General features: G+C 46.2%; 5 protein-coding genes and 1 long non-coding RNA gene across 25 annotated transcripts in view; 3 read left to right on the top strand and 3 right to left on the bottom strand.

The window, feature by feature from the left end:
- The window catches only part of ANKRD17 (ankyrin repeat domain 17), a 68,307-nt gene extending 40,906 nt beyond the window's left edge, over positions 1-27,401 (bottom strand). For 6 of the 8 annotated variants that reach the window (XM_015623874.3, XM_015623876.3, XM_015623875.3 and 3 more), the window contains exon 1: positions 26,853-27,401. In XM_015623874.3, coding sequence (XP_015479360.1) covers positions 26,853-27,221 — 369 coding nt within the window. In that variant the 5' untranslated portion in view covers positions 27,222-27,401. Of the gene's footprint in view, positions 1-11,732; positions 11,774-26,852 lie in introns of those variants that run through there. The other 2 variants (XM_015623881.3, XM_015623878.2) reach the window with 2 other exon arrangements.
- A 3,700-nt stretch (positions 27,402-31,101) lies between these two features.
- On the bottom strand, positions 31,102-56,307 carry LOC109022604. Of its 4 annotated transcripts, XR_004497191.1 has the most exons (3): positions 40,412-42,714; positions 40,227-40,306; positions 31,102-31,847 (listed from the first exon to the last, which is right to left on the bottom strand). XR_004497191.1 is itself a non-coding variant. In XM_019006242.2 (2 exons), exons 1-2 carry the CDS (start codon positions 53,870-53,872, stop codon positions 31,748-31,750), a joined length of 711 nt encoding a protein of 236 aa, XP_018861787.1. In that variant the 5' UTR covers positions 53,873-56,307; the 3' UTR covers positions 31,102-31,747. The 4 variants fall into 4 exon arrangements, 1 of the variants encoding a protein (XP_018861787.1); XR_004497192.1 differs by lacking the exon at positions 40,227-40,306; XR_004497193.1 differs by lacking the exons at positions 40,227-40,306; positions 40,412-42,714 and adding an exon at positions 36,164-40,167.
- On the top strand, positions 42,932-52,592 carry ALB (albumin). The gene is made up of 15 exons (XM_015623889.2): positions 42,932-43,066; positions 43,427-43,487; positions 44,283-44,415; positions 45,226-45,440; positions 46,027-46,159; positions 46,331-46,428; positions 47,183-47,312; positions 48,168-48,382; positions 48,502-48,634; positions 49,416-49,513; positions 49,678-49,816; positions 50,460-50,683; positions 51,174-51,306; positions 52,250-52,306; positions 52,412-52,592. Exons 1-14 carry the CDS (start codon positions 42,982-42,984, stop codon positions 52,298-52,300), a joined length of 1,848 nt encoding a protein of 615 aa, XP_015479375.1. The 5' UTR covers positions 42,932-42,981; the 3' UTR covers positions 52,301-52,306; positions 52,412-52,592.
- A 95-nt stretch (positions 56,308-56,402) lies between the features above and the next one.
- G3BP2 (G3BP stress granule assembly factor 2) lies at positions 56,403-79,696 on the bottom strand. 2 transcript variants are annotated; one of them, XM_015623890.3, is made up of 12 exons: positions 79,539-79,696; positions 72,776-72,894; positions 70,612-70,693; positions 69,405-69,578; positions 68,411-68,501; positions 67,392-67,494; positions 65,707-65,887; positions 64,647-64,745; positions 60,740-60,842; positions 60,356-60,484; positions 60,051-60,169; positions 56,403-59,289 (listed from the first exon to the last, which is right to left on the bottom strand). In XM_015623890.3, the coding sequence occupies exons 2-12, from the start codon at positions 72,868-72,870 to the stop codon at positions 59,020-59,022; spliced, it is 1,446 nt and encodes a 481-aa protein (XP_015479376.1). In that variant the 5' UTR covers positions 72,871-72,894; positions 79,539-79,696; the 3' UTR covers positions 56,403-59,019. The 2 variants fall into 2 exon arrangements, with proteins under 2 accessions (XP_015479376.1, XP_015479377.1); XM_015623891.3 differs by lacking the exon at positions 64,647-64,745.
- Positions 79,697-81,689: 1,993 nt separating this feature from the next.
- Positions 81,690-104,878, top strand: USO1 (USO1 vesicle transport factor). 9 transcript variants are annotated; one of them, XM_015624750.3, is made up of 26 exons: positions 81,690-81,797; positions 82,022-82,108; positions 82,229-82,293; positions 85,335-85,414; positions 86,361-86,372; positions 88,545-88,645; positions 89,541-89,643; positions 89,793-89,848; positions 90,052-90,172; positions 91,448-91,626; positions 92,019-92,159; positions 92,935-93,023; positions 93,539-93,693; positions 93,905-94,110; positions 94,874-94,894; positions 96,515-96,625; positions 97,251-97,369; positions 97,578-97,759; positions 98,556-98,677; positions 99,609-99,747; positions 100,493-100,656; positions 101,168-101,257; positions 101,945-102,031; positions 103,283-103,381; positions 103,842-104,057; positions 104,430-104,878. In XM_015624750.3, exons 1-26 carry the CDS (start codon positions 81,732-81,734, stop codon positions 104,505-104,507), a joined length of 2,889 nt encoding a protein of 962 aa, XP_015480236.1. In that variant the 5' UTR covers positions 81,690-81,731; the 3' UTR covers positions 104,508-104,878. The 9 variants fall into 9 exon arrangements, with proteins under 9 accessions (XP_015480236.1, XP_015480235.1, XP_015480237.1 ...); XM_015624749.3 differs by having other exon boundaries at positions 93,899-94,110; XM_015624751.3 differs by lacking the exon at positions 86,361-86,372 and having other exon boundaries at positions 93,899-94,110.
- A 13,049-nt stretch (positions 104,879-117,927) lies between these two features.
- On the top strand, positions 117,928-120,128 carry LOC107203164. The gene is made up of 2 exons (XR_001521031.2): positions 117,928-118,758; positions 119,454-120,128. It is a non-coding gene; the product is annotated as an uncharacterized LOC107203164 (long non-coding RNA).
- The last annotated feature ends 21,589 nt before the right edge of the window (positions 120,129-141,717 follow it).

Here is a 141,717-nt window from a genome sequence, read left to right as displayed (position 1 = left end):
CTCATTTCAAGCACTTGGCATACTTCCACATGAAGCAAATTAATGCATTAACTGGTATTCAGCTGCGACCATTCAGGCGAGAAATATCTCATGCCAGTGTAAAAATAGCAACACCTTGTCTCACTATCATTTTAACTTCCCTGCCCAAATTGCACATTTATGTGTGGGGGAAAAACACACATTTTACTTTCTGACATGAATAACAAGATACAAACATCAGAATAAAAAAACACACTAGAACACATGCCTATGAAAGCTGGGCTTCAGACAACACTGCTACATCAACAATATGAAGCTGTCACATTTTCAATCCAAGCCCTTCATACAAGTTGGCACCTTCAGTCTCCTCCCAACCCTCCCTCAACCTGAATTTGTGATCGAAGCCCCTTCTTTGGGAGAAGCTTTGACTGAAGTGACCGCAGAAGCAAAGCTTGGACAGCACATGAATAACTCGTATGTATCACCGGAGATGTGGTGGTCTACATCAGAGCCACAGGGAAACAGCAGCACCTGTAATAAAGGCTCTTCCCAGGCCATTGCACAACTGAAACACAAACCAACCCCTGCAAAATACCCAGCAACTGAGGGGTACTAAAGGGACAGCTTGAGCCTATGCAGGCAGTTTTTGCCACCCTTATCAAGTCACCTGTCACGTCTTGCTCACTTTTCTATCTATTTAGCAGAGATAAAGTATAATCATGAAGAAGGAGACGGTGCCACTGGGCTTACCAGAATCACCCTCTTCCCTTATTACCGAAATCTCCAAATGTCACACCTGAACAACTGCAGCCTGCTAAGATTCTCCCTCAAGTACCTGAGGTAAGCATCACCTAAGCCACTTAAAAAATTACTTATAGGGCCACTCAAACCAGAGCTACCTCACCACAGCCCTGAAAAGCTTAGAGGGGTTATGTTCCCTCTGACCCCCAGGCTGTGCCACAGGCTCGGTAACAAGAGCTATAGAAATAGCATTTTGGAGTTTTCCTGAAGCCTAACTTCAGCTTGAGGTAGCTCAAGGACTCTAAATTTCCTTAGATAAGCACATCCCGAGGACCATCACCACAGGCTCAGATCCTGAAAGATGCCATGGCCAGCTCTGATGGATTCGGTAGTGAGAACTAAGGAGTGCAAAGGACACAAGTAGTACAGAACAATGTAGCTCTGCAGTAGTTGCTATATTTATGAATAATTATGCTGTATTTATGACTTGGTCAGCTCAGTAATTAAAAACTGGGCAGTACATGAAGCATGACTCTGCTCTGAACAGAAGATTTTAGCCATCTACCTGAAACACAGCTCACTCGCAGCAACACCAGCATCTCTAGGCCATGTGTGCACTGCTGAGAAATGACTGAGGAGTCCTGCTGAGCACTGTTACATCCTATTCCTCACTGCCCTACTTTCAAGGGACTAATTATTCTCTTAAGCCTTGTTTAAGGAAGGTGAGCTCCCAAGAAAGAGAAAATCCCTCTCTAACAGTTAATCACGCTCCTTTTCCACCGGACTCACCTTTTGCCTTGAACGTGCCAGGACAGATCTGAATTCTCAGTACAAGACACTTGCAAGCACGCAGTGAAGCACTTCGCTACACTGACAGATCCATGGCAGCTAACCTGGACCCTTGAAGCATCTTCCTTTAAAATGACAACTAAGCAAAAGGTGAAGACCTAAAAGAAACCCCAAAGCTGTTAAAAACACAAATTCATTGTTTCAGCGCTGTCTCTGCAAGAGTTAAGGCTGCAATCTCAGTGGTATTTTATTATCTTTATCACTGATTAACTTGAGGGGCTTTTCTACACGTTTGTTGCCTGCAGAGTATTCAAGGTGCAGTACTTTGAGCTTTCTGCTCACAGCCCAGTGTGCAGTAATTTCTATGTCACACACAGACTTTGCTTCAACAGACCACGACCCTTCACTAATCCACAACAAATTCTCACCAACACTTTCCCTGGAATATTTTCCCCCTATTCCATTTGCCCGGCCTCACGCACTGTGTCCAAGTTTCAGCTCAGAACTGTGCACACCCATCCATTTCCAGCTGAAACAAGTTGTTTTTCTAAGGATTGTAGCTCAGCACAGCTGAACAATGGAAGCACGACATCTGAACTTGTAAGTGGACAAAGCCAGCAGCAATAAAGCTCTGGGCAGACTGGGCCTTGCCTTCACCCAGATTTTCTAACAGCAGAGCTGAACTGTGTCCGTGCAGGAGCAGCCCTCTCCCATCTGAGCACATGATCATTTCTTGCAGTGCAGCCAGCCCTCAGATCAAAGAAGCTCCTCTAGAGCCCATGCCAAGCAAGCTGCTGAACTTAGCAACCATGCAGATCCAGAGGAAAAAGAGGACAGGCATTTATAGCTCATCATGTCAGTCACAGGCAAGACCACCCTCCCAGCCCTCAATCAAAATCATCTATACCCAAGCAAAATACATTTCCCAAAAGGAAGCCTCTGCACGGTGTGTTTTCCCTGACAGAGCATGTTCCATTTTTAAGGTTAAGAAGAGACAAACCACGGACTTTTCCAGTCTTCAACAATAAATGCTCTCAATTTTTACACTGAATGTGCCAGAAAGCATTTCTCAGCCAGCACAGACTTTCAGCAACCAGCCTAGTCAGCTTGGCTGCATTCCTCCTGCATCCGCAAGCGACTACAGCAGTAGTACAGCAGCTACAATTCCCAGAAGGAGCTTACTCCTGGTTCCTAACTGTTGTCAGATGACTTATTTCTGTCTGTTTCCCAATTCTGATCCTACAGTCAAACTCATCATCAACACAGAGGATGGATCACATGCTCATTTCCACCGCAAAGCTTCCAAACAGAAGACAGACCTACATTCCATGGAAATCTGACATGCAGACAAAGCTATCAACAGTATTTCGCTTCAATAGTATCAGAAGGCAAGTAAGTAATCCATGTCCATGTATTTCCATCCCCACACACAGATATTGAGATAAACAGATGGGTCAGATCACAGGACAAGAGAAACAACGGGAGCAGAAATAAAGGATTCGGCATCTTGAATGTATGATGAAATTATTCTGATTCCAAATGCTCTCTCTTATGGACTCCAACACTGCATCCTCCCACCTCTCAGAAACTCCTTGCCCTCCCCAAACCTTCCATGGTAATAGCTCTGTCTTCTCCTGGGATGAGGCCCTCCCAACAAACAGCATGTGTAGAAACCCAGCAGCAGCACCCACTAGCACCCGCCATGCAGGGCTACCTGTCCTCAGCTCTGCAGCCATGACAAACCCCAAGCATTCCTGCTGTGGAAAAAAGAGCCCATAATGCCATGGTTCCATGAAAGCATGATCAACCTTTGTGAACACAACACACACTTAAAAGACGCTGCATCGCACCCATTTACAACCCAAACTGGATCTGGGGTGTACACACACCTGATGCGTCAGAGAATTCCCCCTCCCAGCCACAAAGTCATTCGGTTACCAGCAAAATTAAGAAAAAACAACTTCCCTGCTTCACAGACAAGTAAACTTTACTTCTGTAGTAGCACTTGGAACATTTTCTCATGCCCAAAAGCCACCTGGAGAGCTTTCTTTACACTATCTGGGGCTGTCACCCAACACCGTGGTGTCTCAAAGCTTTAACAACCCCTGTACGACATCAGGTTAACATCAAGCAAGAAGCAAAGACACCCACTTTTTTTTAGCCATTGAAAGGATGATATACCAAATCCAGGGCAACAGAATGTTTCATCAGGAAGAATTTGAATTGTATTTTGTAGTAGGAGCACAGTGGGTTGATGAAGCGTGGGAAATGAACTGTGGCAAAAAATACTGTCACACAACACACTCCCAAGCCCTGTCTGTCCCCTCCATGGCAGCAGACTGTCTCCCTGCCTGTGCTCAGGAAAACAAAGATCTACTTGGGAGGAGAAGACATGTCAGTGGCAGACATCCATCTCTCCCAGCACTGCAAGGAAGAAGAGCTGTTCTCCTCCCACTGCAGTCTGCCTGCTTTGCCCACTATGTATAACCCACACTCCCCCTAGAACTGTGTTTCTCTCCCACAAGACAACACTGGGGATTAAAAGCCTTCAAAAAAACACACTGAGAGCACACCTAAGCACTGTTTCTTCCTCCTTGGCTCCTGCACAAAGGAAAGCCTCTCAGATCTCAGTTCTGATCACTCTTGCACACACTCTGCCATGTGCCTTTCAGGCAGCAGGTCCACAGCCACCCGTAGAACACACAAATTTACTCAATCATTCACTGTGGCCACTGAGCATAAAACACAGCGAGCAAGTGGCCTGAATTGCACAGCACCAGTTGGGTTTCAAACAGAAATAGTTTTAAGCTGCCCACATGCTTTCTTACACAAATTTGGCAGGCAATCTTTCCCTTCTCTAAGTGGTTTTGGTCGGCTGCTCTTCACAAAAGCAGGCAAGTGCTCTGCTCTGAAGGATGAGGCAGCAGAAGGGAAGGAGGACATGTGGAGGAGGGACAGGATGAACACACAAACAGCTACTCTGTTCCAGTCCAGCTCAGAATTCCCTTTGGCATGAATGAAACGCTGACGTGTGCATGGGCTTCTTCACAGCAATACAGCATCTACTGATGAGCAGATAAGGAAAAAAAAGAAAAAAAAAAAAAAAGCAGGAATGCGAGAACAAATTTTTTCATCAAGCAATGCCACGTGTAGCTTGGCTTAGTCAGAGCTTTCCCATCCCATCATCAGAGCAATTAAGAGCAGCAGTTCACTGAAAGGACACCCTATGAGAGGACTGTATCCCTGTCTTAACACAGAACACAATTCCAAGGCCTGAAAAAGCCAAAGAAATGTAGTTTTTTTGCCCCACAACTCATCTTTGTTGACACCAGGCAGTGGCTCCCTGTCTCAAGCCGTGCTGCTCTAAGTGATGCTAACACACATTAGAACTGTCACTGGAAGGACAGAGTTTTCAAGTATTTGTCTAATAATAAAAGGAGACGTTGCAGACATGCAGTTTGATTCCAGCCTCCACAAAGTTTAAGTGAAACTGTGAAACCTTTCAGTATATGAAGGTTTAGCTACCATTTCCCTCACCTTTACTTCCCAAGGCAGGAAACAGCAAAGACACCAGCAAAGCTGTTACTGCCTGAAATTCACCATCACAGCAGAACCTGGAGACTCAAGAATGGCTCCTTAAGGAATGTGTTTCAAGTGAGTATCAGGGAAATGGGTTCACCCCAAGAAATCATGTAAGATTCACCTATGTAAGATTCAGCTTACAGCCAACTATAAAAATCCCTTTTTTCTTCCTGTGCAGACGACTTTTATCACAACTTGCTTTTATCCTACCTCCACAAGTTCTGCAGCCCACATCCAATTTAATACATCACGACTGGGGAGGGGATAGTAGAAACCAGAGGTCCTTAGAGGATGTCTACATTTCTTCATGTAATTATCTTGCTGAAATAATTATTAATATTAAAAACTGCTGATATCTTTCACCATGCAGCATAACCAAGTCCACGTATTAAGTAGAGACATTAATAATGTTAACCAAAAATAGTTTGGGAAGATATGACTAGTTAGGTCAAGAGCTTTGAAATTACTCTGAGTTCTTCCAGTTTAATCTGTTTGTATTTATTCCTGTCCTCCAAAGTTAAATGAAGCTGTGCCACTGTCCCAAACCAGCAACCATGCTTACACACACAAAAACCAAGCCCAACAAAGGAGTGAAATGAACCAGCTGAATCGTAATGCAGATTTCCTTTCCTTTTTTGGCATTTACAACCCAAGTATTTTTTTCAATGAAGGAACCAGTATGGCCTAGTTCACCAATCTTCCCTCACGATGAGAAGTGAAAGGATAAAGTTACAGCAGGAGACAGTTGGATTCAGTATCTGATTAGAATTCCTATTGTTACTGCCTGGGGAACTGAGCACAGAAGGAATTATTTCTAATAATTTCAACTCATTTGGTTAAAATTCTGACAAGCTTGACAGATCCTGAATTCTTCCTTCAATACAAACTACTGTTAGGCATATCTAATAAATGAGCTGCAAATTTTTTTGCTCTATTTGGCACACCAACTGAAAGCTGCAGCATATTGAAAGGATTTGAACAGTTTTTAACATATGGTAAATGAGCAGACTTGTGAAGGTAGTTAAAGCAAGACACGAGTATGACTAAATCCAAATATATCTATTTTTTCCATCTTATCAAAAAGAGGTTCTATTTAAAAGAAAAAGTAAATCACTGTTTAAAGGCCAAGACAGCAAGTTTAAGTGGAGTCCTGGCTTTTCAGTGTTTGCTTCCCATGTTAGATAAAAACATCATGTGCCAATTTCCTTCCAGTCACCACCACACTTTTCATTTCTACTCTCTCCTTAATGCTTCCAATCACATCTGTTCCATGAAGATATTTCATCTTATTTATTCCATATTTACATGGCCATTAAGAGACAGAGAACCAATATTTATAGCAGCCAGTTCCCTGGATTTCCTTCTTGCAGGATTCTGATGCCAAGGCAGTGCAACAGGTTGTTTGGAGTGTGAGTTTCAGCTTTAGAACATGTGACTTCCTATCAGTCAACACAGCCAGCAAATTCCAGCAAGGAAAAGACCTGAAGAGATTTCAAGCACATGCAGAAAAAAGTAACAAGTACCTTGGTGGTGGAAACAACCTCTTTACACATTTCTATGAACATTTAAGGGCAGAATATATGAAGGGGTGGGGGAAAAAAAAAAAGAACAAATCTAAATAAATCCACTCATCCAAAAGATCCCTCTCAATTCTCTCACTGTTTTTTGTTTAAGGACTCCATTTGAATCAAGAGCTTTAAAAGATGAAGAGCCTGAGTCCAAAGAGACCTTTGCTGATCAACAGATCCCACCTGTCAGTCAAGCCCTTGGCTAAGACCTCCCAGTTAGTAAGACCCTCAGAGGCAGACACAACCACTGAATGATACTGACCTTTTAAACACAGTTACCCAGTATGAAGGTAGTTACTTAGAGGTTTCTCACACAGTAGGTGCATTTTCATACTACTGTTACCAAAAAAGATAAAGCCATAAAGCATAAATAACAGCAATGGTTTCAAATTGTACCGTCAAGTCTGTAACCTCTTCCTACAAGTGAAGGAGAAACAGCTTAAGACACAGAGGAATTCTGTCTACGAGATTTTCTGTCCCATTTGTCACACAAAGGGGCCCAGAACCAGCTCACTGCTCTGCACAATGGTTGGACAAGTAACAGAAATCCAAGGTAGTATTTGCTTTTCTAGGAAGATTCAAAACATCTTTGCTGAATCTTTGTTGTTCCGAGTCCTTTGCCTCCTGTCACAAGACAAACAGGCAGAGGAGGCAGTAGGAAGCAGAGAGCAGTTCCAAGGGAACCACCATCCCAAGGTTTGTTTGAAAGCACCAGACAATGGAGGAGCCCTTGGGAATCACCCAAACTTTACTGCCAGGACGTTTTGTCTCGGTCCCGTGTGGTGTCTCGGTGCTGTTTGTGGGAGAATTCCTGCTTCTCCTCCTCCTGCTACAACCCTGGACACAGGAACATCAGCTTCCAATACTCATCTCCTGGGGCTGGGGCCAGATGTGGCCCAGACTTAGCAATGGTGCCTCAACCAAAGGGATACTACGGCAGGGCTCCAGCTCATCTGAAAATAAAGCGTAGAGAGGCTGTCCCAACAATCTATGAACAACTGCAACAACTCAGCTGGATTTTGAGCTGCACTTCAGTGGGGAGTGAGACTTGCATGGAACCTTGTGAGTCCCTTCCAACTCAGGGTATTCTATGACTGAAATCACTAGGAAACAGTGGAGCATGTAGTAGCCAACAGCAACAGGAAAACAGGTAAAAAGTAAACCAGACAAAATTACTAAGAGAAACTGTGAGAAAGAAAACAGGGAAAGGATTAGCCTGTTTAAGCACTGGGAGGTGGGAAAGCTACTAATGCCTGAACACTGCAATATAATGCTGATTTTAATCTTCAGACCAAGAGACTACGATGTTTATAAATATTAAAAGATCTGGCCTGTTAGAGAAAAGAAAAATTGCACTGCAGAGGCCTCCCTGATCTCTGAACGTGCACTGTAGACACGACTGCGCTACTCAGTGTTTGCTCTCCCTACCCCCAGTGTTTCTTGGAGCACCTGTGTGCTCACACAGGGCAGTGTCTCTGTGTAAATCTTGTGGTCACCACCTAAACTGGGCTCTGCTGTCCTCACTGCGGCTCAGCTAGACAATCCAAGGTGTAACACACGATCCTTTCACACCACCTCTTACCTACACCATTGGCAGCTACACACAAAGCAGGATCCTGGGCATGATTAAATTATCTCCATGACTCCAGTACAAAATCAAATTAAAAAAAAACCCTTCTGCAGTCAGGAAATACTCTCAATATCACAGTAACAGACCAAGTTTTTCTCACAGTGACTTTGAGTTTCAGTTCCACGTAGGTGGAAGATATCTACCTTAGAAAGCTGAAGGACACAAAAGCACTTGGTAAGGACATAAAGCAAGCACCACGTGTGGGCCTGCACTAGACCCCAGTCTGTCTCCCTAAAGCCAAGCACAAATGAGCTCCCAAAGAGCCTTAAGGTCAGAGCACATGCCTGCTGCTCTTGAAAAGTCTCATACCAACACAGGGAACATAAATTTACCCCTCCAATGTCATAAGCTTCCTAAGTGGATTTCTGAGCTGTGAGCCTGAGTTCAGCACACAACACAGACCACATCCTCATCTGTCAGGACTGAACTTACCTCCTATGCCCCCACCCAACAGAGTAATTACCTTGCCTAATTCAAGCATCAAAAACACAACTACAGGTTTACACCATGCTAGGGTCTCCTGTAACGTAATTCCTCCTTCACTGGCACATATAAACCAAAACCTGAAAGCTTACACCAACAAAAAAAGAGCCTTGTGTCAGTAAAGTCACACATGAATGAAAATATATAGTCAAGATACAGGAAAAAAGAGCCTAACTGCAGGTTAACCCCACAGTGCTGAAATTTCATTCACCTGTATTCCCACACGAAGCCTTCAATGCCACATTCAAGTGGCAGAGCCAAGGCAATGTTCAGCTGAAAGCAGCAAAGCCAGCTCCACTCCTGCACCAAGTGCACCTTCTCTGAAGGTGGCCTAAGCACAGGGCAGCCAGGATGCTGTGTGAAATCCTCTGGGCTGACAGCCATGTCTGCCTCCAGCTGCAGTACATTTGCTCAAGACTTCTTTTTGTTTTATCATCCAGAAGTGATTTTGGCCCCAGAAGCAGCCTTTGCAGTAAGGACCTCTAACACCATCTGAACCTCAGTCTCTTTGGTATCTGAACCTAACTAGCACACTACAGAAAACACCTTTTCTTCTGGCTTTAAATTATAACCAGCTTAGAGGGAAAACCTTCTTGAAGATTTTATAAAGAGGCACAGTCTGATGATCACTCCAAATTTAACTCAACACTAAGCAGTACCAACTATTTGCAAAACAGCAGAGATGACAGACCCTGCTGCCCAAGCAAGAGCAGCTCTCTCCATCTCTGCACTGCTGTCTTTGAATGAGCACCAGAAACTGCTCCATGGGAGAAAAAAAATGCCTCGAAATGGGAAAATAAGACACTCACTGCTCCAAGTTACAACAGAAACAAGTTTGGAGAGAACTGTAAATTGTACTTCTGGACACATCCTGGAACGCAAGACAATTACATGGCTTCTAGTGATGTGCTAACAACTCATGAATAGATGGCACTGCTACCAGAGTACCTGAGAGATTCATGGCCTGACTCATACTTACACACATCTAAAGCCAGACAAGCCATGCTTGATTCCTGAGGATGTTTTTTACCTGGATTCAGTTGGTGTTGAGAACAGGAAGTGAATGTGTGACAAAATAACGCAAAGAAAATCCACCACATCCCACTGAGAAGCAAGCTGTAATTGCTCAGTTTACACAAGTCCAAATTCTGTAACTCTGACAAAACTGACTTCCCAACTTCCCTTCCAAACTGGACTATTGATAAGTACCATGTACTTATTAATTTGACATACTATGAAGCTGCATATGGCAACTGTGGTTAAAATAAAGAACAAAAAAAAGGAAAAAGCTTTCAGTATGCAATGAGGCAAGTGAAGTACTGAAATATTTATTTGATGGCACAAAGCCCAGCTCACTAGTGCTCTTCCTACTTCCCCACACAAACCCAAGCCACACACTCAAGATATTGGTGAAAATGTCTTGCTCATACGCCTGTGCCAGTTTGTTCAGCACAAAGTGAACAGCTGAGTTAATATTCTGGATGTAATTATGTTAAACAGTTCCAAAGTCCACAGAGAAGTTAAGACCAAGTATTCCTATTGATCAAAAATTTAGGGCAACCTAAGTATGGCTACTATGGGAAAAAACCTACAGGACAGGTAGCACTCCTTTGTCAGAATTCTGACAGCAGCTAATAAGGTTGCAGGTTCTTGTTACAATAAAGAATGCATGCAAATATTTTGACAAGTCATCTGACAATGAAAACATGTTTTTGCTTGCAAAACCACAAGAACAAGAAAAAGGTATTTCATAAAATAGTTTGGAAGCTCATCTTGTTCCACCCCTCTGCCACAGGCAGGGACACCTTCCACTACCCCAGGTTGCTCCAGGCCCTGTCCAACCTGGCCTTGGACACTTCCAGTGATGGGCAGCCACAGCTTCTCTGGGCAACCTGTGCCAGGGAACATTTCCTTCAACTATTATGGTGAATGTAACCTGTAATAGAGACCTGTTTCACTCTATGATTTCTTGGCTGGCCTCTCCATTTGGCGGAAAGGTTACTTCCAGCTTACCCTCACAGGAAGGGATAATGTCATTTATTTCATAATAAATTACTGCTGCAGAGAGAGATCTACTTCTGTAGAGGAAGCAAGAACAAGCCACATTTAGACAACTGGAAATGCAATAAGAGAAATGGCATAGTGCAACAAACATGCCTCTCTGCTCTGCTGAGACCTCCACCTTAAGTCCTGCCTCCAATTTTGGGGTCCCCAGCACAGGAAGGACACGGAGCTACTGGAGAGAGTCCAGAGGAGGCCACCAAGGGCATCAGAAGGATGGAGTTCCTTCACTATGAATAAAGGCTGAGAGAATTGGCATTGTTCAGCTTGGAAGAAAAAAAGGCTTCACGGTGACCCAAGCACAGCCTTCCAGCACCTGAAGGGAACTTGCAGGAAAAAGGCGGAGATGCTATTTAGGAGAGCGTGTAGTGAAAGAACAAGGGGGGATGAGTTCAAATGGACTGAGAGTAGATTTAGATTTAGAAATGCCTCCCTGTGAGGGTGTGAGGCCCTGGCACAGATTGCCCAGAGAAGCTGAGGCTGCCCCTGGATCCCTGCAAAGGTCCAAGGCCAGGCTGGACAGGGCAAGGAGCAACTTGGGCTAGTGGAAGGTGTCCCTGTCCATAGGACAGGGCTGGAATAAGATGATCTTCAGGGTCCCTTGCAAGACAAGCCATTCTGCGACTCCACGATTCTACCAAACGGAAACACTGGCAACAAAGATTTAAAGAGAGAGAGTTATGGCAGGCAGTGGCTGAAATCCCCGCTAATGTGACCGCAATGTCACCCGCAGGGTGCGTGTCCCGCACCCTTCCCGGCGGGGGGGGGAAAGAGCCGGCGCCCGGCCCCCGCTCGCCCGGGCCCCACCGAGCGCCGCAGCCTCAACGGCCGGGGTCGGGGGCCGGCCCCGAGGCCCCCCCGCCATCCCCCGGCCCCCTTTGTTCGTGCCCCGGCCGTACCTCCAGGATGTCCTCCAGCACGTACGCCTCCATCGCGGCCGCCCGCGCCCCGCCTCACCGCGCCGCCGCCATGCCCCGCCGCCCCCTCCCTCACGGCCGGGCCCCCCCCGCCGCCGGCACGGGAACAGGAAATGGACCGTTCCACCCCGTGCGCGCCCGGCGCCTACCACCGCGTGCCGGGGGGGGCCGCGCGCCGCTCCCCAACGCCCGGCGGGCGCCCCTCCGCCGCCCCCTCAGCGCTGGGGAAACGCAGGAACTCAAGGAGAAGGGCCCGAGAGGAACCAGCTCCTTCTGGCGTGCCCCCAGGATCATTTCACCTCCTTCCCCGCCGTGAACTCGCAGAAACCCCGGCCCTTAGATCAGGCCACATTTGTTTCTGTGCCGTGACCTGTCTTCCCATTACAGCAAAAGCTCCCGAAGCTCTTTCTAGTGCTGCTCCATCAGGTGCCCTCAGCCCTTCCTCCTCCACACAGCTCCCCGGTGGCTTTCCAGAAACAGCAATGGGAATTAATTGTGTGGGAATTCCAGAAACAGCAATGGGAATTGTGTGGGAATTCCAGAAACAGCAATGACACCGAGAGGGAAAGGCACTGACCGCATGGAGCAAGGTCTCCACAATGCAGCTGTGACAAACATCATCATGGACCAAAAGCCTCTTACCCCAAACATGCAATGGACCAAAACCCGCTACCTTACATATTCCATAACCCCAGGTGTCAGTGATACCAATTCTCTACGCAGCAGGTCAAAAATCACTGAGCAGTCACATCTGCAGCTCTCAAAATAACTCATTTTCCAGTTCAAAACATGCAGCATAATAAATCTCGTCAAGCCAACAAAAATCTCCTCTCTCACGATGTCATTTTAGCAGAGCACAAAGGAGTCTAATGGCCAAAGGAATTAAATTCATGTTTTTACTTGAAGAAACACTAGTAGTAATCACTTATTTTAATCAATGCTATCTTTTCCCTTAAAGATACTAACTGTTAAAAACACTCAACAGCAAGAATATTCTGACATGGATTTAAAAAGCTGGTTAGATTGGTTAGTAAGACAACAGAGAGAAATTCTAGTTGATCATGATAAATTTTAGGCATAGCTACGTTCTTCCATTTAAAAATGTTATTTAACCACCAAAAATGGGAATTACATCCTACTCACCTATTACAAAGCCCCTCATTTTACACAAACTCAACAGCTGCCCAGGCTACCCATACTATTTTTCCACTTTAGGGAACACCCCAGATTTTCCACTGATTTACAAGAATTAATTCAAGAAAGAGCCACAGAACAATATTCCACAGTTCCTCTGGAACCATGCTTTTAGGGTGGCATTTCTAACATCCCCAGCAGCCCATGTACATGAAATCCAGCAGTAAAGCACAAACATTAGCCCAAGTACAAAGCTGTCCCTGACAGCTCCAAGGATTTCTTTGTCTGTGTGTATATAGATATGTATATAAAAGGAAAAATCCAGCCATCACCTCCCACATAACACTCACATCTCAAAAGTTATTCAGTCTTCTGATCCTCAGAAAGAATTAACAGATACTTGATACCACAACAAAATAAAATTTAAAAAAAAAAAAAAAAAAAAAAAAAACCCAACAAACCAAAACAAAGCAGCTTAAAATAATTTAGCACTGAGCCAGGGATACTTCACACATGACACCACTGAAAACATTTTCAAATGCAAAGACAGCATTACACAGGAACAAAAGTGGCACAGGGCAAACTGAACAGCTCTGTCTCCTCCATCTCCACAAAACAAGCACCAGGTTTTCAGGAGAAGAAGGAACACAAATTATTTACAGTGTGGAATACCAAATTCTAAAAAGCCCATCCCCAACTCTCTATGTTTTACTGATGATCTCACAGTGATGTAAAGTAACACACGCTTCCATTCTGTTCCTGGAGAAATCCAGAGATTAAAAAAAAGAACTAACAGAAAAAACCAAAAAAATAGTACTCTTGAGATTAATTTCTTTTGTATTTCTACTGTGTCATTTCAGGTTTTACACACAGGTCAGGAAATGCATCTTCAGTTCTGCACAGGTGAACACAAACCTGTTTGTTCCTCACTTTCACGTCCAGCTCTAGGAATTACTCAGACCGGTTGATTAGAAAAGATAAAACACGTTATCTCTTCAAAACATCTCAGCTCCTACCTGAAACCCAACAATCTTTATTTAGAGTTATGCTGAAGGGCATGATCCACTCCATGCCCTCATTTATTACCACCCACTAGTAAACATCAGCCTCGAGGTACCCTAAAACCACGCAGCTGTCTGAGCTGCGTCCACCCTGCACATCCCTTACACTCTGTCAGCCTAAACCACACAAAACCCTCCTGCTCCCCACACAGAAGGTGGCAGAGAGAACATCTGAAGCACATCTTGAGGAGACAGTCTTAAAAACGGGGAAAAAAGTCCTGTTTCAAGGCACATGAAGCGTGTTAAGCCAAGGGGAATCCTGCGAGCGTTCTGAGAAAAGCAGAGCTAGGGATGGGTACAGATCAAGGCTGGTTTACTGTGATCCCCACACAGCCCTGCTGGAAACGACCAAGGGGAGAACAAAAACCTCCACAAGAGCCTGGTTGTTCATGCAGAGTAGAGCTGTGCACGCTCAGGAGCTCGCAGACAGTTTTTGGGAAGATCTTCCAACCTTCCAGGCAAAGCCAAAAAAGGGATTTTGAACTGGCATCACGTCACCCTGAAGCACAAGCATTTCAACCATTGATCCGAGACAGATTCTGGCACCCAGGAATGTGAGCACTGAACAATTGATCAGACAATTCCCACTCTTATATCACAAAAGCACATTGTTATCTATTTACAGCTGATCGAGCAGTACTGGTCACCAACTGTCCCAAAGCATATAAACACACTTTTTTGTGTGTTTTCAGAGCCACAGAGCACAGTGTCAAGGTTGGGCTGTTTAAACCCTATCCCATGCAGCTACTCTACCACCTTATTCAGCAAAGTCATGAGGTGCATTAATTAATAAAAAAACCAAATCATTCTGAGAAGAAAAAAAGGAGAGTTGAAGACAGGCCCTCAATACAGAACCGGTTACATCCTTTAGCAGGCATTCCCAAGTATTTCCCTTTCCAGAAGTAGGTACACAGTCAGACAGATTCCACAAGTTCCTGAGACAGTTAAGACCAAAAACCAGAGTGGTTTTCCAGCCCAAATTCTGATTATCTGCTAGAGTGCCAAGAGGCAAAACCCCCACCCACTGTCACACAAATACCTTGAAAACTGAGGTACCTATCACAGTGAAAAACCCAAAAAAGATATACAAAATGAGCATTTCACGTTGATTAGAAACACCCTTGAAATCAGAAAACCCAGTTAATTCACCAAGGGGAAAAATTCCATCATTAAAACCTTCAAATGACCAAGTTTGCTCTTCTGACATGAAACAAAAAACAATGACAAGATACTGGAGCAGGTGTTGATATACAAGAAAAATATTCAGTGCAATGAATATCCACATAGATTTTTCAAAGGCTGCTTCAAACTTGTGTTGGGACCAATTCTCCCATTTTTAGAGTGATGATACTCCCACCTACGTTCATTTTGCTGGACTGAACCCAGCTCTTCATATCTGCTCTCAGAAAAAAAGAGCAATTTTTAAACCCCCTTTACAGCTAAGCCAGAACTGAATGTTTCCCCAAACAGATACCCCCAAGGGTATTCACTGTTCCAGATAAATGCACCAGGATTTACCAACCTTCATTAGGAGCTACAGCCTACAACTTGGAGCTCTCTATCATAGCACTATAACCTCTGAGACACTAAAAACATCCTTCTCTGCTACTTCTTGTATCCTCTTTTCTTTTCTAAATACAAAATCTTGTTATACACCAAAAGCATCATCTCTGCTTTGTGGCAGTTTGCATCAGTCACCACTTGGTGCAGTTTTTAGTTCTTAGTTCTATGTCAATACAAAACAAAATGAGTTTTACACTTACTGTTTCAGCTTCTCCCTCCAGTTTCATCCAACTGCTACTTCTTCCAGATCCTTGGTGGTTACATAAAAACAAGTCAGTCCAAACCCAAACCTCAGGCACTGCCTGAACTCATGACCCCCATCTGTTTTTTCTATTTTCACACTGTATATTGGTTTCTTTTACTTCTTGCAGCAATTGCAGCTCTGCACTTGTCGGCCTAAATTTCCAACATTCTTCAGGCAGGTGCTTCAGTGAATTTCAAATAAAAGAAACCTACTTTCTTCCTTTCATTTTCAATACTGGGGTGGGGATGTGCAGGGATGATGGGCTTGAACCTGATAAATACTGAAAACATACTTTTATTCTGAATTTTTTCTTCCCTTAGCCTTATAATTCCATGTCTCTCTCTGAGTATTTTTCAGACTTGCCTGCCAAAAGCTGCAGGGGAGCTTTCACATGAGTTTTACAGTCACAAGATGATCCTTGCTGCCCATTCTCATTATCACTCCCCCCTCCATTCAGCTCCGTTATCTTCCACAGACAAGGAAACTTTGATAACAAAGACACATATTTTTCTTCTCTAACAACCATGTAACAACTTTTTTTGACCATCCAAGATGATTTCCCACTCAAAAAAACTTTTTCTGCCAAGACAGATCTTTCATTTCTCTCCAGCCTATTCTTCCCCTGGCCTAGGGCAGCAGCAAGGCATTCCAGACCCTTCTGACCCATTCAGTGCTTTCTGTTCAGTTAGTGTTACTCATTTGGGGAAAGAGACAAAGCTGGAAAGGATGGAATTCTATTCCTTATGGTATCCTTGAGATCTAGGTTTTCCACAGCACTGAGTAAACTAGAATCTGGAAAAGTGTCTGACTTCACTGCCTTTGAAAGCACCACAGTTAACATATCCCAAGGTTTGTAATGCTCATTTAAAAACATTACATAACACTAAAAGAGTTTCAAGACTGAGTGCTGGGAGACTAGGGTACTTAGGACCTGTCTGATGGAGGAGCTTCCCCAGTTCCCTTGACAAAACCCTCCTCTGATCTATTCTCCCTGAACAGAAGCACTACCCTTGCATGAACTGTCAGGATGTGCTGGGACCTGGGAACAGAAGGACTCCAGGCCAAGAGAAGCCTTCTCCAAGAGATGGAGACCTCCTCCCAGTAATAGCTGGGAAATTAGGAAATCATTTCACAGATGATTTCTCATTCAAGGTCAATTAAAAAAGGTGATTAATTCCACATCTGAATTAAGAGTTAGCACCATCACGCCAGGAAGTTAAGAGAAATAGAAAGATCCAGCAACAGATCACACAAGCTCAGCCAAAAAGCACTGAGCTTATAGCACCTTTCCCAGGAACCTGAAGACAGGCAATGTCACTGCAACACTCTGGTCAAGAGTGGTGAGCTCATCATCTTCATCAGCAGCCTCTTACTGTTACACCATCCATCTTGAGACAGAAGTGAGAGGCACGACATAAAACTACCTCTGAATTAAGTCTTTATTTATCTCTGCCTAAATGCATCTGACACCTGAGCAGAGTTTATAACCCAGCAAGCAAGCAGCATCCTGACACAGAGAGAAACAAACCCTGCTCATCAGCCAGGAGCCTTCTGCCCTGGTCACTGCTTATATCAGCCCTATTATTTTGGATTTCAACTCCAGAAAGCCAGCCTAAGCATGGAAAAAGGAGGAAAGAAATTATCTTTACTCATCCACAGCACCGCTCTGAGGAGGAATTGAACTACCCCACCACTAAAAAACAGCCCTGTGAAGAAGCTCCTATGATTTTGCTATGGAGGAAGGGCCCAAAGCAAGTCCAAATGTACCTGACCAAAGGTGAAAAAGGGAGACAAAATCACACGAGCGTTTTGAAAGGGTTCTTTGGCACAAGTGTAAGATCACTGGTGGACATTTTTGTCTAAAGAGATCTTGCTTTAAGTTATCCACAGAGTAAAGTTTTCACTGGGTAATACAATGCTACAAGCACTTTAAACACACTAAAGAACCCTGGTTTTGGGAAAAACCACAAGTGAAATGAGGGATATGTTCAGAAAACACAGCTTGGGACACACAAGATCCTTCTGCAAACAAATGAATTTCTATTCCTTTCTCATTCCACATATGAAATTACAGAAAAGCAGCATGTACAGTCCAACAAGGTTCACACTAACACCCCTGAAACCCTAAGGCAGCTACTAATTCAAGGTATCTCTGCATTAGCACGTGAAAAATTGAGTGCAAGTTCTTAGGATGTTTCCAAGCTTAGACACATTCCCTGCCAAGAATTAAAAAACCTTAAACCAAGAAAAGGCACTTTTTAGGACAAAGTGTCCTACTCCTTTCTCAGTGGCCTCATCCAGCACTTACTTCTATACATAAATTCTAATTGAGTGCATATTATATTGAGTATTTTCACATCAAATTCTAATCCAGGACCTGCTGGATCAGGATGTCCCTGCCTTTCTTTCCCTGGCTGTGAACCAGATGGCTGTTTCAACAGCTCTTCATAATGAATTTGGACTTTGTTAATAGCAGTTTTGAAACCTATTCCTAAAAGCAGGAACCATAACAATGTATTTGATGTTTGTTTCTTTTACAGAACTCTCAATAATCAGTTGGCATCTTCAAATTCACAGACCAAGATGGCTGGAAAACCTACTCCGTTCACTGACAGCAATATCAAGCCTGGAATTTCACAGAACAAGCTGTTGGATAAGGCTGAAGAAGGAATAACACATGAACTGACTAAAAAATGAGACACTAACTGGTACCACACAGCACAACTCCCAGCACTTACTACCAGTGTAGCTGGACCAGCTGCCAGACAGAAACACTCAGAGCTGAACACAGGAGCTCAATACTGATCCCCATCTCTTCCTTGCTGGGCTTTCACAAACATAACCACAGGTTTGGTTTATCTCAGATTACCAGAAGATACAACATTTAGCTCTCAAACACTTGCCCTCGATTCAAGATGTGCTTTATGTGAACTATGACCAAGTTCAATAAATGCTGAGGAAGTTGACAAAAGGTTTTTTAAAAAATTAAATACCTTGTGGACTGGGTAGACAATACTTCTGTTATGAAATCAATTGCTTGAGTTATTTCCATTAATAAGTACCCCAATGGTTTTTGGAAAGGCTGTGCACTCTGTAACAGCCAATTCTGGATTACAATGAAAGCCACCATCAAAGACATCTGCCTTGCTTGGAACCTTTTTTGCAATTCTTTTTAATGTAATTTTTTTTTTTTCCCCAGATAAAGTTCATTAAGAGTTCTACTGGTTACCTTACTTCAAGTCTAACTGGCTCAAGGAAGTGCTCACTGGGTGTCACTACTCACACACTTCTGCCAGACCAATAAATTATTATTATTGAAAGATTTTTCTAGGTTTTGGCCACACTGTGATGTAAGTAAACAGTGCTGGGACACAACTGCTCCGAAGCACAGGAGGAATTAACATCCACACCAGCTCTGATAAGGAGCAGTGCCCTTGGCTCTGCTGTTCCCCCAGAGATTCCCCACCCTGGCAGAGGTAAGATGCTCAGGTAAGCCAGCACCCTGGGCCATTCTCTGGCCTGAGCCTTGCTGCAGAACCCAGCTGTGCCAGCACCCACCTCAACCTAAAGACACTAGTAAACTTCCTCAAGCTAAAGACACACATTTAGAGTGATTTTCCACACAGCTGCAGACATTTCCCCCCTCCTGCCAGCTCCAGAAAAGCCCTTTTCCAAAGTTTAGCACAGAAAGTTGGCCACTGTATTTATCCCGGAGGAGTTATTTGATGGAGCTGATTCTCCACAAAAATACCAGCATGCTGTTATGGCAGCTCTCTCTTCTGTTAGTGATGGAGATGGACAGAAGGCATATGTTCATCCAGGGAGCAGACTGCAACATTCCAAGTGCTTTTTTTCCTTTAAGCCAGCTTGGGTTTTTTTGTGTTATGATTACAATCATAATTGGCACTTTTTTAGTCAGTCTCCAAAGTGACTCCTTTGCTGCACTGCACTAAATGACACAAAAGTGATGGTGATAAACCAAAAGGCTGCAGCACTTGAATAAAATCCTGCTTAATTCCTCTCTTGCTCCCTATCCTTAATATGCTGCTTTCAAGAACTTGAACAAATACCAGAGACAAAAGTCAGTGCTGATTTTATCTGAAGAAGCTCTAAGTTTTTAAGCTACATAAATAAAAATAAATAAAATTAAAAATAAGAATTCTGTATGATTTATCTGTTCCAGTCACTTCCAAACAGAAAATCCAGAGGAAGTGTCAAGGGGACTAGTTTGCCCTTGGAGACAAAAATTCTCACCCATCTGTACCATCCTTACCAACTGGAGTCCCCAGAAACAATGCAAATGTTTTCTGTGGCAGGGATTTATACGAATTATCCCACCCAAAGAGGCAGTGCTCATCCTCCTCCCTGCCCTTCGCTGTGTCAGCACAAGCTCTTGTGCCTGACAAACTGGATCCAGGAACCCATCAACTGGAAATGTGTTTTTTCTCTTACTGAGGTTTTTTTTCTCTCAACGACATCATTTCCCAAGTGGCTGGGAGGAGCACCAAATGCCCTTTTTTTTTTTTCCCTCCAAGCCCAACTCCCCCAGCTTCAGTGGGATTAGTACCCACGCTGATGCAGGGGCTGAACAGCACTGAGCACTGGAGGGAAAAAAAAAACACAAGTCACATCATGACTTGAAAATTTCAACTTCATTAAAGCATTGTTCCCCATTCTGTGGAGGAGAACAATTCTCACCTGCAGAACAGTATCAAGAGGAAAATTCCACTGGCAAAGCATTTCAGGACAAGAATACCTGAGGTTTGGAAATGGGAAAGCTCCAGGACAGGAGAACACGTGAGTCACCTGCCAGACAGATGCACAAGGGAGCTCCAGCTTCTCCTTCAAGGGTTTGGCTTTTTTCTTGTGTGTGGGAAGAACTGGGAGGTACAGCTGAGAGGGTAAGAGCAATCTTCCTCCTCTTATCTCTGAATCATTCCCTGCCCAAGAGGGTTTTTTTTTCCCCCCTTCTGATGGGATTGTAGTCCCCAAAACTGCTCCTGCACAGCTGGACAGATGTATGGACTCAGAACCATTCCTTATATAGCAGTGCAAGGGCAAGCACTTTTTGAGCCCAAATATGAGGCAGCCCCTTAGCAGAAGCTTGAACTTGTACTACTGTGTGCAAGATGTCTTCAGTTTAAACCTAAAAAATAAAAAAATCATGACGCTTTTTGATTGTTTCAAGTTGAACTTGAGGAGAAAGGAGGCTGAAACTCCAAACTGATATTATAAATAGCAATATTTCATCCTGTTTCTTAATGTTCCAACATCTGTCTTGCTCTGTTTTCTAGCTCTGAGCAGCTGCTTATTTGGACACATGATCCACTCCTGATGATTAATACCACATAAGATATTGGGGTGGGGCAGGGAAAAACATAAAATCAAGGTTTACTTCAGCTCATTTCCTAGAATATACCATTATGCTCCAGGAATTTGAGGATGCAGGTAAAATACAGAGGAGGAATGACTCCTGTACATCAAACACCAGTAATTTGAATTGGTCAAAAACTGCTCTGGGTAATGCCAACAAAATCATCCTAATGACAACATCCAGCCTTAAAGAAAACACTGCATGCACAAACAAAGATGTATTAAAGACATGCTTGGCTTTGTGGCTGACTTTTAGCCTGGTGTAGGACTATTGCCTCATGTGAACACGAGGTGACACAACAGGTAAGTAATATTTCCATGTGGCTTTAGCTCTTTGCACAGTCACGAGCTGAGGACGGTGTATGGGGGATAACCTGGCTGAGAAACATCTGGAATGCTGAGATAACCTCTCCCAGCACCGCCTAACACAAAGCACTGCTCACTGGGAACAGAGAGGAAATGCTGCCCTTCATTGGCCAACAATGGATTATTTTTCTCCAGAATTCCTGTGGACACTGCACAATGGATGGATGGAGGTCACCAGAATTCCCACACTAACACCAAGACATACTGGCATTCCCTGGAATGAATTAACTTCTTCCCCAAGTACACATGTTAGCTAAATGACCTTACCCAAACCACTTGGAAGCATTTTTCTCCTTCCTCACCGACAGTTCTTTTACTCTACAGCTTCTGAAGTCATGGACACAACAGAAGAAGCCCCATACAGCTGCAGAAGCTCTACACACAGCTGAGTCACCTACAGGGCCACTCCAAGCCACCAGAAGCACAGCATTGCAGAAAAAAACCACACAATGCCTGCCCAGGCAGCCATGGATTCTGCTCAGATGGCCTGAAGACGCTAATAACAAATTTAGGCAATTTTTATTTAACACCGAGTTAAAAGGGCTTGTTCCCTTAACCTCCAAAACAAAGGCTTCTTACTTAGCTTGGATCTGCAGCATTGATTTTTTAATTCCTAAATCAAATTTCAAGCCAGCTCTATCCTAAATAAGCACCAACAGTTTTGGTTTTAAAACACAGATAGAGGGAAAAAAAACCAACCACACATAATCCCATTTGCCTTCAACCTTGACAGATGAGGAAATTCTCTCAGCTAAATCTCTTCCAGAGAAACCATTCTCTTTACAGAACTGAATTACTAGCTTAAAATGTGAGGTGTTTGGCTCCAGCCTGCACATGGGAATTATGTTTATAAGAACATTTCCTGAAGAAATATCTAAGGAAGTAAACAAATTCACGTGGTGCCGCCAATACTGAACTCCACCTTCTGCAGTGGTCACTTTCTGCTGGGGGCTTTCTTTTCCAACCCAGATATTCAATGATTACTTCAATTAAATAAAGCACACAAAAATATAGCAATATTTAAGAAAATAAAAGTATTAGGTCTATCCAAACTGATTTTGGAGGAACCTGATCCAGGAGCAATAAGGAAGGGATGTTAAACAGTTTTGGCTAATGCTTCCTGAGGTTTCCTACTGGTGAAACCTGGTTGTGGGATTCCCTTACCAACAGCCCTGGGATCAGCCCTGACATTCCAGGGATTTTTGAGAACCATCCTACAATATTTCTCTCCAATTTCCTCTTATGAAAGGAAGAAACCAAGTGGTACAGGCAAAATACAGCTGAAGCAATCAGAAAAAAAAAATCAAAAATAAAAAATTAGAAGATAAACAATGCAGCAGAATCTGAGACTGAACTGCACTTCAGGATGTCACACACCCACAAGGACAGGGCCCCGTCAGTTGCATGTTCAGTCACATCTCTGGGGACCCAAGGACATGAAAATAATGGCAGTGAAGTGGTCAAGCCAGACATGGTGGCCCTGCAGATTCCAAAGGCCTTATTCCAGGATTCTGATGAAGACTGTTAGGGTTAAAAAAAAGGAAACAGATTTCTAAAATAATAATAATTTCTGTGCTTCCAATCAGCTCATTTGAACACTTAGGCTCTACAAGTGTTTTCCAATTTAAATATTACAAGCACATGCCTGTGATGCTCTTGAAACCACACCAGGACACCCAAGTTTTCAGATTAACTTTGCCTTAAATCTGAATCCAAGGAATTCAGAGCAGCTTCTTCTGCATGGAGAAATTTCAGAGCACTGGTGGTGTTTTGTTGTTCTACTTACTTCATCTTACTAGCTCAGTTCTATTACTATTTCAATTGCAGCTGAAAAAACAAAAAATGAACTTTTACTTACAGGAGGCCCAAGTGAACCAAGAATGCTTAAAAAACAGCCAAAACACCTCAAAAAGCACCCTTTGCACAGGGGCAGCTCTTTCAGGTACAGTTAACTGAGGATTATATTCTGGAAGGATAATTTGCAGTGCATAAGAATCCAGTAAAAGGCAATAAATCCACAGAAATCCAAGATGGATCTACACCTTGGATCATGGCAAGGTTCATGGACAGAACCTAACTTACAAACTCTTAAGATGGATATAAAGGGCAATTATAAATTTCACTGCCAGCAGCAAATATCCTCCAAATCCAAAGATTTGAAATAAGCTTGTAAACAATTTTCATTACACAACTAAACCTTTCAGTGTCAAATAAGAGAAGTCTCTAATGCACTCTGGACATCAGGTTTCTAAACAGCAACTGGCTACGAGGACCTGCTCATTTTTTTACACTATTTCACTATGAATTTAAGTGTTGAACAAAATTTGTAGGCACAAGAAAGTTTGGAAGGAACCTGCAAGCTGACCTCCCCTGCTGTGTAACCCCTACTGCCATTCTTCTCATCCCTTAAGATTCCTCTTCCTCTACACTGAGAAAAGTCACCATTTTTTAACAGCTGCTCTTTAGGGAAAAGGCAGTTCACCTCTTACAGACAACACTGGACCCCACACTAGCTAAAGTCTTGGGGTTTTGTAGTAATCTGCTGCAATTTAAAAAAATCAACCTTGGAGGTTGATGTGAACAGCGTGGCAGGAACTCTTTAGGTTCTTGGTACACAATTTCCACTGACCTTCTCCCAAAGCTCTCCACAGTGCCTGTGTTTCCACACTGAGCTCTGATGGAGTTAAGACACAGAGATGAAAACAGCTGATTGTAACTCTTCATTCCCTTCCATCAGCTCAGCAACAACCAAGCCCAACAATGTCTTTCTACTCCTGGGGTTTCTGTGACTCAGGATGTGCCAGGTTTCCCTTTAGAACTCCTTGGACTTGTTGCTACTGTACTCCTGATTTTTAGAAGCAGTCTCATTAGCAGTCAAATCTAGAAGCACTTTGCTTCAGAGATTAGAGAAGTCTTAATGTATTAAGCATAGGAAGGGCAAAAAATAGCCTAAGACAAACTATCTTAAGTTTACAGAGATAATGAAGGGAATGGTTGGGAGGGAACACCAGCTTCTGCAGCTTTCCCACAGTAATTTCCATTTACAGCAAAACCAGCAACTTACACTTCTTTGTATTTTTCACTTGATGCGCCTTCCAGACTGCCCGTGGTCAGAAGACCACAATCCAACTGCAGAGCTGGGCACAACGCAAGAACATGTGAAATACAAAAAAAATTAACCCCCAAACAACTAAAAAGGCCTTTGTTTCTACAGTGGGTTTATTTCATTAAAGCTTTTAAAAGCCAAAACTAACCATCATGTTCCTTTCAGACAAGGAAACCCTCTTTCACTGAGAACACCCCAAACACGTTTTCTCCCCAGGAGCTGGTGAGAACAACGTTCAAGTTGGATGTTCTGCTCCATTAATCAGGCCATCCTCATGTTCACATTCCTAAAAACTGTGACTTCAGTGGAAGTATTCCACAAGCTGCATCTTTTTATCCTCAAGTCACTAGGAGAAAGACTAGAACAGATTTCTGCAAGCAACCTGCATGACCAAGAACAATTATAAATGAAGCATGTGGCATATACTCTGTTGTGAATCCTGAATTTCATCATCTCAGGATTATTCACTTGCTTACTTAGCCCTGCTTAATATTTAATCCCAGACCACCCAGCCTGGGAAAGCCTTCACTTAGCAGAAGATGAAACCATCAGGGAAGCTTCCAGATGCCCACACTGCCTGTATCAGTATCTAACAGCACATGTCACTCTGTCAAAAAAAAACACAAAAAAAAAAAGTGAAGTATTCTGCTGCCTCATGATATTTAATGATCACTGGCATTTTTTCCTCTCTGCAGCTCCCTAAGAGTGTGAAATAGGTGCTTATGGCTCTGAAGGCAGAGCATGCAGACAAAGGCTCACCTCATCCACCACCTGAACTCCTCAGCTGTCTCTGCCCTTCTCATCCTGCCACACACACAATTGGTTCCACCTGAAAGCTCCCAGTAGAAGGAGCCTTTGGGAAGGATGGTCATGGACCACTGAAAGAAACCTGCCCCTGCTCTCAGCAGCAGGTCTCAGTTGACACAAATTCTGTGGAATGTTTCCATCACAGGCAACTGATCTCAGGGCTTGGCAGCCCACAGATACATTGAAGTCACTCCAGGGCCTCCAGCCCCTCACCACAGCAAATCCCAAAGGCCTTTGCTCAGCAGAGCTCTCCAAGCACCTGTAGGACTGCTGGGAAACACAGCTCAGCAGCAAACCAGTTATCCTACAAAGTCTTACACCATAAAAACCTTCTACCTACACAACAATGCTGACTTTCCCAAAAATCAACACCAGAGAAACAAGCGACTTGTTTGAGACACGCTCACTGTGTGCAATTTATCTCAAACAGCTGGATAAAAATGCTTCTAGCATCGACTTCAACAGGAATAAAATGCAGAGTTGCTGCTTAACCGTGGAAAAACCTATCACCATCCCAGCCCAGCCCTTCCTTGAACCTATCAGACCCTTCCTTCCTGCCCGATTTCTAACAGAACTGTAGATACACCACTCGAAAGCCGAACCTCTTGGAAACCAAGTTCAAAGAAAAGCTAAAAAACTCAGAGTGGACTTTTTGCGGACACTACTCAAAAAAAAACCCCCAAAAACCAAAGCGGAAGTGAACGTTCAGCTGGGGAGGTTACAGAATTAAAACCATTCAACAAAGCAACCCTGTGTGACTACACATGCAAATAAGGGGCTCCCAGCCTTACCGGCCTTTTCCAACGATACCTACCTGAAAACCCTAACACCAGACAAAATCGAGTTACTAATGCTTCCCTGGGCTTGCTTCTGCATTGCACGGAAACAGGGCGGCTTTCAGGTTGGGAGAGAAGCGGCAGTCCAACGCCCCGGCCTCTCTGGCAGCCTTCGGCTGGCTGCACCTTCACCTGCTTTACCTGCACGCTCTCTCCAGGACGACCTATTCCCACCGCTGGGCGCGCCAGCACCTCCCCAGCCACGCAGCCGGCCCTCCGGCCTATCTCCGGAGCTTTCCCCCGCTCGGCTCTCCCTCTCCCGGCTCCCTTATCCATCGCCACACAGCACATGGCACACAGCACCGTGCCAGACAGCACCTGCAGCGGCTCCTGGGCCTTTCCCTTCGGGATAAAGCCGCACCGGGGATGAAGGCGGCCGCTGGCTGCGGCTTCCCCGGGAGCCTCCGATCCCTGGGGAAAACCGGGGGTAGCCGGCCCCGCATCCCGGCGAGCGGTGGGGGGACCGGAGGCCGGGATCGGCCGTGCCCCACCACGAGGTGCTGCCCCTTCCCGGCTCTGCCGCAGGGCCGAGGGCGGGGGGAGCCGGGAGCGAGCTGGAATTATGAAACAGGATCAGCAGGGGAAACCCCCGGGGCCTCCCCCGCGCCGTACCTCGGAGACCTCCTCTTCTTCCTCCTCCTCCTCCTCCTCGTCTTCCTCCTCCTCCTCCTCTTCCTCGTCGTCGCTGCCGTTGTTGCTGCTCTCGCTGCCGCCGCCGCCGCTCTCGCTGCTGCTGGCCGGCCGGGCCGCCCGCCCGCCGCGCTTCGCCTTGCCCGGCACCGCCTTCTTCTTCAGCAGGAGGTCGCACACCCGCACCAGCCCGGCCGCCCCGGGCCCGCACGGCGACGGGGGCGCGGCGGGGCCGCTCGGCCCCTCCGGGGGACCGGGCCCTGCTGTGGCGCTGCCGGCCTCGCCGCCGCCGCCCTCACCGCCTCCCTCCTCCGCCGTCACCGCTACCGCCGCGCCGACCGCCTTCTCCATGGCCGGAGAGGAAGGAAAAGGAGGAGAAGGAGGAGGAGGAGGAGGAGGAAAAAGAGGAGGAGGCGCCCGCGGCCGCCGCTGCCTCGGTCACCTCTAGCGCCGGCGCCGCCGCCGCGCCAACTCTCGCGATACTTCCCGTGGGCGCCGCTCGCGCTGCCTCGCGCTGCCCTCGCGCGGCGCGCGCTCTCGCTCTCCCCTCACGCCGCCCGCTCCCGCTCCCCTCGATTCCCGTCCCCGTTCCCGGCAATGGGACCGCGGCGGCGGCGGCGGCGAGACACCCCTTTCCCCCCCGCCTCCCTTCCTTCCCTTCCTTCCGCCCGCGCCGCCGCCTCGGTCACCGCCCCGGCGCCGGAACCGCCTCTTGCGTCATCACCTTCAGCCCGTTCCGCCTCGGTAAGGGCAACGGGTACCGCGGCCTAGCCGCCGTCGGGAACCTTCCCCCGGAGCCGCCCGGGGCTACCAGAGGTGCCGAATTACCCCAGGAGGGCCCGGCGGGCTCCCGCCGTCTGTGGGGACGGCGCTGCCCCCACAGCGTGAGGGAGCGCGGCCGGGGCGGGAAACCCCCGTGAGGGAAGGCCCGTGTTGAAACCCCGCAACTCTCAGAATTCCACTTAAAAAGGGTGTTCTCTCATACAGCGCGGACAATATGCATTAAAAAGCAATCTACAAACGCCTCTTATAACAGAAATTCGTGGGGCGTTGCCGAAAGGGTCAGAAAATAAACTGGTAGAGTGTCAGTAAAAGTGGTGGTCAGTGAAACTGCACAGCACAGAATTGCAGCTAAAAGTGATGTCCCAGGAACGACTGGACATGGCAGTCAGTGCTCTGGTCAAGCTGACAAGGTGGTGATCCATCAAAGGTTGAAGTCGGTGGTCCTGGAGGTCTTTTCCAACCTAAGTGATTCTGGAATTCTGTGTTCTTTCACACAGTTCGTTCCCACCAGGCGCTCCGCATTCAAGAGTAACTTCCAAATCCCTGTTCTACAACCATTTTCTTTCCATTCCACTCAAAATGACAAACATTAAGATGCCCACATCAATTTGACCGTATTTCTTTAATGAAACCCTTTGACTATGTCATCATGCCAGTTCAGCCCTCAGGCCCCCTACCCCAGATTTTCATCCCCAAAATGTATTTGGGATATTAATACTGCTGCCTCCATTAGGGCAAACTGAGTCCTGCAGTAACCAAAGTTACATCTTAAATCTAAGTTAAATACAAATATAAGTATGTTAAATATTTAAATTGTGGGTTCCTCGTTGGAGAAATGGGCTTTTTCCATTTTACTTTTTGGACCTGTTGAAAATAAAAATTATTTTGACCACAGAAACATATGACTGTAAAGATCAGCAATGTCTCTTTGCAGTGGCACACTATGGATGTTTTAGAATTGCTATTTGAAACCAGCACTGCCTGTTCTGGTTAAATTTTACAGAAATGAAAAGAGATGGTTGCTGTTTCACGATTTAGGTGTTGTTTCCCTAATTTGGCTGATTGGAAAGCACCGATCAGGTCTGCAGCTCCTCTGAAATCAAACATTAAGTTTTAAATAAATCCCCAACTGGTGCTCATCATGGAGTCTGCACAGTTCCCCCCCAAATCTTTGTGTAGCTGAAATCCCCCCAAAACATCCTGATACTTGCCTGTGTATGTTCCTAATTAAAGGACTGCCTTGGTGGTAAGAGCCCCACTGTTAAATTACATTATTTCCAAGTCACCTGGAAATAACTGGCACAGACTCCTAACCTGCTAATTCAGGAGATTAACCTCTCATCTTCAGGTACAAGGTTTAAACTGAACAACACCTTTATAAATATCTCTGCAGATGATAGTTCGATGCGATCCAGGAGGAATAAACCGAATATTCTAGCCACCTACCTCCTACTTCCTGCTGTGATGCACAGAAATCTCAAACCAGCACCAGATGTGTGACGGCAGATCAGTGCTGATAATGCTTTTGTCCTCCTTTAATTTTTGGTTTTGCATTATAATTAATGCAAATGCGTTGGTTTTTACTGGTTTCCGTCGGGGTGCAGGCACAGATTAAACATTTGTTATTTGTTACAATTATATATAACATATCTGTTACTTAGCATTTACGTTATGTATTATGTGTTGTCATCACAAGAGGCAGATGGGTCACCTCAGCCCTACAGCCTGAGATTTGTGGTGTGATGTCACTTTTCCAATGGATAAGCCTGGAAAAGTCACCTGATCTCCATCATTTGATCCGAAACTGTCTTTAAACAAAATACCTCTGAGGTTGCTGTGGCTGTACTAGCAGCCAGACAGGTGATCCAAATGCACCACATTCACCCAGCTGGCTCTGGGAAGGGTGGGTGCAGAGCTGGATTTCACCCTTGGAGCTGCTCTCTCCGTCTCTTCCCGGGACGGTGTGAGGTGGGGAATGGCCTCCAAAGGTTCTGCGGCAGGGCTTGGGCTGCGGTTACTCTCAGCTACATCGTATCACAAACCTGCCTTTGATACCGGCTGCTTTCGCACCTCATTCCGACTATCCGTCGGGTTGTTAGACTTGGAACGGGTCCCGTTCCTTGCCAATGAAAGCAGCCTTAGCATTTTATCTCAGCGCGTCACACTCCCAAGCCCAGGATCAGATGGAGCAGTTACCAGCAGCACTCGGCACAGGCAGAGCTGCCTGTCGGAGACTGTTTGTTCCGTTCCTTTTATGGCGGCGACCTCTGATCTGATCAAAGAGTGGCGCCTCCGCCTTTTGCACGGCAGAGCAAGTCCTTTTCCTCCATTTCCTAGAACCCAGTTTATCCCTGCTCTCCCTGCCACCCTAGCTCGAGCCTTTTGTGCGGGAGCCATTCCAAAGATGGGCAGTGGAGCTGGGGAAGGGTCTAGAGAGTAAATCATGAGGAGCAGCTGAGGGAGCTGGGGGGTCAGCCTGGAGAAAAAGAGGCTCAGGGAACGTTCTCTCTCCCTAGAACTCCCTCTAAACAGGAGGGTGCAGCCAGGTAGAGGTCGGGCTTTGCTCCCAGCTAACAAGCATTAGAACAAGAAGAAACAAGCCTCAAGTTTTGACAGGGGAGGTACAGGTTGGAAATGATGAAGACTTTCTTTGCAGAAAGGGCTGTCAAGCGTAGGGACTGCTCGGGGAAGGGGTGGAGTTGCCATCCCTGGAGGTGTTCAGGAGAGAGCTGGACTCTCAGTGCTCTGCTCTGTTTGACAAGCTGGAGATTGGCCACAGGCTGGACTCGATAGTCTTGGAGATCTTTTCCAGCTTAAATGACTCTGAGATTCTGTGAGTGCAACAGCAATCAAAACACTTGAGTTCTTTTAGAGAAACTCGTTTTTACACCATGGGGCTTGTAAGATTTGATTCTGTCATGGGCAAAAGCTGCTAACACAAGTCTGCTCCTAATCTTGGCATGGTTTGAATGCCTTGCAGAGGTGTGACACTCTCCTGCACTTGATATTTTAAAAACACAAACTAAAGTATTCTTGTAAATACTCTGATCATCATCAACACATAATGAAGGAGGCAATAATCAAGATTTTATTTTTAATTAGGTTTTATTTTTTTTTGTCTATGTCCCAGTTTCCACAAGGGTGTATGACCCACAGCTGTGTTTCCTGTTGAAAGGGCTCGTAGGGAATGGACTGCGTATCACTGAAAAGTCAGTGTAGGCTCTAATTAGGGAAGTAATACCTAAAAAACCCATTTCCTTCCTTTGGTGAGTCTAGGAAGTTGGTTAACTTTGGACACTTGGGTTTATTGGTAGCAAAAAGCTGCAGGAAATCGTGGAATGATAGAATCACAGAATGGTTTTGGTTGGAAGGGATGTTAAGGATGACCCAGTTCCAGCCCCCTGCCATGGGCAAGGACACTTGTCACTAGCCCAGGTTGCTCCAAGCTCCTCTCCAACCTGGCCTTGGACACTTCCAGGCATGGGGCAGCCACAGCTTCTCTGGACAACCTGTGCCAGGACCTCATCAACCTCCTAAATCTTGAGAAAAATTATAATCCTTGGTTTTTTCTTTCCTCTGTGACTTCTGCTTCTGTATTTACTCAATTTCCTCCAGTTAAGTGATCATCCCACTGAGCACTCCACAGGAGTAGTGGGAAAGCTTGAGGTTTCAGGGAATACTTTCAGGAACTGTCTCCTGTTTGCCAGATTCCTTAAAAAGTTCCACAGGACAAACAATGTGTTGAAACCTCAGCTGTGGTATAATTATCCTCATGGATCTGCTTTCAGTTTCATTTACAGCTGCTGGAAGCAGTGTCTTGTCAAGGTCAGGAAGCAGGGAGCAAGGGAGCATGAGTTTCCTTTGCAATTAATACAGGGACTGGAAAAAGTTGATAACTGAGTGAATTTTAAACCCAAACTCAGGACTGCTGCAGCTTCCACGAGGCTCCCAAGCTGATCATCCAAGTAAACTTTAAAATTAATCCAAACCTCAAATCCTGCCATTGTCACTGGTGAATGCCTTAGTTGTCTTGGATATGCACAGTTTTGCTATTGTTGCAGCTTCTTGTATGTGCTGGAATGTTTTTATTCGTATCATTCAGGGAACTGAGAACCCCAGACTGTATTGCTCCAACACACAGAGCACAGGGACTGGCTCACTGGACCTCCTTGGTGCATAGCGTGGAAGATCCATCTGAAATGGGAGGCAAGAGAAACTAAAATTAGAGCACCATGACTTATATCAAACACAAGTAATAGCATTTAAGTTGTTCAGCAAGATACAGTGGCTGCAGTCCAAGGCAGAGGGAGAAAGGAGGTAAAAACCACAAAGGTTTGTACATTCAGAGAAGAGCAGTTTTCAGTGATACACATTTTTAGCCTCATCTAAACCACTCAGTTTCAATCCCAGTAAACTGCACGTGGAAAGGAAAAATTATTTTATCTAGCCATAGCATTTGCTTCAAATTACATTTTTTAATTATCTCTATTTCTTCATAACAGCAAGTTTCCTGTGAGCATTGTGAGTAAAGAAAATAAAGACAATCCAGAGAGATGGAGAATTTAAAAGGAGCAGCGCTAGCCCCAGAGAAGTGCATAGATTTACAGCATAAGGTAAATTCACAACACTGTAAAACTTAAAACTCATTTGCATTACTGTTAACACTCAAACTCTTCCAGTCTGAAAGTCCCTTTGGGATCAACCTCTGCCTGTTTGGTGCACTAAGTCAAGTGATTTTGCCCTTGGCTGTCCTTATCTGTGATCAGTGTCATTGGAAATACATATCTATATCCCACTCAAGTGTCTTGCAAATAGTTTATGTTCCATCTCAGAGACTGATGTTGCATGTTCTATTAGTTGCTCGTAAAACATCATGCCAGCTCTGACCACTTCCTCACAGAGAGAACTATGAAAGGAGAAACAAGTCCAGAAAGCAAAACCTTTTAACAGTTGATTCAGTGAAGAAATCTTCAAGTGCTCTGTTAAAAAAATAAAACTTGTTCTGTAAATATATTGAGTACTTTGGGAGTCTTCATTAAGAAATGGCTTAGGCACATGAAATCCTAAAATGCATTAGTGCTCTCTGAGCCTTACATTTTAACCTGCATAAGTGATTCCCAAGGTGTGTTGCAGGCTCCTAATTTGCCTTGTAAGCTTTCAAAATTATTATCCTTTGTGTGTATAAAACTGAAAAACACCATGGCAAACAGAGGGCCAAGGGCAGCATGCTGGATTACTTCTCATTCTCTTCAAGTGTGGTCAAAGGCAAAATAAAACAAAGAACATAAATAAAATAAATAGAAATAAATAAAAATAAAATAAAACAAATAGAACAAAATAAAACAGACAAATCATAAGATGAAGTGAATTCTTTTTGTGTATTTCACGTATAACCAATCTGTAATCCAAAACTGTCAATGAAACCTCTCAAGCCAAAGCTTGATATATTATTATATTTATTATATATTATAATAATATTTGATTATTATATTTGAATATTAAAGTTTATACGTCAAATTAATGTTTTGCTGGTGGGGTTTTTTTTTTGTTCTTTTGGGGTTTTGTGGGTTTTTGTTTTGTTTTTTAAGTGATGACATTTAAGGCAGCATCAGCTGTGGGCTGCACAGGAGTCAGCCAGAAGGTTAAACATTTCTTACACCTCATGTTATGCCCGGGTTCAGCCAATCCATAATGATAATTTCTATAGTAACCACTTTTTAAGTAAACAATTGATTAGTTCTGAAATTAGTCCTTCACACAGCGTCTCCTGGAGCAGCTTGGAAGAGCTCAATGCAAGCAGCCTTCTGCTGGCATGCAGAACATTTTCTATCTTCATATAAAGTGTGCCTTGAAAATATTTGTCCTCCCAGGGTACTTTTATCTCTGGATAAGGAAGGGAGTGGGAATCTCCATGTAAAACTTGGTAAGACCTTGAATTCAGGGAAGGCAGTGTAAGAAATGCCTTTGATATCTCAGAAAGGCACTTAAAGTGGAAGCAGAATATTTTTACAGAGTTCAAATTAGAACTAGAAAATCGTCTACTAGTTTTTGATGGTCTAAAATCCCCTAACCTCCAGGGTCCTGTGGAGCTTCTGTTTTCAAACAGGACTTGCCCTCCTCACTCGTTCACTGTGTGCTATTTCACTTATTGGCTACATATTGTGGGTTCCCGCTGTGTTTTAGGGACAGAGTTTTTTAAAAACAGAGGAGAGCTCAACGTTCCTGTTATTTCCGTTGGACTCGGTAGGTGGAGCTAAAAGCCGGCAACACACCTCTGCAGCTAAAACTAGTCTGATTTTAATTCTTCCCAATGCTTTGGAAATCAATTTTTCAATAAAGCTTTTGATTCTCCAATATGTATATCCTGAATTATTTTTTTTATTCTACAGTAAAATGATGAGATTTTTGAAGAGATTTTTTTGTGTAATTTTTTTGTGTGTAATTTATTTCCAGCATTTGATCATTGAAATTTGATCATTGATTAATGATCAGCAGGAAATAAATTCAAGCATTTCTGTCTGTGTGTGGCATTTGACTTTATTGCTAGCTAATTACAAAGTTAGGAACTGCCTTGAATAGCTTTGTGTTCCTGAATTAGTGACCTTTTCAATAAGGAGAAAAAGTGCTGGTGGGGTGAATTTTCTTACTGTCACTTGTCATTCTCTTATTTCCTTCATTATGACTGAGCTCATTGGTATTGTTTAAATGAGAAAATATCTCAAATGTCAAACTTAAAACTGTCTGGTGAGTGAGCCTATGAGAGTCTTTAAAGGTAAATCTGGAACTTTTATTCTCATTCATGAATTTTGATGCACAGCCTCAGCTCAGTTTTCTCAAGTGTGTAATTTTCAATTACAGAGAATATATTAATTACCAATTGTAATACTTAACATTGTAATCCAGAACTGAGTTTGAGTACAAATTCCCAAGCTCACCTTCAGACATCACTACGGTCTCTCCACATTCACCAAAGCTCTTAAATGCCACTGAATTGAGTTTTAAACTTGGATTCAGCAAAGCACTTTACCTGTAACATTTATGTACCCTAATTCCAAATCCTGCACATCTCTTTTGTTAGACAGCGACTGTCACAAGCCAGAAAAGCTGTCCAGACTTTTTGGACTGCTTTATCTTAAGCAACTTCTCACATTCTATATTTCTGATGTGTTTCTTTAATTTAAAAGACTCAGGTAAGGACAACGCAAACATTCTTCATGACAAGTGCCTCCATAAGCTTTACACAAATAATTTCCAATAGGAGCACCAAATAAATCAGGCATTGTCACTAATCAACAAGCCGAGATTTCTCTCCATTATTAATCCAGCCCCAGTGAGGGCAGATGTCTGTTTCAGACACACCATTGTGGAAATTCTCCACAACTGTCTATTTCTTTGCCCACAGGAACATCCATTTTTTCTGTTTTGAGGTCCATGGCCTCCTTGTGCAAATAGTTTTGTCAACAGTAGGTGGCAGATTTCTCCTACCTGAGCACTTAGAAAATGCCTCATCGGGCAGTTCTTACGGAATGCTGACAACTGTTTTATTCAGAACACACTGGAACTCTCTTTTAGGCAAAGATTAGGCCTGAACATCAGCCTTAGAGTCATTTCAGCATTACCTGAGCTAAACCTGCTTTTTGCAGGTACATTTCCTACTCTTCCACTAACCAATCTAAAAACATTTCTGTGGTTTGGTGTGAAGTAACTTCCCTAAAATACTGTAGGGAGGGTTAAAAATCTGCCTGGAAAGATCCAAGATACAATCTCCTTTTTACTGAGTTCACTTTCCAGTGAAGTCAGGCAAGTTTTGGCACTGTCTTTGATGTGACCAAAATTAGGTCAATGCTGAATATATTTCAAAATCCTGCACAGAGGACCCGGTAACCTTAGTGAGTTGCCAAAAAGCTTCTTAAGCAATATCAGTGCCCATGAGACAGGAGTCTCTGCTTTGTCTTACTTTAAACTGGTCCTTTCTCAGCCTGAAGTGCAGTTATCTATGAAAAGCAGGAAGGGAAAACTTCATTTTCCTTTCAGAAACGGAAGCAGATAGACTGCCTAGCTGATAGAATCAAAATAATTTTGCTTTTTGCTTTGCTTTGAAAACTAACAAACCAATGCACATAAGTTCCTTAGCAAGCCTAGTATCAATTTCAACTTCTCCACACAATAATTTGTAATTCTGATGTTATGTTGTTCTGGACTGAATTTTATGACCAGCTTGAGTGTGAAGATTTCTTCTTGTGGCTGGATGGGTAAAATAACTAAGCCCATGTCAGTGGAGTTTGTGTTTTGGGATGGTGGGAATGGCATGGAACTCTATAGCCATAGTCCCTGATGGCACACATGCCAAGGTCCAGGGAAAACTGGCTGATGTGGTCTCCAAGCCACTCTCCATCATCTTGGAACAGTCACAGCCATCAGGTGAAGTCCCCAGTGACAGGGAAAAGGGAAACTTTTTGTAGGAGGGGTAGAAAGGAAGACCCATGGAACTACAGACCGGCGAGCCTTACCTCTGTGCCAGGGAAGACCTCGGAGCAGACCTTAATGGAAGAGATGTTGAGGCACACACAAGACAGGGGAGTGACCCAGGACAGCCATCACAGCTTCACTAAGGGCAAATTGTCCCTGACCAAACCCCTTTATGATCACCAAATCCCACCAATAACCCAGCACTGGCAAGTGCACCAATCAAGCATCCACACGAACTGAATCCAAAATGTTTCACTGGAAACATCAGAGGACTGATCAACTTCCATAAAATCCACAGTTGTATTTCCATATTGGCTCTGACAAACCTGCAGGGAGGTACTTGAGAGACTTCTGTCAAGTGATGCAGGAACATTTGTGTTCTGGGATGTCAAGAGGATCCATCCAAAACTCCTACTTGCTGACAGCAAAGAGGCTGCAGCGCCCAACAGTGCAGCAGCACCTCAGAAACCATGAGACCTGCGTTCAAATCAGACTCCCAGCATTTTCAGGCTTCCTGGGCTCTCCACCAACAGTGCCCTCAGTCTTGGCTTAGCACAAGGCTGTCCTCTCTGCCAGCAGGAACTGGGAGAAATTGGGTTCCACACCTCATTTTCCCAGCTCCCAATTTCCCAGCCCAGGGAGCCAGGAATCTGCCTAGATCTGGATCTGCACTGACTTTAAGGGAAGCCTTAAGCCTCTTAGTGCTGGGAATAGCTCCAGTGCCTAGACACCCACTCTGTGTTTCCAGCACTCAGAGCGAAGGAGCAAAGTCAGAAACCCAAGTTTACACTAAGCTGAAGGTGCCAGATAAGGGCACTACTACATTAATTGTTGTAATTGGATTTCCTGAGTTAATTTTGACTCGGTGGGCAGGCTGTGGATATGCCTGACTGGCAACATTGAAGCACTGTTGGAAAAGGCCTTTGGGCAGAAAGCAAATGTCAAGGACTGTCAGCACGGGGTTGGAGGGCGCCACAGAGGAATGGCCTTACGAGTGTAGCCTCTGCCTAATTGATCCAAAAGACAACACCAAAAGCTTCATGTGCAAAGAGATCGTTAATATTTCTTTGCATGACTTAAGAAGGATTCTCAGCTTAGTGTTCAAATTTTAACAACTAACAATCATCACAACTATTTAGGCTTTACACAGCCACAGATCACCTGATAAATCTCTTTAGTTTCTCTGATGTATGGACCAATCTTTTGATAACTTATTTAAGAGAACCACAAGAACCACACAGATCTTTGCTAAGCTCAGATGCACTTTTTGGTCTCTGAAGAAATTTTTCTGATTCTGGGAATGTACTGAGGAACCTTTCTTCTAAAATCAGGTCTTCCTGAAGGCCCTCAAATTCAGAGAGACTGAATTTCAAACCCCAATTATTCCCTTCTTCAAAAATCAGAGTCGCTAAGTACTACTCTAAAGAAAAACCAGCAAATGAACCAACCAACATTTCCTCAGTTTTCTCTTCTTTTGAGTCACTTCCTTAACTCTGGGAATCCCAGGTTTCCAGTAGTACATGTCATAGTGTAACAAATCCAGGTAAAGGAGAACATGGGAAGGAAAACAGCAACCTGAATAATGTTTTGTTGCTGCTGCTGCAAACCCAGTTCTCCTCTAAGAGATCATTACATCCTGGTAATATCATTGGGAATATGATTCCCATTGAACCTGGAACTTCAAGCCAGAGCTGACCTAATAAATGCGGTCTGATTGAATGGTGCTTGCAAAACAATTGATTTGTGCAACAGAAAAGTGCAGGTACTTGGATTTGACTAAGTGAACTTTGTTTCACAGGATAAGGCAGAAATGTGGAAATATTTCACCGCGCCTTTGGATTTCAGCTGTGGGGACAGGACACTTCATATTTCCTTTGTGAAGACTCAGAATTTGTAATGGCAGCATAATATGCAGAAGGGGGTTATCTTTTAATGTCAGCAAGTAAACATCAGTGCCAAATTATAAAATGTCTTGCCCTGCCTGCTCCAGCAACAAGGACCTAAAAATGGTTCTACACACTTTTCTTCTCCTGCTGAGGTGCCACCTGAGGCCCTGACTCTCAGCTGAAGAAATTCCAAAGGCAACAGGGGATTTTTGAGGTGGAAAATGCTATTCTTGCTCCAGAACTTCATTTAAAATGACTATATTTCATTTTTCCAAAGTTGTGAGGGCTTTATCTTAAGAAACTGTTTGCTCAGGAATAGAGGAAAGGCTGAGAAAATAATCACTCCCTTTATTCCCTTAACGCTTGAACATTTACAAGTTGTCTTAAATCAATGAACTTGGATCTTCCCATGAAGAAGCCAACAAAAAACCCCCCAAGGCCCTAACAGAAAAAACAGCACAGGAGAACAATTACAGCAGTAACACAGACTCTGTTTCTATGGAGATGGATGTGAAAGAGAAAATATTTATCAGCTTGGCAGTTTTGAGGCCAGAATGGGAAAACCCTAAGTTTACAATCAAACTAGATGAAAAATAAGGCAAGTAAGAGTGTCAGCACTGCCAGGTGATGCAGCAACATTGTGGGGGGCAGCTGCAGGATGGCAGAAATTTTCCAGAAGTCCTACAGCCCCTCTAGACACAGAGGATGTTTTTAAGCTCTTCAAGTGCTTCAAGTTGAGAGCAAACCCAGTGGCTCCCAGAATCATCAGTTCATTTTACACATTCTTTGTTTCTGAGTTTAGCAAATACACCTGCTTACACGTACAAAAAAGTGTTTGTAGCCATATATTTTTTACAAAAATTGGAGGTTACGGATCAATGGCCTGAAGAAATTCAAAACAAAAAGACGCTCCAAACATTTCCTGCTGTTCCTCAAAAGTTTTCAATATTTCTTTGATTGCTAAAGCTGAAGTACATCAAACTTAGGGAAGAAATATTAACAAACTCCTGCCAAACAAAAGCTTTCAGCTTTGGCTCTTGACTGTACCACATTAAATGGCTCTTCTCTCCTGCCAAAGGCCATCAGGTAACAGATCAGAGCAGCACAGAAATTGGAAACTGAAGGCCAGGAAGTTTCTAGGGCACAAGTGAACGCACTGGATTCCAAAGGCCTCCAGGACTTATGTAAGAGGAAGAAGAAAGATCTCCACTGACAGTCCTATCATGAGCCAAACATCAATCACACCACCACAACGATTTCAGTTCCAGAGACAATTATCAAAGGCACTGTAAGAAACACTGATGAAAAAAAACCTTCCTGAGGATTTCCTGAATAGAGCAATGCTGCACCTCAGGCATTTTTTTCCCCTATCTATTTTGTATTTAGATACAAAATTTATTTACACCCATACCAAGACATTACACTGATGTTTTTTGAGGGACCTTAGAAATGGATAATAGATTAAGCCAATAGTGAGCTATTTTGTCTATTACCTACTTGAACTGGCAGAGAAAAAAGTCATAGGGACATGGAAAACAGAGACAAGTTCTGAGAAATCTCAGAATTGATACCCTCAAAAAGCACTGAAGGCTATATATTTGGATATATTCAAGCAACTGAATGCTTCACAGGCAAAGCAAAGCTGTTCTCGTACCTGCTGCCAAAGAATGGTGCTGGTAAATGGTAATTAATAAGGAAAACAGCTACCTCACTACATTGTGGACTTGGGAGACAAAGGGGTAGGGATGGTAGAATGCCCTCAGGATCAACAAGAACAGTCATTCCTGTCAATTCAAAAACCCCTATTTGGATGATCAAGAACCCACTAACACTGCAGGAGAGGGGCTGATGGCCAAAGAGGAACAGCCCAGTATCAGAACTCACTGGTGAGATGCCCAGGAGTGCCTGGAACGACATGGAATGCCATTAGCTACACCTGAGCAGATCTCTGCCTGTTCTGCTGCAGTGATCAAACCCCCTCTCTTTACATTTGCTTCTTTTATATCTATGACTCCATCTCTGTTCAAACAAAAGCCATATATCTGAGATGTCTGACTCGTTCTGCACAGGAGACAAACATCACCGATAAGAATGGCAAACACCATGCACCACAGCAGGGGAAAAAAAGTAATACCTGATACCTGTCCGTGTGTCCAGAGCTAGAATATTTATTAGGAAGTATTCTGATCATTACAGTTATTTAAAAATAGCTACTCACTGCAGCTACCAGCACAGGAATGTCTGTCTCTAGGTTTGGTGTGTGTCTCACGGTCCAGTCCCACAAACACAACTACAGGGCTTGAACAAAGGAAGAAACAGCAGTAAATAAAATGGAGGGCCACAAAAGCTAAGGGCTTCTCCATGTCCTTTGGGTTTTGAGAGATTACTTTGAGAAGTACTTACTTCCCCAAAGGGCTCTGACAGTTCTTCTCATGATATATCACATTTGTTTCTCAAGAGCCTCATGCCCTATCAGTACATCTTGGTCCACTTTGTTTCTGCTCTTCCACTTTGCACAGCCTGGTACGATGAAATATTTAAAAATTATCCATCCTTTTTACTTCCAGGTCAATTACTCTTGGAATTATTGTCCTTTGGTTCCCCACACCTGGAATAAAACCAGTTATCACCTGTAACTTTAGACATAAATGAGTGTGAAAACAGATCATACTAAAATGTCACTGATAAATTCCTTTTTCTAATATGAGGATAACTTTGCTGGAGCGAACTCAACCCAGTATGAAGGCATTGAGTAACAGGAAGCTCAGTATAATATTTAATATTGTTAAGCAAACACGAGCATTGGAGTTCAGCTCTCAGCTGTTATATGAGCCATTGGCATGAAGTGCAGGACAGACAACAGAAGATATCTAGAAATAAACATGGACCCTGTATTGCAAACTTACATATTAACTCCAGGGGACCAGGAGTGTTCTTGCTAACACTGCACAATGCTGCAAGGGAAAATTCCAGAGAGCTTTCAAGATGCAATGCTGCACTTACTGTGCTGAGTTTCAGCTTTGCCCTCCCAGCCCTTAGCTGTAGTTTTCTGGAGAATTCTTCAGTACAGCCTGAGACCATCTCAAGAGCTGCTGTAAAACATGATTCATCAATACTGCAGTTTTTTACCACCTTACACTTCTCCACAAAATACCTCAACGTGTGTTTCTTCCCACTCAATGCTCTCTTAAGATGTGAAAGGAGATGGGTCTTCACTGACAGAGGGATATGGTCAGGAAAATAACTACAGACTGAATTAATAAGCTCTTGCCTCAGGTTTTATTAGGCTAAAGCAGCACAGGTTGAAAGGTCCAGATTGATCATCAATTCCCATCATTCTCCAGAAATGTAGGATTTTGCTACAACCACCTGAAAACAATCCCCATGTCTAACATTATGACATTTCTAACATTGCTTTTCTGCACCATCCTTCATGTAAGAGTTATCCAAATAACCTTTTAATTCCCAAAATAGAGCCTTGTTCATTTAAATCACTAACAGATTGCTGTCTTTTACCTACAAAAGTATAATACCTACAGGAGCAGACTTGAGAAATTGCAAAAAATCCTTGCAACAGCAGTAGCCTGTAGTAGCCTTTCATTGTATCCAACTATGCTATGAGCACATCTCAGTTTTATGTGGCCATTAGAATGGCCTTTCTGGAAAGCAAGATGCAGTGCACTGGCATTTTCCTGAATGAAAACTGCCTGCAAATATTTTCAGCTCAGACATGTCATCTGCTTTATTTCCAATGTCTTTGAAAGCTCACGCTCAGAAACAAAAGGAAGTATAATGCATGTACTTACTTAGTCAAACTTCCAGAAAACTGATCATTGAATTGCTCTTAACTATTCCCATTAGGAACAACATAGAGTTATGGCAAAACTTCCCACCTGAGGAAGAAGAACAGAGCAGAAAAGAGAACGCCAAGGAATAAGGAGACAACATGCTCAGCTCTACCACGTGGGTGCCCACAAAGCAGAGTCACAAGGCAGCACACAACTGCCACACAACTGTGGGTTGGTATCCACACACTGGGGACATAAATTCATTAAAATAAATCATAGCATCTCCCCCTGGGAAGCCACATCACTTGGCACTCAGCAAGCATCCAACCTTGTACTTGTTTGGGATTTCTTGAAGCATCTCACTGGGTGTCCTAGAAAAGTAATTTTGATTTTATTCCGTGTCCTGGGGCTCCGTGCAAACTGCACATTTCTTCCCGTGTCTGATCTCCTAAGTTACTGACTAATCAATGGGAAATTTTTCCGGGAGGGGAGCAATGTTTCATTAAGAGATTGCTCTTGAGGGGATGTCAGTACAAATGAGAAATTGCAAAAATTCTGAAATGACAGCTCTCGCACATGTTTACCCACATGTTTGGCTGTTTTCTGGGTACTGGTGAACAGCAGTACCCACAGAAAACCAGAGCAGGACCCAACAGTTTCAGGTGCTCAAATCAGCCATAGATGTCTAGATTAGCCATCTCATCCTAAAAAAGTGATTTAAAATTAAAAATCTCTATTTTCAGATGGACTGAGTCCTCTCTGGGTGAGTTGTTGCTATACAATACCAACATGCTTTGCTTTTGAACAAATACTATCAAAAAAAAACCAGGCTATAGGATTAGCCCTGATGACTTTTTTGTGTGATGCCTTGAACTCCGTGTTTGTCATCTGATAAGAAAATTTGCGCAAAACTTTATCTTTTTTGGGTGCTGGGAGGTTCAACTTCTTCAGGGCGAAAAGGCCCTGTAGAGTAACAAGACAGAATAAATAACTAATATCAAATTAATTTTTGGCAAGGGCAGCTGAAGTTTTGTAATCTCCTTCAGGCCAAGTGGACATCTACAAATGCCAGCTCAAGGGTTAATATTTTACAAGCACGGGTACTGCAGGGTATATAAGCAAATGCTCTTCCTTCAATCTTCCTAGCATTTTTGAGCAATTTTGCTCACATCATAATCTGAAACCATGAAGTGGTTAACATTAATTTCATTTATTTTTCTCCTGAGTTCTGCCAGATCCAGGAACCTGCTAAGAACTGCACGAGATGCAGGTAAGAAAGGACTAGCTACTTCTCTTGGAAGTCTTTGTTCTATCAATTTCATGTCTTTATAATACAGTTTCACAAACAATTTCTGGGAGCCTGATCCATACTGAAAAGAAAAATATGATTGACTTGAAAAGAAACTGAATTAAGAGATGGGGGAGATGGGTCGGACACTCGGGACAAGTAACTCTAATCAAACTGCAGCCACAGTGCTTTCTTTGTGCTGTTTGGTGGTGGTGCTTACACAAATGACACATTGCTAACCCTAAATTCTAACTCCCAACAGTCATTTTGAATATCTGAATTAAGTAGCTGCTTACAGAGATAGATATTCCATTGGGATCAAACCACATGCTTTCTTCCTAGACCACAAGAGCCCGATTGCCCATCGCTTCCAGGACTTGAAGGAAGAGAACTTTAAGGCAGTGTAAGTGAACGTTCAGCTTCCATCTTCTGATTGGGTTCTTTTGTCTCTCTTGGTATTGTGCCAAAAAGGGAAAGGAAGCTCACAAGGAGCGTGTTATGTCTCACTGAAAACACCGAGTCAGCCCCTTACTGTTACTGCAAAACCTAGAAATCTTTTAAGACCTCCAAATGTCACAATGACTTACTTGCTCTCTGGGAAAAGAGCTCCTCGCAAACCTTGTGAAAAAGCTCCTGTTCCTTCTCTGAAAATAAAATAGGCATGAGAAATACAGGTTTGATATGCTTAGAATGAAGAGAGATTATGCTGCATTGAGACATTGCCAGAAAAAAACCAAAAACAAACCACCAACCTGAAAAAACCAACCTGTGACAGGTTTTCTGAGACAATGCAGTGATTTTCATTTGAACCTGGTTCTGGCAAAGACAGAGGGCCCTGACAGACACTTAAGTACTGAGAGAAGGCAGCCTGAAGATCATCATTTGTAGCAGTGGCCAAATCCAGCTTAGCTCAGAGCATTTATGAGTTTGCTGCTAAGAGTGACAGAAAACTCCAATCACAGTCTTTTCTGGTTTGCTTCTAATTTATTATTCAAGACTTCTTTTATTGGGAAGGTAAAAAAGCCTCCCAAGGAGGTGAGAACAAGACAGATGTGGGATCTGGCACTATCCTCTGCATGCTATCCTGTTTAACCTTTGTGTACATCATTTGAATAAACAAGTTGAATTCAGAAGCACCTTTGAAGATATTGACTGATGTTTCTCATTTTCACACTGTAAACTGCATTTTGTGTTCCAGTGCCATGATCACATTTGCCCAGTACCTCCAGAGATGTTCCTACGATGGACTGTCCAAGCTGGTGAAGGACGTTGTTGATTTGGCACACACCTGTGTGGCCAACGAGGATGCTCCCAACTGCGCAAAACCACTGGTAGGCAGTGTTCCTTCCCCTCAATATTCTATTTCTCCTCGCTCTGTGCAGCTGCCAGGATCAGCCTCCTCCAGGACCCATACCTGAACCTTGCAGGTGTGCCTGTTGTCATGGGCCAATGCTCACATTTTAGTGCTTAAACAAAGAACTTGGTTTTCTCAAGTTCTGGAACCTGGCCTTTAACAAGTGCCTAAATGATCCACGGAGCCATAAGTCAGAGATCAAATACCACACTTGAGCACATTCAGCTTAGCATTGCCTGAAAATAAATGTCAGCATTTCGTCCAAAACCCCAGCTGTGAAGTACAGGCCTAATTCTAGGTATTCAAGTGGCCCAAGCGTGTAGATTTTCACACTTGGATGACTTGAAAAGGTGTGTGTGCTAATTTAAGGCACTTAGTTTATGTGGGTTTAAAAAAAATTCTTCTAACATCACTTAACAGAAGCTCGCAGGTATTTAGGATCTCTGGAAGTCTAACAGTTTCAGCTAGACATTAGTTCTCCCTAAAGGCTCCCATCAAGTCCTGCTTCAATTCATCTGAAAATTCAGTTTAGTCAGATTATAAGTAAAAGGGGATCACTGTCTTGCACAGAGTATTTTAAATTATTATCAACTTTTTCCAGTAAAGCATTGGAACAGCTAATATCAGACTACATAAAACCAAACTCGATAAAATGATGTGAAAACCATATTTTGATTTATGGTCTAAATCTTATTCAGTAAAAACGTATTTCCTATTCAGCCTGGCTTTTCTTTTGCAGATCAACAGACAATACATTCCACTAACTCTGACCCTCTGACCCTTACAGCCCTCCATTTTCCTGGATGAAATCTGCCAAGTTGACAGTCTCCGTGACTCGTACGGCGCCATGGCTGACTGCTGTGCTAAGGCTGATCCCGAGAGGAACCAGTGCTTCCTGTCCTTCAAAGTTCACCAGCCAGACTTCATCGCACCCTACCAGAGACCAGCTGCCGATGTCATATGCAAGGAGTACAGCGACCACCGCGTGCAGCTCCTGGGCAAGTAAGGAAAACAGCCACTGTTTCTTTCTTATCCTGATGGCTTTTTCTCATTTCATGCCAGAGCAGGTTTTCACATTCAAAACGGGGCTTAAGAGTCACATCTTATCAATCTTGGATGACCTTTCCTCCCCAAAGCTGCTGAAAACTCACAATGTTTCCAATATTGATGAAATAACTTACTTGCTCCAGCTTGCCACTACTCTTGCTCTAATTGGCAAGAATGAAGAAAGATAACAGTGAAAAGAATAAAAATTGGCAATAAAATCTTGGTCAAATGGCCATAGATTAATTTTTCACACTGGAAATCAGAATTTTCAAGTATCTGACAACACATTTTAGAAAAGCAGATACACATCAAACTAGATAGCTGCCAACATCAGAAGTTCACCCTTCACTCACAGTTACCGAGTTCTGCCTTGGGAAGAGAGATGTAGCAGAGCACTTCCCACCAGCAGGCATTATGTCTCAAAGGAGATGACTAAACTACATTTCTAAACTAGGAAACAAGTCAGAGAAGCCCCAAGAGGTTTAAGGCCATTTGCTGTTGTCACTGGAACATGGAGCTTACACCTTCCTTTTCTTTCTAGTTTCGTCTACACTGTTGCAAGAAGAAACCCCTTCCTGCACGCCCCAGCCATCCTGGGTCTGGCTGCTGAGTATGAAAATGCACTCAAAAGCTGCTGCCCAGAGAGCGATATTGGTGCTTGCTTGGATGCAAAGGTACGGCAAATTTGTCTCTGTGGATAAACACTAAGCAACTGAGTGACAAACAGGCAGAATTCTCCTGTTCATGCAAATTTTGCATGAAGAACTTGGAGAGGCAGGCCAGGATTAATCCTATCCCTTGGATGTAAGCAGTTGGATGTGACAATGTGTGTCCTGTTACCACAGGCAGCTGTCATCAAGGAAAGAGCCAAGCTGATAGGCGTGAAGCAGCAGCACGGGTGTCGGATCCTGGACAAGTACGGCGAGAGGACTTTCCAAGCAAGGTAAGTTCCACACACTTTTTCAATAAAATGTAGGCTTGTCAACCTGTGAGTGAGACCCAGGAAAAGCTCAGCTGTTAGAGCTGTAGAGCAATGACACCATCTCTGGAACCAGTCAAGAACTGCTGGAGTGTCACTCAGAACCAGAGATTACAGTTAATCCACACTTCTGCCAAAGCTACACCCCGTTCCAGTGCCTACAGCTTCCAGCAATGGACACCTAATCAGCAAAGGCACTAGTTTGTACCTTAAGCCAACCAAAAAGCCAGATTTGGCAGAATCACAGCTGTTAAAACATTTGTTTGTAAGATGAAGAAAAGCTTTTACCATTAATAAGTGGATCACCTGTCTGGGCACAGAGAGGTGCTTTCATTCTGTGGCCAGTCTGACCCACCAACATTGACCAGGAGTACAGCATCCTATAGGCATAGTCAGCTTTCATTTAAAGGTGTAATCTGGACTATATCTACCTGTGCCAAGTCATCTGGGGCACTTTCCAGTTGCCCAAGAGTGATGGGGAATGCTAGGGTGTGATTCTCACAGTCCAGGCAGAACAGAGAAAACACAGACTTGTCCCTTTCTGGCTTTACTGGTGCAGGTGTTGATACTCCTTTTTTTTTTAGCCACCAGAAATTAGATGAGAAGAATGAGTATTTTTTTGAAACAATGACCTAGCCTATCATGTGTTAGTGGCTTGCAAGGTTTCTGTTCCATACAGTGCTTCTAAACAAGTGTGTTTTTCTCCTTTTCTACCCAGCAAACTTGCTCGTATGAGCCAGAAATACCCCAAGGCTCCATTTATAGAAATTGTTAAAATGGTCCATGATGTGAAGGATGTCTACAAGGAGTGCTGTGAAGGGGACATGGTGGAATGTGTGGATGACTGGGTGAGCTCGCTACTTCAAAAAAACATGAACATATCTGAAAAATGTTTAGAAAGACAGTAATTTGTGCAGCTACGCATTCACAGCTCAGGGAACTTCAACTCGTGCTCAGCACTGCTGGAAGGTTCCTCAAGCACTGAAAAGCTCAGCATCTGCACAGCTGACTGTTACTGGAAGTAGGTTTCAGCCCAGCTCAGGATCTAGCCCTGTCTGATCATGAGGACAAGAAGCCATGGCATACAGTCTACCTAGTCTGCTTGGCCAAAATCAGAACATTTATCAAGGATGTTGTTCAGTGGTATTTATTCACTTCAACTTAATCATAAATCAAGGAAAAGAAAGCAGAGGCAAAAAGGCTGCAATTTTTCCTCCTGTCCTGGTGAGAGTATCACTGTTAATCCAGCAGCCTGTAGTGTCAGAGAACAGATGAACAAAGCTCTGCAATACTGAGATGATTTCAATATTGCCTGGCTGACTGAAACTTGGACACACTTGTTGAAGCAGCTAGTTCCAGTGCTCTGGGGTTCTGTCACCTCTTGTCCTCTATCAGAGCTGGGCATCTTGTCAGAGCTGACATCCTTGTGACAGAGCGCTCAGTGACGTGCCCTGGCTTTCCAGAGTTTGTGTTCTCCCAGTGCCCAGGATCAGGGAGGGAACCATTCACCTGCACACTGCGGTCAGCAAGCACAGGGCACGCTCATGCCCTGCTTATTTCTCCTTGTGTCAAGACAGCATTTCTTTATGAAAATCCTAAGTAAATAAGTGACCTGAGTGAAGAGTCTGAAGCAGAGAGAGCAGATTAATTAATCTGGCTTTATTATTTCACAGCTTGTCTAATACTACGTATTAATTTTACAGTCAGAGGTCGTGAACTCTTTGTGCTCTAAGCAAGAAGTTTTCTCCAGTAAAATCAAGCCCTGCTGCGAGCTGCCAGTGGTGGAACGCACCAAGTGCATCATGGAGGCAGAATTTGATGACAAACCTGACAATCTTCCCTCACTGGTTGAAAAATACGTTCAAGATAAGGAAGTGTGCAAAAGCTATGAGCCAAACCATGACGCATTCCTGTCAGAGTAAGTAGTGCCAGCAGCATTCCATTGTCCAGCTGAGGAAATGTCCTTGCTATTAGTGCCCTGTGCTTGATGAAAGCAGCACGTTATTCAGGAGCTCTGTCTGCTGCTGTGCCTTTCAGGTTTGTTTATGAGTACGCACGGAGACACCCTGAGCTCTCCACAGAGCTGATCATGAGGGTTACTAAGGGATATGAAACACTCCTGGACAAATGCTGCAAGACAGACAACCCTGCCGAGTGCTACGGAAACGCTGTAGGTGGAAAGCTTCCTTTGCAGATGACTAGAATGCTTGTCTGGGACCTGACAGGAAAGAACTGTATTGAGAAGCTCCTACACAAGAGCAGGCACAAAGCTTTTGGGGAGACTAATTCCAGGTGGGAGATGAAACAGTCCACGGCCCATGGCAAGGATACAGGGTTATCTCAGATCACAGAGTAATTTCCTTTGCCACATTACAATATTGCAGACTAGTCTCACTCAGCTGATGCCTCTGTATCTCAAACCCGATACTGTTTGTCCTGAGGCCGACAATGGACAGCTCCATTGTTCTCTGAGCTCCACTGCCTACACCGAGCATGGCTGCTCATGGATTGTGACAGCAGTGAGTGTGACCAGCACACAGACACCTCAGCTTAGGTCTGATCTGCAACTCAGTCACACACAACACACAGCACAACCTGAGTTCCTGAAAACTTCGGCCAAGAGATGATCCCCCCCGTGGCTGATAATCATTCGAAATATTTACTTGACTTAAACAAATAAACATATAGCCCCACTGTTTAGAAAATATGCCTGACAGGTAATTAATTTAGATTAAATTTTTAAAATGTAGCTGCCTTTTTCAAGGAAATGTCTATTAGAAGTTAAGACCCACTAGGGAATCAAATCCTGCCTACACCATCCTGGCTATACAGAAGTGATCAGCCTTAGAAAATGAGTATTTTGTAGCCAAGGTTTAGAAGAGGTCAGAAGTTAACACTTTTGTGACTGTTACCTGCTCTAACACTACTGATAAATTTGTACTTGTTTGCAGCAAGAGGAAGCCAACAAGCATCTGAAGGAAACTGAGGAAGTTGTGAAGACAAACTGTGAGCTGTTCAATACCCATGGCGAGGCAGAGTTCCTTAAAGGGTGAGCGATTGCTGATACTGATATTCCCCAGTGCAATGAGTTACACTGGCTGCTTTGGGGAGGCTGATTTGGTTGTCACTTCTGTTTCACCTTCAGTGGGCTGGATGTGCTCATGTTTGAAGAAAGCTCTATTAACAGTTGTTGTTTTGATTTGACTTTGTCAGAATTCTGGTCCGCTACACTAAGAAAATGCCTCAGGTATCAACTGACACCTTGCTGGAAATCGGGAAGAAAATGACAGCTGTTGGCAACAAGTGCTGCAACCTCCCTGAGCAGAAACGCATGTCTTGTTCTGAGCACTATGTGAGTACACTCATTTATTCTCTTCCCTTCCTCTCCTGGAGGTTTTTCCTCTTGGCAAAAACACTGAATTCTGGCGAGATAGCAAACACAGTGGCTCTCCATGAACACCACACTAATCATCTGCCTAACAGAATTCCAAGTCTGTTCATTTTTTAATGGATGGGAGAGCCTAAATGGCTGTCTGATGGTAGCTTGTGAGAATTTTAGTTACACTTTGCTTTCCCTCAGAAAGCAAAAGTAAATTCATTGAATCAGGAATCACAGAACTGTAGAATGGCTCGGGCTGGAAGGAACATTAAAGATATCCAGTTCCAACACCCTGCCATGAGCAGGGACACTTTCCACTGGAGCACGTAGCCCAGAGCTCCAGAACTGAGACTGTGGAAGGTTGTATTTGGAAAAGCTAAAGAGGGTCCTAACACCCTCAAACCTACTGATTGTAGCCCAGCCCAGACTGTTTGCAGATGAAGAAATGCCTTACTCCACGAACACTTAAATATATTTTAAAATTTAAACACATGCCATTTCCCAGCAGGTGTTCCATTCAGCAGCTTCCACTTCCAGCTATGCTATTGTGATACAAACATCACCTACAGCTGCGTGTTTGGGAAGATGGAACTGACCTTTGCCCTTCTCTTTTCAGCTGAGCATCGTCATTGAAGACATGTGCAAGAGACAGGAGAGCACCCCTATCAACGAGCAGGTTTCACAGTGCTGCAATGAACTCTACTCTTACAGGAGACCATGTTTCACTGCCATGGGCGTCGACACCAAATATGTGCCTCCCCCATTTGACCCCATGATGTTCCATTTTGATGAAAAAATGTGCACTACTCCTCCAGCTGAGCGTGAAGCAGGGCAGCTGAAGTAAGCGCCAAGAAACACCTTGTGGGGAAACTTTTGAAGGGTAGCACTTTGGGGGGTGCAGAAGGAAGCTACACCCTGTTTTGTCACCTGACTGGGGCTGCACTAGTGCCAGAGAAAACCAGATGGAGCTATGTGTTTGCACTGACCTGGTCAGCATACACCATCACAGAGTTTGCAAGAAGCAAAACTGAATTTTTTCCTCACTTAAAATCTCCCTCCTAACTGACCTTTTTTCATGTAGGCCCACTGCCAGTGCAGATCTTGAGAGGTACTTAACTAAGACAACACACAGATCATTTCCCTAAGTTTTTCCCCCCCTGTCACTGAGTTAATACAAAACAAACCGATGGTTCTGCTAGACTGGGAGTGTGGAGTCACAGACAGGCCCAGGCTCATCTGGGCATGACAAAAACCTCTCCTAAATGGGCTGTGCCTGGGGGGACCGACTACAGCAGGTGAGATTAATCCTGTCTTGTGGCTCTGTTCTCAGATTGCTCATCAACCTCGTCAAGCGCAAGCCCCAGATGACAGAGGAACAAATCAAGACCATCGGTGGGGGTTTCTCTGCCATGATGGAAAAGTGCTGCAAGCAGTCAGATATTGACTCATGCCTTGGGGAAGAGGTACTGTCTCCTTTTTTTAAAAACACGCAAAACAAAAAACCACACACACACAGAAAAACCCCAAAACAACCCAACAAAAAACCTCACAAACAAAAAAACCTAAACCATATATACAGGAACTTGGAAACTGCACTAGAAGGTTGTTCTGCAAACTGCTGTGGTCACTTGTCCATGTGCCCTTGCAGGAAATGGCCAGAGCTTTGTCTGTCTTGGCTGCACACATTATAGTCACTGAACAATTTCACATGGAAAGGTTGTAGGGGGTAATTTAGGCAAACCACCTGCTCAAAGCACATCTCAGTCCCAGATTAGACAAAGTTCTCTTGGGCCTTGTCAAAAGAGCCAAGTATCTGCAAGCCACAGTCAAAAAATATCCACGTGTGGAATTTAACTTCATCTCTAGCACACATGAACTTGCTTTTGTGCTACAGATCCTTACAAAATTCAGAGATAACCAGTAAAAAGTGCATCTGGATCAGCTCTCAGAAGTGCCTAGCAAATCCAGCTGTACTGGGAGTTCAGCTATCATGCCACAGGAGAAGTTTATCCAGAGCCATATTGCATTGCCAGGAAGCACAAATGACAGTTTGCAGTAGCAGCATCAATCTAATGTAGAGCACACAACTATTACTGATATCTCAAACTGCTGATTAGTTGAATTCTTTTTTATTTACATCCAAAGTGTTGCATGGTTAAATATATTGGGAAGACTTAGGAAATAATTATTTCGTTTCTAATCAGTCCCAAAAGTTTCCTTTCTGCTTTGGCAAAATGGGAAGATACACGACATGCAGGGGCACTTGGGTTCCAGGGTCAGGAGGTACCATGAACCCTCTGAGCCATCATTCAGGCACAAGTTCAGGTTTCTAACAAACCCTTCTCAAGCACAAACTACTTTTCTCCTTGGTTTCCCTCTCACAACTGTTCGTGTTCCTTTTCCTAGGGTGCTAAGCTAATAATCCAGAGCAGAGCCACACTAGGAATTGGTGCTTAACCTAAGGTAGGTAACAGCAGAAATGCACAAATACCTTTGTCTGTCAGTCTGTCTGCCCCTTCCTGCCCACCCTTCCATCCGCTTATTTTTTTTTTTGTCTCTCCAATCTAGGCTGCCAGTGGGAGAAACACGACGAAAAAACTTTCTGTCTCACTTCTCGCACCTCTTACCCTTTTTCCTTTGGTACTGAATGAATACTTTGTGAATCTTCTGTGTTTTGTCAAACTACGTTCTTTTCAATTCCATCACTTAAGAAAAAAAAAGAACAATAAATAAAGGCTTTATAAAATTACACCTGTCCCTGTGTGCTGGTGACCGCCACCGTAAGGGAGAGCTCTGCAGCGCCGCCTACACCGAAAGGCTGTTCACAGTAGAATATATTGGCAGAGAGTCTGTATTTCAGCGGGGTTTTTTTCTCTTTATTGCTCTTGGAAAGTTTTTATGAAAGAATATGAATGGTGGTAAGACATTTAGCGAGACTTTAATACCCTGGTTCAATTGCGTGTGCATTTTAGGCTTTACTTCAGCCATTATAATTACGCATTAAGAGAAGTTTCAAAGTTACTGCTCGATCTGAAGATGATTAGCCAGAAGCTCTCTTCCAAAAAAAAAGATACATTTTACACCAGCCACAAACCAAGCCTCTTGCAAAGAGTTGCAAACAACCCTGATTAAAGGCACTTTTCACGTCTCAATTAGTTTTTTAAAAATCCTTTTAAATTTTTTTCCTGAAAAGCTCACCACCTAAATCACGCCCTTCACTGCAAGAAACTCCCTGGACAGACATTTCCTGTCCTATGGCAACAAAACCGCGTCATTTGCTAGGACATATTTCATCTCGCGGCCCGGGGAGGCTCGGGTCGCGGACTCCCCCAACCCCGGTCCCCCCCAAAGCTCCCGGTCCCTCCCAAAGTTCCCGGTCCCCGGCTCCGGCCAGGCCCCCGGTCCCGCCACCCCTCACCTGTCCCGTGTCGCCGCCGCCGCTGCTCCCTCGGCGCAGAGCTCGGAGCTCCGACGAAAGCTCCGCTTCTCCCGCCGCTGCTTTTGTGACCCCGCCCCGGTGCCCCCGAGCTCCCGTGCGAGCGTCCCGGCTTCGCCGTCCGGGCCCCGTACGAGAACCCGAGCCCGGTGCTGTCCCGGGCGAGGCGGGGGCCGCGCTCCCGGCGCTCTGAACACAACAGCGAGGGTCCCCCGTGAGGACGGCCCGGTGTTGAACGGGAGCCGGCCGCAGCCTTCCCGCACCGGCCCGCTCGCTGGCTCCGACCGAGCTCGGCTGGCTTCGGCTGGACTCGGATCCGTTCGGCTAACCTCGGAACCGCCCACCTGTTTCGGTCCAGTTCGGCTCGTTCGGCCGAACTCGGAACCGCTCCTAGGTTCGGCTGCGCTCGGCTCTGTTCGACCGAACTCGGAACCGCTCCTAGGTTCGGCTGCGCTCGGCTCTGTTCGGCTGAACTCGGAACCGCTCCTAGGTTCGGCTGCGCTCGGCTCGGCTCGGCTGAACTCGGAACCGCTCATAGGTTCGGCTGCGCTCGGCTCTGTTCGGCTGAACTCGGGAGCGCCCGCACGGCGCATCCCGCTGAAGCCGAGGCGGGCCGGGCCCAAGCGCTCCGCAGCAGCCCCACAGCGAGCTCTGTCCCCCGCAGCCGCTGTCCCGGGGCCCTCAGCGCGGCGTTCGAACGCCGGACGCGACCGGGCCCGATCCCGCTGCCCAGATGCCGCACGCTCGGCTCCCGTGCCCGCGGCTCGCCCCGGCAGAGCCGAACAGCCCCTCTCGGCCCTGGACAGCCCCGCGTCCCTGCCGGGCCCTGCCCGCTCCCAGAACCGCACCTGCGGCAGCCCCCAGCGGCGGCGGCCGGGTTGGGTCCCTGAGCATTCCCGGGGAGAAGCGATCCCAGCTCTCCCCGTTCCCGAGCGGCCGCCGCTGGCAGAGAGGCCCGGTTGGGAGAGGGAGAGCCGGGTCCCATTGCAGACGAGGCTGTCCAGCAGCAACACATGGGTCTCACACTGCAGCCCCCTGGGATGAAGAGGCTCATTTTTGCAGGTTGTTTTATTACGGAGGAACACGAACCGTGGTTGACACTCCTTTACATCCGGAGTCTTTTTTCTTTATTCATTCCCGTAAGCAGTTCGATGGAGACACAGGCCTGCTGCAGCCACAGAGTGCCCCTCCTGTGCCCCCAGCACAGCAATGCCTGCGTGCAGACTGCAGGAGCACATCAGCAGAGGCCGACATGGCAGGGAAAATCCAAGTGCTCCTTCTCGGGGAAACGGCAGCAGCTCTCACCGCCCCTGCGATGCTCCACGAGAGGCTGTGGCAGAGCAGGCGCCGTGCTGTGAGCCTGCCCAGACAGGTGGTGTTTCCTCTCCTTGCTGGGGGCAGCTGAGCCAGCGATGGGACGCGGTCCTGGCCATGCCAACAATGAGCCGCCCTATCCCAGACCCACAAGCCCTCATGCGAGCTCCGGGCACAGCACAGCCGCTCCTTACCGGCTTGTGGCAGGGCAGTGCCCAGGAGGTGACACAACAGCCGGATTTGTGTCCTTGGTCCCTCTGGACAAATGTGGTGACGTTTCCCAGAGCAGCACTCAGGTAGCTGCACTTTGGCATTCGTTGGCTGCAAGGGCTCCAGAGCCCAGTGGGTTTCTGTGCGCAGGGAACTTGCAGATCCTTGGTGCACTCGTGCTTTAGCTACTGAATACTGACTGCAGCGTTAGGGACAGGCATGCAATGAGGCCTGCACTGCAACAAGGCAGCCAAGGGAAACATCCTGTCAGCAGCTGCAGAAGCTGCTCTCAGCTTTCATTCCTGCACACAGACACTGCTCCCACCCTTCTGAGGGAACAGCAAGAGCTGCAGCACCACTACCAAGGTGTCTCCTTTCAGCTCAGGCCCAGAAATACGAGGCAGAGCACAAACCAAAGGGAAAATTACTTCCTAAGCTGCAAGCAGGCAAGCTTTAACCAATGGTTTTCCCAAGGGTTATCAAACAGCCTGCTATCTTCTTCTACCATGTCCAATAAATCATCCTTCCAAGCTGTATTTATCCACATGACATGCAGACCCCCAGCAATCGCTGTACTACAAAGGCACCAGACTCTGGAAAGGCATCGGAGTGTGGGCACTGCCAGGGGAAGGAACGAGGCCTCTGCAGCACCAAGCAGGCCGCTGCTTCCTCACAACCCTCAGCTGTCCTGGCATTTCCTCCTCTTGAACAATTCATGGCACAAGTAAAGCCAGGTCCTGGCTGACCTGGCTGTGGCATTTCAGGCAGCATTATCTCCTGCCCTGCCCCTCAGCCCCAGATAACATGAACCAGCACAATTTACCTCACAACCTGAGGCACCAAGGTCTGAAGGCTGCAGGCCCCCAACGGCGGCAGAGGGGATCGTGTTTCTCTGGAGACCTTTGGAGATCAGCAGATCTTGTAGCTGTGGAAGGTGCTCCTCTGAGAGGCGACTCTGGCTTTGGGACTTGTACAGGATCCAGTTTTTTCATTCCAGTACTCCAACTCACAGAACTGTATTACTTTTCAGTCACTTCCTAACTGCCTTTTATCAGGAAACATTACAGCCAAGACATGCCCTCAACAAGACACAGCCAACAGGAGCTTCCGAGATTCCATGATTTAGCCACACCTTTTCTATGAGCAGTGCAAGAATAACCCTTTCACGATCCTTCTGGCTAACTGCCAACAAACACAAGAAGTAAAAATACAGGAACTGGGGGGCAATCACTTGTGCACCATCAAGACTCAGTGACAGTAAAGAGGAGAGCAAGCGACTCTGGTCTGTTTTTTCTACAGACAGCTCAGCTGCCGCTCCTCCCAGCACCACTGCCGTAACCACTTAAGCCGGATGCTGCAGCCTGGCAGGCTGCAGAGGAATCCCAGCTGGACACGTCTGAGAGGAGCTCAGCTCCTCCCCGGGCCACACACACCCCAAGGTGAGAGAAGCCACCAAAGTCAAACACCTGATGCTGTGCTGCTGCAGCTTGCTGCTGTCACCGGCCAGGTCAGCAACGATGTTCTTACAATCTTTTCTGTGAGCGAGGGCTGCCAGGGCTCTACAGCCACCTGCATGCAAGAGAATTAGGGACATGGATAAATGCTGCAGACATCAGTAGTTTATTGGTATGTTTAGTCAAAACACATTCAGAATGGAAACTTAAAAGTAAAAATACTTTCCACCTGCAACAATTAAACTAGAATCTACTAGCATATAATGCTTGACAAGTTACAGCAATAAAGATGGTAATCCACTGTCTCGAATACCTACTAAAGTCAAGATGGTCAGCCAAGTTTGTTGAAGTAGAACTGTAATGACAAAATACTCCCACCATTCACAAATCAGCGACTAACAGTAATGGTCAGTGAATCCCTTCCTTTGCTCTAAGAGGTACATGTACTATTAAGAGGGTCAAGAACACATAAGAGTCCACAGTACAGCAGGTGAGCTATCACCATGTAAACTTCTCTGGATGATGTTCCAAGGGTTCGTGTCACTTAAACAAGAAGCAATCCAAAAATGGCCCAGGAGCTCTTTTTACTACTCCGTTCTTGTTGTCGATTATTTCCAGTGCCATTTGCCATACAAACGAATTAGGTGGCAGCGAAACACCACAGCACTACAGAAGGAAAAAAACAACCTCCAGGCTACACAAACCACACTGGTGGCAAACTGCTGACCGATGACAAGCAATTTGTCCGAGGGCTTCAAACCTAACGAGTGGAGTTGTGTGGCGAGCACTTCAAGTACTACAGATTTCCAGGTAACAGCTGAAATTGCAAGACCTTCAACAAAAAAAAACCTGAAATATGAAAATGCCAATTGGTAGAAATGTGTCCCAGAAAAAAAAAGCGTATGAAAATAGTGCAAGACTTACCATGGAACACAGAAGACCTCAAGTTTGGGAGAGAACAGACAGATGCCACTTCCCCTCGCCTAGCGTATGAGAAAAGATGTGCAAAATCTTCCACGTTACTGGAAACCAGCAAATGATTGCATAATCCAGAGACAGACTGCCAGGATGCCCTCCCTGCTTTTGCCTGAAGCTGCCCTTCTTTCATTTGAAGTGTTCCGTGTTCAGGAGCAGCCGCGGGCGGTCACGCTTTGCAGGGACGCACACACAAACACCCCCTCTGCTCTCCAGCCCGGAGCCAGCGCCCGCGCTGCGCGGGAACCTGCTCTGGGACACGGTCCAGAAACAGCTCTCCACACACAACACACCGCTCACACTGCACAAGAGGATGCCTCCTTTCTATCCGTCCGCCCAGAGCCACCTCAGTGCCAACTTCAGCTCAGAGTTATGTGCAAAATGAGTACAAGTTTTTAAAAAAGTGCAACTGGAAAACGCAAGAACTTAAGAGCCGCTGTTCAGTTCTCTGAAAATTGCAGTATCCCCGTTTGGTAAGCTCACCTTCACAAAGGATGGTTAGTTCTACCCATTACGAGCTGGCCAGAAGCGCCCGCCGTGCTGGACTGACTTCTGAAATTCGGGTCCAAGAGAGATTAGAACTCCACTTTCTTTATCTCTGACACTGATTAAAGAAAAGAGACAACCTGGAGACTACTCGGATGCCTTCATCCTCCCTTCCCCCCCACTGCAATAAAACCAGGCGAACTTGTTAATTGAAGAGCAAGGTGGAAGATCATTTTAGCAACGTTTACTCATTGAAAGATACTGCAATTTTTTAATACAATTTTCCAATTATTTCCTTTAAATGCTTTGCAGCCGCTTGGCTTTGCAGCACAGTACTTCATACACTATACTGTACAAAATCACCAGCAAGACTGGAATGATGTATTCATAGAAGGCACCATCATGCTTATTACATTACCAGAGAACTCAAATACAGTCAAGACAAGTTTCACTGTACAACGCTTCTCGAAGGGGGAAGGGGAAGGAGGAGTGTGTTGAGCAGCCATCCCTGCACTGAAGAGGGGCAGATAGAAAAAACTGACGTGAGCTATCAAACTTGTTGCGTACTCAGGGCTACGACTCGGAAACTCTGGGTTCTGGTTACAGCTAACTGCATTCCTTCTGGAACAAAGGTGTAGTCTTATTAAGGTTTGTGTGTGTACAGAGGTTGGTCACAGCAAGCAGAGCAGACGCCCGCATCGTTCCCCAAGCTATTCTGTCTGAGTAAGAGGATGAAGGTTTTCCCTCCGATGCCTCCTGCAGCTGTCAGTACAAATGAGTTCAGAGGACCCATTAGTGCATTTTGATGAGTGCGTAAACACGAGTTTGTTTGGAGCCGAGTGTTCTAAGAAGGAGAAAAAAAAAAGGCAAGCTTCTCCAATTGCACAAATTGCACTATCTGTGTTTCCAACAGTAGTAGGCAGAAACGGTAACACTTACACAAAATGTGCAGCAGAGGGTTTTTGACTGAAAGGATCTGAATTCTACCGGGCAGGTCCTTTAGTTCAACTTCTGTTGCAGATTGTTAACTGGTCTTTTGTTTTGTTTCTTTTCCTTTTCTCTTTATTTTTAGTCCTCAATTCTCCAAGTACACATTTATAAATTAAGAGTGTGACTCCTGTTGTGAAACTGGGGAAAAAATGTCCACCTCAATTTAAATTGGAAACTAAAGGATGTTTTCACATCAAAGAAACGATCAGAAGGGCTGTGTCACATTCCAAAGCTGAAAAAAAAAATTAACAAGAATGCAAACACGATGGATAATGTACCACTGCCAAGACTGTCTGCCCACAGTGGAGATTTCAGCGACGCTGTCCAGTGAAACGGCCTTCCATCTGCCCGGTTCCTCGTCCAGAGCCGAGTTTTTGTGCCATGCCACCTCTCGGGGGAGGTCCTCTTCCGTCACGGTCCCGCATCATGCCGCCACCCACTATTCCACGGGGTCCCCCCGGGCCTCTCTCGTTGCGGCGAATATCCCTGCGCTCGTCGCCGCCGCGCGTCTCTCGCTCACGAGCGGCTCTGGTTTTTTTCTCCTCCACGTTCAGGCGCACCTCGCCGCGGAACATTATGGGCTTATGGGGAGAAGCGGTCAGGGCACACGTTAGTCACCGCAGCGCAAAGCCCGTGCCACAGCAGGCACACCAAAACTCTGCACTGCCTGCGGGCCCCGGCCTTCCTTCGCGTACACGCCCGAGACAAGCGTGTCCCGTGTTAAGGGTGCCCTGCAGCACGCCACCTCGGCCCTAGAGAACTCCATTTCTACATTCGCTCGGGCACACAAGGAATTGAAGTGCTTGTCTCAAGCCAAAGCAGTGCTGTCTTTAGCCTCCTCACTGCCAGCTTTAGTCCTTGCCCTTCAGGGTTGAAGTTCCTGACGAATTGCTCTACTAGATCTCACTCCCACAGTGCGGAAAGGAAAACTGCTTCTTTCTCTCCCCTGCTTCCTCAAAGCAAAACTGCAAATAACCCTGCTCCCACCTCTGGACCCCTGGGTATGGAATTCAGAGAGCTGTGTGATGCCCTTCGAAAGGTTACCTGTTCTACTTTCAGCCAAAGGATCTCTAAAAGTAAGTTCTGAGCTCTGTGTGGATTATTTTGTATAGAGGCAGAAAACTCAAATTCCACGTGATGCACTTGGAGGAACGCTGGCACAGCTTTTGAAGCTGCACAGCACTCCTGACACAATGGGTATCCAAAAGTGGTTTTCTTCCAGCTGTTTTTTGAATGCCAGAGCCAATGGCAACGCAAACTAGAAGGGCCCACAATACTTGTGCTTTAGGGCCTCTGGTCCACCCCTGGAAGGGGATACTCAGTACCCAACACCAATACTTACTTTTGCAACTAAAATTCGCTGGACCGGCTCAGAATCGTCAAATACCACGAATCCAAAATTAGGCAGTTTTCCTCCCACTCCCTTAGTATTTATGCGAAGTTCTACCACGTTTCCAAAGTCTGCAGAAACACAAGGGAACAGACATTTTATCGAAACCCACAGTGCCAGCTCCACACCCTCTGCTCGTTCCAGACATCTGTAGTGTGGCACTATGTAAAAGCTTTTCCATGTAGTCCAAATCAGTGTTAGGGGAGTTTTTAACACAGTTTTCCATCTCAGTCCCTGCAGCTGGAATCACTACTTACTCATGAAGAACTCTTTCAGTTCACTCTCATCTATATCGTGTGGCAAGTTCCCAACAAAGAGCTGGTGGCTATCCGGGTAACGAATTATCCGACGATTATCCGACTCGTTCTGCTCCATGTCTCCCCTTCCTACAGACAGCACAAAGAGGAAGGAAGAACCAGAGGTCAAAAGATGAGTGTAAATCTGGACAAACACATCTGAGGGCAGCAACAAGCATATTCACACTCCAACCGCCTGGGACTCCAAATCACCCTCCCTCATTTCTAGCTGAAGGCAGCAGGCACAGGCAGTTCATGATCAGGCAAACACGACACAGGTACAGCCAAGGCCTCAGCAGACACCTCTCCCTAACCCAAGCAGACACACAAGCTCATCCACGTTACCTGGCCGAGGTCCTCGTGGTGGAAAACCCGGTCTTTCCCTGGGACGCTGCTCACGAACGCGAGGAGGTTGAGACTGAGCTTCAGGTTTTGTTTCCACTCTTGGCTAAAAGAGGAGAACGTGCATTATTTAACACTGGCCCGTAAAAAAACCCCAAACCCCCAACTAACCAAAACAAAAACCCCCACAACACAAGACATGGGTAAGTGGCATGCACAAAACAAACTCTGGAAGATAGATATTGATGTCAATGTGTCTGGGAGTGGTTTTTTCACCTGTCTGAATTCCTCTGTACCAATCCAGGACTGCAGTGTTCATTTATCATTGTTAAGAGGTGCAAAGCAATCTCTCAATCAGAGCATCTCCCCAGAACACACCTAAGGTGAATTTCCCATGTTTGACCAGGCATTGAGACCCCAATGTTTGTTATTCACAAATCCCTCAGCCTGACTTAAATCGTAGAGGGCATAAAGCTTCCTCAAGCCAAGCTCAAACTTCATAGATTAGGAGGCAGTCCAAGATGAACACAAAGAGATGGGCAAATCCCATGTTCTGTCCAAGTCCCTGAGGAACTATTTTCCTGCAGTGCAGAACAACTATACAAAAACTAACAAAAACAAAGAGGAGGACAAAAGCCCTTGGAGGTGAAGTAAGTATTTCCTGGAATGAGTTTCTACAGACTACCTCTTTGGATAGGCTTCAACTTTCCTCATGTCAAGACCACCATGCTCGAAGTACACCCTTTGTATTCAGGTACTGGAACACCCATTCCAATTTTTTGCAAGCAAAAAATTTGCTTTAGCAGAAACAGACAGAACAATAAAGATGTTTCTATGCAGGCTGCTGGTCACTGAAGAAATTTCCAGTATTTCTCAAATTCCAATTTCTGTACAACAGTTAAGCAGCTGATGGTATGCTGGGTTCCTATCTTAGAGTAACAACATTATCCTCAGGAGCACAAAAAGCCACAAGCAGCCTGCAAGTAGGATTAAACACAAGGTGAACAGGCCAGCCTGCTGGGGAGAAGTAGTTTTATTAAACATCTCCCTTATTCTCCTTTAAGGACTCAGGATAACTGCTGGTTCCAGACAGAGTACTCCCCAGGTAAGAAAGACTGGATTTTACATGCAACACGCAAGCGTTACACACCAAACCAACGTCTCGGCCCTCCTATCACTTGTGCTCCACACAGCTAGGCATCTGTCCCTACAGCACTTGTAGGATCACTTTCTCAGTTCCAGGAACAAGCTCAGAAAATCAGCCTTGCTGTTAAATCTTGTTCCATTGTATTTCCTGAGTCACTGGAGTGCCTCTGCCATCTTTCACTCATGCACCGTGAGCGCAGAAGAAATTACACCTCAGAAAGCAAACTTGATACCTTCAGACCCCCATTTCTCAGATAAACATGGCTATCAGACTCAAACTCTCTCCTTCTGGCAGCCCCAGCCAAGACCTGCCAAGCCCCTGATGTCCTGCTGTTAAATTCCCACTAACAGTGACCTTGTAGCTGCTGGCTTTGTGTTCGGCTGTACTTCTTACCCCGCACACAAACAGCTGATCTCCCTGCTTGTTTTCTAAGGAGTACCATCCTTTTTTATAAAGAAAAAGGCTGCCTCAGTGCCTCAGGAGGAAAGCCCTCACACAGAACTGTGCTCCCCAAAACACTGCCACGACTGGCAGCACCACAAGACTCCAGATCAGGGCTGCCATTTACAGCCCAAGCAGCAGCTCACTGCAGCTCATCTTCCAGCACGTCCCAGCAAGCACAGAGTGGATGGAAGGACACTGAGTAAGAAGTTCAAGAGACCCAAATTACCATAGGAGATAAGTATGCCGCAAACCTCGGCCTGGTGGAGCTTTGACAACCCTGAAGGAAAAGGTGGCATTGTCTCTTCTCTTCAGGAGCTCATTTTGGGGAGGGAAAGGAACTCTCCCCAAAAGACAAGAATCAGGCCCTGCCTACCCCTGCTCCTCAGCAGCCCTATGACAAACAATGCAGTAATACAAGTCAGAGGTAAAAATAACTGAAAATGTTATAAGGGAAAGTCCCAGTTTATCAATGTAGGCAGGTGGATTTCTAATCATCTCCAATTAGAAAAAGAGCAAGAAATGCTGACCTGTTTCACTCCACAGCTGTAAGGAAACAGCCCTGAACTGCTTTATACCCAGACCAGTCCGTGTGCAGTCCTTTAAGGAGTTAACACTACAGGGACTGTATTTTTAGCCTGACAGAAGTGGGGAGGGGGGGAACTGGATTGATGCAGAGAAATGAATGAGCAGAGCAGTTACTTCTTTGTAACATCACTGACAGCAGCTAGAATAGCATCTCAAAGGAGCCACCCACCCACCCACCAGGGCATCTCCTGTCCTCCTTTACATGCACAGTGTCTGGCATAAATGGATCCATGAGAACAGGAAAAAGCTGGTACTGCTTTGCAGTTTCTTGTTCAGGTGCCTTTCTACCAGATTTCTACACACCGTGTCTAAAATATTTTCAAGAAAAGGAGCTCAGAACTGACTAATTCTGGCTGCAGAAGAGCTGAGAGTTGAAACTCCTGCCATATCAGTATTGCTCAGAAACTTCCACACACCATTACTTAAAATATCAAGTCAAAGCAAAAGAAATCAGAAGGCATAAAGCACAACAAGCAACAGAGGCAACACGGAAGAGTTTAAGGGGACATCTATGAGCTGTCTCCTGCTCTCTTGGGCAAATGATTTGAAATGGTTTTTGCAGCCACATTACAACCATCCACCCTCTCAGTGCCAAATAAATGAAAACCAGTTTTGGTATTGCATAAGGAAAATCTATCCTGCGTTACAAAACCGTGTTTTTACAGGTTAAACACCACCTAAGTGTTCAAAGCCCTGTTTAAGCTGATGAAGACCAACAGACTTCCCAACTCATTACACAGCCTTTATTTGATGTCCATGATAGTCCCAGCAGACCAGAAGCAACACCACATAAGGCACTGGGGATTGTTTGGTTAGTTTTCTTCCCTTTTTCTCTTTTTCTTCCCTGTTTCTTTTTTAACATGCATTTGGCTGAAGGCTAGTCCTAGAGAGAGATCTCTGTTACCACAGAATTGAGAAGAAACCAGTGCAAGAACAGCAGCTGCAGTAACCCAGCTATCCTACTGAGAACTGCAGCCTTGCAGAAAGGTTGGACAGGACAACTCAAGCTACAGCACTCTGGTACACCCTATCAATGCACGGGGGCAAAGGACACATTTTCTCTTTCAACACTTTTATACAGATGGAGGAAGCTGAATTCAGAATTTAGAATGTCTCACAACACCTTGGCATGAACAGCATGTGAGCTGTCACCAAGGTCAAACTTGCTCTCCTCCTTTCCCTCATCACCCAGTCAACCTAGGAATGGGAAGATAGCATTGTCCTGGCAAGGAAATGTGAATCCTTCCATTCCTCACACAGTCATAAGTTGGTACAGGGTTCTGTGACAAGCTAATTACCCATGGATAATGAAACCCAGCATAGTCCTGTGGATGTTAGCCTTACAAGACAATCCTGCACCTCAGAAATGGTGCACTCTGTTTTTGCTGCTTTTGGGCACTTCCACCAATGCCCTTTTCAAACACTTCAGAAAAGAAGCATTTTGTGGGGAACAGGTGTTTCCCCTTTAAACCAAAGCATATGCCATTAAGTTAGGTAAAAATACCTGAGAGTGATTTCCTGTTTCCACAAGAACAGATTTTAACATTACCATCACCCAAAGTTACACCTGTTACGTGGTCGTGCCCTTACTTGCGACAAGGAGGTGAGTGCATTAACATTTAACACACAATTAATTTGTGCAATTTAAGTCAAACAAGTTGATCTGTTAATTTAAAAAACTGAAGCAGTTTGCAGAAGTAATGAGACAATCCAAGGTGTTCACAGATGGGTTACCTGTGAGACTGGTGCTTTAACATGGGGTGGAATTCCAGAGGAAGAAACAGTACCACTAGGAGGCAGGTTTTTACTGGTCACTGAAGCCCAAGAGAAAGCCTGCAGGAAATGCAACAAACCTAGGCTACTAATCATGGCAAACCACTGACATTCCTACAGGGAAACTCGTCCGCTAAAAACACACTTTTGGTTCATATCTGACTATTAAATAATGGTTGTGCAAGCATTACAATGGAGGTACAGAAGGCTTTGCAGTTCCGGCTGTCTGTGGATCCCAAGGGCACGGAACAAGCGCGTGCCGTGCCCACTACCGCTGCTCCAGTGAGCCCAGTGCCCTCAGCATTCCCAGATCACTGCTTTCCATGATGCAGCCAAACCTAGGACTGAAAACCCTGGAGTGTAAAGTGTCTTTTGCACAAAGAAAGGAAGCGGATGCCTGAAGTTACAATCAAAAATGGAGAAGAGAAAAAGCATTGAAAAAAAAAATACAGGAGACACACTGGAGCTAGAAAATGACCTCGCTCCAGCTCTCCCTGGCTGCTCCCAGCACTCTGCAAGCCCGCAGGTGTAACCACACCAGAGGACACACAGTGTGCACTCTGGTCTTTAAGATTAGGCATCATGACTGTAAGGAGACAGTCAATGCCCCCAGACTGATTTTGAACCGATGCTGCGACAATTTTGCGACCGTCAGTGCGTTCCGTTTCTTTTCAAGGAAAGAGCAGCCGTCCCCATTGTATGAGATTTTTGGTAGTGGTAGCTTCAGGTGTTTTCTTAACATGTTAACTACACATTTAAAAATGCCTACACGTGCATATACCCACACACACACTTTACAAGAGCTTACCATCTACAATAGGTGATGAGCAGCACTCAAAAATAACATTTTTTCCTTTTTTAGTGAACCTTCGCATTTTTGCAAGCTCAAAGATCAATCCTAGTTGTTCATACAGCATGACACTAAAGAGAGGTACCGGTTTAGCCACCCAAATAGGAGAAGTTTAAAGGCCAATCTGGTTTCTACCTGCACTTAGTAGCACAGATATGACTTGTAACTAACCTTTGGTGGTTCTTGCGGTAGCGAAACAGGTTCTACAGGAGGTGGAGATGGAGATTTCTCTTCTAGCTCCTCAAGGGTCTTTTCTTCTACTTCAGCTTTCAGCTCCTCAGCTTTTGGTTCAGATTCCAACTCTGGCTCAGGCTCATGAGAAGATTCTTCCAGCGCCTCCTCTATCCCATTGCTACAATAGTCAAATGCATTTTATGAGTTTATCAATTGCTTTGCATTTTATCACATTTTGTAGGCTGTGCTATGACAACAGCTCTGCTATGGAAAAGATCCTTGTGTCTCCATTTGCTACAACGTGGTTTGTACCTATACAATACAGTGAGAAGTGAAGCTGTACTCCCCTACTGGGTACAAAACCAGATTTTACTTCTGATGAAGCAAAGACATGTTCTACAGTTCTCTGCAGAGAATCACACAGCCTTTCAACCCTGGAGAAGAGGTGCTCAACCCAAGAACTGCTGCTTCTAAAAGAATACAAATACAGTGAGGACCAATGGACTATTAAGCTGCACACATAAACAAAGGCAGTTCTGGAATGAAACCTACTGTTTCTTTACCAAAATGCTACACATCTTCCTTATCAAAGAAGCTGTGAGTCCCATTTACAGAAAATCACATGCAACTTGTTCTCTGCTCTGTGTGGCTGAAATGTGGGGGGTCTGAATATGTTCTCTCTTCAGGCACCCCAAAATCCTACCTTACCTCCAGTCACCTCTGTCTCTACAGCTCCTGCCACAGGTGGCCACATGCCCAAGTGACTCTATGATGAACGATGCCTTCACAGCCTCTTTCCAAATGACACAGTAACCCCAAAATAAGACCTGACTTTATGCTTTCAGGCATTCAAAACTTTCTGCATTATGTGGAGCAAACCGCTGCCAGAATTCCTGCAGATTCCACTTTTCCATCAGATTTCTCATTAGGAGCATTAAGTGACTCGTGTTTAGCATTACCACTGATGCATTCAGCAGGTATTGTCTAGTGATGTCATGCACATTTTTTTTAACAGGGGAACCAGAAAGTTGGTTCTGGCCTTTATTACACCACTCATATGTTTAAAAAAAAGCACAGGGTTTGGTGCTGTTTGTTTCTTTGTATTTTTCTTACAAAATCATAAATACTTTTGTTCTTTAATCTTGCTTAGATTTGCAGACACTCAGGACAGAGAGCTATTCTTCCAGTACAGCAGCCTCTCAAAAAGTACATCATTCAGTTCCAAGTGATACCCAAATTTGAGTAACATATCAAGATGTCCCTGCTCAGTGCAGGGGGTTGGACTAGATGACCTTTAAAAGGTCCCTTTCAACTCAAACTATTCTGTGATCAGCCACCCTTTTCTGAATGCACCTGTGACATAAGTCCTGTCCTATCAAACGTACTGTGCCAAGTCTGAATTACAAGGATCCCATTAAGTGTGTTCACACATGTGGGTCGCTCCCTTATCATCTCACTCTTGAGACCACAAGTGAAAATAACTAACATAGAAAACCACCCCATTTCCTCTCTTCCATCAAGAAGCAATGTCTCAAAATAATGTTAACACAGATCTCTATCAAGCTAAGCAATTTTCCTAAATTACCTGTTAAATCACATCCAGAACCTAAAGCCAAAGCAATTCTGTCCGTCATTTCTATTAAAAAAAAAAGCAACTTCATATAATAAAAAGGACTTCTTACGTTACAGGATGGTTTTCATAATAAGTACTGCTTGCATTCTCCTGCACAGGTTCAGGTGATGGTTGTCTTTCCTCCTGTTCCTCTTCCACCTCTTCTTCAGACTCTGACACAAAAAAAACCCTGTCATCTCTTACTGATCTCCCCAAGTGTCCACGAGCCGCAGTTAAAATAGAAGCATGTGAAAGCAGTAATCAAAATAAAGCCTCACCAAGAAAACATTGCAAAATCAGCTGCAAAAAAAGATAGAAGAGCCTGCCTCTCAGTGAAGAGGCTTGGCTGTTGATGATTTTCACAAGAAGAGGAAGCCAGAGACATATTACTGCTAGGAAGTTTTGGGAGGAGGTTTTGAGGATCTTTTAAAGCAGCGGGTGGTTTTCATATGGTGGCAGTGAAAGAGAAAGACTGCACTATTACCTCATAAATCTCAGTGCCTCAGACTAAGAAGATGAACCTCAGTTACAAGGATGATTGCCTAAACTGCTCAGTTCCACAGAATTGAGATGAACAAATTCCACAAACCACTCAGCGAACGCATGTACAAATGTTCTGGCTACACTCTGATCGGCTCTGCCTCATTGAACAGAGAGGAAAAATCCCAGCTCAGGTCCAATTCAGCCCCGAGTAGCAATGAATTACCACATGTGATGATGATGGAAAAGTGAACTCTGTCATATCTGAAAACCAGTTAGGACTTTCTCTTCAAATCACGTACTGAACTGACTGATCATAGGACACAAGTGTGCCTGCTGCAGCTACGGCAGCAGAAGCCCTGCTGCTCACTGCTTCTCTGTCAAGCCTCAACATCTGTGAGCCAGTTCAGCCCTTGGGGAACATGGCACTACTTCAGGACCTTCGTTTGCCAGAATGTTTTGGACCAGCAGAGCTTCACTAACAACAGCTCCATGCCCCATGAGAAGGCTACAGTTTGCACCCCAACACCTCCATGAGACACTTCTGGCAGCTCTGCACACAGGAGAGAGGAACAAAAATGACACAAACCCTATGCATGCAGTCCTCACCTTCATCAAGCTCTCCTTCTGAATCCCCAAACACTTCATCTTCGTACCTGAAGATATCGTTATGGACATAGAACTTGTTTGGAACAGATCCCTGTCAAAGAGGAACATGCAGTGTTGAGCAAACACAGAGTATCAGCAGGTAACAAAAGGATGGACTACAGACCTAAGGTGCAGGGTACACACGGACATATTGCAATAGGACTATGAGGCAAAAGTTACTTTCCAAGTTATTTTTTTCTTCTCTAAGCAAACAACTGAACAGTAGCTTCTGCCCAACTGAAAAGGGAAGTTTCGAGCAGAATAAAATCTGCTAATTTTGCTAAGTCACGGCAATCCTGGGTTTTAACTAAGTGTATAGCCCCTCAGTTTCACTGAGGAATTCCCATTTTCCCCATTACAAAAACTTCACAATAAAAACTCTGAAGGAATTTCACGGGGTGGCCTGTATACTTACAGTGCTGTGCAGGGAAACAGTGAAGAAATTCAACATGAACCTGAAACATTCATCTCAAACCACACAATAGTTTGTGATGCAGCGGGGGGAAAGAAGTAGAAAGAACACAAGACACCTTTTACCTGTACCCAGCTTTGCTCTCACCAAGAGCTAAATGTGAGCAGTAACTTGTGCAACCCACACTCACATTTGCTGTTAGACTTCAAACTACACAGCTACAGCAGAGATTTGGTCTACAGGGCTGACCTTATTTTTAAAAAAATATTATTTGTGCCACTGTCAGCTCCCAAACACAAGCTTCAGTGTTCTTTGTAGTACTGCTCCAACACTTCAAGTCTGAGGAAACAGAACAGCTCAGGAGGGATCCAATACACTCACTTCTCTGCATTCACACACTGGGACACATTTAATGATACTCTCCAGACCGAGTTGTAAAGCCAAGTCCTATTTTTTGTCCCAATATGACCAACTGTAGCTCCAGGTGAGGTCAGTTTTTTCCCATCACGATTTGAAGCTTGACACAGTCTAACATACACTTACTTCTGGAGCAAGCACAAAAGTCTGCATGAACTTCCTCATGGGCTGCCCGTTGTTTGACAGCTCTCCCATGACCTGCACCACCACGCCGTCGCTCAGAGTGGCATGAGCGTCCACGTGCCGGATCTTGGTGCGGCACTCACTGAACTGCAGCGACATCACCTTCTTGTGTATCTCCTGGAAAGAGACAGATACATTCCAGCTGCAGTGACCTCTGTACGGAGCTTTACACCTTTCACCTACCTGAGTCTCAACTAACCCCAAAAGAGCACTCTCCTGAGGCTCAGGAGAGAAATACAGGAACCAACGAGTGTCTTTCACTCACAACAGTCTTCCTGAGCTCACTGAATTGTTAATCAGAAGAGTTTCACGAGGATTCAAGTATTCCTCAGAATAGTTAAACAGCATACAACTTGCTATACAAGTTTTCCAGCCATTTTAAAATCTAGGACCTATTTAAGGCTTTAATTTTTTTAAGGGCCTGTGAAAGGGACAGGATTTAGCTTGTGTTATAAAAATAAATGAAAACCTCCTAAAATACCCAACAACAAAAAACACCAGCCCCAAAACAAAAATCAAGAACTCAAACCAACCCTTTACTCATCATCAAAGTACCAAACATGACAGGAGTGGGGAACATCTGCACTGCCAAGATTTTTGTGCTGCAAATGAAATTGTGTTGGTGAAGGGAGAAGAAACCACACCTGCCCTAAACAAAAAGCCCACTGCTCAAAGACGTGGCTGCCACATGAAGAGATGTCCCAGGTGACAGACAATTCTGATAATGCAGTACAACAAAAGCAACCCTCAATTCACTTCATTAATTTCTTTTGATAGTTATGTTCCACTTGAACAAAACTCCACTCACACAAGAATTTTATGGAACTCAAAAGATCAGTCCTTTCTGAGGAATTACTTCTAACTGAAACAAGATACATTTATATCCCAAATCTATCGGGTCCTCTCGACTTTGCTTCCCATCCTAAAGGTGGTTTCTGCAGCCCAGATGCAAGCTGAAGAATCAAACACAACTGCCAATGAAAGCAGAAATAAGCAAACAAAAACCCTCAAGCTAACAAATTCCTATTTCTCTCTCAACAGGAAGCAGTATCACAATCACCACGTAAGAAAGTCAAACTCATTGGTAAAGCAAAAACCTTGATTTATTCTGAACATTAACGAGGATTACAGGACAAATTTTAATACTCACAGCTTGACCATATACCGCTTCTTGCGGTTTCCCACTGGCATCCAGTCCTCCATGAACATAGGAAGAATTCCTGCCATAAAACCTGCAAGCAAAGAGATGTGAAAGTTACAGAAGTGAAAAAATAGAACCAAATCCAAAAAGTATTTTATCCAAAAGTTGTAGAGCTCAATGCTTCACAAATGTCACTAGATTCAAGAGCCTCCAAGAATACAGGAACAAACAAACTTAATATTCAGCAGTGCAGTTTGCCTGAGGTGGCGCAGCAGACTCCCAAATCAACCTCAACCTTTTGCTTGCTTCCTTTAAGGAAGGTGGCCATTTTGGCTGGGAGGTTCTTTACCCTCAGAATCCCCTGCCTCTGACAGAGGCATCATCCCAGCCCTCCTGCCATTCCTCTGAACTCTCTTCTCTTCACAGCCTTGGCCAGCACCGAGCTCGTGGTTTTGATATTTAAATACGTAAACTCGCTTCCAATATTCTTCTTACATTTCAGAGATCCTTTGGCACTTGCATTCCATTTCCACATTTTGAGCCTAGAATAGTCTGATTCAGTTTGGATTGTTACTGTCAGCTTACAAAGCATGTGACAAATGCTTTGTATTTTCAGTACATTTATATTAATAGAAAACCACATGGTATCACCCTGCGTTCTTATTTAGGAGCATGCTTTGCCTTGAGGGTGATGGTCGTGAGGTGCAGATGCTAATCCATACCTTTGTTATCCACCCTTGTACGGTACACATGAAATAAAACTGTCATGAAGTACTTCTATGAACTCAGTGTCACACAGAGTGGACAAGAATACTGAATATTTCTCTCTACTTGAAGAAGCCAGTGCAGAGGGTCAGCGTACAGAATGAAACCCTAGAACTTCCACATTTCCCATTTCTTGCTTTATTCTACTGGACTTAGAAAATCTTTTTAGTTCTACTTCTGTGAAAATACAAGCCCAAGACCTTTACTCCTTTGACTATATCCAGAAAAAAGTCTGGGACATATCAGATTGTTTTCTTTGGTACCAACCAGTCATGATTTTGAGCATGGTCCAGCACATCCTAACAGCAAGGAAATACAATAACTTAGCTGAAGCAGTGCACAAGCAGATAGGAAAACATCTCTTCTCCAAAACATTTCTCTCTATATTCCAAAGCAATCTCTCTGAAAGCCAGCAGTTCTTACTAAGGGCCTTCACAGGGGACCAAGAGGTTTAACTTGCTCTTAAGGAACTGCTCAAAGCCTCTGGGTTGTAGAGTCCCCAGTTAAATGGAATTAAAGACTTTTGGTTAAGGGGCCAGAAAAGCCTTACAAATTCAACTGAAATGCAACAGGCATTCAAGCAGACCGAGTAACAACCATTTAGAGGGCAAACTGCTCTCTGCTGCTCCTAAGGCCTGGGCAAGCTTCAGATAATGACCAGCAACAGGATCCCGTGGCTCTTCTCATGCTTTTAGTAGGACAAAATGATAACACTTGCTGTCCTAACTCCCTCAGCGCTGCAAAGAACACATCAAGCACCAGGAAACCAGGGAAACCTGAACCTTCCTGCAGCAGAGAGCAAGCTGCTGCTCAGACTAACAGCAAGACAGAGAGAGAGGGTAAGATGCCCTCCCTGGAGAACATCACTCACAAGAAAGGCAAATGTCCTCCATATCTGAGCCTAACCAGAAGAAAGGGGCAGCGGTGGCAGAGACTGCAAGTGGCCAGAAAACATTTCATACGAGCAGTTCCAGAGCTGGGTAAGATTAACCCAAACCAGATCAAAACCCCTCAGACTCCTCTCTGCAGACGTAGTTAAGGGAAATTCCACAGATGCTGTTGTTAGTGACACTTTCAAGTGGACAGAGAATGTTCCTGAGCACAGGGGAGCTTGCTCACAAGTATCTATCCAGCCTCCTCAGCCACAGCAGGTATTTCTGGAATCTGTCCACATCACCATTTTATCCCCTTGGAAGGAACACACTTTTGCACAGAAGAAATACCTTGATGACATGCCATACATCCACATGATCTGACTTGGTTTGCAGTAAGATGAAACAGTTTTTCCAACAGTGCAGAACTTAGCCAGGTTCATTTTCTCCCATGCTCAGAAACTAATGTCTGATTTACAACAAACAGGACACACTTTGGTTCAAAAACTTTCTCACTTGGTGAGTGCAAATGTTACCTGTGCAAGAAGTCAGGAGCTTTGTTTAGCAGAGTGTAGTACTGTCTCACGAACTCCCGCCCTACGAGCAGGGGACTTGGCTTCTCCATCACCATTTCTTTGGTACTCAGTGTCAAACGCTGCAATGGAAAATATTCACGTTAGTTTGAAGGCACCCCTAAGTATCACAACTTCCCCAAAAAAGGAAAAACACTGTGATATTGGAGTTGAAACAATTATGCATAAAGGGCCTGCCATCACTAGAAAATACTCAACCAATTCAGGACACCCTCTCCCACCTCTTTTGAATAATAAAATTTCAGTCGATTCATGCATTACTTTGATGAAAAGGGTACAAAGTCCCTTACAGAACAGGTGCTTTGAAAAACATAAACAACCACCCTGAAATGAATAAACAAAAACCATGTTAAAAATCTCCTGCACCACTTATGTATGCCTTTGGCTGATGAGTATTTTAACAACCCAGTTCAACAGCCCTGCAAAGCAGACAGGAATACACTATATTAAGGCAGCTGGTACCTCTGCTTCAAAAGGTTACTGTCACGTCTGTAGGATGAAGATGGGAACATCAATATGAAGTAACCACTAGTGGGCTGGATTCACATTCCATGGAGACAGGGAAGGGAAACCTCTGCCCCAGGGATGACCAAAGTCTTAGGTACTAGCTGTCCATCCCAACTGCATTTCTCTTTTGTCATAGAATCATCTAAGTTGGAAAGGACTTTCAGGGAATCACCTGCCTCAACCTGCTATGCTCCTGCCTATCCATGCTGTCCTGCAGATCATCCATATCATAAAATAATCCTCAGTACTCTAAAACTCTTTTTGATGGCTTGCCAGTACCCAACATGTTGCTTTTGCCAGCTCACTTAAGACTACCACTGTCTGCAATCATGAAATTCCCCCCAGTTCTCACACAGATGCTTCATCCATTTTTTCTCTCTAAAAATTAATGTGCATGTGAGGCAACAGGCAAAGAAGACCAAGTCAAAAATCCACCTTTCCAACTTGGGAAATAATCCTAGAGTAAAATTTTTTTGCTTTTTACCAAAATAACCTTGACCAGTCAATCCAAACCAAGGGCCAAACAAAAGGCTGTTTGCAATTACAGCCAGACAGCACATAAAGCATATGAGGTGAAACTGGGAGACTAACCTCAGCTTAAGAAGGGCCTCTGATAAAGGTAAAACACACACAGGAACAACACCACAAACGTGTCAGATCCTGCATCATAGCGGAACTCCAAAGAAAAAAGCCCACATACTTGGCTCAAATAGTTTACACTTCATGGACAACCCAAATTATCTCAAGTCAGCAATCCAAGGCACAAGACAATACCCAGAAATGCTCCCAAATGCATTAGTCAGGAATCACACCTGAAACAACAGTCTCAAAAACGTGCAGCTAAGGCAGAAGACAAAGCCTGAAACACAAGTCTTGAACCTGGAGATAAGAAATCAGCAAACTTACGACAGGGTTATCCAAAACCTTATAGTAATATAGGGTTTTTAAATAAACCCCTTGATATAACTCAACAAGCCTCTGGAACACAGTATTAGTTTTGCCTCACAGGAAGCCCCAGAGGAAGTAATTATGTGAATGAGACACAAAACCAAATGTCAAAATACTAAGGGACATCAAAGATTTGAGCAGGAGGAAAGGAAAAAACCCAAAATATGAGCAATTTGACGATCTTCCCAACACAACTCATGCTCCAGCAATGGTATGAAATAGGAAATTCTGCTTAGAAACCAGCCTTAAAAGGACATCTCTGTTTCTACAGGTGAGACTATGTTTTTTTCCTGTTCCCCTGCCTCACAAGCAGATGAACACAAAATTGGTGACATCATTTTCACTGTGAGCACGTGGGAGAATGCACAAAGATGGAGCCTCACCAGGATTGTTTTAAAGAACCTGTTAAAAAGCAGGTGATAGCCAGCACATGTTCTTATGAATTTAGCAATAAGCAAAATATCCTTGTTAACAAATTGCTGGCATTCCTCAATCAACACTGAAAATGTCCCTGAGTACAAAACCCAATAATCTGACAAGCCACTACACTACAGGAGATCTGTACCACACTACATTTTTTCTTCATTGGAAGCTGTCCTATTTCCTCACCACGCACTCTTCCACACTTCAAGTGACAGCACCACTGATTTACATGACACCATCACATAATTCTGGAGGATGGCTCAATACAATTCTTCACCTGTCTCAGTATTATTTCCTTTCATTATTTCTTCAAAGATCTCAATAGGGATAGCAGAGCCTTAATGAACTGTTCAGGTCTCCCAGGTCATTAAAAGGCAGTGAAATAAAATCAGAGCTACTCCTTGCTAGCAACATGGGTGCCACGAAAAAAGGTTTTCAACAGATTAAAATCTCCAAGTGTCCCAATTAGAGCAGCACCTTCCTGAAGTCAAGGACCTGAGCTTTAGCAGGCCCAGGGGGTTTGGAGGCAAAGACACCAGTGGAATTTAAGCCCAAAGTCAGGGCATGAGCACCAACAGTTTAAACAGGCCAAATTTACAAAGAGCCATATCTCCACGGCTCCCAGGCACCAAGGGAAGCTCCAGCAGTACCAATATTCTATAAAAACTCTATTTCCAGTTTCCATCAGCACACACTCAAGTGTTGGTGAATAACAAACTAAGAAAGAAGACTCTGAGCGCTCTTCCCAGTTAAATGTAGTGAGCCACAGTCTTGGATCAGGCTCAATGCAACATGGTACCTATTTCTTCTCAAGACAAGACTCAGAGGTGAGGAACCCTACTCCAAAACTAAAGAATACACACACACATGTGCCAGTGAAATATGCCTAGCTACTTCAACTGGTGCAACTCAAGTTTATAACAATAACTTCAGCCTACAGGCAGGATTTCTTTCTAGAGAACAAAGATAATGAGAGAACTGGCACAGAAAGAAATTATTTGTTATTTGCAGGCAAAAATAAGCAAACAAAGAAAAGCAGAAAAGATAACTTCCTCCAAAGAGAAACTGCAGGGTACTGAAATTCTCAGTAACACCTTCTGATGGCCATGACAAGTAAAGCAAGGAATCAGCCTTTGCAACAAGGTGAAACTGCTGAGGGCTAATGGCAGGAGGTACAGCCCACATAGAGAAAATTGTGCTGAAGTACGTGAGAATCAACTACAATCATTTCTCATGTCCACACTCAGGTAAGAGCATGCAAAATCATTCAACCTCTAACCATCTTTTACACAAAACTTTATTAAACTGTGTTTGTCCCTTCTTTAACGGAATGAAAAAAAACAAACCAAGGAGAAACCAAACCCCAAATCATCATCCATCAGTCTGCACCAGAGGGCAGCAACAATTTGTTTCTGAACAAAAAGTGAAGACTGCTATGTGTAGAGTAATGTTCCCTGGCATGCATTTTGCTCAATAAACAGCTCTGACATTAGCAAAGCTTTTTTCCCCTATAATTTATGTAAGCATTCTCATTACTATTACTACAGTTATTATTATTGTTATTATTACTTCCCTTGCGCTGCAGAAAGGAAAAATATGACTTGTCATCTGTGGCAAAGCACTACAGTTACCCGAGGCCATGACTGAGCTACACAACAGTGGCCTACAGGCCCAAAATCAAGTATCCAGTGAACAAACTTCGGCACAAAGCCCTTGCTTGTGCCCAAAGAGGTACTCCAAAGCCACTTTTATCCTATTTCCAGACAGACCAACAATAGTGAAGTTGCCTGGACCTTTCATCAATACTACCTGGGGAAAAAACAACAGAAAACAAACAAATCAGAAAAAAGATGAACTGAACTCTGGCAGTAGCTGAAAAAAACATGACCTGAACTTGAACATAACCTCCATCAAGAGAAACTTTCAAGCTTTGCATGGGAGCTCTGGACCTCACCAGTTGTTTTAATAAAAACCATAAGCAAATAAAATTTCGTTTTATTGGCAAGCAAATCTCATCCTCTGAACAAGTCATTCATAGAACAGTTTGTCCATAACTATAGGCAAACAGGAATCAAACTGTCATTTTATATAAATCTGCAACAGGACGGCTCGTTTGTACATCCGCAAGCTTGCAACTCTTGTCCAAGTCGCTATTCGAATTTGTATACACCACTTAAAACGAGAATAAATTTCAGAAAAATGTTCTTGCAAATCAGGAAGATGTTCTTCACAAAGCAGGCACACCAAGCAGAGCCACAAGGGGCACTGTACTGCTTTGCACACCACTGGAGCTGAAGGAAAACAGAAGGGAAGGGGAGAGCTGCTTTCACAATCTTGGACATGTTTCTCCTGAACCCAGCTTATCACTTTCAAACCGTGTTTCTTACCATAGACGAGCAAAACATAATGCCTTCCAGGGCGTGCTTGTTCCTGCAATCTGTAAGCGCTAGTCTGAGATGCCATCACTGCCACGCCTCAAATAAAGCTAAAAATCCAAACTGAGAGCCCAGCAGGCCCAAGGCAGGGCATCCGACACACAGCCCTGCAAGGGCAATCACAAGTCCCAGACAACACTCCAGTTCTGCCAGTACCATCTCTCTGTCATGCTCTGCAAGGTCAGCACTCAGAGCATCCTCCATCTGCAGCGAGGACCAGCAACCATGTGTCATCTACCAGAATCCCTTTGATCTCCTTTACCTATGTGCCACATTCTGAACTGGCTGAGCTCAAAGGCACAGCACGCAGTTCCTTCAAATCAAGCTCTCCTGAGAGGCTGCTTTAGTTCTGGTTTGTGGCTGGGGTTTTTTGGGAGGAGTTTACCAGCACATCGCTGCCATGGGGACCATCCTCTGGGCAATTGAACTCTGCAGTCCAAAAGGGTCAACACTCACCCAAAGAGCAGTAACAGCAGTGATCTGCTCTGGGGGAGCCATTCCACCTCAGTGTCATCATCTGAGGCCAGGTTCGGTGCCTTTCTCCTAGTGTCTCAGCAGATACATCTATTAGTCTGACATATTCACCTTGCCATGATATTTGAGTTGCAGCACAGCCCTTCATTTGTTAAATGCTTTCAAAAGCAGTGACACCCAGCACCTTAAGTACTACAGCAGAAGACTCAAATCCAACACTGCCTTGAGGTACTTTGGTTCCTCAGTGTATTTTCAGTGTTGTGAAATTATCTTAAATCTGAGAATAGATGCTCAATTTGAGTCCTCAGTTCCATAAAGGAAAACATTCACATGGACATCACCAGCTATGTGGATGATGGACTTTTGGTTTTCTCTTCAGTTTAAGCTAGTTTTCACAGAAAAGATTTTACACTCCTAATGAAAAAATCATCTGATACAGATCATAATTTCACGGAGCACAGCTCACATCTGCCAAGCAGACTATTCCAAGAACACTTGCAGCAGCAAACCAAGACAATGTTTCTGACATCATCTTTGTGAACTGGGGTTCACAAGAAGAGATCCTTAAGAACGACAAGCTTTCCTAGGGGAGGTATGGCCCTGTACCCACAATTAAAATGGACACAGGATGCCTCTTGAACGATAGTTAAATCAATGCCAAAAGTAAAGCAACACCAGTTTGTCAGCAACCACTTCTCAGCTCAGACTCCAAGCTGACAAATCCTATACAACTTGTAGTGCTACAGTTACAGAGCCACGTTACATTCAGAAACTTGGGTATGGATTGATATAACTTGCCCTGCTTCTCAATTCTCCAAAAGTATCTTGGGCATCTTTACACCTCTTTCTGTATGAAAGCAGATCGTTTGCACACTGAACTGAACGACATACAGAAGGCCTGGGAGTTGCCAGAGCAGCACACAAGGCCACAGTAACAGTATCTGTACGACTGACTACGACTTTCTGGTTGAAATGAAACAGTAATCTCATAGTATCATCTCATTCTCTCCTGTGCTAGTCCTTCTATGCAGTGGTACCTGGCACCAAGCTCATGGTCCAGGCTCACACAGCTACCCAAGGGAATTAAAAGATTTTTTGTGGAGATGTTCCTGGGAATCCACACAGGAACTGCACTGACCTCCGAGGTGAAGGGAGGCAAAAGCCTGAGAACCCAATGAGCTCAACTCAGGTGACAAACGAAAGCAACTCAGAAAATACCTACTCAAGGCATCCAGATCTGCAGAATAAAAGGTGCACACAACAACTGGGCTATCACTCTGTGTGCAAACAGAGCAGCCCAGGTTACGACTGAAAAAAGGGGAAGCACAGAAAGGTGAGGTCTGCAGAGCTGGGGCAGCCCTTACAGCCAGGTTACCATGGCTGTACTAACTTGTAGGAGAGCCGAGGGGCCCGCTGAGCTGAGGATGGGGACCTCAGGGAGCTCCAGCAGCACGACCGAGGCCGGCGCAGCAGCACCCTGCCCATGCCGAAGCCTACGTACCTCTGGAGGCCCCTGCACCGGGATCGATCCATGAAGTCAGACGGGAAGCGGCGACCGCAGGGCCCAACGCCACAGCCAGCACAGAATAACGCGGGGCTTGGGGGCGCTTTTCCCTGGCCTCCCCGGGCGAGGCGGAATATCCGCCAAGGTGACGGCGAACAAAAGCCACCCCCCCGCCCCCCCCCCCGCCCCGCTCCGAGCCGAGCCAGCGGCCGGGGCGGGCAGCGAAGGGCAAAGCCGGGACGCGGGGCGCTGCCCAGCTCGGCGCCTCACGCCGTTCCCGCCGCTGCCCTCAGCCCGGCGCGCGCCGCTCCCGCCGCTCCCCTCAGCGACCGTTGAACCGCCGCCCCCCCGCCCCACACACAAACAGAGCTCGCGCCGGGGCCTACCCTGCCCCCCGCCCCCCCACGCCACTCACCTAAGGGACAAAAGTCTCGGTGCGCGGGGCCGGGGCGCGTTTTCGCCCTCGCCGCCGGGAGCTGCGCGGAGCCGGTCGCGGCGAGCGTGTCCCTCGGGCGGCGCGTCCCTCGGCGCGGGCAGCACAGGGAGAGCGGGGCGCGGCGACGGCGGCGGTGTCACAGCCGGGCGGGCGGGGGAGGGCGGGCGGCCGCGGCTCCCGTGCGTGCCTGCGTGCGCGCGCGCGCCTGCGCAGAGCGGAACGACGGGCGGGGCGGCCAAAGGAAGGGCGGGGCGTCCCCGAGCGCTCTCGGCCAATCAGCAGCGGGCTGCCGCGGTGACGTCAAGCGCGAGCGCGTATTTCCCGGCAGCGGGGACGCGGCGCGCGGCCGAAGGTGTCGGGGCGGCGGAGCTCTCGGCAGAGCGGGCTTCGCTCTTGCCATGGCTGTTCCTGTCTTTCTCAGTTTGTGCCCAAGTGTCCGGGCCTTACCCTGTTCTTAAGGCCCCGGTGTCTCTTGTGGAGCGTGGCCGGGCGCGTTGGGTTTCTGACCCTCCTTGGTGTTGCCCACTGGAGCTGTTTCTCTGCCGTGGCGGCCTCCAGCCTGGAGAGCCACGGTGCGGGCAGCGTCGGGATACGGCAGGGCTCTGCGAAGAGCTGTGCCCCCATCCTTTGCTCAGGAGTTGACAGCTTCTCACTAAAACAGAAACATTTTTGAGTTATGCTGAAATAAAGAGTTACCCGTGATGGCAGGTTAAATACCAGGTTACTCTTTTCCAGGGTGGCAGAATTTGCCCTTTGTGTCTCTTTTGGAAGCAGCTCGCTCTCTTAGGGTTGTGTTTGTGAGGATGGAAATACTGAAATAAATTTCGGGTTGTGGAAGAATCTGGTGTTGTTTCCTGTTTTCTTGCTAAGGACCAGACTCTCTTTATGCCAACTTGGAACACGTCAGGTGAGTTCTGCTGTGTGTTTGCACTGGCCCAGAATGAGCCTTGGATCATCGCTGTTGGGAAGTGGGGGGAATTTCTCCTAAGTTTTGAATATCTAAACACCTTTGGTTTAGGAGCAGGGGTTTCGTCTTTTCTCAGACTTGTTTTGCTGCTAGTGGGCTGTGAGGTGTAAGAGAATGTGGGCATTTCCGAGCTGTAGCCATTGCGAGTGAGCTCCAGGTCAGTTTTGCAGCAGCAGCAGGCTGAGGGGAGCAGCAGAGCCAGGGATGCACAGCCCAGGTATGCACAGCTGTGCTCAGCCAGGCTGGAGCAAAGCTGGGGCTGTGTGGTGGCTGCAGGCTGGAGTTGCCCTCCTGTATATCAAGAAACTGCTGACAGGGCTATGGTTGCTATAACCACCTCGTTATTTGGTGACTAAACCTGACTGAAAGGTTCTTTGCTGCCCAGCAAGGTAAAAATCCTCTTGGCCGCGTCCTGGGTGGTTTATATCATTCTTTACTTGATAAGGAAAGTGAAATCCCCAAAGCTCATGGTTTAAATTGTCAGGTGAGAGGGGTTGTCTCCCTGGAAAGAAATGAACTAGCTTTTGGAACTGATGGTCTTAGCACTTGCTGTGCCCATTTGCTGTGGTTACAATTAAAATTGCTTTAACTGGATACGTGGTATAAGCCGAACACTGCCAAAGCCTACCGGTAAGCATCAGAACGAGAGCATCAGGCTGCTGTGTGGGTACAGTGCCTGAAGGGTGTGAAGTTCTGGTTCTTGGCTGTTGTTCCTCAGCAGGAATCCAGAATATGTTGCAGTTGCATGCGATGGGGGCATTCAGCATCGGAAAGTAATCTAAGTACTTCGTGGTGCTCTTCTCTTGGGCTTGAACCATCAGTCTTATCTAGGTAAGATTCTGGCTCTCTCTGAGTCGACTCCGTTTCAAAAGCGTTTGGACGTTTTCTACTTGTAGTTAAGCTATCCCCTTGCTGTTTTTCACTGACGGTGAATGCGGTTTCTGAATTCCGAGCTGAGTGTTTGCCTAGGGATTGTTGTGGATGCACAGACCCCGAGCCGCGGGGGGAGCCGTGTTACGGGGCTGTGGCGAGCCGTTCTGCCAGCTGCCCCTATGCCCACCTGCTCGGGGCCGGGAGGGATTCCCGGGCGGGATTCCCGGCGCTCCCGGAGCTCCGCCCGCAGCCCCGGCGGTGCCACGTGGCGGCGCAGGCGCGGCGGCCGCTTCCGCGGGGGGAGCGGCAGCGCCGGCCCGGCCCGAGCCGCCATGAACTTCTTGCGGGGCGTCATGGGCGGCCCCAGCGCCGGCCCGCAGCCCTCGGGAGCCGACACGGTGAGCGGGGGACGCGGCCGGGCTGTGACGGGGCCGGGGAGCCGGGAGGGCCCCGGCTGCGGCCGGGCTGTCGCCGGAGGCTGCGGCGCAGCCCGGGGCAGGCCCGGGTGGTGGCCGGTCCCGCTCGGGGCCGTGAGCTGCCCGCCGGCACGGGGAAGGAGCAGCTCTCCCCTGGCGGGCCTTACCTTAGCGGCTCACCCCGTGTCTTGTGCGTACCCTTCCAGATCCAGAAGCTGTGTGACCGAGTGGCTTCGTCCACGTTACTGGATGACCGGAGGGATGCTGTCCGTGCTCTCAAGTCCTTATCCAAGGTAAGTAGCCGGCTTCCCGAGCGGCGGCGTGGATTTCAAGTAGCTCTGTCAGGCACTGTGCAAAAGGCTGTGTTTGGTGTTTGGGCTCGAGCTTTAACTATTTGTCTCTTCCCCAAACAGAAGTACCGGTTGGAGGTCGGCATACAAGCCATGGAACACCTGATCCACGTTCTCCAGACAGACCGGTAAGCATCCTGCAGCTGCTCTGGGCTGCTGGCCTCCTCTGCTGCTGACACAGCAGGCAGAGCCTGTACTGTGCCCTGTACTGACAGAGCTGGGAGGGCAGGGTTTCTGGCAACTCCTCTGCCACCTTGGCTTTCTGTGCTGGTTCATGTCCTCAGAGCCTATTCGAAGGTAAAAAGAACAGAATTGCAGGGACCAGGATGAGGGACAGAAAGACAAGCTTTAGGGTTACGGTGCTGCCAAAGCATGTCTTAATGCTTCTTGAGGGCATCTTTCCCCTGCTGTAGAAAGGTGGGTCCAAAGAGATGATAGAGATAAAAGAAAAACAATGCAGTGAGCAGGTGTGGTTTTTGCTTGTGTGTGTTAGGAACCAAGTTGGGTTAAGCAGGGGAGCAGGACTCTGAGGCTGCTGCCAGGACAGCCAGCACGAGTCTGAGTGCTCTGTGTGGACTAGAATGCAATACTTATGCAGTCCAGTGTTTGGAATATCTCTGTTATCCATCCTTGCCATCACTGCTCTACCTGACAGTGCCCACACGTATTCTAAGTCCTTGGGTTTAGATACTTGGTGTTTAGTTAGGCAAATGTGTGAGGATAGGCTCTCTGTGTGGATTTGAACATCAGGCTGGTAAATTTATCTGTGATAGTCAGAGGGCTGTGGAATACCTGGGTGTGCATCCAGCACAAGGAGGAGCGAGTCCTTTGATGCCAGTACCGAGGAGGATTAGGAAAGCTGCAGTTCAGTGTCGGGAAGGAGGCCTCCTGCTCCAGTTATGGATGTAGGACATGAAACTCTTCTGTGCTCAACCCAAGGCTGCTGATTGAGGCTTTTCCTGCCTGGCCAGTCCCACCAGCTGGGAAGGTGCTGTGAGGCTGCTGTCTAGGCAAGTCTGTGTTATTTCTGTTCTGTGGGCTGGGTAGTTAAATTTGAATGTCTGACCTGGTGCAAACAGTGAAAGGGAAGGTTATAGGAGTAACTGTCACGGATGTGCAGGGGAAACCCTTTATAAAACTGGGTTAAGGAGCCTACTTTCATCCACTTATCTGCTCCGAGGGCAGATTTGAACTTTGAGAAGGGAGGCGGGGCTCTGCTGATCCAGTTGAGAATGCAACCTGAACCCTTTAGGGCAGGGACCTGAGGCTTTTCAGTGCTTTTTGGGTTTCAGCTGATCCTTTGGAATTTGTTCATGCTGGGGTTCTGCATGAGTATCTTGTGTGACTCAGGCTGCAGGTGAAAAAAAAATAATAAATACACGGGTTTTTTTTGGGTTTTTAGCTGAAGAGGTGCTGGCTTTGATGAGATGTTCCTAGAGTCATTTGCTGTTGCATATTTGGTGGGCCAGCACATCAGCTGTGATCTGTGTGTGATCAGTGTAGGTGGTACCTGTTGGAGTTGGTGTTTGGTGTCAGGGATGGTAGAGGTGAGGTTTTGTGGACACTTTCAATGGAAATCCAAACCAGTTGAACTGATTAATTGGCAGATAAAGGGGTCACACACTCAGCTGTCCCCAAAGCCTGGTGTGATGGGTATATTGACATGGGATGCTGATTTTTTGGTGTGTGGTGAGCTGGCTTCTGCTGGATTGTTGCCTTGCATTGAGACAGCCTCTAATGGATGCCTGAGAAGTTTTGTTTCTTGACTGCTTTTTACTATGGAGTAAAAGCTGGACAGCTTCAGCATGAACAGAATGATCACTGAGTTGTGGGATGTGCTGAACAGCAGATGTTGGCAAGGCACTGAACAGCAGAGGTGAGATGCTGCTGTCCTCACTTGGTCATGTCTTGTCTTTCAACCAGAGAAACAAGGCCTGCTTTGAATCATGTGTACATTAAATATGATTATTCTTTTGGAGCTGCTGTAGTTTCCCTAACAAGGGATGTTTAAAAACCCACCAAGCTGCAACCTTGCTTTTCAAGTTTCCAAGAATTTCTTTTTAGATGGGCTTCTGTTCCATTTCTGTGAAAAGTAAAGCGTAGACTCTGTGTGTTGGAGAGCTAAAATGACAGTCAAGGGACAAGATAAGCAGGCTGGAGATGTGATCATACATGCTAGATGAGACTGCTTCCATGGACTGAGAGGTTGTTCAGGCCTCTGCTCTGAACCGGCCTAGCAGCCTCATGAAATGCAAATTTATCTTTGGTGTGGAGGCCTTACTTGGAATGCCTTGGAGATCAGTGAGAGTAAATACTTAGAAGCTGGAGTGAGAGATTTCTTTTGACAGTGTTCTTTTCCAATGCTTGATAGAGTCATGTAAATTCTGCGAGGTTTGTCCATCTGCACTTCAACACAACTTGGTGGTTTTAGGTTTTATTTTCCCTTTTAATTTTTTTTGACCAACTGCTTTCATTTTTTTTTGTTTAAGCTGCAGAAATGGTTGTATTGTGCCCCATCAGCTCCTGTGCTGTGTGTTGATTGTAGCACAGGGTTTACAGGTGGTTCAGCCTTGGTAATGCAGCATAAACAGGTCTTTCCTGAGAGAAGAGCCTGGGTGTGAGCAGGTGAACTAATGCTTTGGGCTTCCCTGCAGCTTCCTGGGGATGCTGGAGTTGAAAACCTTGCAATAATTAGGTTTAGTGGGTTTGGTGACACAGAGGCTGCCTGTCTGTGAGAATCCAGAGCTGCTGTGTTCCCTTGGAGCTACCAGGTTTGGCTCTGGGTCTGTCTGCCAGTGCAGCTGGGAGGGTCCCACCTGGGAAATGCTGAAGTTTGTCTGCTGGGTGGTCTTGTGGCAAGTATGAGGCATTCCTAGGAATTTCTGCTGCTGTAGGAGCAGGTTGGAGGGAGTGACTCAGAAAATTCAAGGCACACCTACAGTGAGGAGTCCTGTGGTCATCTGGTTTCACCAGTCTACCTGAGGGAATGGAACTGGGAGGAGCTTGACTCTGTTCAGGGGGCAGATAGCTCATGGTTATGTGGTGCTGCAATCAATCTGTGCTTCTTACTTGGCCTAGTGCTGCAAAGGGAGCTGCCTGGGCACAAGAGCAATGTTGTAAGAGTAGTTGGAAATAAGTCATTAAAGAAAAGTGGTTCTTTCATTTGCAGTTCAGATTCTGAAATAATTGGCTATGCTTTGGACACACTCTACAATGTTATATCGAATGACCTAGAAGAGGAGGAGCAAGGTAAGCACTTGGTAGTAATAGCTGTATTAACTGTGGCATTGCTTTCCTTGGTGCTTTGTTCAAGTTATCAGCTGTCATACTGTGATTTACTAATGCTTACCTAGACCTGCTTTGTTACTGTGTCTAGCTCTTAGGATAATGCTCAAGTGTGCAGCTTGCATTAATGTAACACTGGATCTCTTGCTTATTAATTTAAGAAAACTTTGTTCTCTGAACAGGAGCCAGGTTGGAATGGGGTAACTTTTTCTAGTTTGTAAATCAAGAATCAAGTCCTTCTTTGCTGTTGGGAAAGGACAGTTCTGGCTGTGGTTGTCAAATGAGACATTACTATCTCATGATGTAAAAAAGGATGCTGAGATGTGAAATCTCAGGTACCTGTGAGAAGGTGCCACATATAAATGTGAAAACCTTATTCAACCCTGCTGTGGCAGTGGAGAAGGATTTAGCAATATTCTGCTTGTCTTTGTGCAGCTGGGCATGCTGCTCCTACCTGATTAAGTTTTGAAGGCCATTAAACTGGTCTCCAAGGCCAATGAATATTTTTTTAAACCGTGTTTCAAATTGTGCTTGCCTTTCTTTTCCACGTTTCTCCAGTTCCCCATCTTGATTAAAAAGGTTTTGAACAAGTTTCATAGTGCTGGTGAATTCATGTTCATGGTAGAGGCCTTAATTATGGACTGGACAAAAGCATTGGCAAGTTTTTCCTAAGAGCAAAGAATTTCCCAGCTGGAGTTGTGTGTGAGAGGTGACCAGGGTTGTAAGGGTAATGGGGTGTTTCAGTTTGACCCCATCCAGAAGATCTTCCCACAGGAGCCCAGCTGCTGTAGGAAGCTGGGATGGCTGCTTTGGAAACCTGAGCTTATGCTGTAATTGGTTGTGCTGTGTGGAAAGCTGTTCAGTTGGTAAACCTGTCTCTTGTTTCTTTTTATTTTATCTGCACTGCCAGATGACTCTGAAGGTAAAAGAACCTTTCCTTATATAAATATGGTGCTTTGCTTTAGCCCTAGTCGCTGTTCCTGCCGGGAACACTTGCTGCTGTTTGTTTAAAAAGGACACTGCAGGAACTGGCCCTGGAGCCCAGGGAAGGCATTTTGCCTTCTGCTCTATCCTCACTCTTTGGAGTTCATGTGTGTTTCCAATTTGACTTCTCCTGTGGCTTAGCATGTTGAATGCCAGCACACCCCAGAGACTGCAGGAATGGTCAGTTCTGGATGAGGATGTCCAAGGTGTGCAGCCCCACAGTGCTGGGATTTGAAGGGAGCACAGTTTGTGAACAGTTTCTGTTTGCAAGAAGCCCTGCAGCTGGCCAGCAGTGCATGAGCTGCACCTGAGCATTCTCCACAGTGTCTCTTTTAAGCAATGCATGTTAAAATGCAGTATTGGCTCCTACCTTAGGTTACCACTAATGCTTTGCATGTTCTCTTGTTGAAACTGATACTGTTTTTTAAAACTAAATTCTAGTTTGCAGTGCTGCTTGGTAGTGAATTGGTAAGAGCTGATCTTACTGGATGGAAGCTGCTGGCATGATTTGAGATAGCCCTGGGAATGTGTGGGTTTAAGGAACTGGTTGGTGAAGGAACAGTTAAGGCTCATTGCAAGATCTCTGGTGTAAGTGGAAAATAGTTTCCCTTTGCCTGTTGGGTTTTTTATTAAGTGTGGCAAAAGAAATACTTGAAAAAATGTCATTTGGCCCTTTGATGGAAGAAGACTGAGCTGGAGTAAGAAAAAGCAGCTGCAGCCTGAGAGAGGCTGTGCAAGCTGTGTATGCTGCTCAGGTTTTGCCTTAGCACCTGCAGCTTGTGCAAGGGCAGTGCTTGGCATCGGGACTTTAAACACTATTTGCAGCTGAGGGTGGGGCAAGATAGTCAGTCCCAGCTCATAGAAAAGTCCAAGTGAAGTATTTTGACTTGATTTTGGGAGTAAAATGCTTAGGTTTCCTGGGCTGTCTCTCGTTGGCCTGCAGCCACACGATGTGTTACCCACATGTGATTGATTCCCAGCTCAGCTGCCTCTTATTTTACAGCAGCTGAACTTGTGTGGAGTTTTTAATCTTCATTTCTGTAAATAAATCTGTGTCAGCTCAGCAATGGCCCAGACTTTCTGACAAGACCCTGAGCTTCAGGGAGGCCACACTAGGACTGAGGTCCTGCTAGGTGATACGTGCCTGGGCTAGAGCTGGTTTTGCACATTGTATTGCCTTCTAACCTGTTTTGTAATATACAGTAGCTTCTGCAGCTGGAATTTTAGAGCAGAGTGGTTTTTTTGAGGAGAAAACCCAAAGGCTTTTGGATTTGGTCAGAAATTTACTGACTTTACTGTTTATTTTCTCTTTATTTCTATTAAAACAAACACTTTCCCTTTGAAATAGAATTGCTCTTGCTCAGTTTTTCAGCTGACGTTGCTTAATTATGTCAACCACTAGTACCTCCACACCACTGTTTTGTGGAACAGTTACATAAATTGTCACTCAGCCTAGAAAAATAGCACTGGTGCTGGGATGTTGCTTGCATGGGGTTTGATCATTTTTTGGGTTACTTTGGTATTTGTTTTTTGTTCATGCAACAGGGATACATGAAATTTAAGACAATTAATGTGCTAGCCCAATTCTGTGTAACTGTAGAGTGGAGAATGGAATGGCACTCAATTCTGGCATATTTGAAATCAATTCACATTCCAAGACTGACAGGTTTTGATGCTTATCTGTGTGACTCTTCTTTCCCTTTACTGATGTTAAGGTCTTTTTCTATTTCTAAATCTGATAGAATAATTAAGTTATATGGGGCAATTGGTTTTAGATGATTTATATTCCCTACACTTCAAGGCTCTTGGTGTGAAATGCACCTTGCTTTTGCCCATCACTGTAGGGTACTCATGAGGGGCTGCCCTCTGGGATTAGTGGAGCTATATGGGGATGTAACTGCTGAGATTCAAAAGTTACTTGTAGAATAATGTAGAGTTTTTGTTTTGTGAAAAGCTTATTTTGGTGTTTGTTTTGAAAATAATTCCATTAACATTTGTACCAGTGATTCAATCTTATGGTCACCCATGGCCTTATTTCATTAAGAATAAAAATCACAGCTGCTGAAGCTGTTCCAGTTGTGTGGTAATATGTTGTTTTTTGCTGTTACAGAAGAAAACTCAGCAAAACAAGTCGATGATCTGGGGAGTCAGTTCACAGAGATTTTCATTAAACAGCAAGAAAATGTCACTCTGCTGTTGACTCTGGTGGAGGTGAGTAAGTGTGTCCTGTGTAGGCTGCTGAGGGATGGGTGGTGCTTGTCCTCATGGGGAGAGCTGTGCTTTTGTCCTGGTGGAGCTGGTGTCAGGGGTGAGGTGTGCCAGGATCCAGTGAAGGTGGGGCTGGGGGTGAGTCAGGACTCACCTGGATGAACACCATTGGTGCAGCTTTTAAAGCAGGGGAACGTGCAAGAGAATCACAGAACCATTTAGGTTGGAAAATGCCTCCAGGATCATCAAGTGCAGCTGTTAACCCAGCACCACCATGTTCACCATGCACGTTTCCTGAACCCTTCCAGGGATGACTCCCCTGCTGCCCTGGGCAGCCTCTTCAATGCCCCACCACCTTTGGAATGAAGGAATTTCCCAGGATAGCTGATCTAAACCTGCCCTGGTGCACCTTGTGGCCATTTTCTCCCATCCTGTTGTTTGAGAAAAGGACTTAGTTACTTAATTAGAAACAAAAATGATGGTTTCCCAGACAGCAGTGGTTGTCACTTGTGCAAGGATTATTTTTCACATGATCATAAAATGATCATGAGCCAGTTTTGTCTGAGATGCAGTTCAAGTGGAAAGGATGACTGCCTTCCAGTGGCATGTTATTTAACTCATTTTCCAATGGCTTTGTCCTCATGGATGGCCTTTTTACCTTGAGCTGTTAAAATTTTGTTCCCAACCTAAGAATATGACTGTGCTTGGGAGAGAGAACAACACAATACTCACTTCTTTTTCCCTTTCCTTTCTAGTCCAACTTTGGTAGAGAACACGATATTCTGCTTTTCCCATATGGCTCCCATGTCATGCTTTGAGCACTGTTAAGGAAGTGTCAGTGTAACTGAGTTAAATACTGAGGAGCTGACTACTTAACATGCTCCTTTCCATCCTTCAGGAATTTGATTTCCATGTTCGCTGGCCTGGAGTGAAGCTCCTGACGTCTCTCTTGAAGCAGCAAGGGCCTCAAGTGCAGCAGATCATTCTGGTCAGCCCCATGGGTGAGTGCTTCAATCCTCTGCTGATACACTTGGCTCAGCAGACATGGCAGAGGCCTAGAGGAGCCTCGAGCAAGATGCTTTAAAGGCCTCCAGCTTGAAAAAGCTGCACCTTTTCTTGTTGGTTTATTTTTTGGTGCTGTTTCTTGCAGGTGTTTCCCGCCTCATGGATCTGCTAGCGGACTCCAGGGAGGTGATCCGCAACGATGTGAGTCCAGAGCTCTGTACTCTGTGTCAGGATCCTGCTGTCCCTGGGGGGTGTGGGTGTGCTGAGTGACAGTGACAGTGCCTGTGGTCCTGGCTGAGGATTATGCTGCTGGTTCAGCATCCTCCCAAGAGCCGTGACTTGTTAAAAACAATGGAGTTCTATTCAAACCCGGCTTTGGTTTCTTTTCTCCTCCACCTGTCAAGGGAGTCCTGTTGTTACAGCAGTTGACCAAAAGTAATGCAGCCATACAGAAGATTGTGGCCTTTGAAAATGCCTTTGAGAGACTTCTGGATATCATAACAGAGGAAGGAAACAGCGATGGAGGTACAGTGGAGTCGAAGGCTTAGCCTTGTGCTTCTGCAACTCTGAGCTGATGTTTCCAGGCTTTGCCTCAGTGGGTGGTTGGTGCCTGGTCAGTGGGGAAAAGGGGCACAGTTCATAGACTGGTTGTAACAAAATAAGCAAAACCAGATTAACCAGGTGTTTTAGTGTCTTTTGAAAAACTGGTGTGCTTAGTTAATACATCAGGTCAGTCCTCTGAGCCTGTGTGCATGAGTTGAGTGTGTTCTTGCTTGACCTAGGCCTGTGCATGTGTCTCCTTGGAATGGCAGTGTCAGATGGGTGTGCTGCATTTGTCACTTACCCAGTGAAGCATCTGCATTCCTCCCACAAGGTCCTTGGATGCTTGGAGTGGCTGGAAGTACCAGCTTGCTGAGTCCCTTCAGCTGCACCAACAACTTGAGTTTTCTGGTCAGCTTCTTGACAAGTCAGTCACCTGTTGGGAGGGGAAAAGAATTTTTAAAGGAGCAAAAAACAATGCAGCACTTGAGGGCTTGGTTTTTTTACTAGCAGTATGTGGTGGGTTTACTACAGTCTATTTCAGCAGCATGACAGGTTGCTGTTGCATGATCTTTCTGTGGGCTGCAGGAGCAGCTACTGCTTCTATCCCAGCTATATAATTCCAGGTATGTTGGCATGGAAATATTCAGCAAACCTTGGATTTAAAGCTGCTGTTTTTAGGCAGTCAATATTTTTAGAAGATGTGTTATATAAATTCCCATGTGCTAAGACTTCTCTGCTTTCCCCCATGCTCCTTATCTGTTCCTCTGATAGGAGGAGCCTTTATCCGAGTGGAATTGGAAAACTAGAAAGTAGCTTTGAAATAAATTGAAGATGGTGGCCAGTCATTGTAGAGAAGGAATATGTGAGCCAGGAAGTGCTGCTGCCTCAGAATCAGGATGCACTTCAGGAGGAACTTCATTGAGTGCATTTGATGGGACAGTGTAGTCTGATTCTGGAACAGGTGAACTTGGGGACACAAAGTGTCGCTGAGCTTTTGGTGGCAGCTTTTGCCATTTACCCACTTACACATATACATGTTTGAGCTGTACATGCTTTGGAAATTTGCTTTGGACTTGTGGAAGGAAAACAGCTCTGGTTTCACAAGGTTCCCAGTTACTGATCCACACCTAATGTGTGTTAAGAATGAAGAGCTCAGAAATGTGCTCTGTTCCATCTAGAACATCCTCAGTGTATGGAGGAGCTCGTTTGTTCCCATGTGGGTATTGGGATTCACCGTGTGCTGCTTTGTCTCATCAGGCATTGTGGTGGAAGACTGTCTCCTCCTGTTGCAGAACCTGTTAAAGAATAACAATTCCAATCAGAATTTCTTCAAGGAAGGTTCTTACATTCAGCGTATGAAGCCTTGGTTTGAGGTTGGAGATGACAACTGTGGGTGGTCTGCACAGAAAGTGACAAACCTTCACCTGATGCTGCAGGTAAGATGCCATTACAGCTCCTAGCTATGGGTGCCAGCCCTCGTGCAGTGGCAAGTGTCCCAGCTTGGGCTCCCAGTTTGGTACGAGTGCTCATGAGCTGTGCTGCTTTCAGCACAAACCCTGCCAGAGGTCCATCTGTGACAGCTGGCATATTGCCTAACTTGCTGTCACCTGAGATGTAACAGGTTCAAACTACAAACATATTTAGGGGTGTTCTGTGTAAAGAATGCTCTGGTGCAGAACTGCAGCTGAAGCAGGATGAGATAAACGTTGTGTGCGTTGTCTCCATTTTAAGAAGCAGTTGTGCTTTACAGTGAAACAGTGAACGAGTTGGGTTTTGTGCTGGGAAGGTGCCTGGCTCTGTTCACACAGCAGTGTCTCCTTCTCTGTAGCTGGTTCGGGTGCTGGTGTCCCCCACCAACCCTCCTGGTGCCACCAGCAGCTGTCAGAAGGCCATGTTCCACTGTGGGCTCCTGCAGCAGCTCTGCACCATCCTCATGGCCACCGGCGTTCCTGCTGATATCCTCACTGAAGTAAGAGGGGCGGTGGATGGAGGGGTGGGAGTGACCCAGTGGGTGATAGCCAGGCAGTGTGCAGGGATAACCAGCTGAAAGAACCAGTTCAGCTGCCAGAGATGTCAGCTTCCTGTGTGGGCAGCATAAATGGAGCAGTCGTTTCCATGGGTGTATTCCTGGTCTTCTGCAACCCCAAGGAATTGGGATTTGCCTCTTTTGTTCCTTTAGATTTCAGCACATCCCAGTGCAGCTGAATTGATTAATGACTTTTCCTGGTTTAGGGGTGGGTTTATTGCTGTTCTTATTTTTGGGGAGATTATACAAGTATTCTAATTTGATAGGCTCCTAGTGGTGAGGGATTTTAGCCTTTAGAAAGCTCTGCCAGCAAGGTAGGATGAGGGATTTTTCCCTTGATAAAATGATGTGCTTGGATTAGGTATGGACTCCTCTATTCCAGTTGTTCATTTCTTAAAAGGTTTCATCTTTTCATTTTGTAGAAATGTCCAGTTTAGCTGTTAGTTTGCTGTCATAGGAAGACTGATCTGGCATCCAAAATGAAGCTGGAGGTGACTGAGCTTTGTGTCCCATGACCTTTGCTCAGCATCTTTCACAGCTTTTAAATGCCTTGACTTTTTCATGCACACTGCTTTTACTTAAGTCTCTGAGCTGAGACTGTGTATGTGCTTTTCAGTAGTGACCTGGGTAAACTGGAAGAGTTTTATAAGATCTAGGGTGGCAGACCATGGCTCAGATTTAAACATGGATTTAACTTTTTTCTCTGCCCTTCCCCTAGACCATTAATACCGTATCGGAGGTCATCCGAGGATGCCAGACAAATCAAGACTACTTTGCCTCTGTAAATGCCCCTTCTAATCCACCAAGGTAGGGGAAGATAATGTATTAACTCTGGTTGGTGATAAGGTATTGGTTTGGGCAATCCAAAGGATTTTTAAGTTGCACACTTGGGATTATGGTGCTGAGTAACAGCTTGAAGTTGATTTGTGTGGGGTGTGTTGGATCCAGCATTAAGGTGTCAGGTGTGTTTGCAGTGACATGTGGCCTAGAACTGCTGTTCTGTGGCACCTGAAAAACAAACGAGCAATGCCTGAGACATTCTTCAATTGGGATGAGCTGCTGCTGCTGCCAGGCAGAGGACAGTCCCAAGAAGATTTAGAGGCAAGGCAGATGGATAATCAATTTCTTGTTTTGTGTATAAATGACTGAAAAGCTTTGAAGCTTTGAACACCTTGGGTTTTAATGCCCTTGCCTGAAAATGTAATGGATGCAGTGGTAGGCCAGAGTATTTTTCCCTACTGTGGAATACATCCATACTGCATGTACCTGCAGGTGTTTGCATTCACTGTTTAATTCTCAGTTGTTCCTTGCTTTCCCACCAGGCCTGCAATCGTAGTGCTGCTCATGTCCATGGTAAACGAGAGGCAGCCCTTTGTGCTACGCTGTGCTGTTCTCTACTGCTTCCAGTGCTTTCTGTACAAGAACCAAAAAGGACAAGGAGAAATTGTCTCGACGCTGCTGCCATCCACTATTGACGGTAGGCCGGGCCACCATCTCTGCAGTGACCTGTTCCCTACACCACCTGGTGTCCCGTGAAAAACCATTTACCTGCTGTTCTGTGGCTGCTCTGGGCAGGGCCATTTGGCTAAAACCTCATCAGTTTGGGTTTTTTTGTTTAGCTGTGTTAACTATTTTGCCAGTTCAGTGGCTTGCTTTAATCTCCCTGTTGGCCGCTCTGGTAGCTACAGGTAACTCTGTGTCGGCGGGTCAGCTGCTGTGCGGGGGCCTCTTCTCCACCGACTCTCTGTCCAACTGGTGTGCTGCTGTGGCCCTGGCCCACGCCCTGCAGGAAAATGCCACTCTCAAGGAGCAGCTGCTGCGGGTCCAGCTGGCCACCAGCATCGGCAACCCGCCCGTGTCGCTGCTGCAGCAGTGCACCAACATCCTCTCGCAGGTACGGCATCGCCGCCTCGCCCGGGGACGCAGGGGTGCCTGCAGGAGGATTCTCTTCTGCAGGCTGGTTTTTAAGCTTTGTGTAAAGCTCCTTTGAGGGGAGGAGAATAGCAGCAAATCTTGGTTTTCTATCAGGATTGCTGCTTGAGGCTGCCTGTTCTCAGTTGGCCCCGAAGCATCCAGGCCTTAAACTTGATTTCAAGGACAAGGCTGACTGGCAGAGTGGCCACTCACATTGGGCTTTTTCCCTGAAGAAGTGTCTGCTTGTGTTTAACCTGAACCTTCCAACTGGAAACATCATGAAGAGAACAGGCTGTCATGTGCTGACAGCTGGCTTTGCTATACAAAGATAGATTTTGAGCTTGTTCAGCATGTTAAGATGTGGCTTGGCCAGTGTCGAGTGAGTCAAGTTCACCTTGTGGCCAATGCCTCCTTGTGTGACATTAACCTGTGTGAGAAGTGTTCAGGGAAAAAGCCAATGTACTAGTAGGGAGTTGGTAACTCTGCTGGCAATTAGACTTGGCTGCAAGTGAAAATAACGGCTGGAATTTTTAATTTGTTGCTATGACTTTTCTCCTGCTTTAGCTAAAAATAGCCAGTGTTCATTTTTATCCTATTCCTGGCATTTTGTGTAAGGTATATTTGAGTCGGTGAAAATGCTTGCTATTCTTCAGCACTGCATGACAAAGGGGACTCAGATATGGGGGGATGTTTCTGAAATGTTCCACTTGAAGCTTCTCTAGTAATATGTGTGTAACTTGCAGGGTGATAAGATCGACAGACGGGTATGTATTTTTTGGCACAGCTTGTGCATTTTCCTGCCAAAAGCAGGCCTTTCCCTCTTGTCTGGGGTCTGCTGGGGAGGATTTCTTTAACTGCTTTTTGATGTGTTTCCACTTACAGCTTTGTGTTGCAGTGGTTTGGTTTTTCCCTGGCATAACAAACTCTTGGTGCCTCCAGGGGAATCTGGGGGTGCTCCCCAAAACTGTGGGATACGTATCTTGGGCAGCATGGGTGCTTTCTTTCTTGGGGAGCAGACTAATGGACCATCTGTTCACTTCATAGGTGGCATTTCTTGGGAGGAAGACATAAACTAGTTAGAAATAGTGTTTTCTAAAAGCTGTGGCTAACAGCTGGTACCATCAGAGTGGGGATGTGCTGCTGATGTCCTGACTGCTAGAGGAAAAACTGTTCAGCCTGCCTTCCTGCCTGATTGTGAATAGTAGGCATCTCCTTATGAGCAGGTGACCCCTGAAGAGTCATTTGATTTCCAGGCTGTTAGCTAAAACACAGCTGAGTTGGTTAGTGGTGGCAGAAAACCAAGTATTTCTGCTGTGGAGCTGTCTTGTGTTTTACCCTGTTGATCACAGCTCAGGACTGTTTCCAGCTCTGAGCAGTGGAACAGCAGCCATGGCGAGCTGTCATCTGTCACAGTAGGTGTTAGCATGGTATGTCTAGAAAACAGAGGGTGTTTTGGGCTTTGTGGCAATCCTTAGGCAGGCCACATCAATCTGACCTCCAAACAGCATTGAGAATAATGTGGTTGGCAGCTGTTTCCAGCACATGGCTGTGCTGAAGCCTTGGGCTGCACCCACTGGTGCCAAGGCTGGAGAAGGCTGCCTGTGGCCATGTGCTGTAGGGCCACTGCCATACAGGGGTTATTATTGCCAGTGTGTGTGGGCTGGCAAATCCTGCTGGGACAATTAGAGCCAGTGTGTGGAAATGGGGAGGGAGCGCTTAGCTCTGTTGCCATCTGAATGCTGATTGTTGGAAGAGATGGGAGCTTGTCCTAGCTCAGCTGGGCCCAAATACCTGCAGCAGAGACACAATTGGTAAGAGTCCACTTGGAGATGAAAAGGAATTTTGTCTAACCAAAATAAAATGCTGCAGTTAGCATTTGCCTCACTGACTTGTAATGTGTGTATTGTCTGAACCAAAGACCACTACAGGATTATTGTTATTTAACTCAGAAAATACTACTAGGAACACCTGGCAGTTTTAAGTCAGCAGGGTAGGTCTAGGTGACACATCTGTTCCAGGAAATCCTTACGTGACTAAATGCACACCTTGTTCCTTCTTTTTAAGGGGTTTTGTATGTTCCTTCATGTCACCCTTGTATTAAAAATGCAGAACTAACACATGATGATGTGCATTGAGTAATATTTCACACCTGTGTTGCTTGCTGGTTTGCTCTGAGAACAACTGAACATGAATGGTTTGATCCTTGTTTTATCCAAGCATTACAGCTGTTCAGTATAACTAATGAACAGCTGTTTGGAAAGACATGACTTGTAGTTTATAAAAGGAAAAGGTGTGAGTAGCTGAGTTCTGATCCAATACAGCTTGGGTTTGTTTTTTAGTCCTCTCTGTGGAAAGGTAATGATGGGGGTGTTTATTCTTCACAGGGCAGCAAAGTACAGACCAGGGTTGGACTCCTGATGCTGCTGTGTACTTGGCTGAGCAACTGCTCCATTGCTGTCACCCACTTCCTTCACAATCCAGCCAATGTGCCTTTTGTATCCTTGACCTGCTTGTGGAGCCCCTTGCTTGGACACCCCTTGGGTTATTTGTGTTCAGCTTGAATGTTTACCTACACAACACAAACTGTGCTGGCCCACGAGACATGGGCCTTTTGTTGCCAGTGCTCTGCCTACTCCCACCTGTGTGTCAGGTGCATGTGCCAAAGCAGTGTGGGAAACTGTCTGTCTGCCAACTGAGCTTGTAGTGCAACACAAGCCTGCTGGAATTTTTAGTGTCAATTCAACTTAGGAGGCAAGAAGAATTCTTTGTGCTTAATTTCTGTGCTTGTTTTTGAGGAAAAAGCTAGTCAAGGACATGAGCACATAAAGCTAAACTGGCATCCTTATCTACAGTGCAGGTGTGCTTTGGAACAAGTGAATCTCTCAGGTTTACTGTTAACAACACAAGATACTGAGAAATTTATGGGAAGCCACTGATCACCCAAGCCCTTCAAAATAGGAGTTAATTTTGCAAGGCTTTTGTCAGCTCTTTTGTCCTACTTCCTGACTGAGCATGGGTTTGTGTGCAAATAAAAAGGAATGTATACAGGGAGAAGTGCTACATGTGTTGTGATAATGAAATATCTCCAATCAATAAATACCTCCTTATCAAGAGTTGTAGCTCACAGGGCAGATAGCTGAAAACCTTGGAGAAGAGGAGCAGCTGGTCCAAGGCCTGTGTGCACTTTTGCTTGGCATTTCCATCTACTACAATGATAATTCCCTTGAGAATTACAGGAAGTAAGTATGATGGAGAAATCAAAGCCTCTTGAAGCACCATCTGCCTTTCACAGAACTTTTCCCTACAGTCCTGTTAAATGAGACAGTAGGGGGATTAACACTTGAGATGGATATGAACAGTTGTATCTGCAGAACCCACCTTGACAGAATGATGGGTTCTCTTCTTGTCCAGTTGCTGCACTCTCATTGATTTGTCTCTTCCTTGTAGAGAGAAGCTGAAGCAGCTGATTGAGAAGAGGATTGGCAGGGAGAACTTTATTGAGAAGCTTGGCTTCATTAGCAAACATGAACTTTATTCCAGAGCTGCTCAGAAACCACAGCCTAGTTTCTCTAGCCCAGACCACATGATGTTTGACCATGAATTTACAAAGCTGGTAAAGGAATTGGAAGGTGAGATGTTAGGCTCATTTCTCTAGTTTTTGTCATAAACTGATGGATGAGCTACCAAACATGTTGTGTTCCTCATGGAGGTATTGTAAATTGTACTTTAAGTGTTAAGTAAAAATACTCTAGCTGGATTACCTGATCCTCTTAGGTGACATGGTTATCAGTACATTCTGTGAGTTATCACACTGGCCAAGAGGTGTTTACCTGCACTCACAGGCAAACTCAAGTATTGAGCACATCCAGTGATCATAGAAGCTTCATTTGCTGAAGTACATCATGCAGATATATGCTGTTTCAAATTGATAAATGAAAAAAGGTGAATGTGACATTCTTGGCCTGTTAGGAAATGGACACTTGCTTTAGTCTGTGCTTCACAGATTGTCATCAATCTAACATCTGATCATCAATGTTTATGAATATTGCTCTGAACTTTAATCAGTCTAGAGAAAGAAAATACTAAAGATAGATTTACCCAAGCAGTTTCATCTCCGTGTTGCTCTTGGAGTCCTAAGTCTTTCACTTGCTTGCAAAATGATTTGGGCTGTAGTGGAGCCAGAGTGCAAGTAGAACACAGCTTCTTTTTATAGCAAGTACTCAAAGCACCCATTTACTTGTCTGAAACAGAGAAAAGCAGTGAATGTTCAAACTGCAGTAAGGTCACCATTTCTGTGAAGCCTTTGTGGCAATTCCTTTTTTAATGTGCAGGTTGAGTTTGTAATGTGATGAACTCAAGCTGTGAGACTGTTTTGAGGACAGAGATGTGAACTGGGCTCTAGTTGACAGAAATTGTTCTTGACAGGTGTCATAAGTAAAGCAATTTACAAGTCCAGTGAGGAAGATAAAAAGGAAGAGGAGGTCAAGAAGACATTGGAACAGCATGACAACATTGTGACTCACTACAAAAAAGTCATCAGAGAGCAGGTAAGAGGCAGCTGGACCACACAAGTGCCTCCCAAAGCTGTCAGTTTTGTCTTTTGGAGTCACTGCTGGGCACTTCCATCCCCCTTGCTCCAAAACAAGTAACCAGGAATCTAGCAATGCAGAAATGCCTCTAACAACACCCATGTCAAGGAACAGCTGAAATGTCAGTGTTTGGAACACTGGTTAAGGTATTTTTCTTTTTTTTTCCCCTTGGACTACATGCCCTTACCTGTGTTGGAGTCTATCATTTCAAAAGAGGAGCCCTTCAGAGATGCAATTCTTAGCTCTGTGCTCTGGCTTTGATGGCAGATGAAATGGGGCTGAATGAACATTTGGTTTGCTGGTGAAGTTTGGCTATACCTGCTGGGATTGGACTCTCAAAACCTTCCTCCAGGGGTAGATAACTTGTATGGTTGCTGCAGCTTAGGTGGAGAAGTAGAGCAACAAAGCTAATTAATTTAAACTGTGAATGGGAAACTGAGGCAGGTATTTTGTGTTCTGAATCAAAGCATGATGGGGTACAGGAGACACTAGGGATCCTTTGGAACCACCAGAAGCTTTACTGAACACATGGTGTCTGTAGCTACCATGATTTCTTTCAAGATTCCTGAAGTATTAGACTAAACAAATGCAGGCTGTGGTATGTTAGATGAAAATTACCATCAGGAAATTTCCCTCCTTTCCCTTTGCCCTCCTGTTGTTGGTGTGACAGGCTGCTGCTGTCTCTCCCAGGTGTTTTTCCTAGGCATAGCCAGCGAGGTTTGCAGGGGGCTTTGCTGCTCATCTGTCCCAGGTTAGCACTGAGCAGTGGAGCTCAGGTTTTGCTGCTTTCCTTGGTCCTCCTGACAGAATTGTATTCAATAGTTGCTGCTAGAACTACTTACATGACTACTGTCTGTACATAACATGCTGCCTTGTTTTATTTTCACAGGACCAGGAGCTTGAAGAACTGAAACAACGAATCAACACTTTAACATCTCAAAATGAACAGCTCCAGGCTACAGTCACACAGCAAGTGTCTCAGATCCAACAGCATAAGGACCAATATAATCTCCTGAAAGTACAGCTAGGTAGGCTTCATGAGTGACAATGTAAAATCATCTGGCTTGTGCAAAGATGTAGTGATGTCTGGCAAGCTGCAGCAGAGCTCCAGCAGGCACAGCCCTGTTGGGTGGAAGAGCTCACACTTGCCATGGGAAGTGCTGGGAGAGGCTGCCTCTGCCTTGGGTGGAGTCAGTGCAAAGCAGTCGCTGCCTGTCCAGGGTCAGAACATGACCAGAGGGGCCCTGGAGTGGGCTGAAGTTTGGGTCTGGAATGCGAGTGTGAGCTGGGGAAGATGGTATGGCAGATGGGCAAGATGAAACCTGCCACTGTCCCTAGAGAAATTGCTAATTCAGTGTGTAAATCAGGTGCAATGTTCTCCTCATCCCAAGGTCAAAATGCCTGATAATGTGTACATTACATGATGAAAAATACCCAAACTGCCTTCCTGATTACTCATGATGAATAACATGTAAGGAATCAGTTACCTTGAGGATTTGTCCATGCCCTTATTTTGGATAAATGGAATGGCTGAAGCAGCAGGCCGTATACACACCTTGAAGGAATGGCAAATGAGAGCTCTTGGTTGTTTATTCTGTTTTATATGTAGAGAGTTCTTAAGTACTGTGCTTTGCTCCTTTAGTTACCATGAGAAGGGCTTATATTGCCTTGTGGGGCAGGAGTGGGATGGGTAGCAAGTCCTTGGATTGGTGTGCTGGAAACTAAGTTATAGAAGTGCTTCTTTGACCTTGGTTGTAACCTCTTGCTGTTTAGGAAAGGACACCCAGCATCATAATTCCCATAGTGACACATTTCAGATCAATGGCATTCAGACAGAAGAAGTGAGCAAATTGAAAGAGGAATTGGAAGAGTGGAAAAACAAGCATGAGCTGCTGCAAGGGCAATTAAAGGAAAAGGATTCTGTGATAGAAAAATTGGTAAGTGCTGTCTCTGCAGAACTTGATCCAGCTGCCAGTTCCTGCTTTCAAGTGTAACTTGCCTTAAGCTGTGCATGTCCTCACTGTGGTGACATCCAAGCCATCCTGCCTGGGTGCATGCTGGAAATAGGGAATGGTGGGAGATGGCTTGAGCAGAGCCTGCTCTGCCTCATGCTCTTGCCAAGAGGAATCTGTGGAATCAGTGGGTTTTAGCCTGTTTTCAGAGCCTGGGGTAAAATGGTAGAGATGTGCTGGGAGCTTAGTCCCTGGTCACAGGGCAGGGTTGGTAGGTGCTGTGTTTATTTGGTGCTCCTGTGTTAGCACTGGTGCAAGGTCCTTGCACACCCATCTCAGAACACAACCAGCTGCTCTCCCCAGAGAGCTTTGCTTTGTGTTGCTGAGCCTGCTTGCAGCTTCTCTGCTGGGAATCTGATAATGCAAGGGTTTTTTTGAACATGACTATATTTAGAATTCTAGTCCTAAAGATGATGTTTACCTGGTTCTCTTACAGAATTCTTCCCAGTTGGAAATGGGAACTACAGAGCAGTCTTCACAGACAAACAAATTTGGTGGCTTGGAGCACAATAATGAGCTACAGAAGGTGAACAGGGGTAGCTTGGGGTAGGAAGGGAGCTTTACTCTTCAGGGAGGAACACTGATTCCTCAGTGTTGCTGTTTGTCATCAGCTATCTTTGTGATGACAGTCCTAATCTTGGAACATGGAGGTTATGTGTAGAAAAATGAATCTGTTGTTTTCACTAAGCAGGTTTGAGCCAGTGGAAGACACTTGAACTGGCTTGCAAAATGTGTTTATCCAGTACAAAATGTATGTTTAGATGTTGACATGAAGGTTTCCAGGTATTAAATGTACAGCACAGAATATATAAGTGGAGATGCAGTTCTTCTAAGGTAGCTGTTGCTCAAAAAACCAGCTGGCAGAGTTCTCTGTTGGGAGAAGGAATGGTGCCTGGATTAATAGAGGGCAGAGCATAGAGGACACTGATGGGAGTGCTGTGAAACACCTCTGTAAAAGTGCCTGAGGCTCAGGCAGGTGCCTTGGTGGGGCACTGCACAGAGAAGGGTTTGTAAGAGCAGGGTGCACAATGCTGCATCTTGCTGCCTTGGCATTTAAGGCCAGAGCTGTTGTGGTTTTACTGAGAGGCAGCTCTCCTGTTACATCTGCTAGTTTGAAGCAGTTAGTCTGGGAGCATTTAACCTCAGGGAAAATGTCATGTGAACATGTTCTTCTATCAAATTAACTGAAAAGCTTTGTCTCTGTTTCCCAAAGGAGTTAGAAATGCTCAGGAGCCAGATACAACTACAGTCTGCAGAAATCTCTAAGCTTCAGATGGAGAATCAAAAGCTACAAGTAATGGTACTGGTGAATAACTTGTTTCTTTTCTATGGGAACTAAATCTTCAAGACTTGCCTTCCTGCTGCTGCCTGTGGCTACTTTCCTAAACCAAGCTGGTTTTGAGTGCACACATCAGCAAGTGATTCCAACAGGGTTTCAAACTAAGTAATGAGTTTACTTGGACAAATCCTTTGTGAGCACAGGGGTGACTGTGGGTCCAGTTAGTTTTCTCTGATGGCCCTTGGTATTTAAAAAAAAAATGCACTATTGCTCCAAGCTTATGCTCTAATTCAAGTAAATACCCTTTGTGAGACTCAGCTGTGTGATATCATACACATGAGAGATCTTTATTCTTCCAAGCAATTGAGGGCACTATTTTCTAAATTGATATATAGTTGAAGGGCCATTGATAGGGGGATCTGTGCAGGCCTCCAAATGCTGCAGAGGGTTTCTTGGCTGTCTACTGAACTGATGAGGCAGTAAAGCCTTGTGGCTAAATAAATGTGACTGTCTTCCAAACTAATAAACAGCTTTAGGAAGGGAATGTAGGGCTACAGAACCTGGAGAAGCTGTCTCCAAGTGCTGCAGAGCTAAGAAGAGATGCTGCAGGATTAGGGGCCCCCAGCCCTGACAAAGGAGTGTTTGATGTGCTCGTGCTCACAGAGGCAGGCTCAGCTGCTCTGGGGGAAGATGCCATTGCACAGGTGCTGGCCACATGTGCCTGTGATGGTGCCTTTGGAGGCAGAGGTGTGTCCCTGTGGCCCTCCAGCTGCCAGGCCACCTCACACCCATCCTGCCTCCTGCTGCCTCCCTTGCTTGGAGGACTGGCTTTAGTGTGCTCTGAGTGGAGAGGTTCGGTCTCAAGTTTGTGCCATGTGGCAGTTGTAGCCGACAGGCAGCTGCCACATTTTGGAAATAACTTAGTGTAGGGCTCACAGAGATGAAGCTGTTGCTATTTTTAGTAATCTTACCCAGAGAACTGGATCTTTAAGCTGATAAAAAGACTTGTGTGGTGCTTCAGAAGTATCAGAGCAAGGGTGGATGCCTGTAATAGGGTCTGCCTAGAAAAAAACCCCACAAATCATTCAAGTGCAGCTGCTGTGGAATGAAGGTTTCACTTGGTGTTCTTCTTGGTGTGTGCAGTCTGGGACCCAGGGAAGCCCAGTTTGCTGATGCCTGGCAGCATGGGGTCTGTGTTATCACCATGGCTATGCTGTGTAAAGGGAATATGCTTTTACAGAACTGTGTAATGTCTCAATTCCTTGTCCACAGAATGCAGCTGCAGATCCTGCGTTAGGAGACAGCGGCACAACAGCAGCAACGAGCTCAGAACTGGAGGCACGACTGGAGCAGGAAATCAAAGAACTGAAGGTGGGTAGTGGGTGGGCACCAAACCAAGCCATTGGATACTCTGCCTTCAATTAGGAGGATTCTGCAGTAGCCAGGGCTGCTGGGAGTGGTTTGTTTCCTCAGCAGCCTTAGTGTTTGGGGCTCTGGAAGGGAGGCTGGATGTCTCCTTCATTTCTCACTTGGGAAATGAAAACCTGTGTTTAAAGGGTTGGTAAGGACAGTCTAGGGTGTAGCTTTACTCTGACACAGCCAGTCCAGTTGGACTGGGTGGAAGGTAACCACTGTTAATGTTGTTCCTGCCTTATCCAATGGTTTGTAATAGATTGTGGAAGGATGTGTAAGTGTGTGTGGGACCACAGCTACAGGAACCAACCAGCTGGAGCTGCTACAGGCTGTGTTTAGGAAGTGTTGGAAGGATACAGGGCTTGAGCTTTACCTGTGCTTGTGCTGTGATTTGATGTGGGATTTTCCCTGTTGCCAGAGTGAAGTCCAAGCCCTTTCTGAGGAGAAGGAAGCACTAAAGCAGCACCTGGACTCATCCAGTAGCACGGTTGCTATATTGCAGGATGAGAAAAGTAAACTGCAGCGAGAAGTTGCAGAATCCAAGAAAGAACAGGATGATCTCCTGGTGCTTTTGGCTGATCAGGATCAGAAAATATCTGCACTCAAGATCAAATTGAAGGACCTCGGTGTACCGGTAAGGGAAGGAACAGACCAGTGATTTCTTAGGTCTGAGACAGGTCTGGGCATGGCAATACTCGATGCAACAAGTCTGGAGAGGCCCCTTTCTATAAGCAGAGGGAAGTTAAATCTATCAGTTACCTTTTCAATGCCTGGCAGCCATCCAAGGAAGATGACCAGTGCCTGTTGTGGTCAGCTATGTTCAGCAGAGAAGTAAAGAACTATGGCCCTGGCAAGATGACAGTTGCATTTAATAAGGATGAATTGATGTGGCACAGTTGTTTCAGGTTATCTTTCAGGGCTTATTTGCATTCAGAATTTGTCTTGCCTTCTAAAGGTTGGATCAGAATAAGGGATATTACTGCTCACAACAGATCTTGTATTTCAGGTTGAAGATGAAGATGATACTGAATCTGGAGATCAAGGGGATGAAGATGAGGATGGGGATGAAGAGGAACAAGACTAGAAAGCTGTTGTGTGTTACCATGAAAACTAGATTGCATTGTTTTTTGGGTAAAAATCTATTACTGGTGTACAAAGGAAAACATCTGCTTGTGGGAAGCAGATGGGGAAATGACAACCATGGGCCTAGTTAAAAGTTACTCAAGTGTTGGAAAATCCTTTGTACTAGGTAAAGCAAACAAAAATCACAGTTTCAGTTCTACATGAATATCCCAGGTTGTACTTGTTTAGAAGTTGCTTCAGACACTGTTTAAAGCAGGGAATGACAATGATGCTGCCTTGGTTCATTGTCATCGACAGTTCTGTTCATTTGTCTACGGTTTTAACTTCCTCGAGCTCTTAACATAATTAAATACAAAAGTATTTGGTTTAACATCTGTCACATGGAGTCATTGCCCCTGCCTTCAGCATGGAGCTTCAGTGTAGTTTGTGGCTTCCTCTGGAGAGCGGTGGGAGGGAGGCAGAAGGGTTCTGGGGGTGCCAGGGGCCCTGCACACAGATGGGTGTGCCTGGACACTGCCCAGGCTGCTCTCAGAACCTCCTGGAACCACAGTGCTCTGCTCCTGCCATGGGAGAGTTGGCATGGGAAGCTGTGCAGGAAACGTAGCCTTGAGGTGAAGAATTGCTGTGGAAAACAAAGACCAGTGCACTCCAAGATCTAAAGTGCTACTGAGTCAGCATAAATCTAAGTTAAAATCTTATTGACTACTTCAGTAAGGAAATGAAAACTACTCTGATTTATATAACTTATTGGCTCTTTATGAGTAAATAAAAGATGAAATTTTAAAAGAAAACAGAGAATGGTAAATGCATCAAATACTTTTTTTTTTTTTTTTGTAATAAAGGGAATATGTCTCCTTTGTCCTCATTTAATTCTTCTGTCCTAATTAAAAAATGTACTTTTTAATATCTGCAGGAGCATCTACAATCAGTCTGCTCTGGCAGACGAAGGTAAGGATGCCCCACAGAGTGAGGCTCTCACCACCTGAGTAGGGAAGGATGAGTGTTCAGTTTTTGTTCTTGGGAAGACCGCAGTCTTCTGTGCCTGGTAATTTTTAAGAGTGGCCCAAGGAAGTTAAATCAAGTCAGGCCTTAATCAATAGCTAATTTAAAGAAGACCCAGACTCCCAGGCATAACTCATAGTTCCAGGCTGGGGGTTGGAGTCAAGGATGTCCAGAACAAAGCTTCACTTGGCCATTCATTGTTAGGCTCCAGTAGAGCTGGTGTGCAGTCCTGAGTACTCTCACTGCAGCTTGCACTGTGGAAATCAGTTTTAGCAGCCCTGGCAGCAGTGCCCCCTCAGGGAGCTGCTGGTGCTTTGCCCATCCCACGGCTGCTGGAGCCTGTCCCCAGCCCTGGCAGGGACAAGGAGCAGCTGTGCTGTCAGCAAACCTTGTGGCTTGGTTGGGTATGGGAAACATGGGAAGCTGGTGCAGAGTTGGTCTGGCAGGGACATTTCCTCCCTTCCTCCTTCCCTGGGGGGGATGCACGAGCACAGCCTCAGTTCAGGAAAGCAAAAGGCATCTGAGTGCTGCTCTGGCCTTAGCCTGGAAGGGACCTGTTCATCTGGCAGCCAGCCCTGGACAATGGCACTCCTCCCAAGAGATGGCACTCTGCAACTTACTGCTGTTCTCTGCAGTGTCACGTTTAGGAAATTCTTTCTTTTGGATGCAACTTCAAAATGTTCAAAATTGCAAGAAATGACTGAAGAGATAACAAGGTGAGGGTAAGGAGTTCAGGAGACAGACTAACTGGTTACAAACAGGTTGTAAAAAATCCTGTTCAAAGTGTCTTTCCCAATTAGAAAACCTGTTTTGTGGATTACTTTGTTGCACCATCCCAGTGGTCTGTCTTCCTGCCGCTAGCAGACGTGCCTGGTGATAACTATTACTGTCAATTGAAGGTATTCACTTGTCTGCATTCTTGGCTGTGTCATGAAAATCAGATTTATTCTTAGCTCTTATGAACCTTTTCTTGTCCTGTTGTGACTCGGATATCGCAGACACAGGGTGGTTTTCCTGTCTGCACAGCATTCAGACCCTTGGCACAGGGTCTCTGTCAAAGCCAGCAGCTGCCAGCAAGAAGGGAAATCCATGACAGATTTCTCCTTTCCATGTTACATGTGCTGCTCACAATGATACAGAGGAACAGAAAGAGATGCTGAGCTGCAGAGAGCACCAGGAGAGAAGAGCAGGAGCAGTTCTTTTGATGAGGATGTGCTAACAGCAGAGCCTTACACACCCTATCCAGACCAGGCAGTGCAGGTCCCTTCATGTACACCCTTTCCACCATGGGTTTTCAGGAACAGCCCTGTGCTGCACAGTCTGAACATGGGAAGGCTTTGCCATTTCTTTATGGCAGGTGCTACACTATTTTCTGGACCAGTTGGATCCAAAACATGGATTTCAGGGAAGCAAAAGCAGCCTGACCTGTGTTACCTGGTCACCAACCTCTGCCAGCTGCTGGTCTCCTGCAAGCTCAAGAACTGCCAAACTCTCTTCCTTTGTGTCAAGTTTTTCCTAGAATTTCTTTTCAACAAAGGGTTCAGCAGTGCATACAAGCCTAAGAGATATTTCTTTTTGTGAATACTTTACCAGAACGATTGGGTGAGGGCCCCTGTACCACCTGCAGTCGTGGCATTTGCCATTGTCCCATTGCAGGGTTCCTTCCCTTAGCCCCTGAAAGACCTGGAGGAGGATGAGGACCTTTTCTCCTGCTCCTCACGAGTTCCCAAGTGCTCAGCAAGCAGCATCTCCTTTAAATAGAACTCTGACTGGGTTACCCGGTCAGCTTTGTGCATTTATGTGCGGATGGACAGCAGCAACAGGACAGCTGCCATCAGACAAGAGCAGAGCCCCTGTGGAGGGCCAGGTTTGCACTCTGCTCCTAAAGCCAAACTCTGCTGTGGACAGAGAAGTGCACTAGGTTGCTGATTTGCTCACTGCCCCTCTCAGCTGCCCCCGGAGGTGTGACTGCTGTGCCACGTGTACCTCACACCCGCACGGCACCGCTGTGCACGGAACAGCCCCAAAACGCTAAACATTTGTCCCTTTGCACAAATGGCTGTGGGGAGCTGGTTCCTACAGCTCCAGTCCCCATGCTCCCCAGCATGCTGAGCCAGCTAAAGTGACTTTTAAAACCCACAGGCTCTCTCTGTGGTGAATCTGCCACTAGATAGGGTTGTGGTACTTCCAAGCTGCTCTTTGCTAATTTTTTAGCTCCATTGTGCAAGCTCTGGGTTTTACTGAACATATCCAGCTCCTTTTCTCCATTAAGCAGGTGCTAGAACATGACACTTATTTGAAATGACATTTCAGAAACAAGATCTGGGTCTGAACAAGCTTGTGATCATGTCCTGTCACTTCTATAAGAAACCAGTAACCTTATGACACTGTTCTTGATAAAGGACATCCTACAGGGAGCAAATGGTGATGCAATGGCCTTGCAACGGCATCAGCTGAGGCTGATGTGAAGGTCAGGCCAAGGCCAAAAATACCATTGGTGCAGTGTTGTGCCTTGAGGCTGCAAATGTCACTGCTGGGCGAGGAGGGGACAGTCAGGGGTCATTAATGCTGCTGGCAGGCAGCAGGTGTTGGACCAGAAGCAGAGTGACAGACCCCAGGGCAGACAGCCCACTGGATTGCAGGGAAATCCTAGTGCCAGGCCAGAAGGGACTGGTGCCTTCTTCCTTGTGAAGAAACGTGCTCCAGGGTTGGTGTTACACAGCGGCCTCACTGGGACAGCAAGTGACAGATGAGCTCAGCAGCAAGGAAAATGAATTGGCCCTGATCACTGGTGAGACCCGAGGCAGAGCACAGCTGGGACCCCCCAGCCGTGTCAGCAGGTGCAGCCCCTGCAGCCAGATCCTATCTCTGTGCAGGCTACGTGACAGACAGGGCAGGGACGTGCTGCCCAGCTCCCAGCGCTGGCACGGAGCACACAGCTCCCAGCTCCCAGCCCCTCCTGCAGGAATGAGCCCAAGCTGGCTCCTCTCTTGCTGCACCTCCTCTCAGACAAGGGCACAACAGCCTGGCCTTTAGGCAGGTCCCTGGCAGCATCTCCAAATGTCCATGAAAACGAGCAGGGCAGCACGGGTGTGTGCCTGGCTCTCCGCTCCCTGCATCCAGGGGATGCGTGATGGCATCTGAGACTACACCAGAGGACTACACTCCACAGAGTGAGAAGGCTCTCATCTGAGTTCCACCACCAAAGAGGGATTCCCAGAGCTTCCCTGACAGCTCCCCAGTTGTCAGGTGCAGCAGGGCTGAAGACAAGGCAGGAAATTCTAAAGACCCCATCTTATAGCAGGGAGCCATGTGGTGAGCATCCACAACAGGAAACCTGCTTGCTCTTGGGCTTCTTGCCTCTACACTGGAGCCATGCTGGGGCCAAAGATAGAGCTGGTGCTTATGCCCTTCTCCACCACGCTGGTTTCCAACAAAATAGGATCCAGCTCTTGGAAGCACATAAGTCTAAGGAGAAGCTTTGTCAGCCCTTGCGTGACTCTAAATTTGTTCCTCAATCTCCCAAGTCACCTGCTCCTCCTCTGCACACACATTTCTTGTCTGTACCTTGACGTACTTCTCTGGATGTCACCTGAAACACCTCACTCATTCTGTATCATTAGTCCAAGTTTCAGCCTGCCCTGTCTGTTCCTACACTCCCCAGAACAAAGGGTTTACACAGCTGCTATTTGCAGCTTAAGACACAAAGTAGGTGCACAGTGGGGCCAGGCTGCTGCCTGCTCAACTTCTCTGACTCCACAGGTTCCTTCTCCGGGGAGTGTTCACACCTCTAAACCCATCACACATCCAGACATGGAACTGGGTAAAGAGCTCATCCCCCAGACAGACAGATGCTTCAAAGGCAAAGGAGAAATGGTGTTTCCACATTTATCAGGGGAGTCCTGGCATGCAGAGCTTTAAGCTGATTGACACAAGCTTTCCTGACCCTCCAGTGGGGACAGATTCTCACACCCAGGCTAAACTGAGAGCAGGCCAGCAGGTTTGCCCCAGGCTGTATTATTCTCCCAGTGGCTCGGGACACGTGTGCAGCTGGGAGGGAGAAAGCTGTCAGGGTGATTATTTAGCCCTTGTTTATCCCCTGGCAGGGTTCTGTATCCATCACGGCCTGCCACAGCGATCTGGGAACGTTTTGCTGCCAGGGGTCCTGGCGCTTGCCAAGCTCCAGTGTGGCCACCAGATGTCACAGTTTACTCACGGATGGAGCAGCCCCAGCAGGCTGCAGGCTGGAATCAAAGCCTCGGGGATGCGGAGGTTACACCAGTGGAATGCTTTCCAAGCTAACTAGATGGCTGCTTTTGGTTTTAAACAGAGCTGTCAGCAAACAGCTATAATATAACTTACTCCCATGCTATCTAATCCTCAAGCTATAACACTTCTAGCAGCTGGCTCAGTGTCACGACATAATTTTATTTAAAACAAGAGAAAAACATTTTCCAAGGTGGCTAAAGCAAAGAAGACCTATTAGGATACCTGGTGATGAGCAAAAGGGCAAAGGCCTTGTGTGGCCTGTCACAGCCACAAACCAGCACAGGAACAGGAGGGGCTACCAAGGATCCAATTTACTGCATGTGCCTGTGGTAGGAGAGAGTTTTGGCCCAAAGCAGCAGGCACGGCATGCCAGGGTGGCAGCAGCAAGATGCTCTCCATGGAGGTTAGTTGTCCCCTGCTCCCTCCCCCTGAGCTGCCCTGGACAGGGCACAAGGGCAGGGGTGGGTGCAGCAGAGGCAGGGACAGAACAGGCTCTAACACAGCACTTTTAAGGGCAACTGCTCCTTTCTCACTAGAAATGAATGAGGTTGTCAGACCTCAGCCTGCCAGATGTACAGGCATATGCCAAAGGTAGAGTGGAAACATGTCACTCACCGCTCCAGGAAATCCGCTTGGATGAGAACAAACTTCCTCTGTTGTTTTTTTTAAAACCTCTTAGACACCTACACACTCACCTTGTCATCAGCTGTCTGCAGCTGATGTTATCTTACACGCTATGTGCTTCACTGGGAACCACGGGGGCAATTCTTGGGCAACTCATACAAGGCTTCTACTCTGAGCACACTCAGCTGCAGGGACCCTGTCACTCAGGGCTCTCGCTGGCAGAGACATTCCCATTCCTGTGAAACTTCTCCTCATTTATGGTTCTGTGAAACAGGCAGCCATGGGGGCTCCATTCATCCTCATTTATGGTTCTGTCAAACAGGCAGCCATGGGGGCTCCATTCATCCTCATTTATGGTCCCTGTCAAACAGGCAGCCATGGGGGCTCCACTTTCCTCATTTATGGTGTGCTCTCCAAGTCCACAGCAGTGTCTGGACTTAGCGTGGCTCCATCAGGTGCCCTTTAGCCCAAGCTGAGAACTGGTTGTGCACTGGTTGCATCATCCCTACAGTCCCTGACCTGGGCACCTAAAGCTGAGTGCCCCTGCCCTGCACACAGAGCGTGTGAGGACCCAGTGCTCGGGGTGAAGTGCTCTGATGTCAGCACTGTGGGACTTGAGACAATTTCCCGGCAAAGTTTCATGTACACTTGAGTCACTCTGCCCTTTGCTCTAGAAATCTCCTGCGTTGACCTCAATAGAAAGCAGAAAAGAACGAGTGAGAAATTTTCCCCCATTTCTGCTTTTACCCTTGCAACGCAGCTTTTACAATGGGGTGGTTATGTGGAAATTTTCTCCAACCTTCAGCTCCTGTTTAATGCTCCTGGTGGTGCTCCCAGCTCCTCATCAGAGGAGCAGACTTGTGATTCAGCAGGTAACATGACTGCCTTATTCCCTGTTGCTTGGGAATGCCACAGGTCCTTAGCCAAAATATTTGCTTCTCATGTACTCACTGTTTAACCTGTCTACAAATACCTGTCACTTGCAGATTTTTTTAGGGCTTTTTTCTGTATTTCCCTGAAGAATGTCCCAGGTGAAGTGTCAGGATATCCTAACAGGATGGACAATGTAGCACATCTGTCCATCTCTGAGAAGATGACAGGATTGACAGCAGCTTTTTCCCAAAGCCCCTCCTATGCCAGCAGTGGAAAGCAGCACTGCTCTCCCTGGAGGATGCTGCCAAAGGCGTGTTTCCTGCTGTTTCCAGGTGCCTGCTGTGCCTGACATTCACCAGTGTGTGTGTGTGTGTGTGTGTGAGCTGGAGCCCTGCAGCTGCCTCAGCTGTCTGCTCACATCTGGTGCCTGTGACCTGGACCTGCGAGAGGAGCCCACCCTCAGCTTCTCCCTGCATCTCTCTGCTTTTCCAGCCACATTTCCAGGAGTGTGTGTGTATGTCTTGCACCTATCTAGGCCCCCACAGAATGCCCCAAGTCCCAGGCTCCTCAGGAAAGAAAGAGCAATGGAAATCCCCATTTCAGATGGCTTCTATCTCAAAAGGTGTCAGACCTGGAGACCAAGGGGCAAAGTACACTCTAGAGGAATGCACAGCTCTGCATAGCCCGCTGGCAGATGAACAGAGAGAACCTGGAAGTCGTGCTTCCGTGTTGCTCCCTTTCTATTTGCTTTCCCTTTCTATACTCTCGAGGTAATTTTTGGCAAAACAAAAGCGAGCAAGCCCTCTGGCTTCACAGCAGGCAGAAGGAGGCCCAGACCCAGCTGCCAGGATAGATTCTGCCAGTCGCAGGAGGCTGGCCTCACTCCCCCGGTCATAAAATTAGAAACGAGTTCAGCATGCAGCAGGTGTTAATGGGAGGCACAAAGCAGCTGGCAAACCGCAGGCCTTGGAAAAGGTACAAACCAAACGCAGACAGGAAATCCCCCACCCAGCCAGGAGCTGGAAGCTGTCTACACCTGAAGGAAAAGTAACTGGAAGATTTACTTTAGATCGATTATTTGCAAATGACTGAATGTGCATGACGTGCATTCTTAGTTCTACAGTGGCATTATCGAGTGAGTGAAAAAGCAGCCCTTGCTATCTCCTGTGACCGGTTTCCTCTGAAGAGGAGGTTCTCTACACACTGGAGACCTGCTCCTGACCTCCTTGAGTCACTTCAGCATGACGCAAGTGTCAAAGGAGCGCTGCTGCCAGCCAGCCTCTCTCTATACAGCTGGGTCACAGTCTGACACAGGGCACTCAGGGCTGGCTGAGGGATGTGCAGAGGGAATTGTCTCCATGAGCTGAAAGGAAGGCTACATTTATTGGTAGAACCAGACCGGGATGCCTCAAGGATTGCTGCTTACATAAAACATGTTTGCTCCCACCTTTACTATTCCTCTACAGAGATCCAAAAGCTGGAAAGATTACAGGGCAACACCTGGAGGTGGGTATTTTACAGATAAGGCAAATATGGACAATACTCCCAAGGAGGAAGCTGGCTGGGACAACAGGCCCATACTTTCCTCCCTGGCATGGAATTTCACCGGGCCTGAATGTCTGCTTGAGCAGCACGCCACTCACTGTGAATAAGGGAAAAGGATGACCCAAGGCCTCTCAGGGAGGCTCTGGCAGTGACAAGCTGTGCTCCTGAAAGGGCTATGAGCTTGTTATCTAATTCTTAGTGTACCTAGGGAGCATATTTACATTGCAAAGTGTTCCTCAATTAGTAAGTATTTTTAAAGCTTTCCAAATAAACTTCAAAGCAGGAACACTTCCTTTTGTTAGGGAAGGGCTGGCTACGAGTGGGAGCTCTGAATGTCACCGTCTAATCACTTCCTTCCTGCCGTCAGGACTCTCCCCACGGCTTGGGGGGTTCTTTGCTTTGCTTCCTACCAGAAAAGCCTCATTAAACACAAGAAGGCTCCGGGGAGAGGGCTCACAATGGGCTGCTCCTCACCTCTCTCCCGGTCAGTGTTACTCCTTGCAGAATGCTTGGCTCCTCGGCAGCCCGGGAGAGCTGTGCTGCCTCTGGGGCAGAGCAGCAAGGAAAGTCACACCTTAGGGAAGGACACCCAGGGGCTCCTGGCCCCGTGCCCACCACATTCCCAATTCCCTTAATTATACAATTAAGTGTAATCCAGAAACATGTGTCTTTTGGAAATATGACTGACCCTTTGAAAGTGACGCACCATGAAGGTGAACTTACAAAAAGCAATAATGCATTGAGAACATTTGGGCATTTTCCTTTTGGCACATAATTGCTTGTTTTGTGACCTAAACCCAGTATTCCTTCCAGTCCTTCATAAGGACTATTTGTAGATGCTTTGATCCTTTCTGCAATCAAGGCAGATCAAGCAGAGGTGACAGAATTCCTGGTGCTGCCACCCTGAGCCATGCCTCTCGTGCCCTGCTCCCGGTAGGAGCCGTGGGCACGCGTTATCAGCTCCATCTATTGCAGCCATGGCAGAGCTCCCTCCCTAGCACACAGGACGCTTGGGAAATGCAGGATACCAGGTGTCATTGGCTCTTGAGGAGGAGCTGAGGGAACTGCACCTCAGCAGTACTTTTCCACTTGCCTTCCCACCCAGGAGCTGCTAACCAGGCCGATGGGCCACAGGTCACATGGAGCTTGGAATCCCTCAGCAGTTCAGTGATGAGTGCTGAGCTATTCTCAGGTATGAGAGGTCTCAGGTGTTCCTTCCTTCCAGAGAGCACCTCCCATTAGCTAGGGAATCATTTGTGTTAATTGTCACTCCAGTCTCTTCTCAATCAGCAGTACTTTGTAACTTTTTTCCATGGTTGGACAGGAACAAAACTCCTGAGCTGTCCATTTCCCACAGAACAGGAATCTCTCACAGTGCAATTGCTTTGTTGCCATAACATCGGTGGGTTTCAATTTGACAATGGTGACAATACTTTTTTTGTCAAAAGGCAGAAACGATGTATTGCATGCAAGAGATGAGACGGTAATAAACCTAATTGTGAAAGCAAATTTCAACACATAGAAATTAATGAAAATTACAGGTATCCTTTGGAGTTAGGATAAGGGAAGGGGAGCAGTGCCTCTGTAAAGGATACTTGAAGGGAAGAAAGAGGGAGAATGCCCCATACAAGAGTATGGTTGGCTGATGAGCAAAAGGCTGCCTGATGAGCAGATGAACCCGGCCTGGGCACCACTGGTGCTCGGGGCTGAGGGTGTCAAGGATGTCTGGAGGCCTGGGACAAGCTGCAGCCTTTTTGGACTCTGACCCACTGGAATGAGCTAGTCAGCTTTTGATCCATTGCAAAAGAAACCTGGTAAAGGCTCTTCTTTAAATTTGTATCATCAGTGCAACAGCAAAACTTCCCACACTGATCTTCAGTTCCTGAAATCTCAGCCTTTCAAAGTCAGCATTCCCACTTGACCCCCTTTTGTGGTTCTATTACAAAGAACTGACAGTTACATATACAGGGAAATTGCTCCATCTCCTGCCTAAGAAATTGTGTGACATATAAGCAAAAGAACCTCCAAGCAGAGCATCTGAGACAAACTTCACTAAGTGGCCTGTTCCTCAAAAATTCCATTTCCCATAAATATTTTCTCCTCTCATTTCCTGTGTGCTACTCGTTACGTTAATTGGTTAAGTTAAATCACCCTGTGGCAATTGCTAAGATATTGGAAGCTGACTGTAACTGCCCCAGGAACAAGTGAAACTCCATGGATGAGAAGGACAAGTGAAAATGGAAATCACTGATATGGCAAAGTGGAAACTGGTAAATCAATAAAAAGCCCTTTCCAACTGGCAATGGCTTACTTGGTTCAACTGGCCTTTGAATATAGATAAGAGACCTGCTCTAGGTAGAGTTTTTTAAAACCAGAGGACACAGGATTGGGCTGATGTGGCTGCCCATGACTCAGGGCCTCTGAGTTCATTCCTGCTACTGGCATGGAGAGAAAGAAAGGACAGAAGGATCCTGTAGGACCAAGGCAGCCTTTCACTTTAAACAGCAGGATGTCACCCACCAGACTGGAGAAAGGCAGTGGCATCCCTGTTGCCCCTGCACGTCTGCAAGCATGCTCAGGGGAGACACCATCTTTAAAGTCCCTCCTTTCTCTCTGGTCCTCAGGAGGTTAGGGGCTTCTCCCATTGTCACCCCTGCTGCCAGTGAATTCCCTTCTCCCTTTTCCATGAAGCAGCATTTTGTCCCCAGCACCGACTCATCCTCTGCAGCCTGCACAGGCAGCATCAAAGGAACCTTGGACAAGCTGCAGCCTGTCCCTAGGAATGCCACAGGCAGGCAGAGGGAGCAGAGGGAGCACAGGACTGACCTGGCTGCTGGAGGCAGGGAACTGCAGGAGATAAAATGCACCTGTTTTATTGAAGGTGTGTTTACATCAAGGATCAGGTCCTGCCTTACTCTGCTAAAACCGTAAAGTGGAGAGGCTTTTCTGGAACAGCTCCCGAATGGGCTTGTCCAAACAGCAGCCAGGGAACATCAAAAGGTGAAGTGATCACCCACAGATAAGCACCCCAACTGTCTGATCCTCAGCTACCCCCAGGCACGGCTCCGCATCTTGTCTGCCCGCGACGAGCTCTCTCTAGAGCCTGCCCCTGTAGCAGCGCCTCTTTGCCCGGTGCCTGCTCCATAGGGATGGCAGAGAGCTAACTGCCTGCCAGTCAACAAGTTCTGATCTCCAAAGCAAAGAAAAGCCTCAGTGTGAAGCCCTTTGAGCTGAGAAGGAACGGGAGCGCAGGATTGGGTCAGCCCTCGATCAGGAGTCCTCGCTGCAGTGACCCAGGCGCGGTGGGAAGCGTGTTTGCATCAACCATCGCTCAGTAATTATAGCAACAGATGAGTCAAGATCAAAGAGCTTTTGCGAATGATGTGGCAAAGCAAATCGATGGAAATCTGAGCGTTTTTATCTTCACATCTGTCTTTAATGCTGACTTTCTGTCCGGCTTTAACCTGCCCTGGGATAACATCTGTGCTCCCGGTGCTGTGGCGCTGGCCCAGGCAGAGCCCCGTGCAGGCCCCTGGCTGGCAGGGATGGCAGCAGGCCAGGTGGCCCTGGGGACAGCGGCCACTGGCCTTTGGGGCCTGATCCCCACGGCGGCTCTCAGCGCAGAAGGGCACGTTTGCTGTCACAGTGAGTCACCAGAGCCAGGTGCCCGGCTGTTTTGTGCTGACACGTCGGGGTGCTGCTGCTGCTGCTGCTGCTGCTGCTGCTTCCAGGGGCTGCCCCTCCCGTTATGAGCAGCCCAGCAGGCAGCTGCTCCTCCGCTGGATGCAGCCCAAGGGCTCCAGAGACGGCTTCTGATTCAGCTGCTCCTGGCCTCGCCCACCCATAAAGACAGATCCTAAGGAGGATTGAACAGGAAGGCCTCTTTATTCAGGGTAACATGGCACATAGAAACCAGGGCTGACCAGCACATGGAAAGGGTACCATTTGCCAACCCCTCCAGCATAACCCACCATCACCCTTCACCTAGGCTGCATCCATCTCCTCATCTGCTTTCTGTCACATATGCTCCCTATCAGATTCTTTCTATCGTGTGTTTATCCTGAATTTTGGGGAGAGTTAATTACTTTGCTAAGATGCTGAGCTGCAGTTGTTGGCACACCAAGCGTTCTCTTGGTGCCATGGATGGGTGAGTGCTCCCGTGATTCCACACACTGGTCTCTTGTGTGGTTGCACGCCGGCTCCAGACAGCTTTCCTGCTTGGTTCCTGGCTAAAGGTGTTTGAGTCATAAGCGGCACAGTGAGGAGAGAAGGCCAGGGTGGCTGTGGGTTAGATGAAGAGAACAAATCCTGGCTTACAGAGTGTTCCTCGGGTGTCTCTGGGACAGTCTTCATCTCTCTGGGTGATCTCTGTTGCTTTAATTTGCTGTTTTAATTTCACAGGCAGTGCCTCCTGCACAGTTATCACGTGGCAAGGAGGCCCACGTTGGATAAAGTTTCAAGCTGCCTCCTGGGATTGGGCACCAAGGCCATCTAAACGTGGGATTTCCCAAATCACATCAATCATCTGGGCTTTTCCTGGCTTATGCTGAGATGCTGTGCTGCTCCTACATGCTTATTTCCCAACAGAGCAGAGAGGCTTAATTATTGGGTTGCAAAGTTCCCGAGGGTCTTATGAATATTGAATTGGAAAAGCGAGGCATTGTGACGTACTAAACCGTGATAAATTGTTATCCAAAACTTTGTTGTAATCCAGGGGAAGTCTGCCCCCCAGACCAGCTACCCGACGTGCATTGTTTTGGTCGCTGTCATCAAAGTCTACAAGATGAACAGGCAATTCATTATCATTTTGAGTAGTGCTTTGAATGTTATCGTGTGAGCTTCTTAAAAGGTTAATCTTCTGTCCCTGGGATCCCCATGAGGAACAATTAGAGTATCCTGTGGTGAAACACTGGATTATTATTAATGAAACTTGTGCTGCCCTGGAGTTTTAATTGACTCAAGTGTTTAAACACATGCCTGACTTAAAACATGTGGGCATTCTCGTTCCTGCCACAGGAGCTAGAGATGGTTTTCACGCGGTGCCAAGAAATGTTAACTGTTAACAGCGTGTTTGATCATTTATTAACCTTAGCTCCTCACATGTCCTACCCAAAATCCCTCAACAGGAAGGGCTGAGCATTTAACGTGCCCTTGAGACAAAGCAGGGCTTTGACTATACCTTTCTTTCCCTTAGGACTTCAAGGAAGAAATGTCTGGATTCTGTCAGGGCAACAGGTGTCCAGAGATTTTTGGGTTCCTCTGAGCCACCTTCAGCTGGGGTCTGTAATACCAGGAACTGTTTTTGCCAAAATTTTCAAGACAGGAGCTAAGCTTTGACATTTGCAGATGAAACTAAACTAGCAGGATGTTTGGCAGTGCCCGTGGCAGCAAGGAGGCTGTACGGGGCTCGCAGCTGAGGTGCCACGCTCCGGCACTAGGGACAAAGTGGGTCCCTGGGCCATGGCTGCACCTGGCTCTCACCAGAGACAACAGAGCTGAGGCTTTCGCTCACGTGCAGAAGGCAAAGGGAGGCTGCTGATTATTTAAAGGAAGTCAGGGTTTGACATCTATCTGTTCCCCCATCCTGCCCTTGCAATTCTCCTTTCCCATTGCAAGCTGTCGGATGGAGATGGGATTCGGGACCAGGCCTGGTGTGTATGACCGGGATACAGCTGCACCTCAGCTCCTGCATGGACATTCCCAGGCACTCCCTCACCACTGGCAGCATTTCCTGGGCCATGTGCTGGAGCAGATGCAAGCTTCTTGCACAAGAAGGCACAGACCTGGCTGGATTTATACCTCTGTGAGAGCAGAGGCACTGGCTGCTGCCAATGGCTCTCAGCGAGGAGCACTTCAGGCAAGTCCCATCTGTGTCCCTGTCAAATGTCATGATCTAGGAATGCAGCTACTGCTCAGGCAGCTGGCCACAGCAACTGCAGGTATGTATTTTTTTATTTGTTTATATATGTAAATCGAGTCCAAAGTCTCAGATGGTTAAGTCATGCCATGCAAGGCATGTGACAGAGTGGTTAATAGCAAGGGGTAGACAAGGATGACAGGAGGAAAGCATTTCAAAGTGGCAGCTGTGAGGTAAATCATATTGGAATTGGGTAACCTGGTTTTAGGGGAGAGGTTGGAAAGGAAGGGCGTAGCACTGGGAGAACTCTTTTTTTTTTTTCCCCCTCTGGGAAGGGCAGTGATCCTCAGACCTGGGCCCTGATTTTTATTTTACATCTGCTATTGTAGGGCTGACATGTGCCCACCAGCCTCAGTGGAGAGGGGCCTGACTGACACCAAGAGAAGCCTGAAGTTTTCAGGGCTTGCTACAGATTTTGGGACATGCTCACAGCACAAGCAGTGTCTCTTCCTCTCCCTCTCTTCTCTCCCTCTCCTGGCCTCTCTTTCTCATGAAAGGGCAGAGGGGTAAATGAAATGGGCTTGTGGATGGGACTCTGCTGGATCACACGGGAAGCCTTAACCTGAGTGGAAAATGCCCACTTGAACAGCAAGTGGATCTGAACCCGTAATTACCCGTGCCATCACGTGTCTGCTTTGCAGCTGTGTGCACACACTAGTGACTTGTGCATGCTCTGCTTGTTCTCCACATTAAACACTCCCTGCTCCTGTCTTTCAGAAAAGAACAGAGCACCTGGTCTGATCCTCATGGAGGGGAGTGGGGACCTCTGTAGAAGCTTCCAGGACAGCTGTACCCTGACACATAACCAGCCCTGTGGCAGACATCAAATGCTGTTGTTCCCTAGCAGTCTGCTGATGTTATCGCCCCTTCTTTGAGGAGTCAGAAACAACAAGATCCTACAATGACAAACCACAACGTCTCTTGTGGTACATAAAAAACCACTACCACCAAAAAACAACAAAAAAGAAACCTTCCCAAATAATTGCAAAAAAAGAGAGCAGTTCATGTCCTTTGTGTTCTTTGGCTCATGATCTGCCAAAGGGGATGAGGGACCATCATGAAAGATAGACATAAAGCAGCTAGAAAATCAGATTTGGAGAGGAGAACAGGACTGTTAGAGGGGAATCATTACTCTTATACTCAAAACTCTAAATAAGAATAAAATAGTAAATAAACATTTACTGAGCTTTCAAGCCCACAGTCCCAAGGACAAGGAAAAGCTTATTTTACATGAATGTTACATGTCACTTTGCAGGTTCTTGTCGGTGGCTGCTGTCACTAAATGCTGTTTATGGCACTGCCTCATGCAAAACACCACAACAGCCAGAAACTGTTTCACCTTCACCAACTACTGGCTTGGTAGAAATAAAGCATTTTCATTTTTTGCCATGAGTCTTTTTTAGTTTTTGAAGTATAAGGCTAATACAAAACCAGAATGAAGAACTGGAATGGAACCTCTGATAAGCACGAGCGTCAAATTTTACAGGCTGTTGTGGCCTGTGTAATTTTGTTTCATTCGTTTGTTTTTTTCCAGAAGGGATTTCCAAACTCTTAAGCTCAAATCTTCTGAGGCTGCGAGTCCATAATAAACCAGCAAGGCGATGTGAAATGTGTTAAGGACTCAACTCGTATCCAAAGCCAGTCCAGCAGAGAGTAAGAGGTGTGCAGGCACTCAGCAGGGATGGATGCACACTGACATCCTGATGTCACCCTTCAGCCAGGGAAGCTGGGGCAGGAAAACTAAATGGCTTTAAACTGGAGCATGATAAATGAATTAACTGGATTATTTAAGGTGTTAGTTTGCCCTGCAGTGCCTGGACTTGATGCACTGAGTTACTTTCCAGTCTTGTACTCCTACACAAAACTAAGTGCTACTAAGGATTATTTTAAGTCCTGCAAATAAAGGTGCTCCCTGATCTCCCTGGATCTTGCATGGATAAGGCACAGAGGGGAAAAGTCAGACTGTGTGTGTGCAAAGTTTACTCATGCCATATTTACACTCACATCACAATCTAGAGGACTGCTGTAGACAGATGCTGACCTGCATTTTGAGGCTGGATTGAAGGCATTCACTCCAGCAAGCCATATTAGCTCGGCCATTTCCTTGCTAGATACCCTTGGCAGGTCTGCCCTAGAAAAAGAGTCGCTCCAGATCTAGAAAGATGCCAGGAGGGTTGGGCAATGTGCCCTTAGACTGCTGTGTCCTGTCATCAGCAGCCCATACGATTTCATCAGTTACCAAGGCCTAACACCCTCGTGGCCCTTTGGACTCTGACAGTTCATTGCCTTTTCCAGAGCTGTCAGACAGAAGGGAAAAGCATTTTTTTCAGTCGGTGCTGTTTGTTTTTCCACTATGAACTCCTCCAACCCCCTGGTGTCAAAACACCTGGCAGGGCTGCCACGTTGGTACTGCTTGTTTGTCCTGTTAGAGCGATGCTGTGGCTGGTGGGAATTTGGCTGGCCCTGGGGAAGCCAGCCACATCAAACACCTGTGCTCCGAGTCGCACGGGGATTCTGCCCCCTGTTCATTCCCTGCTGGGACTCAGGCAGCTCAGAGCTCTGGGGGAGGATCATCCCCCAAGATGAGGTCGCTGCACCAATGAGAATGACGTCCATAAATGATATGGGGTTAACGTGGGGAGCACAGTGATTCCACCAGTGTAGGAGACACCCCAGCCCCCCTGGTACTGGCCACACATGGGGTCCTAGAAGTCAGCTATAAGCTGTAAGCTTCATTTCATATTCATGAAATACCATGTAACCTTACAAGGTCAAGTGCTACATCCACATCTGCATCACCAGGTTTGGTTGCCCTCTTCACAGAAGGCCCAGAAGCTCAGGCAGGTCGGCTGCAGCCCCTGCTCCTGTACAGCCTCACCTAGAGAAGCACCTGCAAATCCAGTTCGGTCCCTGGCAAAACGTGAGTGGAGCAGTGGTACAGACCATACTCCAGGGTGGAGACTCTTCTCCCCAAACCAGCTGCAATTGTTTGTTGTGTAATGGTGCCAATGAAGTTTTGTAACTCCCTCACACACTGGGAGGATTCATTTGATCAAAAGAGCAATTTCACTTTCTGGCATCTACCATCCATCAGAAATTCCAGGCCAGAGCTTTAAAGAGCAACTAATGACTTAAGATCTTATGACTGCTAAACATTTCAACCGAGGCACCTCATCAGGCATGCAGAGTCCTCCACTCCAAGCCTCTTCCTCAGAGCAGACATCAAAACTGTGGGTTGCCCCACGAGCCCTAGCCAGGCCCTGATGTGGAGTTAACAGCTGTTCAAGACAAAAGGTCCTCCTGAACCAAAATGTCAGCTCTAACCCCCAGATGAAGACCCCTGCCCAGGATCCCCTCCCTCAGCTATGGGCCCACATACAAGCTTCAGGTGCAGCGGTGCCACAGGCACAAGGGGCACAGCCTAGGAATGCTCCAGGGCTGTGGCACAGGCTGCAAGTCCTGGCAGAGCTGACAGCCTTATGGCAACACCAAAGCACAACCACTCTCTGCCTCGTGCCAGGCTCTGGATCCTGCACAGCCAGCTGGCAACACGTGACGGGGATAAGGACACTGGGCAGGGTTGAACACTGAGGGTCTGATGGAAGCTGGCTCTGTTTTGGACGTGCTTTGGACACTTTTTGGGCTTTCTTTGTGGGATCCTGCAGAGAGTCCCTGCAGGGCACACCTAGCTAAGCAGCTCCAAGATCCTTCCATCCAGAGACTGACCCTGTTTGGGAAGTGTGAATCCAGTGAAGCTTGACAACTTTCTTATGGCTAAAGGTCTTTAGTTAAGCTCTGAAAAAAGCATCCTGCCTCCCCATAACCTATCTTGAACTCTGCCCTACACCAATCCCCAGCAAAATGGTACCTGCATCTGTTCCACCGAGGCATACAATCAAACAGTGACTCATTGTCACAATCCTTATTCATGCATTTATTGCCCAGATAACTCTCCATTAAGCTAATGAGTCATTCTTTTACGCCCACCAAATGCATAGTTTGAATGCTGCTGATTTCTGCTATTCATAAATCGGAAGGAGAGGAAGAACAGACATGAGCCTTGATCCGGAAAACTTGCCTCTAGTGGCAAGCTCAAGGAATTCAAGCTTTTCCGTGTACATTCCCAGGAACAAGCAAGGCTCTGGTATGTTCTCCAGACCAGCACAGGAGAGCTAATGCTTGGTGAAGTGCCTCATGCCAGTCTGCTTCTGTTAGCCAGAGCTCTCAGGCCTTGGGTGCCCAGGACTCGTTGGCCACATTGGAAGCAGCTTTGCTGAGATGAGCAGGCACCTTTATTCCAGGCATCAGTAAATTCTAAGTAAGGCAGGACATAAACTGTTTGGCATAGCATTAACTGTATGGATGTACAATCCATGCAAACTTTTCCAACGTATTAAACTAAGAACTTCCAGGTGTTGCTAGTTTGGCAATATTTTGAGTCATTTATTTTTTACATGCCTGGTGTGGTCCAGAACACAAAGCTGTAGCTACATGCTCTCTTGATCACTTTCAGCAGTGCTCTGCAGCTGAGACGAGCTGCTTGAGCCTTGTAAATAAAGCAGGTGACCAGAAAAGCTCCACTGGCTTTGGCTCTGATTTGTGCTGCCGGGAGTGTGCCAGCAGCCCTGGGTCTCACACTGACCTTCCCCCCTGGCAGAGCAGTGGTGCCCTCAGACAGGGCGCTGACAGCTGCTTATGGCAACAGCCAACCGGTTCAGCCTCTTGAGGCTTATCACACAGTTTGCATAAACACTGGGATCAGAGCAAGAATGAAGGAAGCATGGGCTGAGCTTTAGAAAGGCTTTATCCTGCAGTTTTCTTATCTGCTCTACTCTGTCTGTCCCCTCCATGCCTGTTTAAAGGACTTGCTCCCCAGGAACTCATGATGATCCCAGGTTTCGTCTGGACTGGTGCCTAGAGCTGGAGCCTGCAGGCTCTCTGAGGGGAGCTTGCTCTTGAGTGCTCTTGCAGTTCCATCCAATGCAATTCCCTCTCTGGCCAGCCCAGCTTTGAATCCAAGGGGACTGTTCTGGAAGGGAGCACCGAGTAAACCAGTCCATATACACTCGTAAGGAAGCGGGTCCCGTGGCTCTCCTCTGCCTCTGGAACTCCGGACTCCTCACTGGACTGCAGGAGCTTTTGCAAATATTCCATGTTTCCTCTTCTAAACAACTAGGCACATATTTAAATCCTGAGCTCTCCTTGCTAGACACTGCTGCTAGTTCCCTGAACTCGCAGAGGATCCCAGGACTATCATCTCCGCTAAGAAAGAAAGTTCTCCCATCTGTTCAAAAGGGGAAGGAAGTAATATTGACCAATACTGAGAAATGTATTCTCCTGGTTTCAGAAGCAGTTATTGGAATGTGGTTGGTGTTCAAATGATAACTTACACCTGTAGCAACTTGCTGAGTGATGCCTTGAATCACACTGTGATAAAGGGACGTGTTTGAAGTTTTTGAAGGCAGTACCTCACTATCATTCCCCTTCAGTGCTGTCACTCAGAGCTCTGCAGCCTTGCCTGTGTCAGCAGGGAGTCAGACTAAACTTCCCATTCATCAAAATCTAAAACTCATCTGGGCGTACTCAACCATTGATTAAAAACAGGCACTGGATAAAACAAGGAGAACAATCTTTTCCTGGACACATTAATACAAAGAGCAGCGGTGTATTTTCCCCCAGGGACTGCGAGCTGTAGCCCAAGGCCCTTCCAGCCACCCTTCCAGGGAGCCCAGCACGGGCCATGTCATGCACATCTTGGTGTGTTGGCTTCTCTTGTTTCCAGGCTCTCTCCAAGAGAAATGGGCTTCAACTGCTCCTGCCACCAGGCCTGACAGGGGAGAGCTAACACACCCACCAGCTGTGAGCAGGTCTGTGAGTGCACATCAAAGCTGATCCCACCTCACAGCAGCAGCCACCACCAGCACATTCCAGAGCAACAAGAGCCCTGCCAAAGGCAGACCGAGAACCCTGTGGCCTCCGAACCTCCCCACCCACTGCAGACTTCCATTAATTAATTAACTCTGCAGCTTTGTTCCCTTATCATCATCCTCCCAGCAACAGCACGATAAATTGTACTTGCAACAGATTCCTAAACAAGATGATCCCAGGTCTTTGCAACTTGAATCAAGGGTGGGAAACTCGTAGCTTTGTGGTGATCTCCAATTCATTCATTATACAATCGGATCTTAATTGCTTTAAGAATGTGATTCTAGTCAATCTGGCCTCTAGTACCACTCCTATTAGAGACTTCTGTTGCTAAATCTCTGCTGCTAAATATGGTCAGTCCATCCCTTGAAGTCTTTTTTTATTTCAGTGGGCTCTGAAGTATTGAATTATCTGTAGAAAGGAACACCCTGCTCACCCACCCTATACTCACCCAGTGAAATGGATAGGCACCAAAACCAGTTTAGCTGTTCCCAGCAGCAGCAGTTTTCAAATAGCTCCTGGGGCAGCCCCATGCCACGAGCAGGCAATACAGAGAAACATCCTTGGGTTGCTTTTGAAGGTGATTCTTCCTTAAAAGAACACTTTAAACACTTTGCATGGAGCAAACTCATCCCAAAGTCCTGCTATCCAAATGCAATATGTCTAAATATAAGTACAGTGCAAGACACTGATGTCGCTTGTGAAAACATGAGATCCGAGAGACCCTGCCTGAGGTCCTCCCCTCCAGCAGTGTGCCAGCTGGGAAACCTCAAAGGCACAGTCCCGTGTCCCCACAGCCAGCTCTGGGGACTCAGTAGGTGGCACTCTTCACCTTGGCTTTGCAGAGATGGGTCACCCTGAGAAAGGTGCTGGGGATCGCTGGGCACAGAGGACCCACACCTCCTGGACAACAAGAGGCGGGCTGGCTGCAGCTGACAGCCCAGGAGGTACTGCCTCACTGACTCCTGTGTGCTCCAAAGGATCTTTATCACAACAAATGCAATTAAAAAGGCAAAATGAATGGGTTTGGCAATTTGGAAGAGGTTTGGATCAGCAGAATCTCTGCTCATTCATATGGTAAGTGAGAAGAGGGAGTAGTCTTTAGTCTTGCCCTGTTTTTTAGGGAGCATATTTGGTACAGGGATGAAAATGGAACCCATGAGAGCTGTGTTTTGGGACAGAGACAGTTTGGGCAGAAAAGAGAACCTAGCAGACCTTTATGTGGGATGTAACTCACAAGCCCATAAAGAGGGGAGCAGCTTCACCTGTCAACATCCACTCTCTGAGGAAGGTGGAAGGAGAAACTAGGGGAGTGGGATCTGACCACAGAAGAGGTGAGATGAGCTCCTGACCATAAAGGAAATTGCTGATTTCAGCCTGCCTCTCCCTAGAGGCAAGAACAGGGACCAGCCCCAAGGGAACAGTTAGGTGAGGACCAGCATCCTCTCCACCTGGGCAGGACGAGGCTGAGTGATGGGGGCAGAAGCCTCTTCACACGGTACAGCTGGAATGGCCTCGCTGATCCTAGCCTCAGCCTTTGCATCCCTGCAAACCCAAGGTGTTCCTAAGCACTGTAGTTTTGAGCTATGATACTGTGGGACTCCTTTCCCAGAGCTCTTACAGTTTCAGTCAGTGTCAAGCTGAAAATGAAAGGAGGAGCCACTGCTAATATGAGAAAGCATCCTGGTTTCCTCAGTGGATACTGACAACACCTGCCTTCGTACTCGGCATTACGCCTGCCTGCCTTTTTTCTCCCCCTGAGCGAGCTTGAACAAAATAGCAAGCATATTTTCCCCTCTTACCCAAAGGCAGATGTATAGTCACACTCCTGCCATTCTCTCACAGCATCTTACATAATTTACCATTGGTTTTGGAAAGATGCCAAAACATGTCTGAAGGAATGTGTATAAGATCTACCAGAACAGGGTTTCCCCGTGTTTCTGACTCTATAATCCCCTGATTCAGAGCTAAACCAATCGGCTCAGACCTCCTAAACTGAAAACCTTTGCCAGCTTCATCCACTGCCTTTAAAAACAAACAAGGAAACCCGCAAGCTCATGCCCAGTTATTACCGTGAAAGAGAAAACAAGCGACACAAAGCAAAAGAATTTGCCACATGCAGCTCTCTAAGTGCTAAGTCCATGAGTGAGGAGACACTTTGTTCCCTGTAGTCAAACATGTCCTAATCTTTAAAACACCTTCACTCCAAAACTGCAGCTGATTGCTTAGTCACTGGGCATTTGCTATTTAAGCAAAGGCCTTTGCTCAGGCCCCAAAGCAGTGATACCACTGGACTATAAATTCAAGCACTGGGCAAGGTTTAGGGAAGAGATTTCTGGGAAGAGCTGCCTGAAAGTTAACAGGGGCTGCCTGGGATCCCTGGATTGCCAGCACAGTTGAAAAACTCAAAGCTGCAGCTCAGAATAGGCTCCTCACTGTGAATGGAAATGCTTTGGTGATCAGCTCTGGGGGAGGTGATGATGAAGGGCAGAGTTCTCTCCATCCCTGCAGTGGTCCAGCCCTGACCCCCCTGAAGCAGAGCAGCCTGTGACACCGACAGTGAACAGAATGTGGCTAAGGCTGACACCACTAAATATCTACCTGGAAAAGACTGCCATCACTACAGGGCCTAAAGCAGGGAACTGGAGAGAGGCAGACCTGGGGGGGGCTTTTGAAAGATGTTTCTCCTAACCAATGGGAACAGGTAAGAAGGAGTGGATGTACTGAGGGAGTCTCCTCTAAGCACCACCTCCTACAGCATGATGTGGCAGACAGCCCCTCGTGAACCCCCGAGTGCCTAACCTGCTCTGGTGCTTGAAAGATTCCCACAGGTATTCCTTCATCCTTAAATCTCTACAGACATCCCCAAACAGTCCAGGGTCCTTGGGTGGCACAGACCAAGTTATGTGCACACAGCTAAATGTGCTTCTGCTGTCTGGCTATGGAACAGGAATGCTCAGGCTTGCAAAACACCGTGAGAACATGTGAATGAAGTCTGCAGACTTCTTCCTTGTTCCCAGTTTACTCTGGAATAATAGTTTACCCAAGCTCTTCCTGATCCATATCCACAGATCAGCATTAGGCTCAGCACAGCAGCCTGGCATGCAGACAACAGGGCAATTTTCTCCTCAGCACCTCTCTCTGACATCTTTGAGGATGCCGTGGCTTTCGATGCAAGACGGCGGATCCGAGGCTGGTACTGGCTTTGAGTCACTGCCTTTCGAGCTCTGACATCTGGCCCAAAAGTCCAGTGCCATTTTCCAGAGCAAGTGTGGCTATTCTGTGGTTTGTACTGTTGACTTGCTTGAGAACCCCAGCTTTTATTTCCTGGCTACCCTCCAACCGTTCAGGTCTCGTGTTTGGCCAAGACCGTGGTGGGAATCTCCAGCGGCACCTTGCTGGTCCCAGCCACGTGGCTGGCCTGGGCTCCTGCCTGTGCCTGCTCAGTGTGTGCCCCTCAGCCAGGAGCCTGACCCACCTTGGGAGCCACCCAGGGCAAGGCTGTGCTCAGACACCCTGTCCTGATGCTAATCACCCGCCTTTGATCCGGCTGCCTTTCAACTGCACCTAACATCCCTGTCTTCCTCCAGGCTCCCAGGGAAGCCCTGCACAGCTGATAGGAAGCACCACATCCAAGCAGATCGCAAATCTCAAGCCTTGGCCAGGATTTTCAACAGGTAATTGAGGGGGTCTGTGTTTTGCACCAGCAGCGTCAGTACCAGTGTGTGTGCTAAGTCCATGGCTGCCCAGTCTGGACATGCAGCCAGCCCTTGGTGAGAGCAAGCACAGCCTCTGGAGAGACAACACAAACCTGAGACCCAGACTTCATTCCCCTCAGCCCCAGAAAACTGCCCTTTGCTTTGCTAGCACAAAAACAAGTAAGAAATTCAGTCACTAGAAAACAATGCTGATTTCTTGCCTTGGGTGATCTATTAATGGGTAAAGCTGCACACACAGCACCATATCCACAGATCTTTCTGCCTTCTTCTAAGTGTCTTTTCTATATACCAGTATGAGAAATGTTAGCATTTGACAGTTATTTTCATTTTACTCAAAATAAGAATTTAATGAGGTTTCCATGGTAGGTTGTCTATATGGTGCAGGGATTAATTTAATTTTTATTTTTAGTTATTTGCTTTCATCCCCTTAATCTTTATATCAGGCTGGATATCAAACTCATAAGCATTTGGGAGACATTATTCCTAACCAGAATCCAAATTTAACCCTACAGGCAGCTTTTTTTTACTTTTGAAATTCAGAGCTGAAAACCAAACTCTTGTCTGGGTTTGGATCCAGGTATTCAACAGAGGACCAAAGTACACAGGGCCCCTCTGCTCCATCCCAAAGTAATCCAAAGGAGTGCATCCCTGGGCAGCCTGTTTCTAGGAACAGTATCAGTATATGAGCCTTGTAACTCATTAATGCTAATAGCAGTTGCATAACGCACAGCTGAAATGTGGCTGTACAGAGAGCTAAGAACATAGCCCAGCTACACAAGGTACGATTGCCAGGCAAACTTTCTAATGGGCAGCTTTCCTTACCATCACAGCTGGATTAATCTTTCATTATAAATGCTCTGGGGAGGCCAAATTTCCAGACATCAGAAAGCTCTGCTGCCAATTCTAGCATAATTCTCTGCTTAAACGCTGCATGAGCAGCCATGGGCTGGAAGGAGGTGTGAGCTCACCTTGTCATTGCTCTCAGTGCAAAACCTCAGGAGCAAAACCTCAGGAGATGTCCACAAGGGCCTTGGTCAGTCACTGCATCTAACTGGAAGGGAGTTGGCCTCAACCCCCCAGGGAGCCCTGAAGCACTGCGATACAATGGAAACCTTTACAAACGCTGCTGTAGCCTGGTGTGCTGCACACGTGCAGAATTCTGCAGCTTTGGGCAGTTCCCATGACTCAGAGTAGCTGTCTCATCCACAGCTGGCTTGCTATGAGAATATTAACTGTGCCTTCTTAAGGGCCTGTTTCTCTTCTTCTTCTCCCATAGCCTCACTTAAATGCCCTTGGCTGTCTTTAGATAAACAAGCTCCGGACCATATTTAAAATCCAAGGCCAGCTGTATCCTAGGGCCATCAGATAACAGGTCATGTGCAAGCAGGACTTGCCCCTCAGCTTCCATGGCAAACAGCTTTCTACTGCCTGCCCTCTGCCAGCAAAAGTGTGCTGGGTGATTCCCTCAGGAGCCACTTCTCTGTGTCCTGACCCTTGAGCTGACCGTGCCAACTCGACATGATGCAGCAACACGACATGATGCCACACAACACAGACCTGGCTGCTTGAGGATGCTCCCCACCTTCCCCCTGTTCTGGGGGGCTCCAGTGCCACTGTGGTGCCCAGAGGGATGTGGGATTTATCCTGCTCTCCATCCTGGGCACAGCCTGCCCTGACTGCAGCCCTTGCCCCAGGATTCCCCCACATGTTGATCAGGGCTCATCAGGAGGTGGCTCCCTGGCTCACCGAGACTTCCTGTCCTTACTCTGACCAGCCTTTTGCTCTGGAGGCCAGGGCTTTGCCCAGAGCCATAGAAAATAGTGTTTAGCTGTGCTCAAGGTTGCTCCCTCCCTGCTTCTGTGCCTGCTGCAGCATCACTTCCATTTGGGAATGTGTCCTGATTGTAGCTGAGTGAAATGAATGATGAGGCTGAATTATGAAGATGAGGGGCTGTGAGAGGATGGAGAATGCTGCTACAAATTTGAAACCAAAGAAAATACAAACTGTATCTCAGCTCCCTGCTGGCACATATAGGCAGTATGGATAAACATCATAGCTATGTGAACAGCACACAGCTCACAGGACAGAAAGAGCAGGCAGAGGAGTCTGCTACTCTGCAATAGGGGAACCATGCTTGGCTAAATGATGTAACTCATTTAAATTCACACCATACAGTAAGATAGTTTTTGAAAACCATATTGTTTGGCCCTCCAAAGTGATTCCCAGAAGTTATTCCTGCGAGGAGCACACACCCAAGCCAGTCAGAATTTCTGGAATGACATTCCAGTTGCTCAACACCTGGTTATGCAGATAGAAGAGAAAACAGAGCGACGCCTTAGCCAGTATAATAGATAAGGGTGTGAGAATCCAGCTTGCTGGCTAGCACATGAAAGTGTGAATGACCTCGCCCCTCGGCCAGGATTACTCAAGCCAGAGGAGATGTCAGTATCAATACACACATCTTCCTTCACAGTCACAGGACTCTCCTCAATGCCTGCTGCTGCCCTCAGATCTTAACCCCAGAACAGAGGGAAAGCACCATGCCTGTTCAACAACCAGCTTGCAAAGTTCTTTGCTTCTGCAAGCCAAATGCAGAGAAGGATTAAGGAAATTCTCTTTTATTATTCCATCTAGTGGAAGACCTTCCACCTCTTCTGATAAACTCATGTGCAATTAGTGGGATGTGAAAGTAACGGGTTCTCCGTTTTCTTCAGAATGAGGCTCGTGGCTTCCCTGTTTCCAGTGGTCACAGGAACTGAGCACATCCATTCTGTCCCATGGAACAACTGGGATTCCTTCCCTGTACTAAACAGAAAGCAGCTCCTCTGGGTCAAAATCACTGAGTGCATCCAACTTCTTTTTTTATTAAACACCTAACAGCTTGAGGTAAATACCATTTCCATCTGTACAGTATCCATCAGGACTAGGCCAAGAGTTCTCAATTTGCCTCCCTAAACAGAAGAAAATATGTGTACCAATACACATATCTTCTTGGTTTTTACCTCAGTGTCAACTCTTGGCTATTAACAGCCTTGCACAAGACTGAAGTTGTCACACCAAGCACTCCCAACTCACAAGGAACCTTTCTTCTGCCTCCTTGCACATGTACCTCATGAAAGACCTCCAAGTACAGGCTACACCCGGCCATGCCCAGAATTTTCCTTCATCCATTTGTTTTAATTGAAGCCAGTGGCCAGACTGTTGGCCTGTTCAGTGAAATCCACAAAGGGGTTCATCTGACTTTGTGCACAAAGTCTGTACTGGTGGGTACAACTCAGATAAAAAAGAGAAAAGGAGGTGAGAACAAAACATTTCCGTAACAGACAGATGTGAGACACTGACCAGCCAAGGAAACCCCCTTGGCCAGCACAGGGAAGCCCCCCTGAGGTATTTTTACCAACCAGCTCTCTACCCAGAAAGCAGAGCATGAGATAAGTGACCAAGGGTGTTCATTTTATCAAACCTATGCCACTGAGAACAATACATTAGCAATTCCTTTGATTTCAAATGGAATAAAAGACATGAAGTCAATACAAGGTTTGGGTTTACCTCAAAGCACTGCTGTGCCTGTTAGCTGAATGAGTGAGCTTCCCTTCAGTATCACTTTGGTTCTATATGCTTTCTGGGAATGGCACTGGTTTCTAGGCCATTCAATATTTGCCTGCCTGACCAGCATGTTCCCCCTCCTGCTCACGTGCACTGCTAACGTACTTTCCCCACGAGATGGAATGTTTGTCATACCAAAATAGCAACTAAATGAATGAAAGTTCAAGCAGGGCTATAAATAGAAAGGGCACCAGCTTTTCACAATGCACATCTAAGCTACTTCACACCCACTTCCTTTTGTCTGCCATTAACTCTGAGATATGATGCAGAATAACCTTTCTGCACTTGGGAAGAATGAACAGCAGAACAATTAAGAGACCAATCTGCTATGAGGAAGTCACTGAATCACTTTGCAGAAAAAATGCATGGATAGATAGATAGATAGATAGATAGATACATAGATAGATAGATAATAGATAGATAGATAGATAGGTAGATAGATAGATAGATAGATAGATAGATAGATAGATAGATAGATAGATAGAGCTCTGCTCCACAGCCAGAGTTGCCAAATAGTAAATTTTAGCAAGACTTGGAAATCTGGTGATGGTTGAATGGAACTGCTTTGAGTGAAACTCTCCTTCTTTAGCCATCCCTCTCATGCATGATGTGTAGCAGAGCCAGAGTTCAGGTTCAGCAGAAACAGAGCTCAGGAAAGGCACAGTGGCCCCTCCTAATGGAAACCAGCTTCTGGCTTCACCAGGGCTGTGGGAGGGAGAAAAACATGTGATGAGGTGTAAAACAACACAGAAAAGCTAAATAAAAGAATTATTTTTTTTAAGGACAAAACTTTTTGCTTTTCTTACCAAAGGCAGAATACACTGACTTTTCCACATAAATGAATGACTTCTCATATTGCCACAAGGTGTGTTTAGGACAACTATGGGTGGAAGAGAGGGGGTCACAAAAGCAGAAGGGGTAGGGAGGTGCTCCAAGAGGTTGTGTCAGTTCAGGTCTCAAAGTTCTCAAGCCCTCACACTCCACTGCATTTTCCTGTGCTCACCCTGGACCTGGCTAGAAGTTGCCTTGTGGAAAGCTGTTAACAGTCAATAATTGACATTGAGATAAAAACCAAATAGAGCTGGGAGAAAGTAGCTGAGTCACGCAATGTTAGATTAGGGCAATTTACTATTTTTAGCTTTAGTCGTTGGATACCAAACACAATGTCACTAGAAAGAAACACCTGCCTCAAATGTAGGCTCATAAAAATGTAACAAGTTCACAGGTTGGGTTTATTGTGGTTCCAGGGTGCAATATGAGAAGTGTATGGATAAAGGGAGCCTTCTCTCTCCTCATGGAGGTTCTTTGGAGTTTGGCATGTGGGACACTTGGCCTGTTGGGAGTTTCATGCTCTTTCTAGGTACAAATGCAATACTGAGTAATACAACAAAGTATCACAACATGTTCCAGTGTGTCTCCCTGTCTGCTGAGATCTCCAGACCATTTCTGCACAGCTGTCTGAACAGAGCTCCCAGCTGATCCTTGTAATTTTGCTCCTGGTATGGAGGTGGCTGTGCTTTTTTTTTTTCCACTTTTAAAATGTTGAGGAAATGAGATGGAAATGCTGACAGACCAACTTCCTGCCTTTTCTTCTGAGCAACTGGACGTGCCAGATATTTGCTCTCTCATCTCCTTTCCCTTACTGTGCTCTGTGCTGAGGCTGGCTGGAGGGGTGACCACAGCTCTCCAGTGATCCCCTGGTGCATCGCCTCTTGTTATTCCTGGGACTACAGTGACCTAGACTCCACTGCCAGTCTGTTTTCTCTTTTGTCCATTCAAAAACACCCCTAAAAGGAAGGGGCCTGCCTGAGAAAGGAACGCTAGCCGTGTTTAGGAAAGTGCTGCAGTGCAAAGCTGCTTATGCCAGGAGCTGCACGTCTGTACACAATGTGAGCAAGGAAATAATCTGTCTGGGAAGATGCTGCTTCACATGAAAGCATCTGCCTGCAGCTAGATTCCATCAAAGAGCAGATCTGTGGATTGATTTTCCCAGTATGACATGTTCCATCTGCAGAGCACTCTCAAGTTCTCTTATTAGCTCTGCTGTTGCTCGTGATCGAAGTAACAAGATGGAACAGCTCAGGAAAAGGCACTGGGCTCCCAAACGCTGCCCCAGAAGCACAGAAAGTGCCAGCACGGGGTGGCAGCAGAGGCAGAGCCACGGTGCAGGAACAAGGGAGTACCACAGGAACTGCCATGAGCACGGACAGTGGCAGTGCTCATGTGCAGCGCTGGCAGCTGCATTTCCCAGCCTGTGTTTTTAGGGAAGCCCACCTCATCCCCTGGGGACAAGGCCCAGAAGTGACCCTGTGCCAGCACAGCTCACCTGAGCACAGCACCAGGAGCGCTGCAGCTGCCGGCACTGAAAGCTGGCGCATTTGTCTTTTGGCTCTCCACTTGGGCTCTCCACATGCACGGGCTTGTTTTAATGCACTTTTATTTTATTTGTGATGATGTCAGAGGCAACCTTTTGATGACTTATGACCCACAGAAGACTAGGTACCACTGCCTTATGAAAGAATGAAGGAAGAAGAAAGTCAGGAAGAAAGTTGGAATAACAATAATTAAATAAACTCAGTAACCAGAAGGACAGAAGTGGCACATAATTTCACAGTGAGCTGCCACAGATGTTTCAGGAGGAGCCAGTGAATAAGGGAGGCTTTCAGAGTAGCTGAGAGATTTGGACACAGCAGAATATGTTCCCTAGAGCTGAGCCTGAACAGCCACATCAAACATTTTTGGGCCATAGCACCCAGTGTGTCAGTTTGCTGGGGACTGGGCTCTGCCACAGCACATGTGAATAGTGCACAAGCGGTCTCAAGTGAATCCTTGGAAGATCCACACAGATTTCCCTGTCCTTCTTCAGAAATGCATTTTATTAGATGGCTTGAACAATATATTTGATACAAGTGTGCTTTTATCTCCTCAGCCTACCCGAGAGCCCTGTTAGATCACTATGCTGTTGAAATACAGCCCCTTACGTGTCAGAGGGAAGCTCTTTCTGGGCCATTCCCTGCACTTTTAATTGACGGGGGAGAAAGCATTTCCTACTGATTCACTTCTCTTTATCATCTGACTTACAGGTCTGATCTTGACTTTTTACCACACCCAGATCTCCCATTGACTTCAAGGAACAGGGCTCTGTGGGGGCAGTGTGAAATTCACCCAATAAAGGTTTTCAAGAGGAAGCTGTCGAATTCATTAACAGCACAATTTGCATAGGTCTAAAAGATGCCAGCAGGCTCTCCTGTGGCCAGAACGAGCTGTGTCGATGGAATTGGCCCCCTCAAGAGGGATGGTGCAGCAGGGCCCAAGTGTTTGTTTGCAGTGACAATCCTTCCCGGTCCTGGGCAGGGTACAGCACATACCAGAAGCCATCACCTCTAAGAGAAGCTGGAACACATTACAATGATTTCATTTTCTCCGAGAAGAATTTGCTGCAGACACTTAGATAATCCTCAGCTGAAATTAGAGACTTGCTGTGTGAGATGCTCCGTAATCACAGGAGGCACAAGCTCCCTTTAGAGAGCAACAAAAGGCAGCACACATACAAAGGGCTGTGATGCACTGCAGACAACCACAGGCAATGCTGGGGAAATGTTAAGCCAGCCCCTCTCTCCAGGCCCTGCTCTTGGAGAGGCACTGGGACACACGGAGGCTTTGCCAGCTGCACCCACAGTACCTGCTGCATCCACAGCAGAGTGCTCTTCTGCCTAGATAAACCTCATACTACACTGATTCATTATAAACACTGCTTCTATAACATTTGGATGGGAAGAAAGCTTTTCCTTCTGCTAGATGACACCTTTGAACAGCATAATTTGTATAAATTACTGTGCTTTTTACCCACGGCTCATCTGCCAAATTCTCTTGTTCGGGAGGAGTCTGCGTGTGTTTTGATGTGCAAAGTAGGATAAAGGATTACCATTATTAAAGGGCTTACAAATTGGGCAGGCAAGCCCCGGGTGAGAGGTCACTCTGACTGTACAAAGGAAAGTTTGAGCTGAGTGAGGAAGCTCGGGTTTGACTCTTAGAGGACAGAGAGAAGAGTTTTGTCCTGCAAGACTGCAGGCCTGTCTGTCTGTCTGCAGAGAAACCAGCCTCAGACCCTTCGTTTTGCTCTAACTTTCTCACTCTGCCATTTGCAGAGCGTGCTGAGCATGTGTGACAACAGAATACATCCCACCTCGTGCTCCTCAAAACCTCTCTGCTACAGAGAGGAACCAGAAATAATCTCCTCCTCCTCCTGTGCAGCTGGGGAGGGGTAAGGACAGCTGTCTGAACAACTAGGGAAGCTTCAGCCGTCCTTCCCAGAGGGTGACATCTCCCTGGGATGGAGATGGAGCCACAGCCTCATTTGCTCCAGAGAAGGAGCCCTAGACAGACAGATGCTTGCCCTGGGTATTGGCCTGAAGGGTCACATCATAATGGCAGGAATGGTACTTGTTTAAAGTACATCGATGGTGCAGCTTAAAGGGATGCTGTGGCCCTTAGGAAAAATCCATCCTTGTGCCAGGCAGAGCTACAATCTGAACACAGATTGGGGTGTCTGCTTACCTGCTTGGAGCCTGCTGCTGCTCCCCACATCTCAGGCTGACATCGTCACCAGTTTCAGGGGTGGGAGGAAAACACAGGCTTCAGAGGAGAAGTGTCATGAGCAAAACCAGAAAGAGGAATCAACAACTTGTGTTCCCCAGCAGGCTGAGGAGGGGCCCAGTCCAGCCCTTCCCAGAGCACAGTCTGTAGTGTCACTGGCTATGGTGACAGCTCTCTTAGAGCAATCCTTCTCTTTTACAGCTGCAACTTCAGCAATTATACAAAACTACCACTTTTCATTTCAAAGAAAGAAAGAAAAAGGAAATTCCTTGGTAGCCCACAGTGTTTCAAAAAGATATTGAACTCCTTGACCCCTGAATTCCGAAGGATGATTAGCAAATAAATGCAGTGCAAAATATTTAGTCTAAGATACTGTGTTCCATCAAGTTTATACCAAGCCTTAGAGTTTTTTGAGGGCACTATTTGTGATTTCTGAGTATGAGGGTTTAGTTAGACTGTGCTGTAAGACAGCCATGTTTGTTGTCCTAGGAATTCCCTATAAAATACACTTCATTTACAAGCAAAGTGATGCAAATGTAACTTGTGACTCGGGACTCCTGACTCCTTACTCTCAGGCCCAAGGTGTGCTCTGGCAGCAGTAGTCTAGACAGGACAATTTGGGGTGGCAGCTTCTACTCAAGGCCTCTGGAGGAGCCTGAGGTACACTTGAGCTTCTGACTCCCATTCAGGCTCTCGTGTTCAGCCCATACCTTAGCCCAAACCAAAGAGGCCTCATTTAGTTTTTAACTCCTTCCCTTTGTGAATCTCACCTAAATGTCTTCCTGGAGCAGAATTCTCTCTGCCCTTAGCCAGCTGTTCTCCAGGCTGCCAAAGCTTTGCCTGTTCTTCCTTTCCAGTTTCATCAGACTGTGGCAGTAAACCCCTCCCCAGACCTGCATAGCCTGGACACAGCACACGTCTCCCTCCTACACAGGGTCCCACAGAGGCCAAAAAAGCCAGCAGGATAATAGAAGGTATTAAGAAAACACAGTTGTGCCACAATGTACTTTAATAATGTGGTACTACCTTGAATCCACTTGCAGTCTTACCCATCCCATTGCTCATCTTTCCCTTCAGAACCATGGAACTCTAAGGTGACACATTTAAAATGGCTGTAGCAGCAGGAGACATGAGGCCCCTTTCACTTGAAAAGAGGCAACTGAAAGGGAACATGCTGGAGATCTGCAGTGGAGCAAAGAATGTGAAGAGGGAATGATTTTTCTGTAGAAATTTTCTGTATTAGTCCTGGGCTTGAGGAGGTGGTTCCGTTTCTTTGCCTTTCAGCCATAAGGTGCAACTCCATTTCACTGTAGCTGAGTTAACAACAAAGTTTTAGGATGTGATAATATGTTTTTCTCCAGTAAACAGATTTCAAGGTACCAGAAAGCTTGGCAGGACCATGGATTGACAACAAATAGAGAAAATACATTGTCCCAAGCAGGTGGGCTCAGCCCCAGAAGTGTTTCCTAAGGGCTGCACGTTTTTTCTTCATTGGATCCTTTATTTTTCAACTTGGTGGATCACTGTATCTTGGATTACAAGCACTGCAGATCACTAGAAAGGCATGTGACCATGTCACCGAATGTGCTTGGTTCTGCATCCATACACTAATACACATTTCACCACTGTCTCTGCAGTGAAGAGGTCATCACCAGAAATGATCCGTGGTGCACAGGACACCCATCTCCAGCCCAGGGGAGAGCTGCTACCTGCTGTGTGGCAACACAGAGGGTTCTCACAGACCCACCAAAACCAGCAAGGATCTTTGTCAAGTTACTAATTTATCTCTCTTTCCAGCACCCCCACAGAGTGATTTACAGCTTGTGAAATACTAAATAAACACTGAAAGACGCTTTGGTTTTACGTCAGTGACATTAACTCTTCTCCATCCTTGTTCCCCATCGCTGTCCCATGGGTTTGCAGAGATGGGCCTGGCTTTAGGAAGTGATAAGAGAGGGAGGAAAGGGCACAGGGAGATTACTTGCCCCAGGGCAAAACTCTGAATCCTCTAGACGAGAAGGAAGTAGCATGCCAAAACCAAGACAACCTGCAAGACCCCCAAGTGTTCTGTCTGAGGCGGTGCTGGACAGCAGCGCTGTTCTTTACCACAGCAGAAACAGAAACAGGGGTGAGGGAAGGGCTCTCTGCCACAAATCAGCCACAGGTGCCGTGTGAAGGACCAGCTGCAATGCCTGTTTGAATAGGTCGATGTAGCAGAGAAGCCTCAGCAGTGACAGGAGCAGACTCGGGGCCGTTCCCCCCAGCTGCCGCAGGACAAGCCTACAGTCAGCACAGGATGGCTGTGGGTGCTGCAGCCCTGCACCACTCAGCACGGCTCACACACTTCACTGCGGCAACAAGGTCCCACCGTCAGAGGGAAAACACGGACAGAGGCTTTTCTCCGCGAAGCAGCTACTTCAGTGCAGAGGACAGGCAAGAAAAGCAGGGGATGCAGTACCAGGCTGGCTGTGCTGGGGCGCTGCTTCCCAGCACAAATCTAAAAGGTGCTGCCTTTTTCTAAAACCTTCCTGTCAGGGTCTCGTGGCTCTCAGGTGAGCATGAGCCTGCTTAGCCAAGAAGGCAGGAGGGAATTACAGAGTGCTTTCACTCTGCATTTGTTGGACAAAACAAGCAAACCCTAAAATGATTCATTTCTCCACAAAATGTGAGGTGTGCAAACACAAGAAACTGCTTTGTTTTCACTGGAAGGCCAGTAGAGACTTCTGCAAAAACAAGCATACATGAAGTAAAGCCAGATATCTTTTTCTCTTAATTGCTATGTCATAGCCATGATTATTATGGACATCTAGGAAGCTTCATGGATCACCTGCATACAGTGCATCCATCACTAGAAGTTTGATGTCTAATTTATTCTACATATTCAATGCAAAACCTACACGTTAATCTGACAGGTGGTTTTGGTTGCTATGTATATCAATATACCTTGTTCAAACTCTGCCAAGCTTCCCAAGTGGTCACAGAGCAGTGTGGATCATGAGATACAACCCAGAGAATATGGAGAGAGCTGGACAGGTCAGAGGTTTCTGACAGAGGTCACTTTGAAGCTCCTTGGAGCACCAGGCACTTACTCCACTTCCTTCACCAACCTAAGCTACATGAGAGGGAATAAGAGACCTTGCTAAAGGAGGATGGGAGACTCAAGTTCAAAGTTTTGTCTCCCCTCATGCCTAAGCAAAGATCCCAAATCTTTGTTTAATCATTCCCTGGGTGCAGAGTTCAAGGGCCTCTCCCTCCCATATTGAGGATGAAATACCTGCCCTTGCTGCCCCGACAGCGCACAGGTACTGAGAGTTGCAACACGCCTCAGAAGGCAGTGCTGAAACCCTGGCCCCCCTGATGGTATCACTGCAGCAACAGAAGAGCTGGAGGTCATGCAGAGGAAGGGCAGCACCACCTGGGAGGTCAGCAGCTCCACGACACTGCGAGGTGGCTCTGGGAGAAATCAAACACTTGAGACCCAAAACCGGCAGAACTGGACTTGGAAGCAGTGCTTTATCTCAGGCAGGTGCCCAGACCAACGGGCTCTAAACTGGGTCTTTTTCTCTCCCCTCAGACTCTTCTCCTGGAGCTGCCCTTCCCTATTAGGTGCTCAGTGGTCTGTTTTGCCTCTCTGCCTCCACAGCACAGCAAAGGTGCCAGGAGCAGGACAGCCAGCACCATCCCTGCTCGCTTTCACCAATGTGGCATTGTCAGGGGAGTATCTCCTGATCTAACTGTTCCTCTCCACTAAAACTGAGCTGAGGGCAAGACTTCAGATGCATGTGGCCCTGGTGTGAGGGAACATGGTACAGCTTGTTCTTACAAGTTACCTTTAAGAGTGACCCTGAGCCTCTCTCCAATCTCACAAAGCAGATGACACCAAAGCAGAAGCACACACTGTACACACTGCCAAGCACACCCTAGATGCACCCCAGAGCTGGCTGGTTTACAAATCCATCCAAATGGGGCCCTTAAAAAGCAAGTAGGAAGTTCCATTTATTTGGGTATCCTTCAGAAACAGCATGTCTGTACAGCCCTCATTTGGCTGTCCTGTGTGAATGTATTATGAAACAGACTCATTACACACACAGATAATACTGTATTTTTGCCTCCTTTCCTACGCAGGACAGGGCCTGCTCCAAGGATGAATCAGAGGAGAACACTATTGTCTGTAGCATCCCAGCCTCAACATCTGTTGAAATTGGACCAGTGTGTAAGTGAAGCAGGAAACTGTAGGAAGAGGAAGGATTAGGGCAGCCAATTGCTGCCCTGAGGATCTGGCTGCTCTCCTGCCCTGCTGTGCAAAGGAAGGAGCCAGAATTCTTCAGGGTTTCTCACTAAGAATGTGTGCACACACCCCTGCACAGCCTCGCACTGGCCCTGCAGAAAGGCAGAAACCTCAAGACACCGAGAGGAAGGAACAGCTTTGTTTTTAAGCTTAGTGTGTTACCAGCCTCAGTTCAGTCTGCACTCCATGGACCAGCATCTCTGAGTTTTTCAACAAGACTTGCCAAATACACAGGTATCACGGGGTGGAGGGCTCAGAAAAGCTCAAGAACAGTCTCACTGGTTTAGTCTGCAGGGTACCATTTGAAGAGTGGATCGCAGCAAGGCCTCAAGACACACTCACGTGGGAAATGAGAGAACTTACACCAAGGGCTGGCTCAGAGCAGCCTTTGTCCAGTACAGCTGTTTCCCACTAGAGAAGGAGAATCGCTAGAGCGTCGCAGGCCTATAGCCAGCCAGATCCACCTGCAATTTAGGTTGCTACAATAGCTGAGGAAGGGAGTGTTCTGTTTAACTGTAGCCAGGGTTACAGTCGCCTGTAACTGCGCACGTTTCCGTTTTGGAGCGCTGGTGGGGTAATCCAAGTTTCCTTGATGCCACAGGCCTGTTAAAATGCAATACAGTTATTTAGTGCCTTGGTGACATAGTGCTCTCCGGCACGGCAGGCCCGCTGTGGGCTAGTGTGAGAAGTGAAGTCACCTGGGGTTTATGGGAGGAAGGATTCCTGCTGCTGCTGTGCTCACCTACTTAGGAAGGGCATTGGGTAAGAGGTGCTCGGCTCTGCAGTTGCCTAAGCACAAGGAGACCCACATTCCCCACGCGTGGAAACAGCCGGCCCCGAGAGCCTC

The sequence above is a fragment of the Parus major genome, chromosome 4 (assembly GCF_001522545.3).
Source record: "Parus major isolate Abel chromosome 4, Parus_major1.1, whole genome shotgun sequence".
Lineage (NCBI taxonomy): Eukaryota > Metazoa > Chordata > Aves > Passeriformes > Paridae > Parus > Parus major.
Note: the sequence above shows the minus strand (reverse complement) of the source record. Positions and strands in the feature narration are given on the sequence as shown.

Excerpts from the sequence above, each read along its gene's own strand:
- LOC109022604 (XM_019006242.2), bottom strand. The coding sequence starts at position 53,872 with ATGCGCCGTGCGGGCGCTCCCGAGTTCAGCCGAACAGAGCCGAGCGCA. Across the intron at positions 31,848-53,261 it reads GCGGCGGCGACACGGGACAG|ATGGATCTTCCACGCTATGC; the intron begins GTGAGGGGTGGC and ends CTCCCATTTCAG.
- G3BP2 (XM_015623890.3), bottom strand. The coding sequence starts at position 72,870 with ATGGTGATGGAGAAGCCAAGTCCCCTGCTCGTAGGGCGGGAGTTCGTG. Across the intron at positions 70,694-72,775 it reads GCTCCTGACTTCTTGCACAG|GTTTTATGGCAGGAATTCTT; the intron begins GTAACATTTGCA and ends CTTTGCTTGCAG. Across the intron at positions 60,485-60,739 it reads ACCACGAGGACCTCGGCCAG|GAAGGGGAGACATGGAGCAG; the intron begins GTAACGTGGATG and ends TGCTGTCTGTAG.
- ALB (XM_015623889.2), top strand. The coding sequence starts at position 42,982 with ATGAAGTGGTTAACATTAATTTCATTTATTTTTCTCCTGAGTTCTGCC. Across the intron at positions 46,429-47,182 it reads GAGAGGACTTTCCAAGCAAG|CAAACTTGCTCGTATGAGCC; the intron begins GTAAGTTCCACA and ends TTTTCTACCCAG. Across the intron at positions 48,635-49,415 it reads CCGAGTGCTACGGAAACGCT|CAAGAGGAAGCCAACAAGCA; the intron begins GTAGGTGGAAAG and ends ACTTGTTTGCAG.
- USO1 (XM_015624749.3), top strand. The coding sequence starts at position 81,732 with ATGAACTTCTTGCGGGGCGTCATGGGCGGCCCCAGCGCCGGCCCGCAG. Across the intron at positions 98,678-99,608 it reads AAAAAGTCATCAGAGAGCAG|GACCAGGAGCTTGAAGAACT; the intron begins GTAAGAGGCAGC and ends TTATTTTCACAG. Across the intron at positions 102,032-103,282 it reads ATCAAAAGCTACAAGTAATG|AATGCAGCTGCAGATCCTGC; the intron begins GTACTGGTGAAT and ends CCTTGTCCACAG.